The 144179-nt window shown below is 36.5% G+C and overlaps 11 protein-coding genes across 19 annotated transcripts in view; 5 read left to right on the forward strand and 6 right to left on the reverse strand.

Moving 5' to 3' along the window:
- LOC127791008 (AT-hook motif nuclear-localized protein 15-like) overlaps positions 1-1721 on the reverse strand; it is an 11314-nt gene extending 9593 nt beyond the window's left edge. For 2 of the 4 annotated variants that reach the window (XR_008020847.1, XR_008020845.1), the window contains exon 1: positions 1381-1720. Coding sequence is in view for 1 of the 4 variants with exons in the window: in XM_052320745.1 (XP_052176705.1) it covers positions 110-1000 (891 nt within the window). In the remaining 3 variants the exon portion in view is untranslated. Of the gene's footprint in view, positions 1167-1380 lie in introns of all 4 variants that reach the window. The other 2 variants (XM_052320745.1, XR_008020846.1) reach the window with 2 other exon arrangements.
- Positions 1722-7441: 5720 nt separating this feature from the next.
- LOC127790638 (uncharacterized) lies at positions 7442-11665 on the reverse strand. The gene is made up of 3 exons (XM_052320226.1): positions 10601-11665; positions 7869-8411; positions 7442-7758 (listed from the first exon to the last, which is right to left on the reverse strand). Exons 1-3 carry the CDS (start codon positions 11447-11449, stop codon positions 7633-7635), a joined length of 1518 nt encoding a protein of 505 aa, XP_052176186.1. The 5' UTR covers positions 11450-11665; the 3' UTR covers positions 7442-7632.
- A 6683-nt stretch (positions 11666-18348) lies between these two features.
- LOC127787597 (uncharacterized) lies at positions 18349-19845 on the forward strand. Its single transcript, XM_052315662.1, has 2 exons — positions 18349-18959; positions 19246-19845. The coding sequence occupies exons 1-2, from the start codon at positions 18669-18671 to the stop codon at positions 19636-19638; spliced, it is 684 nt and encodes a 227-aa protein (XP_052171622.1). The 5' UTR covers positions 18349-18668; the 3' UTR covers positions 19639-19845.
- A 23664-nt stretch (positions 19846-43509) lies between these two features.
- On the reverse strand, positions 43510-45555 carry LOC127789936 (protein phosphatase 2C 37-like). The gene is made up of 4 exons (XM_052319050.1): positions 44950-45555; positions 44536-44853; positions 44210-44315; positions 43510-44100 (listed from the first exon to the last, which is right to left on the reverse strand). The coding sequence occupies exons 1-4, from the start codon at positions 45406-45408 to the stop codon at positions 43766-43768; spliced, it is 1218 nt and encodes a 405-aa protein (XP_052175010.1). The 5' UTR covers positions 45409-45555; the 3' UTR covers positions 43510-43765.
- Positions 45556-54392: 8837 nt separating this feature from the next.
- LOC127812634 (tropinone reductase homolog At5g06060-like) lies at positions 54393-64225 on the reverse strand. 2 transcript variants are annotated; one of them, XM_052353112.1, is made up of 6 exons: positions 63990-64225; positions 63695-63902; positions 57898-58114; positions 57685-57791; positions 54681-54895; positions 54393-54586 (listed from the first exon to the last, which is right to left on the reverse strand). In XM_052353112.1, the coding sequence occupies exons 1-5, from the start codon at positions 64079-64081 to the stop codon at positions 54713-54715; spliced, it is 807 nt and encodes a 268-aa protein (XP_052209072.1). In that variant the 5' UTR covers positions 64082-64225; the 3' UTR covers positions 54393-54586; positions 54681-54712. The 2 variants fall into 2 exon arrangements, with proteins under 2 accessions (XP_052209072.1, XP_052209082.1); XM_052353122.1 differs by lacking the exon at positions 54393-54586 and having other exon boundaries at positions 54730-54895; positions 57713-57791.
- A 10835-nt stretch (positions 64226-75060) lies between these two features.
- LOC127786844 (protein HESO1) lies at positions 75061-93295 on the forward strand. 3 transcript variants are annotated; one of them, XM_052314540.1, is made up of 8 exons: positions 75061-75498; positions 77058-77225; positions 89101-89279; positions 89358-89453; positions 89830-89899; positions 91976-92106; positions 92224-92334; positions 92422-93295. In XM_052314540.1, the coding sequence occupies exons 1-8, from the start codon at positions 75360-75362 to the stop codon at positions 92818-92820; spliced, it is 1293 nt and encodes a 430-aa protein (XP_052170500.1). In that variant the 5' UTR covers positions 75061-75359; the 3' UTR covers positions 92821-93295. The 3 variants fall into 3 exon arrangements, with proteins under 3 accessions (XP_052170500.1, XP_052170508.1, XP_052170517.1); XM_052314548.1 differs by having other exon boundaries at positions 89101-89270; XM_052314557.1 differs by lacking the exon at positions 77058-77225.
- Positions 93296-94829: 1534 nt separating this feature from the next.
- On the reverse strand, positions 94830-101845 carry LOC127789961 (probable methyltransferase PMT11). The gene is made up of 9 exons (XM_052319092.1): positions 100937-101845; positions 100544-100693; positions 100167-100437; positions 98528-98638; positions 97922-98081; positions 96233-96490; positions 95972-96094; positions 95587-95664; positions 94830-95444 (listed from the first exon to the last, which is right to left on the reverse strand). The coding sequence occupies exons 1-9, from the start codon at positions 101639-101641 to the stop codon at positions 95234-95236; spliced, it is 2067 nt and encodes a 688-aa protein (XP_052175052.1). The 5' UTR covers positions 101642-101845; the 3' UTR covers positions 94830-95233.
- A 5297-nt stretch (positions 101846-107142) lies between these two features.
- LOC127810189 (BTB/POZ and MATH domain-containing protein 3) lies at positions 107143-120959 on the forward strand. Of its 2 annotated transcripts, none has more exons than XM_052349523.1 (4): positions 107143-107754; positions 107986-108334; positions 112515-112785; positions 120529-120959. In XM_052349523.1, the coding sequence occupies exons 1-4, from the start codon at positions 107369-107371 to the stop codon at positions 120744-120746; spliced, it is 1224 nt and encodes a 407-aa protein (XP_052205483.1). In that variant the 5' UTR covers positions 107143-107368; the 3' UTR covers positions 120747-120959. The 2 variants fall into 2 exon arrangements, with proteins under 2 accessions (XP_052205483.1, XP_052205491.1); XM_052349531.1 differs by having other exon boundaries at positions 112515-112826; positions 120529-120586.
- A 3635-nt stretch (positions 120960-124594) lies between these two features.
- On the forward strand, positions 124595-128766 carry LOC127787406 (wall-associated receptor kinase-like 20). The gene is made up of 4 exons (XM_052315446.1): positions 124595-125554; positions 125650-125709; positions 126085-126425; positions 127820-128766. The coding sequence occupies exons 1-4, from the start codon at positions 124774-124776 to the stop codon at positions 128519-128521; spliced, it is 1884 nt and encodes a 627-aa protein (XP_052171406.1). The 5' UTR covers positions 124595-124773; the 3' UTR covers positions 128522-128766.
- A 138-nt stretch (positions 128767-128904) lies between these two features.
- LOC127787415 (uncharacterized) lies at positions 128905-131926 on the reverse strand. The gene is made up of 2 exons (XM_052315458.1): positions 131418-131926; positions 128905-129832 (listed from the first exon to the last, which is right to left on the reverse strand). Exons 1-2 carry the CDS (start codon positions 131788-131790, stop codon positions 129297-129299), a joined length of 909 nt encoding a protein of 302 aa, XP_052171418.1. The 5' UTR covers positions 131791-131926; the 3' UTR covers positions 128905-129296.
- A 6954-nt stretch (positions 131927-138880) lies between these two features.
- On the forward strand, positions 138881-143747 carry LOC127787873 (mannose-1-phosphate guanylyltransferase 1). Of its 2 annotated transcripts, none has more exons than XM_052315937.1 (5): positions 138881-139095; positions 141803-141933; positions 142296-142358; positions 142466-142705; positions 142807-143747. In XM_052315937.1, the coding sequence occupies exons 2-5, from the start codon at positions 141823-141825 to the stop codon at positions 143476-143478; spliced, it is 1086 nt and encodes a 361-aa protein (XP_052171897.1). In that variant the 5' UTR covers positions 138881-139095; positions 141803-141822; the 3' UTR covers positions 143479-143747. The 2 variants fall into 2 exon arrangements, with proteins under 2 accessions (XP_052171897.1, XP_052171904.1); XM_052315944.1 differs by lacking the exon at positions 138881-139095 and adding an exon at positions 139141-139766.
- Positions 143748-144179: the final 432 nt, after the last annotated feature.

Consider the following 144179-nt stretch of genomic DNA (forward strand, 5'->3'; position numbering starts at 1 on the left):
AATCTAACTTAGTAACTTGTTTGCTATGGTTACAAGATATTAAACAACCTAATAAGCTAGGCCTCCCCCCCCCCCCCCTCTCTCTCTCTCTCTCTCTCTCAAACAAGTGTTAGTAAGAGGGAGGCGGGCGAGGATTAGCCCAAAACATATCATGATTAGGGGGCAAATTGTACAAAGGCATGGAAGACGATGGATGGGCCAACCCAAGAGATTGAGACCCTGGACTGCCACTAGTTCCAGTATTCACCCCTGACACCGGCTGCACGCCATCTCCGGCAGCCTCCGCCTCCTCCTCCTCCAGTGGCAGCCGCTCGAGTGTTGCATTCGAATACGTCGCCGCAATCACCATCACCGGCCCTGACGCGACCAGTGCGCCTACCACAATTCCGCCCACCACCTGCCCCTGCCCGCCAGACAGAAACACCGTCAGACAGGTAGCTCCCGGCGGCAACGGAGGGGGTAGAAATGCACCGGACAGCGACAGTATTTCGAACCTCCCCTGGAGCGTGATCACGCCACCTGCGGCTGCAGGCTGCCGGAGAGTTACATTAGTGACGACCCCGCTGCCGCTGAGCACGGATACGCAGCGCTGGCGCCGCTGGGCGAAGGCGGCGATGCTCTCGGTGATGTCACTGCCACTGCGAATTTCCAAGATGTGGCTACGAAGCGCGCTGGGGCTCTCCTTGGTGATCACGACCGGGGGCTTCGGTTTGTTCTTCGAACCGGGTGGGCGGCCCCTTGGACGGCGGCCGGAACTGGCCGGTTCAGCAACCAGAAGCGAGCCTGGTTTCTGCTCTTCTCCGTGTTCTCGATCATTTTCTCGGCCATCGAGGTTTTCGTCGTTGCGGTTGGAGTGGCTTCCGCTACTGGTTGTGGCGGCGGCGGCGGCGTTCTCCAGGAACTCTTGCTCCCTTCTGGGTCCAAGCCGGTCCAGGCCGCCATTGTCGTCATCTCCAGACGGGTTCATGGCCACGTTTCCGGCCCACCATCGATTCGACATCTCTGGTTCTTCACCAAAACCCTCAAGTGTTCCGAATGTAGATCTCCAGCAACCAACACAAAAAGCGTACTTCGCTCTGGGTCGTACGAAGATTACCCCACCAAATACACACACAGATAAAGTGATAAACCCAGATAACTCTAGCTTTCTCTCTTTTGTTTTTTTCCTGCGAATAAGCCCCAAAATACAACAAATAGAATCCGAAGCCTTATCTCATTAATTTCAAGCTAACAAAACCAAAAATTTTCTTTGGGTTTCTTCGCTTTCCATTAAAAGCCAACAGATAAAATCCTCCAAATCTGAAGAAATCCCAGATCTGAGTCAAAGGTTCAAGTACAAATCAAGAACGCAAAACCAAGTATAGGGATTTAGCTCCAAACCAGCTTGAAGCGCAAGATTCTGAAGCGAAGCGAAAGCCCCCTGGATGTCGTACATATAGACTGTACAATCATCATCTTCTTCTTCTTCTTCTTCCCTTATTTGTGCTACGGCTAGGGTTTCCTTTGCGGGCCCTCTTGAGGTATTTTCTGGCCGGGTTTCCTTTTTTGGGGTAAGTAATAGAGATTCTGGTAGTGGGGGGAAAGAAAACAGTGATGAGTCTGCGGCGCGTACGAAAGCGATCTCACAGGTGGGCGTTGGTACGTTTGATTTAGGGAGCGGTTTCCCAGTGCCCGGTTTTGGAAAGTTGTTTGGGCTGTCAAATTCAATTCCAAATTCTATTGTCCCACAAAAAGTCTGTCTATATCTATCTTCAATGCCAAGAAACCCTCGCTCACTGCATCATCCATTCTGGCGTGGCGGCGGATCAAGGGTCCATCCAGGCTGAGTGATAAATAAAAAAAAATCATATTATTCTATATTATATTTTTATTATAAAGTAATAAAAATATTTTGTAAAAATTGTTTATTATTATTATTAATTTAAAAATAAAAAATAGGAAAGAAAAGGGGCGAGATCTAGAGGAGGGAGTTGGGCGGTGGTGGGCAACCGTCAGTGCCTGCCTGCAAGTCCCGACAAGGAGCGAATGCCGATGTCTGATGCAACCAATTAATAAATAAATAAATAAATAAATTTTCTGCTTCTGCTTTTTCTTCTTTTCTTTTCAGCTGCAGTCAGTCAGCCCCTAGCCGTTCATTTATTATTTTTTAATTATTTAATTGCGGTGCATGCACTCTATGCCATTATTACGTTTACATTCATTCATTACTCTCCTCCCTCCCTGCCACCTTCCATTTATTATTCTTTTTATTTCTTACGTGTGCCTGTGCTTTACAGAATCCAAGAAATAATAGTGTTTTCATCCATCCATTACACTGCCACTGCCACCTTCCATCCGTCACTTCCATTTCCAATTTCCATGTCTTGGTTTCTCTTCTCTTGCGTGGCTTTATTTAATCTCAACTTTCTTGTAATAATAATATGATTAATTAATTAATTCTTGACTTTTTAAATAATTATATTTTGTAGAGAAGGCGGCCTTCAATTCAGTTCAATTCTCCAGATTGAGAACCTCGATACAATCAATATTCAAACAAAAATCAATATATATATATATAGTGTCACATTCAATGTGTGCCCCTGCCAGTCTACCATCAAGCCAATAACTTCGCTACAAAACTTGATCGACCGTATTATGAATTGTTTAGATTATTAGTATTCTAATATTCAAAAGTTAATTAATTTTCGAATAATTTCTTAAAATTCTCAAGTATAACAAATCATTTTCTCCATTAATTAAATTGTCCCGAAAATTTTATGATTCCTGTCCCAAAGAAGGTTAATAAATAAGCATTAACTCTCCTGAAATCAAATTAGTGTAGAATTAATATTGCAATTGTACCCCAATAGTTCCACGCATTCTCTAACAATTAATGGGGATCGTTGATTTTCCTCATCCAATAAATTGAGTAACACAACTAGCTAGGCCTAGCTAGCAGTGCAAACTTGGCTTAATTTCATCTTGGTCTGCTTCGCAATTTCTCTCTTAATTTAGAAAATGAATTGTGTTACGCATTTAATAAATATTACAATTTTATCATAAGATTGGTAAATAAATAATAAGATAATCATGCATTTAAAGAAAAAATAAATCAATTTAGTAAAAAAAATTCAATGACAATATTGTTACGTGTAGAGTTATTTTTTATATAAGAAATCTCGATCAAAATCCGTACAACATACCATGTTCACATTCCTCTGGCCTTTCCTTCCTTCCTTAAGAGACCAATTCCTCATCTCATTCAAAACAAATAATATGCAAGCACTTGCTATATTTTCATACTCACTCTAACACATGACAACTAGCCAGAAGCCTTTCTTTCTTCAAATTGAGTTTTGATTCAATCAAGTCTAAAACTACTTGACTACCCAGATGAGCTATCATCAAGAAGAAGGAATTCCAATCGCTAACTCCATGCGGCGGGGTGAACGCATCAACCAAACGTACACTTCTCAATGTTGTTTGATACATGGGCGGGCAAGCTTTGGCTAGATAAACAATTAGGCCAGTTTCGCAATATCTAGTGGATTTCAATTGCTTCCCTAGAGTTAATTTGGAACAGTACGTATATTGAAATGTTCCCACGACTTCAAAAATTGGTTTTCGATTAATATATTAAGATTTGATTCAACGGTCAGAGCTGATAATACATTATCAAATAGTTCTTAGCTAACAAGCAAATCAAAATAGAGGTATGATAAATTCCATTAAAAATGCAAACGGTGAGCTCGGAGCAGACAACAAGAACTCGTGCACTGAGAGTGTTTCGTGACTGTATTTTTGGCTAAGGTGGAGGATGCAACCACCACTGGCACAAGCTTGGTGGCTGAACATGTATCTTTGGATGAAATGGTTGAGACCGAGGAGCTCCATATATATAAGCCGAAAATTGGTAACGAGCATGTCAAGGCCAGCGGTGATGCCAAACACCGAGTGAGTAATCTTAGAGCTAGCATGGTTGTCCCCAATTATTCTCCAATTGTCCCGAGCGCCGATTCTTTGGCCAACTTTGAAATTTCTTAAACCAAGATCTATTGACAAGTGTTTATAAACAAAGATAAACATGCGCATAGATTTGACATATCCCTTCCAGCATCTCTTCAAAGAGATATATGTGTAGCTTTTTGACGCTGTCTTCACACCTGAACAAGGCAAATCAAGGAAAATTCTATTGCCAGTCCGATAAATTATTCTTCAGAGCCCGATCCATGCAAAATTAGACATTAATCTTCAAATTCCTATTTTAACCCCAGCCCACTACCTTCTCCGACCACCCCGACCACCGCCTCACTTCTCTCTTTTTCTCCCGCACCATATACACATATACACACACAAACACATACACCATATATATATATATATATACACACACACTCACACACACACGAATTTGCAGCCTCGCAATGAGAGAGAGAGGGGGTCGGCCATAGCCGAATCACTGTGTGTATATATATATATACACACACACGCATGGTCGCGGCCAGGAAACCTCCGCACCGCGAGGTGCTGGGGTTTTTCAAACCTCCACACCTCGCGGTGCGGAGGATTCCACAACTTCTGCACCTTGCAGTGCGGAGCTTGAAGAATCCTCCGCATCACGAGATGCGGAGGTTTGAGCATCCTTCGCACCTGCGAGATGCGGATGTTTGAGAAAACTCCGCATCTCGCAGTGTGGAGGTTCCATGGCCGCGGCCATGCGCGTGCGTGTGTATATATATATAAATGTGTGTGTGTGGGTCGGCCATGGCTGACCCACTCTCTCTCTCTCTCTTCCTGCGAGGCTGCGAAATCGTGTGTGTATATATATGTGTGTGAGTGTGTATATATATATATATGGTGTATGTGTTTATGTTTTTATATGTGTATATGGTGCGGGAGAAAAAAAAAAGAGGTGAAACGGTGGTTGGAGGAGGTAGGGAGATGGAGTTAAAATGAGAATTTAAAAATTAATGTATAATTTTATATGAAATAGACTGTGAAGAGCAATTTATCGGGCTACCAATAAAATTTTTAGCAAATCAATTACTAAGTCAAGATTTGACGGACATGACAATGCCCCTAGCAGTAGTACAAGTGCAAGCACAGATATTATAAAAAATTTACAAATGCGCTTCATCTTTTCTTTCAGATTGGGCAACTGCTCGTTTTTGGTGATCTTACAATAGAAATCAGGATATATAGTGTGAGCCTGATAGACGTAGGTAGGTAGGTGGGTGGGTGGGGTTGCAATGCCGATGCTGCTTGCTCCCTTTTGCCTTGCCTTGCCCTGCTCTGCTCCTTAATTAGTTACCACTAATTTAGTTACAGCCAAGGAACCTAGCGAATCAAAATGGTTTTGCTTCGCAGCGATGGATGGACATGGACGAACTCAACCCCACCACCTAAAAGCTTCAATTTAGTTTTCTTCACGAAATTATAATAAATTAATTTATTTTTTTTAATCATAAATCCTTTTAGATATATTAAAAAAGTTCATAAAGATATATATATATATATAAATAACAATCCTTTAAGTTACTTTTTCGCAATGTTTATATGATTAAGAAGAATTTAACTTTCAAGAAATCTATAAAAAGTCGTTTAGTCGAGTAATTAAAAAGAACGTAGAGACACATAGAGAAAATGAACTCCTCGCTCCAAATTGAAGTCTCCGCACTGTAACGTTCATGCCTTGGCCACTGTCAACTTGTTCTTGCTTATGTGGGAGGTCTTCAATTTTGCGTCATCACCACACATAATAATAAAAATGGGTAATATAAAGTGAACACAACAACAGGTTATATAATCATTATTTTATTAAACCTTAATAGATATATATTTCATGTTTAAATAAAATATAATTATTATTGAAATATACTAATATTTTTTACGAAACTCTCTCTTAAGTTCCCAAAAGATTTTCTCCAGTAGTCTAACAATGAGAAGTGAGACACCTCTTTAAAAGAGAATTAGAATTTTTTTTAAAAGTTTTGAAAATATTGCGAAAACCCTTTCATAGCATAGGGCCTTTTTTATGAAAAAGGGGAGCAGACATATCTTTTTTTTTTTTTTTTTTCTGAACATTGTGTGACAAATTATAATTAATAGGATGAGCTAATATCAATTTCGAGAAATTAGGAATCATTATCACTACCCAATACAAACACTTGACTAAAGAGATCTTTAAAATTCTATTAAAAAATCCGAGTTAAATATAAGAATAATATTTGTACAAATAATGACTGGAAAATGAATGAATTCTCCACCAAAGATAAACACAATATTGTAAAGTGGCGCACAAGAACTTATATAAAACAAGAAAGAGCAATTAATTAATGATTATTTATTCTTGAGACTCGTGTTGACCGGTTAATCCACCAACCACTATACACGCATAATATATATGTTGGTCTCGCACGTAAAAGGAAAAGTGGCACCAATAAAATGCATTGTTAATTATGATTTTTTTTTTTTTTTATAATTATGCTTGTACTCATAAAAAAAATTATGTTTTATTCACATGGTGATGACTATATATCTGGAAAACCGAAAATAAATAATGATAATACGAGCTTTGGAAGCATTCGATTGTGCAATTTTTCGATGGGTCACTCACTCACACAGCGTTAAAGGAATAATTTACCCGGACGTAATTAAAAAACCTTTTTAATGCACTCTAATTCACATAAATGCTGACTACTTGGTTTTTCTCACTATAACATAAACCTCAATTTCCAACTATAATATAATAATAAACTAGTGCCGTACGTGCCATAGCTTGATCCTCCATTATTTGTGACCTTTATATATAGTCCCCATCCTTGTGCTCCTTATTTCGTCAACCACCACACCACACTCCATTTTATCATCTATTTTCAACATTGGTCGTTGTGGGTAGTTGTCTCGAACAAATTCAAAGAAATTGAAGTATTTTAGTATATTTAATTGAGAGCGTAAAAGTAGATATTATAAACTCACAGGGCATTTTAAAAATTCGTACACAATTTTAACTACGTCAATAAGAAACATTAGAAATCTAGGGATAAAAAGAGGAACTATAATATATAGTATTAAAAGTTAAAAATAACAGTTGTATGTTTTTTTTTTTTTCAAAGTGTCAATAGTACTGCCTGCATTACTCTAAAGTGGATTGTTTTCCTTCATAATTTTGTGAACTGTTTAGAATATTATTTTAATACACTTTACCTCATTTGATGTAAAATTTTTGTACTTGGGTCAAGCTGACCCTGCTGAAAAAAGAGACCACATCCAAGCCCCACTCTTTAGGCCCAGAAACCATGCTCTAGTCCAAAAGCATCTGGGAAATATCAACGGGCCTCTTCTGTAATTTGCAACTACGCAACGTACGGGCCATCATTTCTTTTTTAATATGGTGGCATTGTCATTCCGGTATTGAACAGAGACTATGATGCATGGATTGAATTATTATTTACATAATTTGAATTAACCCGCCGTGTTCTTCTCGGTGCACATATATATATATATATATATATATCAAGATAAAAGGGAGTTGTTGAAGAAAAGGGGGAGACTTCAACGGGCCTCCCCTTATTTTATAGTAACCAAGTAACAGAGAATGAAGTGGACAGTAAGTGTAATGAATCTGGTTATTTACATGATACGGTCTTGTAATCAAGGACTTGTCCGGTCGGAGATCGAAGTAGTGATGGTTTCCCACTGTTTGAAGCGTCTGATCCTCACCCTCATCGTCGTCTTCTTCAAAATTTCAATTACCTCGCAGCGCTGCCTCCGTGGCGCCTGCTCAGTTGCGTAAATCAATTCATTACTGCTCAAATTACCGACTGATTCAAAACTGAAACAGAACACCAGCTAAGCTTTATAATTGCAGGTTGCGAAAATGGAGTTACCTTCTTCCATTCAACCGGGTCCATTTTCGGCGCAAAAACGACGATCCTCTTCACGCCGGATATCTCTGGCCGGCCACACTTCTTCTGTGACTCAGCCACATTGATCTTGTAAGTGGTCAGGGTCTGGCGCGGCCCAACCTCCTCAACCTTGTCCGCAAAGTAAACAACCGGCTGCTCGCACGGGTCAGGATTCACGGGCCGGGTATTGAACGTGAAGGGCCCGCTGCTCCAGCTCCGCCACGTCTGGAAAGTCCGAAGTGGTGTTGCCAATTCGCTTGCAGTCAGAAGTGAGGGGTAAATCTGGGCAGTGTAGCCCCATGAGATGGAAACAGACCAGTTGTGCTTGGGGTGGTGGTGGTAGCAGAAACTTTGCTGCAACAGCCGGGCCGGGTCGGCCCTGTTTGCCCGAAACAGCATCTGCAGCGACCGCAGCCGGGTTTGGGCGGGGAACAACGGATTTACGGCGTCAAGGTGGTGGAGTGAGACCAATGGTGCCAAGGGATGCGCCGCTAAGAGACCGTATGCATCTCCTCGAATGTCAATCTGAAAATATGCAGAGTGTCAACAACTTGTAAACTGCAATCCTTGCTTTGCAGCATATCCCAAAATGTAAATATGAAAACATGCGAGTGTAAATCAAGGAATATGAAAAACGACAAAATTTTCCACCGATGGGCGATGGCGCGAGGCTGCTGTCTCGGGTCGGGTCGGGTCACTGCACTGTGCACCATCCCGCCGCCCCCGGTTATTTTGCTACTTCTTTCTGGCTGGTTGGCTGGCTGGCTGGCTGGCTGGGAATGGTTCCAAGATATCACAATATATATCAGACAATACAAAGCTGAAAACCTCAAAATTCAGCTCAAAATCAAATTCAAAATGGAGCCAAGCAAGTATGAATAAGAATATTAATGGTAGTAGCAAGTATGATCATCCCTCATTTCCTACTAGTTAGGTTCTAATGTCCAACATTCAGAATTCATTTCCTACAAAAATAGGAACTCCAACCAACAAAAGCCCGATAAAACCTCAAAAACTGGTCATATAAGAAAAAGAAGAAGAAGAAAGCAACATTTTTTACTTTAGTCAAGGACCATGATACCCAAGTTGTGACACATTAAAATCAAAATCAAAACCAAATCCATGATAAGCACTCGTCTTCATTACCAGCCACCCAATTTAAAGCTCCAACTGATCCATGCAACAGGAGTTGGAATTGGACCCAGTCGACATAATTCGAATTTTTGAAACCAACTCCAACTCTGAAGGGAAACTCGATCGAGAACAACACATTCAATATACATTTTTTTATCCACTAACCCCCACATCATTCCTTCTATCTAGCTAGCTAGGACTAGGAGTACCCTATTCTAGATAACATTAAAATTCTTGAAAAAATATCATTTCGCTTCCTCAAAAGACGGAATGATTCAAAGATAATATATCCACAGAACAGATTAGCAATTGGATAAGGTGATATGATTGTTGTCAAATTTTCTAGCATTATCTGTCTAACCATTAGTTTTTTTCCTATATATGTACGTTCATAAGATCACAAACCTGACTACTACTAGCACAGAAAAGACATGACAAAAACAAATGGCAATGGGAAACTAACCAAACAACAACAAGAAGTCATCGTTTTCCTGTGTTATCTAATTATATATATCCTGCCAGGCACGAGGAGACGAAACTAAGTTTTTGGCCAAAAAATATTTATGTTCTCAAGTATATATATATGATGATAAAAAAAAAACATCAACGAATGTGTTAAATATAACAATATGTAATTCAATTCATGATGTAATCGTGCTTATATTCTTATTTTCTCTATAATATGATGTTGATGCTATTTAATATAGCAGTACTCTTAAAAAGCATTTATTAAGATATATTTAATGCACTTTAATGACAATGATCAAGATTCATAGTTTTGGCAGTGTTGGTAATAATTATAGTTCAAACTTGAGAGAACTTAGTATTGTAATTAAGTATCGAATTTTAGAATTTTATAAGGGAATATTCTATATGAAACTTTGTGAGAGAACCATTCCCCAACCACAAAACAACAAACGAAAGAAACCCGAGGACGGGCTTCCCTAATCCTAAGGGCAACGTTTGGTTGCCAACCAAAAAGTCACAAAGGCCAAAGCAATCTTTTTTTAGACGAGGCCACGCCGAAAATTAGTGGACATTAGCACAAGGGCTTGCTGCTAGGCTACTGGGATTGCGCCACGTATGCTGACTGTCTCCACGACCAACAGTGCGGACACTTTGTTTGTTAGGTGTACCAAAACTATGTGCACCTCCACTTTTGAAAGCTACTTACTACTCCCACTTCCAAAATAACTGCTTCCGCGGCCATTGTTAAGTCGGTTAAAGGCGCGTTTGGTTATCTAAAATTCTTGACTAATGTGGCCCAGTAAATCTCCTGGATACTGAAATGGCGAACCCTGATTGTAAGTCTTGCCAGTATTATTCCCTTCTAAATTGAAAAGAAATGGTCTTTTGGTCGTCGAGAAAGACCAACCAACATTGGACGAAACAAACACGGTCAAACCGAAAAGGTTCCACGTGGCCCAGTTCCGGTAAATACTTGCTTGGCCACAGGTTAACAGGAAGGCTAAACTGACGGACAGTTTCATGGAGTCTTGCCAGTTGCCACCTCCGTCTGCCACGTGGAAAACCAACACACTTAAAAACTCGACACGTCACAGAACCGACAACGTACGTACCTGGTGGAACCCACGCTCTTTAGTCAGGGAAACGCCGATCTCATTTACACACGCCCAGATCCTCTGATCTGAGCCGTAGAATCCGTAGTACCGATCCAGGCAACCATCCAGTATCCTGGCGAGCTCCGCCGCCAGCGACCGGCTGATCGCGAATCCGCCGCCGCCGAACGCCATGTCGTAGGAGTGCATCACGTCCTGCTCCACGCTCTCCGAGTTCCCGCCGACGTAGTACAATCGCCGGTGGTCGTAATTCGATAATAGGGAGACTAGGTTGTCCGTGAAAAACACCGTATCATCGTCACCCATCACGAACCACCTGGCGTCGGGTGGCCCGACCCGGAAGGACTCCAGCACTATGCGGGCCATCCGGACCGCGGACTGCGAGCTCGAGTACCTGAATCGGGTCCAGTCCTCCGAGACCCGGTACGGGGGGGAGTTATCGGGCCATGTGGTGTTCGGGTCGGGTTCTTCGTCGAGCCAGACATATCCGCGAGTGACGTTCGGTTGCCACCACAGCTCGGAATACTGCCGCCGGTCGTGCCATGTCCTTGCCGAGGCTCCGATGGCGAAGACGACGTGGGAGATGTTGGTTGGTCCGTGATCCGAGACATTGCGGGTCTCGTCGCAGGGCTCGGGGGCTGAGTCCCTGTTCGGGCCCAGACACTCCGGGCAGTGAAACTGAATCCACCGGCGTTGGTCCGTGAAGGCCAAGTAGAGCACAAGCGAAACAGAGGCGACCAGGACGATCAACGCCGCGCCTTTGAACAACTTGGCGGCGTAATCAGTGGCCTTAAGAGCGAACTGCTTGAACGGGACGTGAGCGGGACTGGGTTCCCCGACCTGCGACATCACTGACCAAATTCTCTCGAAGAAGACGAAGCCAGGCTTTGTTGCATGAAAATCCCTTGCCGGCCTGATCTGTTGGGTTTCAATTTGCCGGCGAGAGTAGGATGAATACTAGGTTTCAGTTCAAACCCTTCGTCACTATTCATTCAAATAGAAATAGGAGGAGGCTGGGGGGGAGGATGGTGGGGGGAAGGCGTGGAGGAAATGGCTTTTTGCTGTGGTGATGGGGAGATGGAGGAGCATGATGATACCGCGTGGCAGCTTTGTATTGGAGGGTTGGTTGCACTGTGTCCCTGCCCTGGGCCTGGGCCCATTTGGGCTCTGCGGAAACTGAGAGAGTCCAGATCAATGAAATCCTCCAAACGTGACATCATTTTCCGGATTTCCCTTTTTTTTTTTTTTTGATAAAACCATAGCGTTGGTGGAGATAACATGTTAGAAGTTAGTGTCGTTTGAATTTAAATTTCTTGTTTTTTTTTTTCTTTTTAATAAAATGACTGTAGTGGTGGAGATGTATGTTGTAAGTTAGTGCCGTTTGAATCTGAATTTTTTTTTTTTTTGATAAAACGACTGCAGTGATGGAGATGACATATTGTAAATTAGTGCCGTTTGAATATGAATTTCTTGTTTTTTTTTTTTTTTATATAAAATGACTATAGTGGCGGAGATGACATGTTGCAAGTTAGTGTTATTTGAATTTGAATTTCTTGTTTTTTTTTTTTTTTTTTGATAAAAAGACTGCAGTGGTGGAGATGGCATATTGCAAGTTAGTACCGTTTGAATCTGAATTTGTTGTGTTATGTGGTGTTGGGTATGGTTTTAGATTTTAATAACGAAAATATTTAAAATTAAACACAAAATTGAAATAACAGTCATTAATTAGCATGACTGCAACTGAAAGCTATTTTTGTGTTGCTTCTAATTCTAATTCCTTTTGCCATTTTCACTCACTCATACATTAAGCAAGTTTAGCTCACTCACTTACTCTTGTAGTTAAATTACTTATATTTCATAATTACTACAAAATCCAATCAATATTTATTTGTACTTTTTGATTTAAAATTTTTTAAACTAATTATGACATCAAAAATCAAACAACATGATAGGATTCAGGTTATTGTTTTCCAACTCAAAAAGGGAAGTTAAATAAAAAAATCTGAAAATCAATACACTAATTAGACAACGAATAATAATACATATAATAGTTGATTGTAAAAAAATAAATAAAAAATGAAACGGACCCTCTGCTTTCCAAGTTTTTTTTTTTTTTTTTTGTATTATTATTAAAAACAATGAAGTCTTATTTGCAAGTTATGCATTTTATTTTAAATATAAAAAAAATTAAAAATCATAAATACCCACCCAATATATACTGAAAATCTCTAACACATGCAGAGACTAGTAGTCAGTACAAGCTAGTGTGAAAGTATTCAAATTGAAGTAAGATGAAATATGAGCTTTGATGCATACATTTACAAGTTTTAGTTAATTTTGTACCATTATTATTATTGGCATGGTACGGTACGATATCCATATATAATTGTGTCATATCTCATTCACTAATTTTCTATTAAAACATTTATTTCATACTAAGAAATAGTTTACTGTTTACTTTCACTTCCCTTCTTAACTATTTTTTAAATTTAGATATTTTCTATTAAAACATTTTTATTAAACCAACACGCGGCTCAACCCCACTGGGTTGGAGTTTATTTCAGTTTTAAAATGATATTTAGATATATTCTGTTGTTGTGATACTTTTTATGATATTTATATATTAATGTATTGTATTTTATGTTTTATTAATATAAATATATAATATTTTAATATATGAATATTACTAAAAATTATCATAACTGAGTATTCAAACATCATTTCTCATTCCAGTTTCATTTAATTAATTTAATTAGGTTTGCTATTAAATATACATAATAATAATTCCATTACATATATGATAATAAATAAAAAGTTAATGCTAACGATTATTCTAGAAGTAAGTATTAAGAAAATATAAATATACTTTCTTATTAGATAAGATGTATTTATTATATATTAGTTTTAAGTTTTAAATTTTTTTTATTGGCTGATAAATATACTTGAATCATTTTTTTAACTAATGGGAGTATTTGAATTCTTAAAAGGGTGATGCTAACAATTGTTTTCAGCACAATGGTTAAGTGACAATAACTGTATCTTCTAATCTAGTATTATATAATAAATTAAATTATATATGATATATAATATTTTAATCCTATATTTTTGTTTTTGTACCAAATTTTCATTATTTATAAAAAAGCATTTCCATAACACAAACTAATAATACATTTAAAAATTTTGAGAATGCCTCAATAAAATACCCCATGCCGTCGTTATGCTATATGATATGGTCGCGGCCAATTTTAGAATATTTTTTTTAATTTAATTGTTGACTTATATGTTTTTTATAATGAGGTAAGGGCCAATAATCTTCTAGACTTAAGCTTATATATAAATATTCAGCCCAAAAGTGATTTTTATTTTTTATTTTTAATGTTTTTCCTGGAAGGCCCAAAAGTGTGTAGCGAAATACAAAATACGCTTAATAGGCCATACATAGATGGCCCAAACGGATCTATTGGGCTTACATGGACCCAAATGAATTAAAGAGTAAAATGGGCTCGAAAGTATTTAAATGAAAAGAAAGTCGTCTATCAAGCCCAAAGATAAAAAAGGAATTTACGCAGGCTTAAAACCTGAGCCAAGAATATGAAATGTAACACGAGAAAATTGTAACCCAAAATTTGAAACACATAACTACGAACTCATACGATTATACCCCACATAGGAGACAAAGATTTGGGGGGAAGAGACTGACAAAAGTTGGGTCAGTCAGACATCCCATAAAGGCAGGCTTCAAGGAGCCCAAAATGGGCTCGCTTTCTGTTCAGGGATCGATCTAAGTCGTTTGATTTAAATCAAAACTGGAATTCATCTCACTGTTCAGATACTGTGGATCTTATACAAAAAGTCTGAACTTCTCCTCTCTCTCTCTCTCTCTCTCTTTTTTTCTTCTTTTTTATTTATTTTACTTAGCGTGGGACTAGATCAACCCTAATAGGATTGGACACACTGTCATGAGTCACTTTACCCTTTAAATTAATATAGAGATACACACATGATAAATAATCACATCCAAACTTAACTTCTAATGCTACACAAAAATTTGTAATTTGGATTTCTTAGGGAGAGATATGATCGAATTACACAATTGGTGAACCAGCAAGCCTGGGTCCAAAGTCACAAAAACAAGGACTAATGTTGATGCAATAATAAAAATAATAATATTTACATTATCATGATATTTGATGAAAATACTTCTGGGGAAAAATATTCATATACATATACATATATATATATCACTTTTCATTTGGTAATTTAGCTTGACACAATGGGTTTTGTTTAATTTATTTCTCCTTTATAATAAGCTGCCATGCTGTGATTGGGATTAATGATCTTTTATTTTCCGCAGAGAAAATGACTTGTGTGGACCAAATGAGGTGCAACTCAAAGCCTAGACCATGAGTAAGTAGCTGAATTGCATTGTTATTTAAATTATATCCATATAACGGCAGTGTTACCATCAGTTCTACTATTCTAAGCCACTCTATTTTCTCTATTTCGCTTTCATTTAAAAGAGTAATAATTAGGTAACACACAGAACACTCGTTAATTTGTTAAGTTAATTTAAATTTTATATAAATTCAAATTTAATTAAAACTCAGAATCAAACCACTCAAGGCAATCCAATTATCACATCTATTGCAAGATGCAAAAATAAAAATAAAAAAAACATTTTCTCACGTACATAGCATCTATATATAATAATGCTACCTAATCATTGTTTTTAATTAATTTTGTTTTATTTTTACAAGGGAGGTAGAATCAGTGACATGCAGATTGAATGTTAGTGCAAACGTGACGGCACGGAGGTCCACGCGGAGCCATTTTCTTGTACATTATCTAACGAAAGATCTTTGGTTTACTTTCACAGATGATTACATGCATGCACGCACGCACGAGTATTACTATTACAAGACTTTCTTTGCTATGTTTTGACTTTTAATTTTTTTGGTCAAATTCTTTAATTAGTTTATTTTTAGAGATTAATTTTTTATGGTCTAAAAATAATTTTTACATCACATGAGACCTCTTACAAATAACTAATTATATAACTCAAATTACAGGAGATTTGGGTGCAATTAATTACCTTTTTTTATTTTTATTTTTGTTGTTTTTAGTTTTCAGAATAATAATAATTTTACCTAAATCTTGACTTTTAATACACATGAGCAAGATTATGAGATCAACCCAAGACAATTAATTTGTTCTTTTGGAGTTATTCAGCGAGAAGCCATATATGGGGCCATTATAAATGATTTAATTAAAGAAATAAATTGTTTTGAGCATAAGTTTACACAAATATATTTCATGCATGTATGTACACTATGATTTATTATTCAATAAATTTATCCGAATTCACATTAATTTAATAGATAATAACAACAAATTCTCATGGTGAACCAAAGCACGAAATATATATACTTAATCAAAACCTGTAAGATTCTTATTAACAGAATATATATATATAGATATATATAGTTTGTTATGAAAAATGGTTGAGTAATAAATAAATACTACTGTTTTTGTTTGTCATGGCACGTGACAAAAAGTGCTAAGACTTTTTTATTAATCTAACAGCGACAAATCTGCCGACATATAGATTTATTTTCATAATTGGACTTGATTATGACATATTATGGAAGTCATGATGAGAGGGAGAGAGAGAGAGAGGGATATATAGGGGAGAGTCCACAAAGATTATTTGAAAAATGTAACTGCCAAGTGCCAACTAATTAATCATGGACGTACCAAGTTGAGAATAAAGACATAACAGGCAGAATCCATCAGTTTTCATCAAGACGATCTAAAATAGTATATTTATATGTTTATCTTAATGAATTCATCAAGACGGCTTGCCTTCACCAGTCAATGATCTTAATTAATTATCAAATTAACTAATCTTTTGGAATTTAGGGTTTCTAGGGCCATTAATTGGAGGGGAAAGGAATCATTTCATGCAAGTCGATCGTCTCTATTTTTTTATTTATAGGTGAATGATAGATCGATGTTTACAAATAAATAAAATGTTTATGCAAAACACATGTAAAATTATGTACGTACATATATACGTAGTTTAATATATATATATATATATAATTCAATTATTGAGAAATAAAAAATCCATTATAACTAAGGAGGCATGCAGTTCATTGTTTGGTTTTACCACCAAGCTACCTGATACCCCTACAATAATGCACTATATTTGCACAAATGTGTCATCTTCCTTTCGTTTTATTTTATAAAGTTAAAAGGTATCCTGTTGGGGCCCCATTTTTTTTTTTGGGGGGGGGTGGGGGGGTGGGGTTGGGTTCAAAAACTTGCTTTTTTTACTAAGCAAGCAAGAAAGGGCCGGTGACTAACTTGTGCAGGAGGCCTGCCAGTGCCAGTCCATAATTAAGAATGACTAGCTAGTTAGGATGGCATGGCAACGGTGTATGCATTTTGCTACGAGTACGACACACCCACCAATTGATTAAAGAATGAGAAAATTATTTTGAGAGAGAGAGAGAGAGAGATTCAAATGCTTTGATTTGACTTTTAAATTGGCGTGATCTTGAAGGAAATTATTTCCTAACACCTAGAAAAATATGAGGGTTGAAAGATTGATGATGAAGAATCGAGATATTGGGTCATCCCAAAAAGTCTTTAATTAATTGTTTGCGTTTAAGCAGAGGCAACCATGTATATATTATCGGAACATTCAATTGCTCAGACCAAATTAAATATATATATATATATATATGCTTCGTCACTTGAATAATTAATGTTTCTGATATTCACATATTTGAAATCACACTTTCCCTTAATAAACTAAAAACTTGTTCTTGTTCTGTTCATAATAACGTCTTTTTTTAAATAAAATAATTGAAGCAACCAACTTAGTTAGCAGTATTACAGAAAAATGATAATTGAGCCCACAAACCAGAGAATCTGACAGGAGAAGGAAAGAAAAGAAAATTAAAAGAAAGAAATCAATTCCCCAAAGTACATGCATAGTGCAGGATATTTATTTAATTAAAAACGTACCCCAATAACAAATTAAGTAGGAAACTTGAGGGGAATCAAATGTTAGCAAGACAAATAATTTCACACAACACAATACACTTGTTTCATCAAAAAACTTCAAATACATATATATATAGTTAAGAGCCAATAAAAGAAAATCTTTTACTCCAATTAACAAGAAAATGGTCATTGTGCATGAAAGATAGTTATATTAAATAGCTTTAAAAATCTCAAAAATTGAGTGAAATGATCATTCAAGGTGGCACGAAGGGTTGAAAAAGTCAACAGTTTGGATAAAAATCATTATGTATAAGAAAAATGGGATCTACCAATTTCTAGATAATTAATGGCTAGCTAAAAGAGAAACTCATTACCATTAGTCCACAATATAGGGTCCCTTAACTCAAGCAATATGAGCCAACCAACATCACTTTTTTTTTTTTTTTGTGTGGCTAAATTAACCCAAACCTATGAAGAGTGCATCAACTTGGGCACCAGTCAACATGCGTAGAGAAAAAAACACTATTTTATATCAATTTTAGGTAATTAGAACATTTTTTTTTCTCTTTCCCATTTGGATATAGCATCAACATCACAAATATTTAACAGTACATGATTCATGCATGAGCTACTCGCAGATAGTTGCAGGACACAAAAGAAAAGTAATGTGCTTTCTAGTTAATGACAACGTACGTACGACTATGTATATGGAGGCCACAAACAACAGAGTAATTTCACCATAAAAGCCAAATCACAGCCAACCACCATAAAACAAGACCTTTTCAGCTCCCCATAATTCTTCCTCTTCTTCTTCGATTCCTTCTTTAGTTCCTTTCTCGCACTCAATTTGAACCCATAGAGAAAAATTAATACAATCGATCTCTAGTAAATATTAGTTCCCCTATAATCTATAATGCCCTAGCTAAGCCTATATATCTCTCTCAATTGCCTCCATTTTATAATATTTCATCTCTCTGTGTCTCCCATTTTAAGCATATATATGGAGCAATAATCTCATCCGCTTCTGGGTTGGTTTTCATCTTGAAATTAAGAGACGATGAATCGCGTCGACGGCTCATGGGAAGAACAGGCCTTCGCGGATGATGCTGCGGGGCCTATGGGAGGGTTCGTGTGGCCCCCCAGATCTTATTCTTGCAGTTTTTGCAGAAAGGAATTTAGGTCTGCTCAGGCTCTTGGAGGCCATATGAACATCCATAGGAGGGATAGAGCGAGGCTTAAGCAATCTGTCAGCCCACAGAATGAAAAGCTTCTTCTTCTTCATCCCCAAAACCACAATCTCCATGCTTGTATATCACTGGTCAACGACGGCGCTCCATACGCATCCCTGGTTTGTTTCATGAATTCCAATCTTTATCCTAATTAATGCTAAACGCGTCTTACAAAATATAAAACTATAGATAAAATGACCGAAGAGATAAAATTCGGACTCCATATAATAAATAGTAGAATAAAGATTGAATATGTTGTTACCACTTCACTTCACTCTAGGCATAGAAAACCTAGCTATGTCCCCTTATATATTGATGATCCTTTCAGAATTAATGATTTGCTTCATTCCTCTCTCTCTCTCTCTCTCTCTCTCTCTCTCTCTCTCCATTGTCGTTTGCTTTCAGGAACAACTAAAGGATCAGCTAACTCACACTTGCACACCATCTGGGTCAAATAATTATGAGGCTGCTTCAGCCAGGCTGGAAAGTGGTCTGGATTCAAGAACTGCATCCGGAAAGATTCTAGGAAGGCAAGAACATTATTTTACAATTCAGGGCCATCATGATTGTGCTGAAACCAATTTGTCTATGGGCTCGAATTTGGCTATTTCTCACAATAAAACATGCGGGTTTGAGGACGACGATGGCGACGGCTACGGTGACGGTGATGTGGTAATTTCTAACAAGAGACATAAGACCACTGCTGTTTCTTCAAAAGAGAGACTTGGATTCAGAAAGGGATGCGGGGAAGATAGCTTGGATCTTGAGCTGAGGCTTGGTGACCCACCAAAAGTGTAGTGCTCCATTAGGATTAAGGCGCCCTCAGATGAAAACAATGGCCGGTGGTCGCAACATTAAGGAAGTTCAATGAAATATATATATAACTTATTTTTCTGATCTTCGCTTTCAGTCCTTAGTTTGATCATATGATGACAGGCAAAAGCCTCATGTGAACTCAGTTAAAATCTAACATATATTGAAAATTAAGTATCAGTCTGTTTCCTGAAGCAATGTCGCTATATATTGTTTCTTGTACATTTTCTTTTTCCGGGTTGCCTAGGAGATTGTACGACAGTACTGTTGGGTCTCTAGCTTAAATTATTTTTTTTCTTACATTAAAATCAAAGGCCAAAGGCCAACAACAACAAAGGAAAGGCTAATCCCATCCAAGCAAAGCAGCAAGGGGGCAATCCAAAACCAGAAAATTGCAAGCAACAATGCCATTGGCTACCAAGGAACCCAATGACCCGTTTGCCAGGCATGGGCAGGAGTCGAGCAATAATAATGAGTTAGCTTTGAAATTTTAATGACGAGAAATTAAGCAAATGACCCAAAAGGTCGTGCTTTAATTTAACTTTAGTAAATTATTAGTAGAGATTCAAACCCTAATCATTAAATGAAAAAAAAAAAAAACATTAAATATCTCTACTCAATAAGCCATTTGGTACATTTTTTTCCCCACTTTTTGAAATCGTTTTTGAACATTGTAAAAATTACATTTGATTGTTTGTTTCAACTCCTAAAGTTTTAAACATTTAAGAAAAATAAAAAACTCGATCAAAATTCAAAGAATCAATAAACGATATTTTCAAACCTCTACAGTGGTATAAGTCCGTCAACCTCTGAATGACTTAGTTGATATGCATGATTTACGAATTATATATTATTATATGCATCTGAAATTTATTTAATTTATATTTAAACAACAATATATATATATATATTTACAGTTGTAAAAAAAATAAACAATTAGCTCCCTTCCAAAACGTATTTAAACACGCCACCCCCACCCACTCCATAGAATCAATTAATTCAACATAAACTATTGTAACAATTAAAGGGCTTATTTAGGCACATACGTTTGGATGGATAGCATCGAGAAACATACATATCGACATCGTCTGCACTATTTACGGGTCCTTTGTTTGTTTGTTTGTTTTTATATTCTTGTGCGTACGTGATCGATGCCATGCACAACAATTAAGCCGAGACCAACAACACCAACCCTGTACTGTACCCTCTAAATCCTAGACCTTTAATTAATTATTATCATTCATTAATTAAAGAATTTCTTCAGTCGCAGAGCCGAAGCTTCTTGCAGCTTACATGTGGCCTTATCCCTATGATTTTCTTCCATTCTTTTTGTAACCTAGCTTTTGACTTAATGGGTTTCCTGGAAAAAAGATAAAATGGCTTAGTTAGAATTATTACGGTAACGTGTCGAACTTATTCCATTTTATATAGCTTGGGCGCCCCAAAAATTATATCATTTTCGATTTAGTAAAAGATTAATTGGGGCTCACGAGATTACGTACCATTTGAGATTTGGAATTCACCAATATTATTATTTTATTAATACTAAGCCACAATTTTGATAATATTATTAAAGACTATGGTGAAATTTTTGAGTTTATATATATATATGTATGTATATGGTAAATTACACAGTTTTTGAATTTTGTACTTCACAATAAATTGATTATCATATTTTAATTTTTGTTATCATAATCACTAAATTTTTATATATATTACAATTCAATTCCTCTTTTAAATTTTTTGTAAAATTTTATTAAAAAAATTAACATGATATATATTAATATAAATATGAAAATTAATCACTTGAATGTAAAGTTTATGTTAATTTTAACATTAAATAATTTTTGGGTTTATATTATTAATGTATATCATGTCAATTTTCGTTAATAAAATTTGATGAAAAATTAAAAAGATTAACTAAACTATAACAAAACTTAAATCACAGTAACCAATTTGTTACAAAGTGTAAAGTTGAGAATTTTATAAAGTTACTCTAAATGTATATTTTTAGATTTTTGTGGTATTTTTGGGTATAAAAATTATATAAGGATATTAATATTGTTGTTAGAAGAGTGATTACCCTGTTTGTTTATCATTTTAAAAATTGTATAACTCTTGTGTTATTGTATCGTTGTACTTCTATACTGTCAAACAATGCATCTCATACTTACGCAAATAAGGAAGTAGTTGCGATAAATCTGGAAAAAGCTAGGAGGATTACCCAAAGGGGAATAAATCAATTTTAACTAAAATTTATATCAAAAAAATCTCACTAAAATGATATATATTGCAGTGGCGGCCAGTGGAGCATCAATTAGTACACCTATGCATGAAACAATAGTGCCGATCATAAAGATTTTTTTTAATTTAATAATAAATTGATATTGAAAAACACCATATTAATTAATATTATCATTGTGTTAAAATTTTATTAATTTATATATGTGATATTTTTGTCAACGCTACGTCACTTGTGGATCAAGTAATTCTCTTTTAACAGTTAGTTAGTTCGAGTGTCTATCCATCTGCTGCCAGTCCAAAGCATAAATAATAGAGAAGCAGTTTGCTAATTAAGGAGTTAATAGATATTGTAAAATGCATCGTATTATTATTATTATTACATACCATGAATTAATTCTAGGGGAATGAAAATCGATGGGCATGTGTACAGTGAACTATCGTGAATGCGATATATATTTGGGTGCTTTAGGGGCAATTAATATTGTGAGTGGGTGGTTGGTGGGTACTTGGTACGAAGCAGAGCAGCATAGCCAGCAGCAGCAGCAGCAGGTGTTTTTAAAGTACAGATAGAAAGTGACAATGCCATGCCTCACACATATGTGGTGCAAGGGCTAATAGACGAGGCGGCAAAATTCTACGTTAGATAATGATATGGTTGTTTTATATATGTAAGTTAAAATTATTGTATATTTTGTATCACATAAACATAAACATAAATGATGTATTATAAAATACAAAACTTTGGTATATAACACAAAAAATATATTTTATAAAAAAATTTCATATTATATAACACATTAATCCAACTTACTTTCACTTGGGTATGATAAGAAGTGTGTGCTAAAAGGGAAATCTGGCAGGAAGGAGTCTTTAATTGTATGGTGATGTATTTTCTTGGGCGCAGCAGCCAGCAGTTGCAGTTGCAGTCCTGCAGAGAATCAGAGAGATAGAGTTGGAGATGGCCATGAAACGTCTGTTTATAAACTTTCAAAGATTTCATGGAAATTATTAATCTTAAATTCAAATTAACTTAAGGTTTTTTTCCTAAGTTCATCTCATGGGCCTGACTGTGACTGGCTCATTTTTGCATATGACACCCTTAGCTCACTATCAAATATATAAATATATCTATTAAAGTATTTGTTAAAATGAGTAAGGTAATATTATATTAAGATAATTTATTTATAAAGTTCAAGATAATTTATTCGAAAGAGAGAAATATAAATTTAACAAATACAATAAAAAATACTTTTATTCGGAATGATTTTCATATTTCACTTTTTTTAATATATATTTTAATTAACAAACACTACTTAAATATATAAGTTCCAGATATAATTACTCTAAATAGCTTGAAATCCTATTAGATCCATAACATCGAAATTTTGTTATCCTTACGAGGCCTTTTGACCCATGCTAACCCATCCAAACAATTTCGGATCCTAACTGGTTCGGGTTGATTTCACACTCCTTTTCTCTTGAACCTTAGACCTTTTAACTTACAAACTTGGGGTCAATTTTGATTTTTAGTTGGACTTGGGCTTTTACACTTTCAGCCCATTCAGCATTAAGTTAATCCCAATCTCTAATACAATTTAGCCTTATCCTCTGATAACCCAATTGTGCCTGTTCTTAAAACGCTTGGCCCATCCCATGAGACCTCGCGCCTAATTTTAACCCAACTCTTAAATTCTTTATTATCCACGGGAAGCTCTCTTAAATTCTTCATCTAAAAGCAATTTACCAACTCCTCTTTCCTTTCTATTTCTTTTAGGGTAATTTGATCCTACAGTTTTTGAAACTTTGAGTCTTAATTTTAATTCAATTAATGTTGTTTTACATAGAAGAAATCATAATTATTTCAAAAAAGTTTAAAGATTGATTGTCACAAGTTAAAATATGTTAAAAGCATCCAAACTAAAGGCTCAAAGTATAGAGGGTATATTGTTAAATTACCTAACACCACTAGTAAACGAGGGGTGTAGTAATTATTTTAAAAATTTTAAAAATCAATTCAGTAAAAAAACAAAATTAAAAAATTTCAGTCCGAACCTAACGTCCAAAATTTATAGGTGTACAATTAGTTTATCAAATTTGTTTTTCTTCATTTTTAGAAAAGTGCATAATTTAGTATAAATCATTAGATTTGGTCTGATCTAATTTAATGTCTTTAAACTATAGTTTTATTTGAGTTTATAAAAAAGAAACAAATATATTGTAATGTCACTCACGAAGGCCGACTAGCTTGGACCAAGAAATCTAGCACGTCAAGCCGATTGGGCCTAACATAGGCCGACTAAATTGCTAAAAATTAGTTGTCATCATGCGTACTCGTGTGCAGGGTCCGATAAAAATAATCTTATATTAGTAGTAAACTCAAACTAAACTTAGGGAGTATTTGGTATGGGAGAAGTTTTTAGGTTGAGAATATAAATTCTCAATGTAATATTCTTAGGAATTTAAAAACTTTTCCTATACCAAAAGCCTCCTTCAATCCTAAAATTAGGGTGTGTTTGATAGAGTTGGAAAATGAGAGTGAAATTACAATTCCATGGAATTCCAATTCTCACCCCAACCCCTAGGAATTTCAATTCCTTGATTTTAAAGAAAATATTCACTTTTTGAACTAAAATGAAATTCGAATTTCATGGAATTGAAAAGCTAAATTTTCTGAAATTTAGATGAAAAATGAATTTCGCCCTCATTTTTCATGTCTATCAAACGCACCCTTAAGGTTTTACGACTAGCTATAGGTCTTACGACAGGGTCTGGTTGCAATTTTGGTAATTAATTGATAATTTTCGAGATATACTAAGGTAGCATTTGTTAACCAAGATATAGATAAAAAAATATAGGATATGAAAAATATTTCGAACAAAAATATTTTTCATTGTATTTGTTAATTTTTTTGGAAATAAGTCACATGACTTCTTATTTTGAACTTTCAAAATAAATTTATCCTTTCCCCCATTCGGATAACTTATCTTAAACTTTACGAATAAATTATTTTGATAGAGTCTTATATTACTCTTTTTAACAAACATTACCGTAATATTTGTTAAAATAAGTAAAATAAGGTTGCATCAAAATAACTTATTCATAATGTAACGCCCTGTTTTCCCACAACGAGCGTTAACTCGAGATTTCGAAAATATTTTATTTTATTTTTTTTTTCAACATCAAACACACAACATAAGTCTCTCAATACATATACCTTCATCATAATCATTTCCCGTCAATCCCGATCATACCTTCTTAGCATATCAAAATTTAATAATAAATAAACTAAGACAGGTATCAACAATCACATCAGCGGAAGCAAGATCGAAACCTCAATGATATATAACCGACAATTCCTTTACAATAACCAAATCGATGTTTCACATGAAAATATCAAAATATTACATAACCTCTGAACATCATAATCATGGACAAAACCTACGAAAACTAAACATAGCCGCTACAACTCGATGATATTCTTTACCTTGGCGCCACTGCTTTCACCTGGAACGTTTGAATATTCCAGGGACATAGTCCAAATTAGATGCTGAATCATCTAAGTGAGAGTTCAAAAACATTTTCATGCAGATATGAAAAATCATATACAAAATCGATAAATCCCGACATGCACCAGCCTAAGAGAATCTCACATAGCACTTAACCCTAACCGGGGAAAATGAAATCTCTCTAAAGGCGACACAACCACTTCGACCCATTGGCAAAACAGTCCTGCTTAAGAGGGACAATCTCGACATATGAACCCGGGAATCACCCCATTATCATTGTTAGGCTTTACGCTCCAGCTCAAAAGCAATCCAAAACCCAACGCAACCCTAGCCCCAAGAGTGTCACATCAGCACTATCCTCGGAATCGACGTCACATCGGCATTAATGCTATTGCTCAAAGGAACCTGGGGTGGTGTCCACTCGCAGCCCCGCCACTTGAGCCAACAACCGGGGTGGTGTCCACTCTCAGCCCAGCTCACTTGGGTCCCGTAGGGTGAAGTCCGTCTCAGCCCCGTCCCAAGTGGGTCACCTAGCATTAATCCTAGGTACGCATCCCGAGTGCTGTCACTCTGGGCTACGTCACAAGTTACCAACCCACGTCCCACATGGACGACACAAAACAAGCCAATGCCCAAAAATCATAACATGCATAAAATCAACATCTCAATGTATGCACTTTACCGTACGAAATTCAATGCATGTGTAAATAATTGTTTGGACAACCATAATAAACCAAGCCATAGGGATGAACATTCACAGTAAACCATTCACATGTCACTCAAGGTCTTTTCGAGTAGAACCACTCACAAGTCAAAACAAAGTTGGGGGCGAACACTCACCTTTGACGAAATTTCAAATTCTTCTCGACAAGCGCGGTACGCCTCGATTTGCGTGCCTTCTTCGAACTTCGAACGAGTCACTTCGTATCAACCCTCAAGGCACCCTAATCATCACATTTATCCAACAATTATAATTTTCCTTAATTTTCTCACAATTTTCCTATTTTTCTCCCATTTTCTTCTCTAATAATCCAAAATAAATATCTATACAACTATTTTATCAAATATTTTTACATAATAATTCATAAAACAATATTTATAAGCCTTGGGATTTTCTGGAAATTTTCCAGATTTTTCTCCTATTTTCTCAAATTTCCATAATTACTTTTCCTTGAGAAAATTTATTTCTCATCGATTTACTTCGAATATACTTCAATACAAATCACCAAAACTCATAAAATAAATATCTTATACTTCTGGAATTTTTTCAGAGTTTTCTAAAAATTCCTCCTATTTATTTTCTATTTACATTTTATTTCAAAAATCAAAAAAAATTATTTCCCCAAGAAATTTCCAAGATAAAAATTCACCAAATTAAACTATTCATCTTTCTTGAATTTATGGATTTTTTTCAGAATTTTAATTCCTTTAATTCTATTTTTTTATCGAATTTTATATATTTTCAGTATTTAAAAAATACAAAAAAATACCTCCGGTCATCTTCTCCGGTGATGGTACACCGGAAAATTGAAGCGACAACACCAGGATGTTCCTCTACCTTATTCGATACCAATGGTACCAATCTTTCTCGGAAAAAATCATCGGAAGCCTTCCGATTTGGCCAAAAAAGTCAGCCGAAGCTATCCCGCCACCGAACTCCGGCGAATCAAATTGACCCTCGATTCTAACTCATATTGGCACGAAACTTTCCAGATCAGTTACCCATCACCTTGCGAACAAAAGCCCCTTATTAGATCGCTCGATCGATCACTCTACAACCCGATTTGGTATTTCACGCAAAATGTATATATATATATATATACGGCCGAATGTATATATATGCGAAAACACCCTCTATACTATCCCAAAAATTCCCAAAATCTCCAGAAATGATCCTCTTCCCTCAAGAATCAAAAGCCCCTTATTGGTTTCCCTCGATTCGCTCTCAAACTTGAGCGATTTGATGATTCAAATTCGGCCGAAACCCTTGGCTATTTATAGCCAAAATCCGACCCCCACGTGGCCAATTTCCGGCCAAAGCTTCTTCCCCACGCCTCCTAGACCTCCCTAGGCCACTCCCTGACGGTCCTAGGCTATCAAATGGCCGAATTTTCCAGCCAAATCTATGGCCAAATCGGTCATGCTTGTACAATTTTCTGAAAATTGCACTTTGGCCTTTTGAAATTTCTCTTTTGCATTTTGGCCCTTAACCTCAAGCCCCTGATCTTTCTAACACCCTCACTAAGACCCTCAAGATTAGTACTTCTCATTTCTCCCTTGAAACTTTTGAAAAATTGTCGTTTAGACCCCCTCAGGCAATTTTTGGAAATTATACTTAGGCCCGACTGATTTATTTGACCTCAAATCCACTCGATTCAACCTGAAACCACTTAAGGGTTGTTCTATACATCGAATAATAGTCCTTGGCACTCTCCGTTGACTTTTTGGACGTCGTTTACAGTAATTCGGTAATACGACCTAATTGGCAGCTGTATTTTTGCTGTACCGAAAACTGTTCCTGATCTCATTTCTTTCATCACTAAAAATCATAATTTTAATTTCTCGTCGATACTATACTATTTTCCTTGGCTATCTAGGGTCCGAGGTACTCCCTCTGATTAATTCGGTCGCCAAAGCTATGTTAGTGTGCCCTATAGTCTTATTTTTCCCAAAATTCCAATTATGCCCTTTATCAGATATCATTTTTATCCTCAAAATTATTCTCGGGTGTTACACGTAAGGTCCTAACTAACTTATCCAAAAAAGGGGATGAGATAAATTTATTGAAAAAGTTCAAAATAAAAAGCCACATAATTTTTTTTAGATAAATTTAACAAACATAATAAAAAATATTTTTATCTATAATATTTTTCATATCTCATTGTCGACGTTTAGAATTAGTCGACCATGATTAGTTGGTCCGTACTGATGGGATGAACAAGGAAAGAGAGAAAAGAGAAAATACACCAAGGAGTTTTGTATGATTCGATCTGCGTTCATCCAGCCAGCTGGTCCCTTGCAAGTATTCTAACGCTCAAGTGAGTAAGGGAGTAAGAAAAATGCAGTGTATTAGTTGGCTAAAGAAAAAACCTTACCTTGGCTATGGAAAGAATTTACGGATATAAGAGGAGGAGATGTCCCCCTATGCACATGCATCGTGCATCTGTAGGTGATGGGACTAAATATCCGACGCCGACGGAGGTGGCGGCCTAGTGCCGACGAGATCTTCATTAATGAGGATGAGATCCGCCATAAATGAGGATGGAATTTAAGGCGGGCGTACAAATGTCCAGAGGCGACCGTAATGATGCTGCTTGTAGGTTGGTATAAGGCCATGATGGGATTGACATGGGCCAAAAGGATGGAGCTAGATTGGGCCTGAACAGCCTGTTCAGAATAACACCCGTTCCATCGTTGCTCTTTGGCTATTCCGCGATCTCCTTGTCATGCGAGCTGAATAATTCGGTTGGCGAGCTAGGAGCCTTGCTGGGAACGCATTTGGCTAGATTAGTGAACTGGAAAAGTTACTCGGAGCTCACTAGAAATATCGTTGGAAACTCGTTTAAGGCTTGTTTGGCCTCGCAATTTGAGTTCGGGTTTTAGGGATGTGTGAGCTTGCTCCGACGAACTTGGCTTGGGGCCCACTAGGCCTTGGACGATTGGGCCAGCCTGTTGGGTCGAGTCCAACCCCTAAAGAGTAGTCCAGAAAATACCCGTAACACTCATTTTTTTAATGTATATCTTAATTAACAAATATTACCTTAATAAATAGGATTGAAAGATATCCAATCAACAACACCCACTTTGTCAAGAGTGGGAAAATGCCATATTTCCTCGATTTTTATTTAATTGCAAATAAATTATTTTTACAGCTTAAAGTTGAAGTTGCAAATAAATTTTAGAAATTTCAAGTACTTTTTACTCGTTGAATGCAAGTAAAATGTTTTAAAAATCTAAATAATAATTTAAATGATTAAATATATTATTATTGGATCTTATTCCAATAATGACATTCACAAGCTCAACTAAAGGATTTAGTTTTTTTATTATTTTCTTTAAATAAAAAGACCATGTGTATAAGACATAATGTGATGGGCAAAATTCTCGTTAATAATTTTTTGTACCAAGTCAAAGCTGTGACATTGGGACGAAACAATACTTAGCAAATTGTAGGAATCTAATGCGTTCTGTTATTGGGGATTTTTAAATAAATGCTGATTCTGTTTTTGTTTGCTGGAAGGAATCACTCTCCCTCCCTCCCTCCCTCCCTCCCTCCATACATACACAATAGACATTTGGCGACCTTTGAAGGCAAAAGAAAAGATGCAATCTATATATCTTAATTGCCTGGACGTTTCAGGTTACAACCAGCCAAATTTGTGGTTACCTTAAAATTCTAAATAAATGGTCGGTCCCTTGTTGTTTCTTTCTCTGCCATACATACATACATACAAGCCAAGATGCTGCTGCTGCTGCCAATTTTGGGAGGCATTGTCGATGCCATTTCTTGTGCAATTTCCATGGAGCTTGCTTGTTCCTCCTTTTTATCATCTTGTCATGTGATCTTTAAAGAGTAGCATCTATTCCAATTTCCATGCATCCATCCCCACTTCACTTCAGTTCAGAGAAAATCCACAGACGTACGTGTCAAGAGAAATAATAATAATAATAATGGATACGATTTGAGGTTCAATGGGATGGGTAGTAGTAGTATTCATCTCAATTCAATAGTTACCCGCTAAATCAATGAAGTCCTTTTGGCCACATGGAGTTTTACTATTTTTTAATCATTTAATTATATTCTTCAGATTTCTATTATTGTAATTTTCTTTTAGATTCAATTTTTAGTTTATGGATTTTCTCATTATTATTATTATTATTTTTTTTTTTTGCATTGACAAAATGAGGGCTAAGATACTCTGTGAATGATGTTTTATTTTTATTTTTATTTTTTTGAAAAAAAAATTATTTTTATTTCTAAATAGTCAAAACCACTTTATTTGTCAATGTGTATATTTCTACATTATTTCCATATGGTGAAAAGGAAAAAACATAATTGAGAACATAAAATGATTTTTAGAAATAATTTTTAATTTTTATATAAATAAATTCATGGAATAACAAGCAGTTCAATTCAATCATCATCTATTAAAGGCAGAGTGTAGGAATCTGATGCTTTGGAATTGGAATTGGAATTGTCATATGCTGATTCTGTTTTAGATGCTTATATTATTATACGGTGACATATCATTAAAAGTTAAATAAATACACTCTATTTAAAAATAAAATAAAATATATTTACTAAGTCTTCACTATTATATTCTTATTTAAGATAATGGTTATCTTTACACTCTTGTTGTTACATATTATAGGAGTGCAAAATGTTAAAAGATAATCCAAATGAGTCTAGACTGATTGATTTTTAAATACTTTTATTTTATCATATTTAAATACTTTAAATTTTAAACCCAAGACCTTGAAATGAAAAAAATTCGGGACCTGAAAGATCTATATACAATACATATAAATATCATCATCTGCTTTTGGACTCTAAATCCGTACGCAAATGCATCATCATATGTGGGGCGAAATTGCTTGCCTGAATAATTGCTGGGCCGGCCGCCGACGTGACAGAAACGGAGCCATCCCGCCCTGCGTACTGTCCTCTCCAAATCCAAATCCACCTTCGGCGACAGAGACCCCCCTCGCCGTTGGAATCAGGCCAGCCCAGTGAGATGCTGACACTATGTCCCGACATCGAGAAATTATTTTTTGTGTACGAAGAATCACATCGTATAAAATTTGAGTGCCCAATGTATTTACAAACTACATACATTATTGACACGTAATAATAATAACCAATTAATTTGAGAGGTTAAAAATTTATATTAACGTGACGTTCGGATCGCACAAAATAATTTATTCTCGGCAGGATTGGGACAAGAAATGCGCTCCAGCTGTTTGATGTAAGGTGTCCTACTTTGTTGAGCTGCTTTAATTAGGCATTTAGGACCATGCCCATCCAGCCAGCCAGCCAGCCAGCCAGCGTCCATGATGGCAAAGACAAGTCGCCCTCAGCCATCCACAAGCAATGCTATTGCTTGCTTATCGAATCATCTTCATCTTCATCTTCATCTGCAACGTCAGGATGCCCGAAAAGGAGGAATTTAATTGAGAGGGAGATGGATGGATGGATGCACGGCAAGGACTGGACTAAGACGTCGTCGTTTGACACCAGTTTGCTGTTTGCGTCTTCCGTCCGCCTTTGTCCTTTGACGTTGATTCATCAAATGCCTTCTCTCCGGGCACTGGCTTTCCCCAGTTTCATGGGAACCAAATCACAGCACAGCAGAGATTCAAAAATCTTGATTTTTGATGAAGAGTAAGATTAAATGTCACGATACATACATGGTATTGGAGAAAATACCTTCTTTATTTTGAGGTTAAGAAAGAATTGCATTGCTTATTAATGCTCGACTGTTGATTCGAGAGTTAAAAAGTTAATAAAAGAGTTAAACTAACAACATCCTTTGAGGTTGGTGAAATCAGGGGACGCATTCTCCACTTAATTTGAGAAATCATAACATTTTTAAAAATTTAAATGTGGTTGTTCAATGGAAGGTTTCTTAGGTAATATAAGTTTTAAGCTTTAAGAAGTCATTATAATTTCTATAAGGCCGAATAGACTAATGTATTCTAAACTTAGGTTCAATCTTCAATTTTATCCAGTTTTAACTTTTGCTTCAATTTGATTATCAAACTTTCAATTTTATCCTCGATCTTATCCTCGATCCAACAAGCGTGTGTTCCATCTTGCATGGCAGTTGATATGGCGTGCTAACATGTTCAATAATGGACACGTCAGCAAAACGACACCGATTTTTGGTCATACCAAATTTCTCAAATTAAAAGATGAGGCAGAGAGTCAGAAGCAAAAGCCGAGGACGATAAAGCCAAATCTGATTATCTCTCTGGCAAAAGATAAAGCGGAGAGGCAAAAGCAAAAGCCATCAAATTCGACGATCTCTGCGGCAGATCATCAATTCCTGAGGCGGCACATATGGAGGTAGCGTCCACCATAAGATTCAACGATCTCGCGCGAACTGTCTGAGGCGATGGGAGGGTTTTTGGTGTCGAAGAGCTTAGAGGAGGGGGGAATCGGATTGGCGTTGTAGACGAGGGTATCGGGGACCTTGAGCTTGGCCTTTTCTTTCTCTCTTTTTTGAGCCATTGTTACGATAGTGGCAGCGGCGACAACGATGTGGTTTGTGGTTGGTGAGGACGAACAACGTAGGAAGAAAGAATGAATAGTGGTTTTGGTTTTGTTGTTTGATGGGGCTTAATCGTCCACAATCTTCCACGTATCGTTGAACACGATACATTATGCGACTCTTAGGCTGTTGTTCGCTACTTCTTGTGCTGCTCTGCCATCTTCTTGTCTGCTATTGAGGACAACGATGCTTCTTTCGACACATTGTCCACCTTCAGCTTGAGGCCCAGCAAGTCGAAGTCACAATCCAAGTCGTTGGTGCCATCGTCGTAGGTCCGCAATAGCCCATCAAACGTCAACCCCTTCTCGTTATCGATGAACTCGTTGTAGGTTTCGAAAACCTCGTCAAGAATCGCGTTTATTTGTTTGTCGCTGAACTTGACCCTAGGGTTTATGGCGACGACGAGAGCCACTATTTTCTCCCCATCATCTATGTTGGTGTCGAATTGCTATAAGATTCTCTTCACCTTCTCCAATCTATTGCCTCTCGTCGCCATCCTTAGATCACGATTTTGAAAATGTTCCCAGAGTTTCAAAAAATTATAGCCATTCCAAGCACACTAGACCTAGCCCAGATTCAACCTAGCCCAGCCCAACCCAATTTACCCATGTTGCTAATGTGTCTATTATTAGACATGTCATCACGCCACATCAGTTGCCATGTAAGCTGGGATACACGTTTACTGGATTGAGGATAAAATTGAAACAAAAACGAAAGTTTAATGACCAAATTGAAATAAAGATCAAAACTTAATAAAATTAAAAATTGACCATAAGTTCATAATATATTAATCTACTCGGCCTTTTTATAATTTGAGGTGCTACTTGAATTTTATCAAATCATTAAAAATGCTAGTGTAATTTATCCTAAAAATATATTTATACTTGCACCAATTATGTTTGAAAATAAAATACTAAGGTTGCCCTTTATATTGGTGTTTGAAAATAAAATATATGACAACATCCTTTCTATTAAAAACGATTTATCAAAAAAACAAAACTCTCTTCTTTATTAATTTTTATTAACATTGAGATACATTAAAAATCTCCAATTCTTCTTATTTTTCTTTTCTCCCTCCCCACCATCCGTCAAATGTGTTCCTTTTCTCACGATAACACATAACACATAATTCATATGTCTGTTGTTATTGTCGTATTAAACTAAAAAAAATATGAAAAAGCTTCACTATATTACAAAGTTTACACTAAATTATTATAGGAAATAAAGTATCATTAGGATCCCTAGAGAAAAGACAATCTTAATACTAAATTACGTAAGATATTTGTTAAGAAGAAAAATATTTATTAAAGCAATTTATAAGATAAACGGATATGATTTGAGTCATTTGTATAGAGATTCATGTAATTTAAAAATATCTTAAGAGTTTCTCTTGATTTATCTTTTTTTCTCACACACTATATATCATTATAAATGATGTTAATTAAAGTTAAATTGTATTAAATAAAATAAATATAAATTATGTTAAATTTAACAAAAAATAATAAATAAAAATTTAAAAAAAATAATCTGATGATGGGTTTGGTTGCAAAACAAAACCCATGGATTTGAGTTCTGGGATTTGTACGTATTTGACTATAAAGAAAAAAAAAAAAAAAAGATGTGGCAAATTAACTCACTTATTAAAATTCAAAAAGAATTATTAATGTGGTTGACCATTGGAGGGAGAGGCCGAGAGAAGCTATATATAAGTGAGACAAGTTCCAACAATATATACAACGTACTCAAAGAAAGAAGAAGTGAATCCATTATCCTATCCATGATCTCGCGCGCCATGCATGCATGCATGCATGGGTTTCATTTTACTTACTTAGCAGCAAATGGTGGTAGCAAAAATAGCAGCGGAAAAACTAAGACAAATCACACAAAACTATTACAAATATTTTTAAATTAGAAACAAAAAAATCTACCAACAATATATATCCTAACTGGCCCATACACTCATCACATTATTAAAAGTCGCATTTAAACTTTCCAAAACATAGATTTAACATGTATATATGGCACAACACAACATAACATGATTGAGTTTTGAGAGGGAGGGGGGGTGCTAATTGCTAGATACAAGTTGGTGGGTGGGTGATCCATTTTGGTCAAATCAGGGGGAAGGGAAAGCCATCCATCTATCCGTCCGTCCGTGTTAAAACAAAATTAAAAATAAATAAATATTTATTGGCAAACACGTCAGATGGGCCCCCACAACATCACCACAATAATTGAACAGCAGGATCTCTCCCCTCTTCTCTCTCTCTCTCTCTCGTTTGCTTGCCTCCTTTCCTTTCCTTTCCTTTCCTTTCCTTTCCTCCTAACTATTCTGGTAAGTTATTGCGGCCACCGTACCATACCCACGCATTGACAATTAAAAACTCACACCCACATGACATCACTTTTCTTTCTCTTAAGACTAAACCCACCACCTTAATTGTTAAGTTCTGCTATTTATTATTTATTTGAACAAAATTAAGTTTACTATATATGTATATATATATATATATTATCTTTATTGTTTTAAGATTTTGTGGATGTAATTAAAGATTGAAGTGAAGGCAGGTGGTTACATTCTTATTTTTTAAGTTCAGTATCTGTAAGTTCCCTCTCTATTCTTTGTAAAGGACTGCTCACTTTCATTAAACCAATATCACCCGCTAGATGTCTACAGTACTTTTGCTATTTTAGGTAGATATATTAATTACTTTAATCCTTCATAATTCAAATATGACATCAAATACTATTGATTAATTGGTCTATTGGCTTAATTGACCAAAGTATTTTAAAAAGAATAAAATAACATTTTTTTCTCCTATCTTGATTTGAGATATAAAAAAGAGAAAAGAAAAATATTTATTATTATTATTATTATTATTATTACTATTCTTCTTATTATTATTGTAACGCCCCGTAAATGGTAATTAATTTAATTTGAGGTAATTTAATTTAAAATAAATATCAAAATAATTTGTTGTGATTAAATAAAATTAAATTATGTGATTTTAAGGAAATAAGAAATTAGGATAATTAATTTTGTTATTTTAGGAATTTCTTGAATTAGAAAAAAATTAAAATAAATCAGATTGTGTGATTTTGGGAAGTTCAGGGTGTTAGTGTAATTAATATGGTGGATGAGAGTGTAATTAATGGAAAGTTAGGGGTGCTGGTGTGAATCGCGGAAGAAGCCAAAAGTCTCCTTTAAATTTAATGACTGTGTACATAGGTTAAGAAGGCGTGCGGGCTCGAGCGGTCGCGCGCGAGGGCGACCCAGCTGCGAACGCGGGATCGAATCGCGGGCGTGCGCGTGCGAGGGGTGGATTTTTGGGCTAAATTAGCCCAAGGACGTCGAAACGACGTCGTTTCGCTAGGAGGCGGTGGCCGCCCCAGCGCTGCCACGTGGCCGCGTTCTGACCACTTCTTTTGGCCAATTTTGGCCGTAATTAAAGCCCGATTTCGGGCTTCTTTTTGCATCAAAACAGTAAGCAAAATTTGAGAGAAAATCAGTGAGAACGCGGTATAGGTGTCAAAAGGGCCGGCTCAGTCCGGCCCGAGTCGGCCCACGGGCTTTTTAAACGGGCCCGGCCCGGCCCAAGCCCTTTTGCCATGGATAGGGCCCGGCCCACGGCCCCCCTACAAAGGGGCCGGACCGGGCCGGGCCCTTAGCCCACAGGGCTTAGCGGGTCGGGCCCGGCTTTTTTTCTTTTTTTTTAAATAATTTTTTTAAAAATAATACATATAATATATATATAAATATCAAAATAATACATATATAAAAATTAATTTTTTTCTTTTAAAAATATTTTCTATCTTAATTCTTAAGTTTTAAATATTATTTCATTATTTTATATTTCAAAATTCTATATGCCTTATAATTTTTCTTGTGAATTGATATGAAAAATAATGTACATATAAAAAGGAGAATGTTTATTTATAATTTAAATATATATCAAATTTAACTTAAAAATTTTAAATAAATTAATGGTTATTATTTATATATATTACGAAATTAAATTTTTTAGTATCCAATATCAATAATTACTAAAGAATAACAAAATTAAAAAAAAATGAGTAAGGGCCTTACTGGCCCATAAGGGCCTCATGGGCCCGGCCCATAAGAGCCCATAAGGGCCACGGGCCCAATTTCTTTGGCCCAGCCCGACCCCCCAATGGGGGCCGGGCTCGGCCCGGCCCGTTTGAACAGTAACGGGCCGGGCCAAAGCTCGGGCCATCACGGGCTGGGCCGGGCGGCCCGCGGGCTGCCCGGCCCTTTTGACACCTTTAGAACGCAGGAGAATTTCAGGAATTTAGAGTAAAAAATTCTGATAAAATCACGTTTAATTCTTGATTTAATTATTCAGGTATGTACCCAAGCTAGTAATTAATATTCTCTACAGTCGAAATTTTGTTTAGGGTCCAATTTTATTAATTTTGTCAATAATTGGGATATTGCAGTTTGTATAATTTTGACCGCGTTTGGTCAAAACGAGTCTAAGACTATCTTCGGAAAGGCAAGTTCTTTATACCCTCATTGTCGATTCTTTCGATGTCAATTTATTTGACCTCCCTTCGTTGATTTCGGCTGTTAATAAATTATGAAATTTAAAACGGTGTGTTTTAAAATTTAATTTATTAAACTGGTCTCGAGGGTTTTATTCGTTGGTTGCCTACGGGGGTTTGTGCCACCCCCAAGCCTATAGGAATGATGTCGTACTCACCCGGGGCTAGGTTCTTAGCTGTTCGGGTATTATTATGGATTTTTGGTTATTTATTGGATAGAAGGGTTGTGCAGTGGGGGCAAGGATCGGCTGTTTGGTGACGGAGTGACTGTCGTATGGTTTATCTTAGGCCGTCAGATGGTATCTCCTGGTCACTGACTGCTGACCGGTGCCAAGCACTGTTGACTGGCTCTGCCGTTACGTGATTATAGCATGATTTGATATCATTTTATTCTTGTAGCATGGTTTTGTATGCACATGGGTACGGGCTGCATGTTGGGATTATCATGATTTGGTTATGCTTGATCACGGACATTCTAGATTGGTCAAGTTGCATCCAGCACGGGCATATGCATCGTGTGTGATTTACTATATGGGCGGAGCGTGGCCTGATGCCTGGATGCATGGGCGCCTTGTATCACGTTGATGCTCATTACGCCATTGCATTTTTATATGCATTGCATGGTTACTGGTAATATTTAGTTCTCGGACTGGAGTACCGTTCCGAGGGAGCCTATGGCTCGGCTGTCGGGAGTACCGACAAAGATACGGGTGATGGGAGTACCGACCCGGGATAGTGCGCACAGGTTTGTTGGAGATCTATGTTGCCTTTCAGGGCAGCGGCAGGTTGGCATGGGACTTGGGTGCCATGTATCTTATGTGGGCCCTTAGGATCGGTATGTGCTTTCATTATGCGGCACTGTTGCGTTGTTGCGTCACATGGCTTGTATGTACATGTGGGTTTATATTGGGAATGGTCTCCTCTTCTGTTTCATTTACAGCCTTCCTTTTCATATAAACTTGCTGAGTTTTACGACTCACCTTGCTTTCCATCATTCCAAGTAAGGGTAAAGCAAAAATCGAGGGCGAGGACCGCGCCACTTAGCAGCCAGCCGTGTCGGTAAGGTGTACAGTTAGATGTTTTGTTAGGAGTTCTGACTCTCATTTTTTACTGTGCCCGGTTGTTCCTTGTATCTTTTATTTGTTGGCACAGGTGTCTGTATATTTTTATATACTCCTTGATTGTTGTTCCAGCAGGGTACTTGTAGGCGTGCATGTATATTGTTTTGCTTCCGCTGTTGTATTTTTTGTATGTATGCATGCCAAGGTATTTTTGTCTTATGTCTATTTCTCTTCCCTTATGTAAACGCTTTCGTTCGGATAGACCGGGCGGGGGTGCTTACAATTATTATTATTATTATTATTCTATTTACTATATATATATATAGTCTCTTTGTATTCTCTATCCAAATATATTACAATTATTTATATTTCATTCTTAGCAATAGGGTAACTCTTATGGGTATTTCTCGCATCACTTTTTATGCGCTGGCACGACCTAGCAGACCGACCCAATCGCCAGAAGCTCAATAAGCCCAAGGCTAAGCTTGTCAAAACAAGGTTACATGTCACTGAAACTCGAGTTCAACCGCAGAATCAAGCAAACTTCCAACGATGTTCCCAACTCGCTAGCCTAATCGAGCGAACTCTCAACAACACTTCCCACTCGCTGGCCTAGTCCTTCAGTTGGCATAACAACAAAACCGTGGAACAACCAGAAGCTGACACCTATCTACTTTATCTCAGGCAAATCAGATCCCTGATAATACGGAGCCCACTCCTAGTTTTATGAAATTGATAAGAACACTTTGTCCCCTATGTCATTATCCTTCCATTTAACAGATTTTATGTAATTCTAAACACCTATCACTATAAATAGAGGTCAAAAATACCATTGCAAAAAAAAGGACAATAATGAATGATATACTATTACTCTGCCGGAATACCTAGAGAATAATCGTGGAGTGACATCGTTTTGGTCGAACTACGTAAAAAACTTCTCGTGTATGTTTTACTCCGTTTCTTTTTTTTTTTTTTTGCGTTTTGCCTTATTTTTTCATTACAGCTCTACGAATCATGATCGACTAATTTTGAATGTCTACAGTAACAAATTTCCTTTACTTAATATAAGCTATTAATAAAATATGTTTTAATTTATATAATTAAAAAAATGCAATCTACCGATACACAAATTAATTTAGTCGTATTTCATAATATTATATTACATTTCTATAAAATAACATATAATCTTTTTTTTTTAAGAAAAAATGGAATACATAAATATAATAACACAAAATTATATTTATATATTTTTCATATTTTATCAATATAAACAAACCACGTTAAATAATATATAATATATATTGCCATGAATGATTCAATAGTTAAAACAACTAGCATATTCTACATGCTCCCGATCGAGACTAGAAAACATTAGGCAAATAGAAAACTACGTATATGCCTTCTCGAAGATCTATATATATATATATATATATATACGGTGACAAGAAAATTAAATTATTGATATATCCAAGGTTTGCAGACATGATATAATACGTGTTGTGTTTTTATGGGTCAAGCTCGGTCCGGTCCGGCCAATGGTGTATGTATGTATGTATGCCATTACATGGGGCTCGGGAATTTTAATTTGGTGAATTTAGGCGTCAAATTTTGAGTTGAGTTGAAAAAGACTTATATTAAAAAAAAAAAAATGAAAATCTGATGATGATTCTATTAATAAGATCATCAGTTTGTGACCAAAAATTTGTCCAAGCAGCTGCTAAGGGATGAAGCCAATGATGGATGGCTAGGAGCCCACGACTCATTATTCTTAATAAATTTAAAATAGACAGACCCCCGGCCCTTCCTTTTCCTAGGAAGGTAGGTAGGTGGTAATTAATTAATTAAAAAAAAAAAAGGAGACATATCTCCTTAAATTCATCAATAATTACTGATATTGACTGAGAAGACTTAATCATAAGTTAAAAAATTATATTGAAATCACTATCAATAGAGAAAAATCTCGATCTAATCTATTCATCACAATTCATCATTGTATTGTTTCACATCTCACTTAAGTATTGAATTAAGTAATTTTTTTCAGCAAGTCTTGAAGGCAATATTTTTAAATTACAATAAAAAATAATTCAATTTCTAAACTTTAAAAAGATTAAAGTAAATCAATCTTATATGTGAAAATTTATTGTTATTGATATTTATATTCATTGAAAATAATTAAGCATATATATATATATATGTTGGTCCCTCTCACTCAAGAGATAGGTGAATTGAGTGATTAATTTTTTTTAATTTTAATAAATATTTTTAATTAATAATTTTATTAAAAAATATATATTTAATAAATATAATAAATTATATTTAAGATTAATAATAAATGTAAATCACAAGATATAACAAAAATAAATACAATGAGGCACAAGACAATTTATAGTGGTTCGGTGTTTCCACACACACCTAATCTACTCTTCTAAGGTCTAACCACCATTGGAGTTCTATTGAATCAAAATCACCAAGATTTTCACACTAACTCACGTTGAAAACTAGATACACACTTAGATTACAATGGGTTTTAGTTTTCTTCCTAATTTACATTGGAAACTAGATTCATCTAAATTTTAATGATTATAGGAAACCTATGCAATTCACAATAATAATTTAAATGTTAAAAATAATTTATCCACACTTTGACACAAATAAGCAATTAAGAACAAATTATACAAGATAATAATATTTAAATAAATAAATAAATTTGTAACCCCAGAGAAGTTCGGATTTGTCATAGAAAACGTGAAGAATTTTTCTCTTCTTGCCTTGTAGCTCTTTGTTGGATGTGCAATAATATTTCGCGAGTCTCGGATTATTTGGATGCTTTGGTTGAAAGTGTTTGAGAGTTTTCAGGTGTTTTGGATATGCAATGAAAGTATTTGGATTCTCAAAAAATGAGTTTGGAGGATATTTATAAGTATTTTAACTACTAAAGAAAGAGTTAATATGAAGTTTGAAATTCAAAAAAATGTTTAGACTTTCTCAAACAATAAAAAAATGTCTCACATTTAATTCAAAATAAATTTACTTTTTGTATGAAAAATTAAGATTTGAAAATTCAAATATAAACTTTTGAGACATAAATAATTAAAATAAGAAATATATCTAAAAGTAATCTATTTTAATTCAAAATAAATTTACTTTTTATATAAGTAAGAGAAAATATGTCTAAGGACAATTCTCCTTTAATTTAAAATTTAAAAATTGAAATATAAACTTGTTATATGTATTTCCCGCATCACCCCGCATGGGCCAGACTCGGTCCGATAGACCGGCCCAATCACCCAAGGCCAAGAAGGCCCGGACGACCTTGTCAAGGAAGGTCCAGCCTCCACCAAAAATCCGAAACTCGTAAAGCGAGCATATGGCGAGCTCCCGGTAATCCCCCAACGAGCTCGGAGCAATCGACTAACGAGCTCCTGAAATATCCTCCAGATCGCTGGACCATCCAGGTCGCTCGCCTAAAACCTCCAGCTCGTATGAGCGGCAAAGCTGCTGAGAAGTCAGAGGTAGGGTCCGATCACTTTATCTGTAACAGCCCATGCCCCTCGTAATGAGGATCCCACTCCCGGTCTTGCGAAGGCGGTAAGAACTATTTGTCCCCCATTATACAAACACTGTATTTTTATATATTATCTAGATTGTAAAAGCCCCTCAAGATAAATGGAAATCAAAGAGACCATGAGGGGCAAGGGAGGAGGACAAGAAAAATATAATCAGATACCGCCACTCTAGGAGGATGATGAGATGGCGGCCGTGGACTAGGCATCGTTCTGGCCGAACCACGTAAAAGATTCTGGTGTACACGCTTGGAACGTTGGGGGAGGGGTTTTCTTCCTTCCTTCTCGGTATTTTTGGATTGACTCACCGCGGCCCAAAATGAATTACGGTCGTTCGAAATCAAACGTCGACAAAACTTTTAAGTAAATTTATTTTGAATTAAAAGAAATTATTTTTAGACATATTTTTTTATTTTAATCATCAATAATATATATATATATATATGTGAAAGATGTTATTGATTAATTGAAAAGTGAAAAATCTATTTGAAGATATAATTAATATATTGTGGAAAGCCACCGAGAGAGAAGGATTTCAGGAGGGTGGTTGCCTACAGTGATTTTCATTTATGTCATGTCATCGTTATCTTACAAATATAAAAACTCTATTTTTTTTTATTTAAACAAAAGGAAAGAAGGAAAAAGAAAATGATGTTTTAAGTATTTACAAAAAGATTAATTGTTGTGGGGGGAGGGAGAAATCAATAGTCTCAAAAAATCTTTATTAGTTTTTAAATATAAAAAATGCATATATTTTATTACCAAATTATGAGCTAAAAAAGTGAGAAAATATTTTTTATTTAAAAAATTTCTTAACCACTTATTAATTAGTGATATTTCTAGGTTTAGGATGGTTGAAATAATTATTTAATTATTTTTTTAATGTATAAACAATTATTTAATAGTAATAATTGTTAATTAATAATAAAATAAAATTACTCAATTACGATAAAAAAAAGTTTTTGACTTTTTTTTAAAAATTTCTAAACAACATTGCTATTTTAATTATAATTTATCAATATAAAAAAATATTATCTAAAAATTAATCTAGTAGGGAGGATAAATATTTTCTCTACTTTAAAAAAGAAGACAAAATTTCTTAACCACTTATTAATTAGTAATATTTCTAACTTTAGGATGGTTAAAATAATTATTTAATTATTATTTTTAATGTATAAAAAAATCATTTAATAGTGATAATTGTCAATTAATAATAAAATAAAACTACTCAACTATGTTATATGATAAAAAAAAATTAACATTTTTTTCAAAAGTTCTTAAACAACAACCTTGTTATTTTAATTACAATTTATTAATATAAAAAAATATTATCTAAAAATCAATCAATAACAGTAGGGAGGATAAATATTTTCTCTACTTTCAAAAAGGAGAGAAAATGTTATACTTCATATTGATTTTTTTTTATGTAAAATAATACGATATCAAAAATAATTTGTCATATATCCTTTTGCTTCGCTAAAACGATTTTTAATATTTTTTCCTATTTAAATAATCTATGACACAACTAAACTTTAATTATATTGAAATTACTTATATATAAAAATAAAATTGAATTTCTTCTGCAGCAGGAACGTAACGTCAACGTGGCTTTAAAACAGAAATGTGTACTTCCATCATTCTGAAAAGCTTGGATGAAAGATGACGTCATTTACATTTAGAATAATAATACAATCGCAAAACTTAAAAGTATTCTCTTCCCTTTTAATCCTTTGCTTGCTTTGCCGAAGGAAGGCTACACCCGAAGATAACAAACAGTACACCACCACCACCTAATTGTCTATTAATTAAAGAAATTAAAAAAAAAGGGAAAAGAAATCAGAACAATGTAGGCCCCAGATGAAAATCAGAGCGCTATTGGGGAGTAATCCAAAAAAATCAGAGCGCTATAGATTTCTCCGGAGATCCACGACCACGACGCTCACGTTGTCCGTGCTGTGCCTCGCCAGCGCCAGTTTGGTAAGCAGCATCGACGCGTCCGAGCAAGCCTTGTCGGAGCTCTCGCCGCCGTCTGCCACGTTGGCTTCGCTGCCCGGCGACTGCGGTGGCGACGGCGGTTTCTGCGACTGCAGGCACATCCGCGCCACGCTGCACGCGGTGTCGTTCGACACCACGTCCCAAAGGCCGTCGGTCGCCAGTATCAGGCACTCGTCGTCCGCCGTCCGGTCCGTCACGGTTACCTCCGGTTCCGATATCACGAACGGCTTCAGATAATTGTCGCCTGAAAAGAAGAGGCACGTCTTTAAGATTAAGAACGTATTCTTTGAAACTCGAAACTGTCAATCGTTTCGTACTGCAAGATCTGGGGATTGATGGTTTCGGAATTTTACCTATTGCTCTAGACATTGCCAAAACTCCGAGAACTCTCGGCCCGTCCCAATATATGACTCGCCCACCGGCTTTTTCAATTCGCTCCAGTTCGTCTTCTCGATCAGGCTGATTGATTCAGGAAAAAGATGAGAACTAATTCAGGTAAACGAACACATTCGCTTGGAAAGTACAACCAGAAGAAACGAGTAAAATATGGCAACACCAACGGGAACAATACAAGTGCCGGAGATCCAGATCTGGATCTATGGGCCATAGAAAATTGAAGGTTAAAGAGATGCCAATTCAAACTAGATCTTAAGTCATGTTTTGTTATGTAAGGCCTCACCTTGTGATCAGAGGTGAGCGGAACCGCAACGCCGTTGCGGCAAAGCACGGCCCTGGAGTCGCCGCAGTTGGAGACGACGACCTTATCCGGCGCCACAACCGCTACGACAGCCGTCGATCCGACGGCGTCGCACTGCGGAGTCTGGAGGTCGCACCTGCAGTTGGAGGCCGAGACGCCGGCGCCTCTGCCCCAATCAGTGACCTCCTTGTCCATACGCGAGAAGCTCCGCTCCATCATTTCCTTCCACGAAGCGTCTACGCCGCCTTCCACCTCGTCTCTCACTATCTCGTGAAATCGGTCTTTGCACTTCATTGCCACCTGCGAAGATCAGAGCACAAAAAGATCAGCAAAAGCTCCACTGACACAATAGAAGAGACTTCTGCTTCGAGTTTAGAACTTGATTGGAGAATTTACATGTGAGCAGCCGTGCCCGTCGTAGACGCCGAAGAAGTGCAGGCCAGCCGGATTCCGAGGATTACCGCGGCTGAACGACGGGTGAATCGCCACCGCATCTTCCATGTCCCTCCTCCTCCCACACACAGAGGTCATACCGAACTTCGGACACACCTCCACCGCCTCATGCTCGCTCTGGAAAGCAGAACTCGGAGACGCACACCGATTCTCGGACTTCGCCTCCGATCCATTGTTCTCCACTATACAATTCTTAAGCGCGTATGAGCACACACGCGACGGCGAAGCCGGCGAAGCATCCTCCACCTTCCGACGTTTCCTTTCACTCTCCGCCACCACATCGGCGGCGAGGAACCTTAACTGGTGAATCTCCATCTTCCTCCGCCTGACCGCCCGCGAGCTCGGCTGAACCGGCGCCGAGGTCTCAGTCTCACCAACAACTCCGAAACACATCCCAGCCATGGCTAAAAACTACGTACTATAAAACTCAGACCCAAACCTCGTGAAACTCTGAAGACTGGTTCTTCTTCCGAATCCGAACCCCAGAAACCCAATCCAAGCCCTGAACCAGCGAAAGTTGTATAAAGACAGAAATAAAGAGATCCCTCGGCACGCTCTGAAGGACCCATTTAAAGGACACCACAGTTCAGCTTTAGGGGGCCAAAGGGTGGTGTGTGGGCAGACCGGGCAGCGTTCCGGGCAGCGTCCGACACGTAGAGTTGGTGTGACGTAGGAACTCTGAATGTAAGACTCGAGATCCTGGCCGTCCATCTTATGGCTGAGTCCCGCGAATCGACCACGTGGATGGCCTTTTTTGGGGGTGAAACGTGGACGAATGATACGTAAACACGAATGGGGTGAAACGGCTGTACTTCCTGACACGCATGTGGTCCTGCGAGAGACGACCTGCGCTGTTATTCGCTTTCTTGAGTTTTTTCTATTTCCGCCCCCCACCCCCCCAAATTTCTTCCATTTTTCTTTTTCTAAATGAGCTGTTGCGGAGGATTATCACCACGTGGCGGGATGCTCAAATACGAGATTCCTGTTCCCATCGACGTCACCGCACCTGCATCGTACGTGATTATCTTTGCCTCCTTTTCATTTCCGATATAGTAAATTGATTTTCCTGCCCATAATATCTCACTGAGCTGGCAACAACCTGTAAGAATTAATTAAGACTTAAAAAGAAATGGTAATGGTGAGTAAGGCAGGGTCTTCAAAAAATCATTGTAATAAATATATTTTATTTTAAATTATAAATATTTTTAGTACTTAATAAATAAAATATATTTCTTATATTATAACGAAGTGTCTTTAAAATTTAATATTCCCGATACTTAATAATATTATTATTTTAAGAAATTTTTTTTTTTTTTTTGGGGGGGGGGGGGGGGGGGGGGGGAATGTGCATGACCCGCGACATGGAGCCTGCCTGGGGTGGAGGGTTGGCATGGATGGATGGTGGAATTGGCCTTGCATTCAATTTTTTTTTTTTTTTTTTCGTATCGTATTGTATATATACTTACTTATATATTTGGTGGTATAGGGGAAGTAGGGGCAGGTGTAGACACGTGGGGGACCACATGTCAACAACGATTTGACGCTTGCAGAATATCTGAGGTCGGGTAAGCCGTATGCCTTGACACGTGTCCAGGTTGACGTGGATCAGAGGTAGGAGGAACCCGTCTCCGCCGCTGCTCGCGCCACCCTCCACGTTTCGACCTCTCGGGTGACTTTGATTTCTTCCCTTATGTTGTCATTACAGATTATTATTATTATTATTCTTTTGCCGTCCTTTCATTCTCTTTTTCTTTCTTTCACATTTCCCTCCCTCCTCCACAAAAGCAACTATTTGTCACGTAATAAATTGTCACATCTCTTCTCTTTATTATTAATTAATTAATCTAGCTAATATAATTTCTCTTTTGAAGTTCTCTATCATCTTTTCATCCATGCTTCAAGGAGACTCGTTAAGAGCATCTATCTTATATTGGTAAAATTATGATATAATAAATATATAAAAAAAATTTAAAAAAATAACAGTTGTTATTGGACACCTTCAATAACCGTTACTAGAGACTCAATACCCAAAAAACTCATTGTTGAATTTATTTTATTTTATTTTCAAATCGTTTTTGTTTTTAATTTTTTCAAGAAATTTTTACTAAAATGAAAGGAGGATTCTTTTATTCATCTCCCAAAATTTTGCTACAAATGTTATATATATATATATATGGGATTAAGCATATATATACTTTTTGGCAGAATTTTCAAAATATGAAGTTGCTTCCCAAATAATTAAGTTGGGTCTCTCAACAACCAAGTAGCTGTTCTTCTTTATTTTATTTTATGTATCTATCATGTTATAAATTTTTGAGAAAAATTTTTAAAGAGGGAATTAAATTGTAGCAAAATAAAAAAAATAATTATAATTAATCGGTATGAGATAAATTAAAATAAAAGGACCAACGATGTTATTTAACCAATGTAAAAATAGTGTAAAAAATAAGAAATAGAATGCAAAATAAAGAAACAAGAGTTAAAATGTATTAATTACTAAAGAATTCGATATAATTGAAAAAACAGCAGTATGTATGATGTAATTGAGATGGTAATTAAAGATATTTACCAAATTAAGCTGCAAGTATATATCTTAAAACTGGCCTAAAAACAAGAGGAGGAGGAGGAGGAGGAGGAGGATCCTCCAATAGGAGTGGGACAAGTGTGCAGCTGAGGAGGATCCACCCGTAACCGACTAAGTGGTTTGACATTGGTTTTGCATAATAATAATAATAATAATAATATGATGATGATGATGCATTTGGGTTGCGGTGAAATCCTAACGCCTTTATGTTGTTTATATATATATATATATATATAAAGATCTAAATTGAAAAAATTACATTATCTTCTTCTCTCTCTTTCTTTTGGCAACAGAAATTTGATTTATTTTTGGAGCCGAGGCTGAAACTGAAAGGATTGGGCGCATGACTTGGTTCGTTGGTACAGCAGCTTATTATTATTAAATTTGCAGAGCATAAATAAGCGAAGTGACGACTGACGATGGTGCGGGATTGTTTTGTTTTGTTTTGTTTTGTATGCCCCTTCAAAACGTGTGAGTTGGTCTGATATATTTTTGAAGATTTAGCCCAAAAAGAGGGAAATAGTGTCCCATTAGTTGGATCTGGATCTATATATATATATATATATATGTTTGACATCTCCAATTTTTTATTACTGTGACAGGATTTGTAAAATTGTTCTTTAATTCCTTCCTTTAATTTAATTATTATTATTATTATTATTATTATTATTATACCTCATTCAACATTTACTATACCAAACCTAAAACTATTTAGTTTAATCACTATTTAATTCTATCTTCTTATCATTATTTAATCCAAATATCAGGCACAGCTAGCGTTATTAACGTATTTAAATCAACAGTCAGTCACCACTAAATTCACTTTAACCATCCATCAAGACAATGACTCAAAATGGAACAAATATATATATAAACTATATTTCAAGTCATACAACTTAATTAAATGAGTCTTTATTAAAATACATTTAATGCATTTTTATTTTTAATATTCAAACACTCTTATTCCTTCATAATAATAATAATAATAAATATAATAATAGACCTTATTTAAAATTAAATGACTAAATTTACTCTAAAACTAAAACACCGTCACTTATTTCACACTTCACTTAAAATAATTAGTAAACTTGTTTTATTAAAAATTATATTTATTACAATTAGGACTCATAATAATAATAAAGAGGGATGCATAATATTAGATGATGATGTCACATCATATATATATAAATACAAGCCAGATGGGAATGGTAATAGAATCCCACGATAAGGGCATTCAGTGGAGAGAATGACACGTAGCGGTTGCTTGTGCTGGCATAAAATGGAAATGACCGACCGACCGACCGACCGGCCGACCCCACCCACCCAACCCCCAAAGCGAAAGATGCGCGGTTGCTGAAGTTTAAGAGAAAACAACTTCCAAACGTAACTTGTTCCCCTTCCATTTCGTGGCACTTAGGCTGGGCTACAACACACTGGTGAGTTTATTTATTATTATACTTAAATAATAATTGTTAACAAATAAAAATATTCTTACGTAATGTTGGTGATTTTGTCACTATAAAAAAATAAAATAATTTTATGCGTTATTTAACTTAAGAAAAATATATAAAATTAAAGTTCTCACAAAATATATTTTCTCAAAAATCACTCTCTGATGCTGCTGAGTGGTCAGATGAATTACTTCCATCATAAACGACATTATTTAAATATGTAAAATTGTCGACCCGATTCCTTCAAATACATCGAATCAATCGGAACAGGTTTGAGTTTTCTCAGTCACTCACTCCAAATGATTAAACCTCTTATCTCTGTAAAAAATTATCACAAGAGTAGTCATATGACTTTATAATAAATTAATTAATTAATGGCGTCTACAATAAAATTAAAAATAATAAACACTTGAAAGTAAGTTATAAAACCATATTTCTCTCTCTTAAGACAAGACCCCCACAAAGAAAAATTAATCATCATGAGTTTTAATAGCCATCACCATCAGCCCTCCTCTCCTGTTGATTGCTCCTATCATCATGACATTATACTTCTCTACGTATTTCTTTTCTTCTTTTTAATTGCAGTTTATTATTCATCATTGTTGGGTCTATTCATTACGCTCACTCATGATAAAATGCCCCTTTTTTTAAAAAAAAATAAAAAAATTATGCCTAAATTAATGTCTTATAATTTGTACAAAAATCATTGGACTCTCCTTGGACATTTCATTCAAAAACATTTTTAAACTAATAAAAATAAGCCTGAATTTAGGGGTAAATAATCTAAACTAAGAACAATGTAGGTGAGTATTAGCAAAAATTGAAATCATCACATGATTCACATTCCATGTGTGTCTGAGAAGAAAGAAAAACTAGGACAAGTATTTGTTTAATTTCGTGTAAATTACAAACAATTGAGTATTGATGGCCACAACAACACAATGTGTTATGTTTTTATGATTGCATGTACATATTCGTAAATTTATGCAACACGAAACTCTTTATTAGAGGCATCACGTGTGTCACTATAAAAGTATTTTCTTCGTATTTCCTCGATGAGCAGTGCATTGGCCCACGTGAAACTCATTTAATCAACTCCAGCCTCACTTTGTTGACGGACAAGGTACGGTAAGAGTATTAAAAAAGAGAACATAAAACAGAGGTATCAGGACACCATTGAGTACACCTAAAATTTGTCACTAAATTCTTAATGAAATGTCAAACGTATATTCATATGTGGAGCTACAAGAGAGGATTAACAATGAATGGTAGGTATAGGTTAATACTACCCTGCATACTTTTAGTTTAAATCGTCCCCGGTGAGTGTAATTTGATTTAGCTTGTTTTTGAGTTTCTTAGAAAAATAATTTAGTGTTAGAAAAATAATTTAGTGTTATACATATTTTCTACACCACTTCTTATGAGCTAGATTCAGTCTAATAGACCGACTCAATCGATTAAAACCTAGTAAATCCAGCCGAGCTCGTCAGGCAAGCTCATATACTGTTAAAATTCGAGCCCAGATCGTAGAATCGAGCGAACTCCCAACAAGGCTTCCAGCGAACTCTCAGTGATTTACCTAACAAGCTGTCCACAATACTTCTAGCTCGCTGACCAATAGTTCAGCTCGCATAACAACATTATTACTGAATAATTGGAAGCAAGGACCCACTTACTTTATCTGATGCAAACCGAATCCCTAGTAATACGGAGCTCCACTCCCGATTTATGTAGATGATAAGAACATCTTGTCCCTCTTGATATCATTTCTATACTTTTGTATTTTACACAATTATAAACACCTATTACTATAAATAGGAGTCGAAACACCATTGTAAAGAGAAGGGAGAGAACACCAGTAATAATATACTGTTACTCTACCAGAATACCCAAAGAACAGTCATAGAGTAAACATCGTTCCGGTCGAATCATGTAAAATTTCCTTGTCCTTGCTCCTATTTAATCCTTCTTCCTTGTATCTTGGGCCTATTTACTCATTGCGGGCCTACGAATCACGATCGACTAATTTTGAACGTCGACATTTAGTTTGAATTTTTAAAAAAAAACAAACCATTCACATAGTTTGATTTCAATTTATTGTATAAAAATTGGCAAACAAACTGTTTAACCATGTTATATAATATAAATATTATATTTTATACATAGTATAATATATGTATATCTGTTACAATCAATCAGGTTAAGCAAATAAATATAAAATAGGAGCACGAAAAAAAAAGTGTAATCTAAAAATTAATATTAAACAATAATTGGAATAAAAATAAGTTAACAAAGCAATTATGGCTGCAGAACTAAAATGGCAATCGGCTACTATTAGTGACAATTCAACAAGTTCATAAATATACATACATGCGTTTTATTTTATTCAATTTATAATTTGGAATCAAAACAAACTATAATTTTATAATTCGATTTTGTTTGGTTTTATAGATAAAATATTTTAATTTTAGTTTGGCCAATTAAATCTCAAAATTCCTTCAAAATTAGAGTAAACCAGACCATACACACCAGTAAGTTAGGATCTATGAAGAAGGAAACGACTCAGAGGCGCAGTTTTGGCATTTTTGAATCGTTTCCCATTTTGGAAACCCGAAAACGGCCCAAGATAATTTTCGGATTGTTTCTGTAAATTACGAAACGTTCTGGAGGGTTTCGCAATTTACAGAAACATGTGGGAAATGCATTTCCAACGACCATAGTTGCCTACAACAAGGAAGGTCATCGAGAAACGAGATGACGATGAGGCAAGATATGGAATATGCAGTGAGGCAAGAGATGGAGTGTACGACAATAGTCAGCGATGAGAAAGCGAAGCAAGCGACGGTGGCAGAGACGCGTCGATTATGAGAGAGGCGAGATCGAAGACGAATGTGAGGGTAAGAGACTCGTCAATGGCGAGAGAAGTAAGCGATAGTGGCAAAGACGCGTCGATCGTGAGAGAGGCAAGATCGAAGGCGAGGGTGAAGGCAAGAGACTCGTCGATGGCAAAGACGCATCAACTATGAGAGAGACGAGATTGACGGCGAGGGCAACGGCAAGATACGTGTTGATGGCAAGAGAGACGGCGACAAAAATAGAGACAGATGAAACGACAGAAGTGGGCCATTGACAGCAAACACTGATATGCAATTTAGGATTTACAAAATTAAACTTAATATTATTATAATATATAAATTATAAATTAATTTCACACACTTCTATATTTTTTAAATTTATAATTTACCCCACATTTCCATTTCTTAACTTTTTTTAAAAAATACCATTTCCGCGTTCCCATGCAAGATAGCTTAGGATTATCATGTTCATTTCTTCGATGTGTGACCTTCATGATCACTTAATACTAATATAGTTTATACAAAATCATAATGTGAAACATAAATTATGATAACAAAAAATAAAAAAGCCTTCTTGATGCAATAATAACTTAATTTCCCTTTCTTTACTTAAAATAGTAATTTTAGGAAATTATTCTTTTTTTCCAAATGAATTTGAGTAATTAGTTTGCTAAACAATTCCAGTGCCAAAGCTATTTCTTTTAATTGAAGCTGATTCCAAGCGCCAATTAAGAAAAAGGAAAATTTGCAATACCTAGAATTTGACGCAATTGCACTACCAATTGTCTTTGAAAATAGTAATAACGTTTCCTATTATTAAAAGAATTAAATCATTATTTTACCTTTTATTCTTTTTTCTCTCTCTTATCATTTTTTTAAAATAATAAAAACATTGCTCACCGAGACCACTAGGTATCAAGTTTGATTCAAACCTAAATCGAATGTTACCAATTGAAACCAGATGCCTCTTGAATTTAAATCTAAGTTCAATTCAAACTTAAATCCATATCTGAGTACCAAATGTTTGTCTTGAACCCAAATATCAGTTTGATGATTAGAGAGATAAAGAAAACATTTCGAACAAAACCCAAATCAAATTTGAGATTACGTCGTGGATGTCGTAAAGTTCTTCTCTCTTTCTTTCTTGTCACCGTCAAAAAAAAAAACCCTTCTATAAACCAAATGGCTCAATTTGCATCGAGAGAGAGAGAGAAACAAGGAGGAAGATGATGGCAATACAAAAGATGTTGACATTATCTATAGAGAGAAAGGACTGCCTCTACCACTGGTAAACCAAAAGGAAGGGGGGGTTGGGGGGACGAGAATGGAGAAAAAGTTTTTTAAATATAAAGGTATTTTTTGATTATTTTAAAATATTTAATTGACGTTAACTAATAATAGGAGAGATACAACAACTTAATATTAAACCTCAAAGTACTCATATTTTCTCAAACATAATCTAAACCTAAAATATATTGCATGTAAATTCCCAAAAGAAAAAGAGTTGGCTTAACTAACTGACAATTAGCACACAAAAAAAAAAAAAAAAAAAAATTATCAAATTATTTTTCTTTATCATAAATTCTACATAAAAGATTATTTACGTGGAGCATAAGTGCAAAAGCCGCTCAGCTATGCATTGAATATTTGTATTTATAGAGTGCACATAGAAACAGAGCAGCAGATATCCCTTAAAACCCTAAAGAGATTTTTTTGGCCTTTACTTAAAGGCTCTAGTTTTAACCTAAATGGGCCATAATCGTTGGTGTCTCTTAATTTCAGCCAATTAATGAAAATTCTCTACAAGTTCCATTAACAAATGTTGCAATTAACAAATTTAATAGAAAAAAATTAGATGAATTTATTCATTCACTAATTAGATAACAAAATTTTCCTTAAAATTGCTTACTAATAACTCACCCTGCTCTGCCCCTGTTAGAAAGACAAAGTGTGCCACAAGCAATGTGACTCGTTTAATAAAAGAAAGGGAAAGCAACCCCCACCCCAAAAAAAAAAAAAAACAAAAAAAAAATGGTAATGAACTTAATTTGGAAAATAAATATTAACAAAAGGTGGGACTCCGATGTGGTAAATATTTTCATTTCCAGTCAAATGGCAATGTTTTTATTAATTAAAATTATTACAAAGTTTAAATAACCATAAACAGCTGTTAGGAAATGCCTGGATTCCTCCCCCCACCCCCCTTTGAATAAGAGGAACAAAGAGAACAGTCATTGTAACTCTTCGGAAGAATGTAACTAACTAATTCCTATCCACCTATCCCTGCTAATAATAATATCTTAGCTTTATTCTACTATGTGGGATCAGCTACATAATTCTAACTTCCCGTTCTAATTTCTATCCCTGCTAAGCTGCTGAAACTATTCTTCCTTAACATAGTATTTTCTTTTTTCAAATTTTAACCGGTCTATTAAACATGCTTCGGGGTAAGTTCAGATATATATTGAAACAAGCGCCAAGCCAGAGCAAGAAACAGATGAAAGCCTAACTTAATATAATTTCAACAGAATCAATCTCCTTTAGCAGTCATTGCAGATTCGAATTATTGACAGCTTAATATAATTTCAACAGAATCATTCTCCTTTAGCAGTCCACTGTAGATTCGAATTATTGACAACATACCACGTGTAAGGACCATGGAAGTAACATCGTGAATACACATTTCGCCTCTGAAACCATGTAGCAGTTCATGGTAAAGAGAAAAAAAAAATAAAGAGAACAAAAGCAGAAAAGGGCATATAGATAGTGTGGTATAGTCCATACCTTGAGTAGAGACCGTCTAATTTGTGATTTGTTCAAGTCATGGAGAAACCGCATGCAGTCATTCCTCCATCAACAGAAATAATCTGCCCAGTGATGTAAGATGAAGCCGGCAAACAGAGAAAAGCCACCAAGGATGACACTTCCTCTGGCTCACCAAGGCGTCTCAGAGGAGTTCTTGAGATTATCTTATTCACGAAATCTTTGTCAGCCAGTAACTGCACAGCACCAGAAGTTTCAGAATCATGTGTTTGGTCAAACAAGTGGTGAATACTTAAAGCTCATACTCGCACAGGTAGTTAAGTTATGTTTAGTGCACAATTTAAACAGCATGGTTGCTTTTAGTTAAAAGTCAACTTGATTCAAAAGTAGCATGTGAATTGCCGAGGCAACACATCTATATGGAGTTGACCTACCAAAACCTATATGTGTATATATGCGTGCGTGTATTAGACGGCATTCATTTCTGAGTGTGAAACTCTGCATGTAAATTTTCCCAATGTAATTGTGACTAGCCAGCACTAGGCTAGAACACTAACACGATGTACAAGAAGCTACGTTTTAAGCCATGAAAGCTTTCATTTCTTGCATACTAAAAACGTGCATGAGAAACCCCGTAGCATTTCCTCAAAGATGCCAAAATTACAATGGTCATCAAAATTTCCAATAACAACGTTAAAGACAATATCTGCACCATCTCTAAATTTCTAGATGTTTGTAAGATTGGGCTCTCGGTTTGCCTGCAGGTACAGTCATGTATATGATATATACATAAGTACACATGTCTGCAGCCTTGAATAAATGCCTCCTCTCAAGAGTAAAATTGAAATTTGTTGTCATCAGCATACAATCTTTTCTAGCCCAGAAGTGCAAGAGTTTATCAGTTTACTTGGACAGATTTGGGGGAAAGAGAAACGCCCATAAACTTGACTTCTACCCACATCCAGAAAATACTGAAAACACGTCAAGTTTTCAAGCGTCAAGGCTTCAGATACAAGAAATGATCAACTACCACACCAGGAATTTCAATAGAAGCTTTAGTTACAAGTCTTTATCAGTCGTGTGCTCCTGTAACTTCAAGATTTTTTTGTAGAATCTCAATTCCCTTGAAATTCCACATGGATGATATAACAAACATAATCTCATCTTTTTTATGCAATGGTATCCATTAAAATGGAATTTCCCCATGTGAAATCCCAAACCGACATTGATAGATTGATCAAAATTAAATGCGAAGATAGTTTCAAGTTGAGGTAATAATCATGTATTCCCAATAAAGCTAGTTTTATTTAACAAATTTGAGCAGTTTAATTTTGGAAGGGTGATGAAGCACAGAAGTTGCAGTGAAGAAGACGCACGCTGGGGGGGGGGGGGGGGGGGGGTGTATAAATTTTAATCCCTAAATTCCAGGACTCTTCTTCTCATTCTGAAGTACTTGAACTTGTAGAGCAGATCTTTCATTTTTGTTTGTAATGACATTTATTTAAATTAATGAAATGCAAACACTCATTTGTGTATGGGAGTTTACTTGCAAATTGATTGAAGATTTACAGACAATATTACTTCACAAAGAGTTAAAAGAGTAATTAATGCATCATGAACATGCCTACAGATAAAAAGCCAGTGTGTAGGCAAGGGAAAATTTCAACTTGCCCGTATGGTTGGATATAAAGATCAACTCAGGTATCACAAGTAACAATCAGTAAATTCACCCACAAAAGCTAACTCAAAATATACATACATATTTCCATAGCACAACAGAAGAAACAGAAAAGAACGCAATTTGTTCCTCTATGATGGTAATCACTAGATGTCTTCAATAAAGGGCAGAAAAAAAAAATAGGCATGCTGTAATATTAGAAAGGCATATCAAGGCGTACCCATAACATTGGCCACCAACTTCTTAAAAATATTGGATATTTAGGTATCAACTAGCTGCTTCACATAGAATGGAATCATCTCATGTTAGTTTGTAAGGTGCTTTAGATAGATAATCAGTATCCACCAATGTTTTGAAACCCGGACCAGGGTATCAAACCAGAAATGGAAGTGGGTAAGTCAATGGTAGGACCACGGTTGAACTGGAATTTATTTCTATTAAAACATAGATATAAAAATAAAAATGATAAAGATCATCATGCAATATAGTCTTAAAAAGATTATTAAGTAACATTTTATTATAATTAGAAAAAGTCCATACAATGATATTAACTCAAGTTTAGGATGAAAATAAAATAAAGAACAAATATCAAAATTACAGTTCAATAAATTCAAAAAACTGATTATAAAACAACATTATACAAATTACATATCATTATAAATATTTTCATTATTTTGCAATTCTTTATTTTAAATAGGATTGAATCAACAAACTTATAGATAACCTTAATCCAAAGGGTTGACCCCAATTAATTTCAAAACTTCCAAACCATAGTTATCTTCTAACATTTAAAAATAAAATAGAAAATTTAGGAAACAAAAACAAATAAACCGGCCAGTTGAACCAAACCGGTTCACTGACCAGTTCCTAGTTTTCCCTGTTGAAGTGGCCAGTCCCATTCAGTTCTCTTAACACAAGTTCCCACAGAAACTGATAGCAATTAGCAATAATCAAAATGATTAAATACAAAACAACACAGAAAATGCAGTTACGAAGAAACAAAAAATCAAATAAATATTATTTTCAACTTAATGAATTTTCAATATCATGTAAATGACTTATATAAAGACAAGAACAAGGAACCAAATGTAGCTAATGCACACTATTCCATTCTACACCACCATGACAAGCAATGATAATATATGATGACAAAAGCAGTAATGAAGTAAAAACAACAATACGTTGATAAATGGTCAAAATAAGTCTATTTTTCAGGATGTTAATTTCATTTATATATTTCATACAATATAAACCAATCAAATACCCTGATCCAAAATTCAGAATATCAAAAGAAAAAAGAGGAAAGCTTTTACATTATAAGCATGAGAAAGAGAGAGAAAGCATTACAGGTTCTACAAGTGAGGTTTTCGTATACCATGGCGCAACACAGTTGCATCTAATGTTATCTTTTGCCCATTCACAAGCCAAATTCTTCGTAAGTTGATTCATTGCACCTGTGAACAACAAAAAAAGGGAACCAAAAGCAACTCAGTTCACACTCATGAAGTTTTCATCATACAATGTGACAGCAAAAAAGAGCTTCTCTTACCAGTAACATACCTTTGGTTGCACCATAAATGGATCCAGAACCAATGTGCACTATACCAGCAACAGAGGAAATAAAAACAATGCTTCCATTGCCAGATGCTTTTAAAAGAGGATATGCAAGTTGGCAAAGATGGTAAGCAGATTCAAGGTTTGTAGACATGAGCATGGTGTATTCTTCAGCAGTAAACTCAGTGGTTGGCTTCCTGATGTTTGTGCCAACATTGTTTATCTAGAGTGAGAAAACCACATAATGTAAGCCTCCCGTGTGTCCAGGGAGCATGAGAAGCCATATCTATAAACATTTCAAATTCAGCATCCCAACATTAATTAGAGATACAGAAAATCATGCAAATAAACCTTGGGCAGACCTTTCAGTCTAAACCTAAAACTAAGAGATGCCTGGTACTGAACATATCCATAAAAATAAACCAGTCTAGAGACTTTGCAGAGGCAGATTACTAAATAATGAGAAAGACACAATTGTTGACATGGAGTTTATTAGAATAGCCTTTCAAGGCAGGAGCCTCCTGGGAATATAAAATCAAGAAATGGGAAAAAAGATGGCATGTAAAGCAGATTGGTTTGCCCCTTATTCATCTTTTGGCATAAAAGTCTCTCCGATCCTAATCAGGTAAGAAAGTCAGCCCCCAGGTTTGATAAAAAGATAAGAAACACCCTTAACATTTGAGTAATGATAAATACCTATTTTGACTTTACAACTATAGCTACACTTTCCCCCCTACTGTTACTTCATAGATGCTACAAATTTTAATATGACAAAAATACCCTCACATTTTCTCTCCCCCTCCCTCCTCTTCTCCTCATATGGCAAACTAGCCAAAATCTGACTGTCTATCAATCTCTCTCTCCCAGGCTTAGCAATGGCTAAAATAGGAGAGAGAGAGAGAGAGATAATGAGAGAAAATGCCAATTCATTGGACAAAGAAGGAGATAAAGGGAGAATGAGAGAAAATGCCAAGGTATTTTCTTCACATTAACAATTTTCAACAACAATAGGGGGGAAGTGTAATTAGAGTTGTAAGGGGAGATATCACTATCATTTCTCAAATGGTAAGGGTATCTCTGTCTTTTGGCTGATTTACCTGAAGGAAAAAAAGCAGGCTATGTTTACCCAAATGTAGTATGAGGCGAGCACCTTGCTTGCCTAAGTCCTTGAGCACCTCTAGGTTCAAAGGCACTTACAAACCAAAAACAATTGGTGAAAATTGAAGCGAAAATGGGAAAGAAAGGAGATCACTGTTAGTCATCACTATTGTTCATTCAATCACCATCAGTTGCCTTCTCAATTTCTCCCCTTTTCTTTTTTCCATTGTAGTTGAAAAGGTTACAATGACATAGATGAATCACTAGCATAGTTACTAGGAACATGGTACATTCTAGGTTGTGTACGAGAACAAATACGAGATATGTTAGTATGCTAATTTTGTAATGCAAAGAAGGAAGGTTTAATTGGTTTGTTACTTCAGGTTGTGTTACATTTTATAGTTGTATTTCAGTCGAAATTAGTTGGATTGATATTTTGCTCAATTGCTCTTATGGGAGTTGGTTGTTTTGAATTATTTTCTATGTGCTTGTACAACTTATGGAATGAAGAATCCCATGAAAACAAAGTTAAGTTTGAATATAATTCAAAATGTAATAGAAAAAACAAAAAAGTGAGATAGGCAAGCTTTCTTTTCTCTAATTTTCATTGAAAATTATTCTACTTTAAATTTTTTTCCTAGTTTTTAATTGTTTTAACTAAATTCATGCATCACTAAGGATCCCCATGGGGATCCAAATCACGTTCCTCGCAATCCCAGAATGAAAAAGGACCCTGATTTAAAACGTGTAATCCAGATCACGGTTCCAAGGGATAGGGAGGAACCCTATAACTATAGCCACTAGTGATTGGCCAAAGCTCTAACACTCCAAGGGGTTCCAACAAGTTAAGTCACTCATTAATGAACCCATAGCACTTGACGACACACGATTAACTTTCTAGGTCGCTTCTAATGGCCATCCCTCTCTCTCACTCTCCCTTTGGTCTGGTATTTGTGGCTTATGACGTGGGTGACCCCAATCCTTTGTCTTCTCTCTCTAAGTGTTGCTTCTTTAGGCTTATAATTAGGCTATTATATTATGTTCTTAGTTTATTTTTGGTTCATTCATCATTTGCTTTAAATATCCTACTTTTTTTTTTTTTTTACTTTTTTTAGCATTGTTACTATTGCTACAAGAAAATGGCTTTTGAATGTGTTTCACTAAGTAGTAGTAGGGAAAAAAGATCTAACCCAAAAATAAACTTTTTGCAGGATCCCAAAAAATGTTTATTTGAACAATATCCATTTTTTGTAAGATCTCAAAGTTATTTGTTTGAACATTGTTAAAAGAATTTGTATTTAAGACTATTTTAGACATCTTATACACAATATCTTATTCACTTTTTATGATAAGTATATATTTATTAGCTTGTTGGCCAAATTACCAAAAAAATCTTGAACTCCCCATGCATCAATTATATAATGAAATTTAACTTCTATTAAATATATACTTGAACTTTCATAACTGTAACGATTACATAACACTGTTAAATTTAAATTAACAAAGCAACTTTTCATCCAGAAATTAATTTTTTTTTTACAATAATTCATCAAAAATGAGAAAATTCAAAAAAACAAAAAAAAAAAAACAAAAGATTTCGTATTTTTTAAAAAAATAAAAAATCTAGAAAATCATGTTCTTCTTCCACATCTTATATAATTTCCATTTCATTACAAGATGGGGAAGAAAAACATGGTTTCTCATATTTTTTATTTTTTCAAAAAAAAAATAATGAATCTTATTTAAAAAAAAAATTACAAAAACATGACCTTCTTCCCCATATTGGATGTAAAGTTGCTCCATTAATTTGAATTTGACGGTGGTATGTAATTGTTACAATTATGAAAGTTCAAGTATGTATTTGATAAAAGTTAAAGTTCATTATATAATTGATACAAAGGGCAACATTCAAGAATTTTTTGATAATTTAGCCTAGTCTTTTTTTTCAATTTAGCATCTTGCCTCACCCAAGCTAGCACTTTTTTGGGCAACAGCTAGCATCACAAGCAATATAATGTAAAAGCATGTTAAGGGCACATTTTGCCTCTGACCACCTTGGTTTTTCCCTCTTTAGCTGATTATTTATTAACAATTATTTTTAGTTCTTTTTGCTCTATTACTGTGCGCGTAATGAGATACTTTGAGACCTATGCAACTCATATAGTTTGCTGATTGTGCTATATGGCCCAAGCTTCATACATTTTAATTCATCAAATGAGATTGAAAGCCCACCTAGTGGGATTAAAGCATATGATGATGATACGATGAAGATATAACTACAACGAGAAGCTTTAATCTATTAGGTGGGTCAGCTCAGATACATGTATTCTAGCTTCCTCATCATCTCTGCTTCTAGTGAACTTTGGTTCAAGATCTACTTCTCTTGAAACTTGTTTGGCTAATAAGTTTGGAATATATTCCATGCTGAAGATCTTTAGAATCCTACACTTGTCATTTATAAGCTCCTAAGATAAAGTATTCATAACAACCAAACATTTCCGATTGCTTTTGGCAAAATGATTCCACTTTTTCATCTTGCAATTGAACTTTGAAAAATGCCATCTAACAATATGAATGAGGCAATTTGTAGATAAAGGGGCATTTCCATAAGCAGTGTTCTAAAATGCGCTAGGCGCTAGTCGGGCGCCAGGCTAGGACCTAGCGCCTAGGGCGCCTAGACGGGCTTAGGAAAACTGTTGATTTTTTTTATTTTTTTTAACTTTGTGATGTAACTTGATATTATTTTCAATTAAATCAAAGTTGAAAGTGGCATGAAAATATATATACATATATATATCTAACATATAAATAGAAAAGAAAAAATATATATATATATATATCTAATCTAACATATAAATAGAAATGGAAAAATATATATATCTAATATATTTAACATATCTAACAGCTAACATATAAATAAATAAAATTAAATACATAACAAACCCTAACAGCTAACACCAGCAACCCATGCGCGAGAGACATAGAAAGAGAGAGAGAGGGGTCGGAAATGGAAGCGGAGATGGAGCTTGACAACGGCGGCGACGGTGTTGATCCAATGAGGAAGCAGTAGTGAGGACAGAGCTTGACGGCGTAGAGGCGATGAGGAGGTCACGATGGAGCTAGAGGCAGCGAGGAGGTACCAACAGCGTTGAGGCAGCGGCGGCCTTGGGCTGAGAGGGCGAGACGGCTGAGAGGAGTAAAAGAGGCTTCGGAATCGACAAAGGGTAAGATTTAAACCCAAAAATTAGGCATCCCAGGCGGCGCGCCCAAGCGGCTAAGTGCCGCCTAGGCCACCTATGCGCTGCCGTTGCCCGATTAATCGGGCCAGCGCCTAGAGGGGCCAACCAGGCCATGTTTGGGGTGGTCGCCTAAGCCGATTTTTAGAACACTGTCCATAAGTCATTTTGCAAATAAAACACTTGATGAAGACAATAGCAAACCTCTAAAGTGTATCTTAAGAACTCAGATTGATTTGATAAATATTCAAACAATAAATTTAATGCCAAGTAAATATCACTAAGTTACCTGAGGAATATTGCCTTTGGTCTTAGGGAAATAAGTGAGATCACATGCATAAACTTTAGTTACTTATAAGTTAAGATTGCACATTTTTCCTGCCAAAATCCTATGTTATGTAGACTATCAAGCTGACAGTTGGTTCTAGTACACCTGCAAAGCAATAGATAGCTCAAAAGGGTATGCTTGTTTTGGATTGGAATTTCCATGCACCTCCCCAATCTCCCAATCCTGTCACCTCTTTAGTAAAGAAAATTTTGACTCACATTCCACTCCGGTTCAATATTTAGATAAATTTTGATTTTCATCCTTGTTTATCAGTTTCAATTTATGAATGGCGGAAAGGAGCATCAAAATGGTCGTAGCTCCTAAATATTTAATCAAGAAAAAAGGTAGCTTAAATTTGTTGAATTTCCTTACTTGACCAAACAAGAGAGTTTTCAATAATTTCAATAACATTAAATGATCTTTCAAAAGCAAGTCTCTGATATTTTGCAAAACTCAAATGTTTTGAGTGAAACTATTGTAATATATTATGCAACACACTATATTACTACATATTATGATATATACCACATTGACCAACTATATTACATCATCATCATCATTAACTGCACCTTATCCTAACTAAGTTAGAGTTAGTGGCACAACATTTAAATGTCAATTGACTTCTAAAAGTCGCATTGATAATACAAATTCATGCAAAAACTTCTATATTAATAGAAATTTATTGTAATACAAGTGTATGAATATATTTGTATTATATTACATAAATCTTATGTATTTCAAGTTATACAGAAATAGAACATTTTTTTTTTTTTTTGTGCAATGTTAATCTTTCATTAAAAATCATCTTAAGTTTATTACTGTATATTATAACATTTTAGCACACAATCTGTTCATTACACTCTCTATGCCGTGCAAATATAAAATATCATCCACATGGTATATAATCCACATAGCGGTTTAGCCCAGGTTACTCTTAATCCCAATACTATTCCCAAGCCTAGCCTAACTGATCAAAACCTTTTGACTTCTTGAACAACAAATCCTTTAACCAAGCATACGCATACAAAAAGCATATCCCGTAGGTCTGGGCTTTCTTTGTGAATGTCAGTTCCGTTTTCTATTGTATGCTAACATAATAATGCTATTTAGTCAAACCAAGTGATGCGTAATACCCACTTACAAGGATGTTGAGCTTGCCATTGAAGACAGACGATACTGTTTCCAAAAGCTGCTCCCGTTGGGAGCGAGACGAGGCGTCGCACACCGAACCGGTTACAGTGAAGCCCTTGGCGGCCCACTCTTGCAAACATTTGTTGAGTTCGGCATCGTTGCGCGAACAGGTGTGCACGGACGCCCCTAGCTCGGCCAAATCCTCCACGATTGCATGGCTGAACACATTCACACAGCCGATCAGAGTTCAAAACTTCAAACCCAAGGAAAAAACAGGAATCATTTGAGAATAGGACGAGGGATACCCGATTCCGCGGGTGCCGCCGGTGATGAGAGCGGTGGCTCCGACGAGGGACCACCGGGAACGGCCGCCGGTGCTCTCCGCCAGCTTCGCCATGTCCGTGAGACGAGTAGATGATTAAGTGAAAAGAGATCGCTGCAGACGATCAAACGAGACGGCTTTGAAAGATGGCTGAGACTAGTTTGGATTACGGACTTCGATCGCGGCCGCCTACTGGAGCTATACAGGATAGGGGTAAGATTAATAAGAGTAATGCTACTTGTACGCACAAAAGTGACGCACAGTTTGACCCACAGCAGAAAATGACGGAAATACCCTGAAATTGCCACTCAAATTACTTGGGATTGCCACTCAAATTAATTGCTTCTTCCTCACTTCTCTCTCTCTCTCTCCTCCCTCTCAGGTTGACGCGTCCTTTTCTGTTACATTCCTTTTCCGTTACATTTGATCAAAATTTGTTATTTGAGTATATAAATGTTGTAGCTGGATATTATCAATTAAATTGTGTTATTTGGGTGTGTAAATTTAGTACTTTAAAAAATAAATTTTATGTAATGTAATCAATTTTATATTATGAAATTTTGTAATAAGATTGTTGCTGGCAACATAAAATTTCTTCTACTTTATATTTTATATCGTTGCTAGCAACACAAAAATTTTTCTACTTTTTTGAGATCTGGATCTTCCACTCAAATACTGGCCATCCACCAAATGTAATCGTAATAAGAAATAATTAACAATAATTAAAAGCATATCAAGTAAAGAGGAGAAACAAATTCAAGAGGAGAAAAATCGAATAAGCTGCAAAAATCAGGGGATAGTTGCCGGCGACAATGGGAAGTTCCAGAAGAAACGCTACCAGCGCCGCTGTTGGTGATAGTCGCCGGCGGCCCAAAAATGTCAGATTGTCGCCCGCGACAGTGAGGGTTTTGATTTCTAGGATGGTGGGTTCGTGCTTCAGTGAGAGAGAGAGAGAGAGAGAGATACACTGATTGCTGGCGCGGTAGAAGATGAAGGTAGCAGACGCAATGGAAGATGAGGCAAGTCTTCTGGGAGGGTGAGTTCTTGCGGCAGCTGAGAAAGAGATAAAAGAGAGAGTGCAGGCGGGTGAGAGTGAGACAGACAGAGAGTATAAATGACCCAATTTCAAGCAAAAAGCAACATGGGTCTCTTTTATAATTTCGCGATATTTTCACATCCAAATTACCGCAATTTCTCGTTGTGCGTCAAACTGTGAGTCACTTTTGTGCGTACAAGTAGCATTACTCGATTATTAATCCCGCCCCGTGTCACTACAATTTGTCCTGTCGCCCCGTGATATATATATATAATAATTAGGGCTGATAATTTTTGACACGACCCAATTACACGACACGACACGAAATTAAATGAATTTGGGTTGGGGCTAATTAGGTTCGGGTCATAAACGGGTCAACCCGTTTATGACACGATTATTTTCGTGTCTTAGACGGGTCAACCAGTCTAACCCATTTAGACACGCAATGACCCGTTTAAAACTTATTTATTTTATAAATTAAAAATAATTATAAAATTAAAAAAATATTTTAAATTCCAAAATATCCCCCCACCCCGCGCGCGTCTGAAACCCTAAACTCCCCCAGTCCTCTCTCATTCTTTCCCCTCCTATCTCTCTTTCTCTCACTCTTTGAACTCCCGCCTCTGCACTCGGACCCTCGCCTTCACTGCCCCTCCGCTCTGCCTCCGCCCTCGCCTCTGCCTTCGCCCTCGGTAGATCGCCTCCACCTTCGGCTATTTCAGATCGCGTCCGCCTCCGCCCTCGACCATTTTAGATTGCGTTCGCCTCCGCCCTCTGCATCCGCCTCCACCCTCAGCCCCTCGCCTTTGCCCTTTGCGTCCGCCTCCGCTCTCGGCCTCCGACTCTGCCTCCACCCTCGATCATTTCATTTTTCTTCTTGATTCTATTTGATGTTTTGTTTTTGATTTGGTTTTTGTCTAATCTGTCCCGTTTCAAATGGATCTGATTGTTTGATTTTTATATGTTAATGAGAGTTAGATGACTGTATTTGGGATTTGGATGATTGTATTTGGAGATTTGGATTAATTTTTTTATTGCATGGATGATAAAATGTGAGATTTTATTAGAGTTAGTTATTAATATGATATATATGTATGTTGACTGGTTAAATATAAAATTTTGTATGTGTATTGAATAGGTTTTTTCATGCATTCAATAGGTTTTTACATGTTACAAGTAAACGGGTTAAACAGGTTAACAGGAGACACGACATGACATGACCCGTTTAAATTAAACAGGTTAAACATGTTAACATGTGACACGACTCGTTTAATTAAACGGGTTAAACGTGTCGTGTTCGGGTTTAAGGAATTTGACACGATTATTAAACGGGTCATGTTCAGGTTAGCCTGATGAGTGTTATACGTGTGTCTCGACACGACACGATTACGACCCACCAACCCGAATTGACAGCCCTATATATATATATATGTGTGTGTGTGTGTGTGTGTGTGTGTGTGTGTGGTAATGCTCAGCAAACAATTATATCGTGACAATCAAATTTATCGTGATATTTTGGCATTGGTATATCACGATAAATTTAATTCAAAATTTTAATTACACTTTAAAAAAAATTTCCCTCTCCCCCACCCCCCTCCCTCCCTCCCTCCCTCACACTCTCTCCTTTTTTAGAGATCGGCTCGCCATCAATGTAGAAGACGCATGCAAGACAACTTCCCCCATTTCTCTCATTCTCTCTTAGAGATTGAACTCGCCACTGATGTAGGAGACGCACGGAGAACAACAACAAACGCTAGAGAGCGAAAGCGGACCAAAGTGTTGGATTTATGTTTCCTAATGAGGGCCAAGGTGATGACGCTGTTTCGAGTTAGCTTTATAGGTTTCAATCCGGGATTGAAGCGACAATTCAACACCCTTATTGGTAGCCCAAATAGAAGTTAAGCTATAAGCCCTTAACCTTCTCTTTGAAGGAGAAATAGGCCTTGGCCCATTTGCTTAAGAAATGGGGAAAGCCCATGAAGCCCATTACCCTTTGCCCTAGGGTTCCCATATATAAGGGATTTGTTCCCTTATTTGTGCCTAGTGTGTGGGGGCCCATAGTGTTCTCTCATTCCCCTCTTCTTGGCCGATCGTGCCTTGCCTCATTCTTTATATGGCCTATCCTTTGTGGGTTTTTTTCTTTCTTGGTCAGGTGATCCTTGCCTTGTTGAGTGCCACGCATTTCCTTGTTCGTCTTGGACGATTTGTCAATAAGGTGTACTTATGGGGATGGATCACATCTTCTATGGTAAGTTGTTCTTGGCCATTGTTGAACCCATATCTTCGTGATTACTATCCGTTCCTTGGTGGATCCTACTGTGTATGGAAGCTTGTATGGCTTGGGCGAGGGGTGTCGATCAGCAGAGAGGCTTGGGGGTTTGAGGTTTTCGATTCTTAGGGGGTTTGGGCTACTTTATGACTTGGTGTCCCTAGTCTTGGAGTTACCTAAGTGGTGTTGACGAGCCCATAACTGAGCCTTGATTCATTGTCTTTGTGATTACCGTTCGTTGGTCGAAACAAAGAGTTTACTTTGTGTTCTTCTTGTTGTTGTTGTCGGTTTACTCTTTTGATTTTGGTTTTGTGCAATAACTTTGTTTTGTAGGTGCTTCCACCCCAACAATTGGTATCAGAGCATTGCGTGGCTCCTAGCTTGTGCGAAATCAAAGCCAAGATTTGGAAAACCCATTGGTTTTTCCCAATTGATTTCGTGGTAAAGGTTTTGTTTAAAATCTGGTTATGTTTCCTTCGATTGCCTTGTGTCAAGTTCGATTTACGGTAATCCAACCCCATAGTTGAGATCGACCTTCGGAGGAGTTCAGTCTTGATCGGCGTATGCAAGCCCACACGTAGGGCGGCGGGGCATGTGGAGTTAGTTGCAGTCGATGGCGCGTGAAGGCCGACAGAGGCCCAAATCCAACCCAAATCCATTTCCAAATCTATTCAATTTCAGTTCCAGATCTCAAATCGAGATCTCTCGGGTAACCTGTATCAGTTTCATTTTGAATTTTTTTGTTTGAGTGCATATTTTTTTTATTGCTATGTGTTATAAATTGTATGCCTGGTAAACCTGTTAAAATCTGTTGTGTGCATTGAGAAAAATTCCATTTTTGTGTATGATCCATGGACCGTTTGGGCCCAATCTCAACCCTCCTCTTATGCCCAACCTCAGCCCTCTCATTCGGCCCAATCTTGGTCCTCCTTCTGGACCCAGCCTTGGCCCAGCACCAGCCTGCCACGACATCATTGCGACTCCCATTCGATATCCACGCGGCCACCTCAAATCATGTCCTCATTAATGGCGGATCTCATCCATATTAATGAGGGTCCCGTCGCCACCATGTTACCACCTGGGAACCTCCACCGGCGCCGAATAGTTAGTCTCATCACCTGCAAACGCACGACGCATGCATGCAGGAGGACGTCTCTCCCTCCTATATCAACCAGCTCTTTTCAAAGCCAAGGTATGTTCTAACCTTTGACCTACTGATACACTATCTCTCCTTACTCTCTTACTCACTCGAGCGTCGGAGTGCTTGCAAGTGCCAGCTGTCCCCCAGACGGACCCGTTGCCGGAGCCCGCCCCCCACCTCTGATCGTCCTCTTTTGGTTAGGAAGAAACAATCCATATGTTAGATTATCTTGTTAGTGTTGCCCATATTTTGTGTGTGATTTACTGCAATTTTTGAATTGCTAAGTGCATCTGGTTAGGTACTATTTTTTAAAGAAAATTAGTGAGATTTGTTTCGGTAACCTATGTGGTTTTATATATTATTTTATGTGATTTACTTGTGATTATTTAATTGCTTGGTGTTTTTAATTATTACTAAGTAAATCTATGATATCTGTGAAATTTGCATTTACTTGTGGTTGTTTTGTTGCTTAGTGTTTCATTATCCTGCCTAGTAAATCTGTTAGGTATCAGAATTTGTTTTTTATCTTTATCTAGTATCAGTTTAGTATTTTGTTTGATATCTTTGTGATTTAATTGTGTCTTATTTAAACTGTTAAGTGCATTTTAAATATTGTTAATTTTTTCTATACTGCTAAGTGCTTGACCAATTTGTTCCTAATTGAATTTTGTTTCTCTGTGAATTTGCTACCTAAGTCTTTTAAACTAAACTTTGTGTTTTCTTAAAGTCTCCTTAGGTTGCATCCTTAATGTGATTTATTTGTGACAAATTTTTACTTGCTTAGTGCTTTAAAAAAAAAAAAAAAAGTAGTGCTTGATAAATTTGTGTTAACCCTGTTACAAATCTACCCTGGTTGTTTTATGCATACCTATTGTGAAACCCTAGATTTATATGATCTTGTAGGCTGGATATTTTATGTTGAGCATATTCTTTATGAATATGGCCACACATTATGAAATATGGATTTTCAAAAAGAAGGGGGATTTTGTCCATCTTTTGAAACAAAAGATTAAAGGGATACTACCTTGAGTGAGGTGGAGTCATTCAACCGATCACCTTAAGTGGGAGGATAAGAGAAGGCCTAACCTACCTTGAGTAAGGTGAAGTCACTAAACCCAATCACCCTAAGTAGGATTAGAGAAAGAGATCCTAATCCTAAGTGGGAGAATGAGAGAAGGTATAACCCTACATGGGAGAGAAATCCTATCTTAAGTGGGAGGATGAGGTATATCTTAGCCTAAGTGGGAGGATGAGAGAGTCCTTACCCTAAGTGGAAGGATTAGTGAGATCCAAATCTAAGTAGGATGGAGATAAAGCTAGCTCATGTTTATGCATTCTTTGCAAGTTTATGCATTTGTTGCATGTTTATGAATCTATTTCATGTGTGAATGAATGCATTTGTTGCATGTTTATGAATCTATTTCTTGTGTGGATGAATGCTTTTGTTACATGTTTATGCATTTGTTGCATGTTTATGAATCTATTTCATGTGTGGATGAATCCTTTTATTGCATGTTTTTGTATTTGTTGCTAGATTTTTGCATTTGTTGCATGTGCTTATTTCTTATTGCATGTGTGTGTTGGTCTCATTAGGAATCAAGGTGCAGATTGTTGGATTTTTGTTTCCTAATGAGGCCTAAGGCAATGAAGTTGTTTCGGGTTAACTTTATAGGTTTTGGCCTGGAATTGAAGCGACGATTCAACACCCTTATTGGCAGCCCAAAAAAAAGTTGGGCCATAAGCCCTTAACCCTCTATTTGGAGAATAAATGGGCCTTGGCCCATTTGCTCAAGAAATAGGGAAAGCCCATGAAGCCCATTACCCTTTCCCCTAGGGTTCCCATATATAAGGGATTTGTTCCCTTATTTGTGCCTAGTGTGTGGCGAACGATGGTGTTCTCTCATTCCCCTCTTCTTGGTCGATTGTGCCTTGCCTCCTTCTTTGTATGGTCGATCTTTCGTGGGTTGTTTTCTTTCTTGGTCCAGCGATCCTTGCCTTATTGAGTGTCACATCTTTCCTTGTTCATCTTGGATGATTTGTTAATGAGTTGTATTTATGGGGATGGATCACCTCTTCTATGGTAAGTTGTTCTTAGCCATTGTTGAACACATATCTTCATAATTACTCTTCGTTCCTTAGTGGATCCTACTATGTGTGGAAATTTGTGCGACTTGGGCCCGGTGTTGATCGACGGAAAGGCTTGGGGTTTGAGGTTTGAGATTTTCGGTTCTTGGGGGCTTTGGGCTCCTTTGTGGCTTGATGTCCCTATTTTTGGAGTTACCTAAGTAGTGTTGACGAGCCCATAACTGAGCATTGATCCATTATCTTCATGATTGCCATTTGTTGGTCTAAACAGTGAGTTTACTTTGTGTTTTTTTTGTTGCTATTATCGGTTTACTCTTTTGGTTTTGGTTTTGTGCACTAACCTTGTTTTATAGCTGCTTCCGCCCCAACACAAAGGATGCCAGAGGTGCAAGAGATGTCAGATCCAGACTAGACGTCTCCCCTCTTTACTACAGTCAGTGCCTCCTACCCCTTTGCTGCACCAACATCTCCTCCCCTTTGTTGCCACCATCGTCTCCTCCCTTGTCTTTGTCGCCGTTATCTCCTCCACCTTTGTTGTCGTCGGCATCTCATCCACCCGCCTCTCACCTACTCTTTGTCTTTCACTTTCTCACCTACTCGGACCAACCCCTTTGGGTTATTCTTCTTGTGCTGATGATGTTGTTGATGATGATGGATGGGTTCTTTTGAATATTTTTTTTTAATATTTTTTTATGATGAGTTTATTATAAGTTGTATACAAAATTTTCATCAAAATTAAAAATATATTTATATTGATTTCTTATGGGAGTCACCTTAGTTTTTTGGGGTATGTATATAGCCACTAACTACTTCATCACGCTCTTATTCCCCTCTTAATCACTCATTTTATGAATTTGGTTATTCTATTAGTTAGAAAGAGGTTTAGGCAACATGACAATGCTATTTATTGTAACAATTACACTAAAGAATGTGTTTGATGGATACAAACTTGTTGTTTAATGTCATAATGTCATTAAACACTAACATTATACATATTATACAAATTTGTTGTTTAATGTCGTTGAACTTGCTCTCGTTTTCACCCATATTTTCTAAACAAAAATATAAACTAAACATATTATATCTAAATATAATTATACACAAATTAAGTATGTATATTACACAAAAAGTTTACATATATATAAATATACATAAATATATTTTTTAAATACAACTAAAAACTAAAAACATATTATACAAAATCATCTAGACCAAATTAAACCCATTTTGCAACATTTAAAAATTTTGGCTTCTAACATGTTGAAACTTTTAAGAGCATAGTTTAGCTTGTTAATTTAAAAAATTTATTTTGTAATTTTGTTTTACTTTTTAAGTTATAAAATAAAAATCAAACTATATGTATGTATGTAGTGTATATATATGTAATATATATATTATTTGATGGCGGAGGCAAACAACGATTTAAGCGGCGGCGGCAGCTCAACAATGGGGAACGACGAGCAACCATAGGAAACTGAATATGCGGGTGAGAAAGAGATGATGAGATGGAGGCATTGCGGTGGCGGGAACGTCATAGACTAATGATGATGGAGGCAACATAGGTGAATGACAACTAGAAGCATTGATAACGACGGCTTCAACGGTGGCGAATAGTGATGGAGGCGGGTGCAATGGCGACGAACGGTGACCAAAGAGAGAGAAAAAGATAATAAAAAAATGCTAGTGGCCAAAGGTGGAGGACAACACGCGATGGAGAGAGAGAGAGAGTAGGTGAGGAAGAATAAGCTCTTGGGCGAGTAGGGTATTCAACTTGAGCTGAAAAAATAAAGGTAGATTTGTAATTTAGACTAAGGGTAGATTTGTAATTTTAGCTGAGTTGTCAACCAAATTGTCACAAGGATTGTGCATGTGACATTTTTCATATATATATATGTATATAATATATATTTGAAAAATTATTGAGAGCCAGACAAATTGACAGACAGGCTTATAGAATAAGGGTTAAAAAATTAAAATACCCTCGCCCATATTGTATTGCATTTTTTTCAATGTAATATGAGTGAGGGTATTTTAGTCTTTTAGCCGTTATTTTGTAAGTCTATCTGTCAATCTGTCTGGACTTGTAGAATAACTCTATATATTTATATTTTTACTTTTATAAAATATTATGAATCTGTTTAGTTAAACATAAAAAAGCAAATCAATGCCAATACCAAAATTAGTTATTAGTATTTTGAAAAAATTAGAGGTGTTTGATGAATTTTAGATAGCAAAAATATTACTTAGCTTAGAAGTTTTTAGTACAGTATTTTTGAAAAGCTAATCTTGGCCAAATTTTTATTTTTAAAACTTAAAACTACATCAAAACAATTGAAGTTGACGAACAACTATTATACCCTCAAAAAATAAAAATTTAAATAAAATCTCCAGATTGTGACACAATAAACTTGCAATTTCTCTCATTTATCTTCCTCAAGGCATCTTCATTTTATCTTTTTAGGGATGATTGTTCTTGTGCAATCTTTGGTGTTCGTATATTTGATTACAATAAGGGAGGTAGATCATAAATTGAGTTTTTGACTTTTATGCAGAACGAGAATGGAGCTCGTAACCCACCAGATTGATACCGACATATTATTCATCCAATCGTTCAACTTATTCTCTAGGAACTGCATTTTCTCATTCTCATGTATATGTTCGTAGCCACCATCATCTCTCATTTTAGAATTCAACGCATTATTATTGAAATTCTTCACATTTTATATAACTAGTTATCAATTTTGAGTGTTCATCAAATTTATTACTAATATAGTAATTCATCAAAATCTTTAATTAATTATAGGATTTATTTTTTAAACTTAAATGTGAGGAATAAATTAACTAATTAATAATCAAATTTAACTTTTAAATGAATAAATATAAATTCTCGTATTAATTGATTAAAACTATTATTTAATATAATTCCTCACATTTATTAAGTAGTTATCAAATTTATTATTTAAATAATTATGAAGATTATTAATTTATTTTATTAAGTCAAAATATTCTTAATTATTATTGTTATTTAATATTATAAAAGTCAAACTCATTATTTAACATTAATTTAGTTACTTAATATTATTTAATATTATTATTTAACATTTTTTTTTCAATATTATTATTAATATTTTATATTTTCAAACTTATATCTAAAATTCAATTTAATTATCTAAATATAAATTAAAAAACATTATTTATTAAATTAATTGGAAAAATAATTTCGTTATTATTTTATTTATTTAAAGTTGAAGTGTGTCATTTTTAGTTATTTTCATCACTTTTGATAGTTTTAAACTTTTATTTTATCAAATACGTAAAATATAAACAATCAACTTAAAGCACATTTATTTAAATATTCTTATTAACTTAAACCACTACATAAGTCTCAGAAAATTTAAAGCATTACATAACTTATTTTTTTTTAAATAAAAAATCTACCCAACCGATAATTAAAAAATTATTCTCAAAATACCACTCTATCGTTTTTTGTAATTAAACCAAACCTAGTGATTATTCAAATTTATTATAGAGGAGTGTAATATTTTCTTAAATAAATTTTAAAATGACAATATTTGTATACATAGAAATTGAAAGTTATTTTAATATTTATTCATGCAGTGAGTGAAGTCTATTATTCTTTTTCCAATTTGATGTGTTTAAGCTCCTTAAAGCTTAAGCACTTGCCAGCTTTTTTTAAGTTACATGTTTGGCTAGTTTGAAGAGTTTAAATATATTTTATCAATACTTTTTTAAAAGGTTCTTAAAGTTTAACTTTTTCTTTTGCAACATTTAAATAAGAAAAAGAGTTGATAAAAAAAAAAAACTATTATACTCTCATATATAAATACAAAATTTTCATTAAATACTTAAATCTCTAACATAAACACAAATCATAATTGTTGTTATTTATTACCGCACCACAATTGATGCCATTTGTTATGGTATATCGCAGTCTCACTATTTACTATTATACTATTATTATTATTATTATTATTATTATTATTATTATTATTATTATTTGTAGTTACAATTATCGTTATAATCTGTTGTTATGTATCATTACATCATTATGTGCATTCACTTTTTGTTGGTGACTGCAATTCCTTTTTCTCTATTTAAATTGCGATTTATTCATAAATATATTTTAAGATTTTTATATATATTGTTCTATTATTTAAAATAGGTTTAAAATGAATATATTTTTAGATTTAAATTATATTTATTAATTAAATATCAAATTTATTATATAGTTAGTGACAACATGTTATACTAATTAATTACTTAAAAATTTCTTTTAATAAATGTACTTATAAAATAAATAATTTTCGTTTTTATATTTTATAATTTCGTAAGACTTTATACATATTTCTCATGCCAAACACATGAATATATAATTAATATTTTTAAGAGTATTTTATTTTATACAAACAATTTGATAATTTAAAAGTGGTGTAATTTAAAAACTTTAGAGTGCTTTTGTTATAAATAAGGGCTTAAAAACCCCCTCAGCCAAACGGGCCCTTTCTCTCACTCGAAACTTGATGATTTCAACAAGCAACAACGTTGAGACTCCAAAGTGCTTCCCTCTCGCCTTCTCCTTTTCCTACTTTCCTATTAGTCTTAGTTGCTTGATTTTCTGGCCACTGTTGCTGTTCCAAAGGGTTCATCTCTCCATATCGCAATCAAATTCCTAGCTAGAATGGGTGATCGGCATTTCTAGGATTGATGCATCTGTCTCCAATCAGCACGGATGGTTATTCTTACACCTGATTTTAGATCTTCAACTGCATCGGCCAGCCTTGATGTTATTCGCCGGTGAAAGATGAGTTCCGACAATTCTTTGGAGTTCACTCTTAGGGATATTCTTGCTGCGATCAATCCCACAGGAGATGACTGGTCCGCAAGACTGCGACTCATTGAGGAGCTTCGAGTTGTTGTTCGGTCTTTAGAAAGTCTTAGAGGTACTAACGCCAAATTATATAGTTTCTTTATGCTTTCATTAGCTCTATTGAAGAACGGATGAAATGCAAAAGTTTTCTTCTTTCGCATAGTTTGTTGATTTGTGTATGAGATGCAACAGAAATATAAGGGCTTAATTGGACGGCGAAATTGGGTGTGAAAATGCCCCATTCTGTGGGGAGGAATTTCCCCGATATCTTTAGCGAAGGAAATTCTAGTATCTCTTTGTAGGATAAAGCAGTTGTTGATATAAAAGAGGAGTCTATCTAAGATGTCATTGGGAAAGGTTTTTATTTAAAATTGACTAAGAACACTTCTAATTATTTTGACAAAATATTTGTCAAGAAATGACCTTAAAAGTGAAAATTCTCTTACTTTGTTATCCAGAGCGACAGATTTTTAATGTTTGATCCTGAAACTCGTTTAGTTTCTTTTATGATTTTTCCTGTTTGTTTAACTTGGATTGATAACTTTCTGATATGTGCAGCATTTTTTACTGAAAAAACTCCACTAAATGTAGCCTTTGGTTCTGTAGGTCTTTTAATATTCCAAAAATAGTTACGTGTTTCATTTAACATTCCATCTAAGCCTTCCACATCAAATAATCCATAAAAGCTAACCATCATTCTGGGTCATCCTTTGCTTCAGTTCATTTACAACCACCACGTGTTGTACTGTGAGGCCATTTGTTGCAAATTCAAGATGGGGATTAGAGTAAACTGCACTAATTGGAGACCTTGTCAATGAGCCAAACAAAAGAAAGTTTTCTATAAATGTCCACTTGCATGGAAATTCCTTTGAAGAAAGGGAAGAAATGGCATATAACTTTTGAACAAAATTAACTATTTAAGGAAAATATAAGACAAAGAAATTGAAATCTACCTCTTTGAGCTTTTGGGATACATAGTTTCACCATGAAATAGTCTTTTTCAAACTCATTATTGAAGATTTATGTCCCATATACTCTACATGCTTGATGAGATTCAAAGAAATGGAAGATTGCAGAAGAATAATATTGCATCAACCCTTTCTTTTAGCACCTAGAAGACCCAAAGAGAATTGTGCTTTTGTTTTCTTGTTTGTGCTGTGAAAACCAAAGAAGCAATTGATACTTGAAAGAGCGTTTTTTTGAGAGGATATGTCTATCTAAATCTTGAAGAGTCTAGGAAGCAAAACCATGTTTGTTGAGACCTGTCAAGTAGCCTATGCTTCTTTGGTGGTTGCCACTGCAAATGTTGGATATAGTTGTTTCCTTGCTTGCTTGATAAGAAGAATTCCATTTAGCTTACATTGACTAGCCATGTAGTGACAGGCTGCTTCATTCTGAATCCCTAAAGCTGGTACATAATGCATAAGAAGAAAGGGTTCTGTTTCATAGTTATCTGTGGAATATTCAATTATGATTGAGCTCTTAAAAAGTAGATCTGTTAGTTTTATCATGGAATTTATTGAATTTTTTTACTCTATTTCTCTCATTTACATGAAGGAAATTGCTTCTATGGTTATATGATTTATGGTTAAGATTAAGAGTGTTGATACCTGAATTAAATGATGCCAATAGGTGCAACTGTGGAGCCATATGGGTCATTTGCCTCTAATCTTTTCACAAGGTGGGGAGATTTGGATGTATCAATAGAGTTACCCAATGGTTCTTACATTTCAATGTCTTTTGGAAAAAAGCACAAGCAGACTTTACTACAAGATGTATTAAAATCTTTAAGGAGGAGAGGTAGTTTTCTTCTCTGTACCTTTTTTTTTTCCCTCAATTTGTTACTCTATTGCATAAGGGCCTGTATATGCATTGGCATTTGAGCAGATTCCACTTAAACATTTCAAAATCAGGAACCTGTTGATACTTATTTGGTTAGTCACAGTCCTTGCTTCATTTATTTGTCCCTCTGTAAGGACCTGAAACAAACTTTTCAAGTTAACTTTTGGTAGTAAAACATTTCTTTTTAAGGACAATAAGCTGTTCTTGCTGCCAAAATAAAAAAAATGAATGAATTAATGTAAAAAAAAGTACATAATTTGGAGGATGATGGAACACTGAAACCATAAGGGAAGAAAACATGAAGAAGTTCATGGAAAAAGAATACAATACAAAAGGCACAGCAAAAGTAACTGAGGAAGTTTGCAAGATAGTATATTGATAAAATAATGTTTGAAAAGAGTTTGTAGTGATCTGGGTTGAGGCTTGTTTATGTATTTTAAGATAGAAGTGTTAGATTTTCAAATTCAAGAGTCCTAGCACATAACATAACTTAGAATAATGCCACCAGCAATATCAATGTTCTGTCCAACAACTGTACACACGAAATCTCGTGTCTGAAAATCAAGACAGGAGATTGGAGGACAGATTGAAATTGTTGTTGATCTTTTATAGGAGTACAACATCCTTTAATCCTCTAGTTATTCCCTTCACAAACATTGACTCAAGGACTTTATAGCTTCTTCCTGAATCAAAGGACGAGTTCTTTTTAGATTTTTGTGAAGAACAAGATTGGAGTGGAAAAATCTTTTAAATTTTAGAAGCTTTAATCTTGGTATATTTAATTGGAAGACAGCTTTTCAGGGCTGCTCTTCTAGGCCTTACCAATTAATCTTTAGAGTCTCTCTACGTGTAAAAAATTCTTCTATCTGAGGAAGCACCATATCTATAGAAGTCAATGTAAAGAGGTATAACTGTTTGAGACTTTCTTCATTATAACATCCTTTAAGTGATTAATTGGTAAGTGAACCCTCATATCTGCTCCTTGATGCTTCCCTTCTGTCACATGTTCTTGAGTTTCCTCTGAGCCGTGAAGGCTTTATCCTTTAGATAGAATTGTTTTTTGAGTTCTTGCTTGAACACCTCCCACTCGGTGATAGAGCTGTCTTTTTGTCTCAGATGTCATCAAAGCATCACATCACAAGTAAGGTAGAAGGTAGCAACTCATACCTTTATGTCATCACCCAATTGGCAGCCTCATGATATTGCTCCATTCCCCATAGGAAGTTGTCTGTCTCCTTGGCATCCCATGTGCCTAAAAACTCCTTTGGTTTGGGCACCTCCACTTTGCTAGTAGCTCTAGGCTCCACTATGACTCTGCATGTAAGTGGACTCCTGCATGACACTCAGACTTGCTGCACTTCCTTCAAGTGGGCTTGAATGCACAATCTTGTCCAACGTTTTCTGGAACTCCCTAGGCCCTTGAAGTGATTAGTTGGTAACATCGAGCCCAATAATAGGCATGACCTCCTTAAACTCTTGGAGTACCTCCATCTATTCCTCCACTACTTAGTCAAGGTAATAGAGGCGCTCCCTAGCATCCTGATTAACCAGCTCCACCTTTGTGAGTTGAGTGTCAAAAGCCAAACAACATCTTGGGACTTCTTTCCTCTCTTGTGGCAGTGTTGACATCCCCTTTGAAGGTACTTGCTCCTCTGTAATGGTAGGATCCTCCCTCTTCTCCTCCATAGCTCCACCTAGGCAGTGTGGCCTTCCTTAAGACAACCATGCAAGCTCTTGACTTGGCTCTCGTTCTCTCTCTCTCTCTCTTTGATAAAAGGCGAGAACATTTTATTATTAAAGGGACAACACCCATTGACCTGGCTCTAATACCACTTTTCACTCACCGACTGCTCTCTTAAGTGAACCTGCAATACTTAGCACAAACCAGGTCCTTCCCTTTTGCTAAGTTGGCCTTTTTTTACTCCTAATACCTAAGGAAAAGCTAACTCACCCTTTAGAGAGAGGAATGACTAGGGAAGTCTTCTAGGGAGAGAAGCTCTCAATTGTTTTCCTTGGAGGATGATTATAAAATGAGGAGAGGGTTTATATAGCTTTCAAGCTGTCGAATCAATAGCCGTGATTGAATCAATCACGGGTTACAAAATGTGAACTCTCACATGGATGACCTTGACTTTTCACCTACCCTAGGTATTTCATTGGAACATTCCAGAATATAATAGAACATACAAATCCTAGAATGGACTAGGACAAACTAGGGTCTTCTAGTACCTTCCAAAATAATGTAGAGAACTCTAGGGTCTTCCTTCCATGGAATCAGCCATGCAACCCTTTTAGTCATCACTCCTTGCCTACCTAGCGCCTGTGTGGCATCTACATGGCACTTGCATAACAGTTGGTCTCATATGCCCAATGAGCATGCTATGCAGCTGTCTGCATCATATCCCTATCATGCTTGCATGGCATTCATGTGGATTTTAATCCCTAAAACTCCAGGGCATGGCATATTCTGTTTATAAATGCATGATTTTCCATGAACCACGTGTGCATTGTGAGCATGCTGCATGTATGAGTTGGGTATTTGATGTGTGTGGGTTAAATGCCACGTGCGAGACTCCTCTTTTGCCTAGTGTGGTCATGCTTAGTGAGAAGCTAGGCCCAGTGAGGTCTGTGGAGTCCACGAGTGGGAATGAGGTTTGAACCTAAGGTGCACGAATGGGGAATGGGGTTTTGAACCTAGGAGTTGCCTACACGATGTATCATGAACATTGTGTATCTGTGCATTGCCATTTCATGACTTACTGAGGTGTTCTCATGCACATGTACTCACCTTTCTCCAGACCATGCAAATGGAGGGCTTCAATGGGCCAGGTGATGGGAAAAGCTAGCAGTCTTATTGTAACATTTTTGAGTATGCTGGCTATCACCTAATTTTGAGTATTAAAGCAAGCATGATATTTGTTATAACAACATTGGGCATGATATTGTTATGCTTCCATCAAGCATGTTGTAAATGAAGAAGGCTGCTTATGCATGTGTTCTTTTAAATGGACTGTGATATTGCTCGCTATATACTTGATGTTAATAGATGGGAGCACGACAGTTGACTGGAAGTTCCACTGGCAATAGAGTAAGTAGGACAATGGACTTGACAATCAGCTATGGCATTGACTGTGGAAACTAGAGAATAGTTAACCTTGGCTAAAGAAAGTGGCTATTGATGTTAGAGTTATACCTCACAAGCCAATTATATTTACATGTAATTGATCATATTTTACGTTGTGACTTTTTATCTTCAATCAATTATTATTGCAAGGCATTATGTTTTTATTTGTCATTGTTGGTTGTCATTATTATTTATTGCAATCCATACTTGACAAAGTCCATAGATCAAATAGGCTCATGGAATATGGTCGTGCATAGAGATGACGATCATGAAATATATTCCTTACAAGTCTTGATCTTAAATGTTCCTAGTCATAGAGTTATTAAGATTGGACACTAATAATTTGGATAGACTAGCACATATGATGCATGCTCAATCAGGAGAATGTCTTGTTTCATGGACATTGGTGTGTGTGGACACTAGTGCATATATGTGGGTGCTTATTATAAGAATAAGTACACTGAACTGACCCGCTACAGAATTCCTAATGGTTATTGTTTAATGTCGAATTGGAATTCTTGTGTTGCAATAGTGCAGATTGATCCTTAGACTTGAGACATCATGGTAGTCTTATATTTGACTGATTATGTTTTGGTGCTTTTTTGGATTATAAAGGAGTCATTAACAAACTATCACTGGACGTGACCATATCATATATGAAGGCTTGTGAATGTCGAAATAGGATTCATCACTTGTCATTAAGATGAGAGGATGTCTTATGTATTCCAATGATTTCATGACCGAGGAAATCCTTGGCCAAGGTGAGGTGAAAATCAAAAAGTGTTTTGATTTCACCTATCAAGTCATAAATCTGGAATGGATACATAGTTATTGAATGATTGGGGTTTTGTCATAAAATCATACCCTAAATTCAATCGGGACATAGATTGAAGAAAGGATTTTACTGCACAGTAATTGTAATTGAAAAGGTCCGTGTTTTTCATCGTTGGCTAGGTATTCATGACATGTTGCTAGACGTTAACCATGATATGTAGGGTTTTAGAATTAATTTGATTAATTCTAAAACTATTAATTAAAGAGTTAATTAAGAAGCCCATGAGATGTGTTAATTAAGAAGCCCATAAGTTTAATTAAAGAGTTTAATTAATCTAATAAGTTGGGCCTTGAGATAGCCCAATAGAATTGGCCCTACATTTAGTCTAATGGTGGACCTAAGGGGTCACACACTTAGGTCAAGCCCATTCCACGATTTAAAAGAGAGAGTCGGCCTAATGTGATTAAGGGTCAAGCCTAAATTGTTTAGGGTTTTTCCAAGGCACAATTAGGGTTTTGAACTCTATTTATATGCCGCTTAAGAAGCTGGAAAAGAAGAAGAAAATTCGTATTCTCTCAAGAGGCGCCTAGGGTTGCTAGCACTACTCGAGACGTTCGTGGAAAGAGTCGATTGTGTGGACCGACTTGGAGGAGATCGCGTTTGCGACTCTACGGATCAAAATCAGGTAGAATCGAAGCTTCACGGTCAGCGGTTTCTAACAGTTGACTGTCACCTGAAGAATCCACTGCCAAGGACAGTTGACTATGAGTAGGCTGTGGCCTACAAAATGATATACTATTCAACTGTAAGAGGAAAGTCAACTGTGGGCATTTGCTGGAGGATCCTTTTCGTTGGAATGAGAGAAAAACATCACTGTGGGGGAAGGCCTGCACACACCAAAAACCAGTATATCCAATCCAGGATCTTCATTGGTTGCTCCATGCATGTCAAATCTTCTTGGATTTCCACGGCCCCATTCTGTAGCAGATAGGAAGGGTTCATCTCATACTTCTGGAGTATGAGACTTGAAATACTCCATAGTTGTGGATAACTTAGAGGTAATGCCAGTCAGCAGACCACTTTCCCTATCCACTCCATAATCTTATGGTCCAACAAAACAAGGGCTTAGCTTCCCTGATCTTCCAAATTGACTTGAGCCTCTACGGGGTGTCACCTTCACAAAAATGTAATTACCCACAATAAGACTTCCTAGCAAAACTAGAAAGCAAGCATGGTGTTCTGTCCCTTGGAATCTCCGTACAGACCTGGGGCTGACCAAATATTTACTTTTGCTCTCTTTTTCCCTGTCATGTAAAATGCCCACTAATCTTAAAGACAGCCACGGAACATGTCAGCAGCAGCCCAGAAAAAGTCCTCTCCCAGGAGCAGGCCTCTCTATCATGGGGCTGAAGGAGGGATTCACAAGGCAGGTTTGTTTTACTGGTGTAAAGGTGGGGCTGGGGAGGGGGGATGCCTTTTGAGTTTCCCTTTTTGGTGAGTAATGCCTTGGTTAACCATAACAGAGCAATGAATGGTTGCAGAAGGTACAATAGTGAGTGAACAAATATTCTTGGAAGAAATTCCTTGATTTTTCATTTACAAACAATCGGCTGTATAGAATATACATACAAGAGATCTTTCTACCAAAAAACTAAAAACAGAAAGTTGACCTGAGATAATTCCTCCCATTACTCCTCCAATTCAAGAATTTAATCCTTTCAATCATTCCCTCTAAATCAAGGGTTGATGTCTGAATTCTAACACTCCCTTTCAAATTGGTCAAATAGATGTCAATCATTCCCAGTTTACTTGCAAATGCTTCAAAGCCCGGTTTTGATAGTGCCTTAGTAAGAACAACAGCTTCTTGTGTTTTAGTAGGAATGTAGGATGGGATAACAACTTCGTTCTCAATCTCTTTTTTGATGAAATTTTGCTCAATTCTCACATGTTTCATTCTGTTATGTTGGATTGGATTATGAACTATACTTATAATTGATTTGCTGTCACTATATAATTTCATAGGTCTTGTCCATGTAACTCTCAGGTCCTGTAACAATCTTTCTAGCCATATCAGCTTACAAATCCCTTGAGCGATTGCTTTGTACTTGGCCTCATCATTGCTTCTCGTCATGGCTGTTTGCTTTTTACTCCTCCAAGTGACCAAGTTACCCCATAATTTAGTGTAGTAGCCAATTGTGGGCTTGCTATCCTCAATTGAACTTGCCCAATTTGCATCTACAAAGCATTCAACTCTTCTATGATCATTTTTCTGAAACAAAAGCCCCTTTTCCAGGGGTCCCTTTAAGATATCGAAGAATTTGGTTTACTGCCTCTAGGTGTCTTTGTGTAGGTGAGTGCATAAATTGACTCACAACACTTACACTATAGGCAATATCCGGTCTAGTAAAGGAAAGGTAAATCAACTTTCTTACTAGGCGTTGGCATCTTTCCTTATCCATGGAAGAGTCATTTTCTGTGACCTTCTATTTCCAATTTCATTCTAATGGGGAACTTGCAGGTCTACAATCAAGTTTTCCAATTTCATTCAAAAGATCAAGTGTGTATTTTCTTTTAAGTTATGAAAATACTATGTTTACTCCTAGCTATCTCCATGCCTAGGAAGTATTTAAGTGTACCGAGATCTTTGACGTTAAATTTAGCCTGTAGCCAATTTTTGATTACCTTAATCTCTTCAGTGTCATCACCTATTATCACCATATCATCCACATACACTATCAAAATTGATCTTTTCTCATTTTCAACCTGTTTAATGGAGAGAGTATGGTCAGCCTATCCTGCTAATATTCCAAACTGAGTCATAGCTGTACTAAACCTTGTGAACCATGCCTTGGGTCATTGCTTGAGACCGTAGAGAGACTTTTTTAATTTACAAACCTTACCTGAGACTTCAATGGATTCAAACTAGGTGGAAACTTCATATGGACTTCCTATTCCAGCTTCCCATTCAAAAGGCATTATTAACGTCCATCTGATGAAGTTCCCAATATAGGTTGGCAGTAACTAGTAAGAGACAAAAAAAACCTTTATTGGATTTAACTTTGCTACGAGAGCAAATGTTTCTTTAGGGCCTATACTATAAGTTTGTGTGAATCCTTGGACAACTAACCTTGCTTTATATCTCTCTATTTCTCCATTCGGGCCATACTTGACTATGAATATCCATTTTCATCCAAGATGTCTCTTTCCTTTAGGCAACTTGACAACATCCCAAGTCTTGTTATCAATCAATGCATTCATTTCCTCCAAAATAGTTTTTTTCCATTTAGGGTCATGAAGGGCACTTTGAATGTCTTTAGGGATTTCCACATTGTCAATCATAGTGGCAAAGGCCTTGTACTTAGGAGACAACTTAGAGTAGGTCAAATAGTTGGAGATAGAATGCTTAGTACAAGACCTTACCCCTTTTCTTATAGCTTTTATCATCAAGATCATCAACTGTGGCAGCCTCTTCCAAAACAGGACTTGGCTCCAATTCAGATGAATGGCTGTGTGGAGGAGCTTTTGGCCTTCTTGAGTAAACCTTAATAGGTTGTGGTGCAGTAGTAGTAGGTTCTAGTAGTAGGTTCTCCCCCTCAACTCATCTCTTGTATGGGCTTAGGTTGGTTTAGTGAAGGATGTGAGGATAGTTCTGGTGTTGGAATATTGGATGGATAAATCAGAAGGGAAATAGGAAGTGAAATACATGGGTCCCAATGATTATCTTCATGAGATGTCTCCCCTGAAGAGAAGCATTGGGATAGTAAGGCTGATTTTCGAAAAAGCATTCATCACAAGAGATATAGAATCGTTTAGTGGAAGGAGAGTAGCCCTTGTAACCTTTTTGTGTGGGAGAGTACCCAACAAAAATACATTTAAGTGCCTTAGGATCAAGTTTGCCTCGGTGAGGGTGTTGATTATGAACAAATGTAGTACAACCAAACACTTTGGGAGGCAATGAGTTTAGAGTGCGAACTTTGGGAAACACAACAAGTAAACAACTCAATGGGGTTCGATAGTTAAGTGGTTTGGAAGGCAACCTATTTATGAGATAGGCGATTGTTAGAATAACTTCACCCCAAAAAGTATTTGGAATATTGCTAGCAAACATTAAGGATCAATCCACCTCAAGAAGATGTCTTTTTTTCCTTTATGAGATCCCATTTTGTTGAGGGGTAGAGGGACATGAACTTTGGTGGAAGATACCTTGATCAATAAGGTATTGGTTAAGTTCTTGTGCAAAAGTATTCCTCACCATTATCAGTTCAAAGGATATGTACAGAAGATTGAAAAAGATTGGTAGCAAGTTTATGAAACTGTTTAAATATAGAACAAGCCTCAGATTTATCCTTCATGAGGTAAACCCAACAAACACGGATGTGGTCATCAATAAAAGTGATGAACCATCAAGTACCTGTTAAGGTTGAGACATGAGCCGGCCACCAAATGTCACTGTGAATAATATGGAATGGTTGTGAGGATGAGTAGGGTGATGAGAGCATGGATATTTTGCATAAACACAATGTTCACATTGAAAGGAAGCAAGATCTTTATTGATAAATAATTTTGGATACAAAGTTTTGAGATAGTTGAAATTAAGGTGGTCTAGTCGTTTATGCCATAGCAGAACATCACAATAAGAAATGGTAGACAATGAAATAGGATTAATTGGATTATGAGTCGATGGAGGAACCATGCTTGAGAAGTAGTACAGGCCATTGTGCTCCTCAGCACTGCCAATCATCCTCCCCAAAGACAAGTCCTGAAATACACAATAGGAAAGATAGAATGTGACTGTACAATTGAGATCTTTAGTCAATTTATTAATGGAAAGGAGATTTCATTGAAGACGTGGAACATGAAGAGCAGAAAACAATGCTAACCCAAGTAGAAAAATAGTGCCTCAACACTCCCATCAGCAATTGCAATTTTAATATTCTTAGCAGTCTTAATAAGTGGAAAAAAAATTTGATGAGCCTGTCATATGATTTGATGCCTCTGTGTCTACAATCCAGCAATTGCTAAAACATGTTTGAGATAATGAGGAGGATTGAATGTTACCTCAATGAGCAACCTTGGTTGTGCTAGTTGGAGGGGTAAGTTCAATTTCCTTAGGCACTTTGGACTGGTTCAGTGTTGTGTTTCCATATTGTACTTGTTGGTTTCACCATGTTAACTAAGTGATAGAACACAACTATATCAATTATCTTCATTCACCACCATCTCATGAAACTTCTCCATGTGAAGATGGTGTTGAAACTTCATTTCATTATTATTCCGCCAGGGGATATTATCCATTGTCGGTCCCAAGCCCGGATAAAGGAGGAGGGTTGCGTTAGGTAGCCGACAGCCAGCGTAAAACCTAGTCGGATCCAAATATGAATTTTAGACAAACTATCTGTTGGGATGTAACCAACATAGAAGTCTAGAATTCATGTAGCCAACTCCACATAGTGGGATAACGGCTGGATATGTTGTTGTTGTTGTATGTACTTTGGACTGGTTCAATAACTGTTATAAAAGTTCCATTTGTTCCACTGTAAATGGAGCATCTGGTTTTTCCAAAATGATGGTTGAGTCAGTTGTTCAGGCTGACTTATGTTGTTCCCGTTGACTTCTTGGCTTCCAATTTGTAGGCTTCCTATGAAGTTTCCAGCATGTGTCCCTAGTATGATGGGGTTTGTTGCAGTGATCACACCAGAGCTATTTATCTTTGAGTTTCTGGTTCTTTGGATGAGATGTATCACTATAATGGACTGCCAAGGCAGAACTCTGTGATCCCAAATCAAAGGATTGGTTGGAAAGGCTGCTAAGCATAACTCGCTTGCAGCTTTCCTCATGTCTGATTTCAGCAAAGGCTTCTTTGATGGAAGGAAAAGGTTTGGTACCAAGGAGATGATCATGAACTTCATCAAGACCTTTGTTAAGGCCATGTAGGAAATTGAATACCCTTTCCTTCTCCATCATTTTATTGTACTTAGCACCATCCCCAGGACAATGCCAACTAATATCGTAGAAAAGATCCATCTCCTACCAAAGTTCAATTAAAACATTGTAGTATTCAGTGACCGACACGTTACCTTGTCTAGTGGTATGAAGGGCAGAACGGATTTCAAAATACTGGGCTGTGTTTTCGAGATCCAAGTAAATCTATCGAACAACATCCCAGATCTCCTTTGCAGTTTTGTAGAAGAGGTAGGTCTGCCCTATCTTAGGCTCTATAGAATTGATGAGTTATGCCATGACAATAGAGTTTTCAGCATCCCAAGTTGAATAGTTATTGGCAGTTGGAGGTGGGATAGGAATAGCACTAGTAAGATAGCCAACTTTGCCCTTGCCTTTCATAACGAGCAACACAAATTGGAACCATTCACGAAAATTGGTTCCATTGAGTTTGTGTTGGATGATTTGAAGAGAATGGAAATCAAGGGTTGATGATAGGTTTGGTATGTGATTGGCTGAAGTGGAAATAACAGGAACAGTGAAAGAGTCTGCAGAAGAAGAAATAGTTTCTGCCATAAGGAATTGATGTTGTTGTTTAGAAAAGATTGATGAGATGATGGTCAGACTGTTGTCGAACCTGGCTCTGATACCATGAACAAATATTCTTGGAAGAAATCCCTTGATTTTTCATTTACAAACAATTGCCTGTACAGAATGTATGTATGAGAGATCTTTCAATTCTAGGCTATGCAAGAATAGGGAACTACCAAAAAACTAAGAACAAAAAGTTGACCTAAGATAATTCCTCCAATTACTTCTCCAATTCAGGAATTTAATACTTTCAATCCTTCTCTCTAAATCTGGGTTGATTTTCGGATTCCAACAGTGAGAAACAAAATTTCTGATAAATTTCTTCCGGAAAGTGACTTTTCTGCTATGGCATCTAATCATCTTTTGTATAATAAGAGGAAAGTGGAGGGCAACGCTTTAAATGCTGGTGCACTGAAACCAGTTCCGTGCATTAGTGGCACCAACATGTCAGCATTGACAGGAATGATGTTAGACATCCTGTAGATACAGTTTACAATCACACATGCAATAGGCACTTGACTGCAGTGGTAGGCATTAGCTGCATGGTAAGCTCAAATATCAAACATGTTTCCATGAATACAGACAGCATGATTGGATCCATGAGTGATATACACAGTTTGTTGGTTCTTTGAACCAAATTATATGGACAACTAGGGCACCGAACTATTGTCCAACACGGTGCTGATACTGAATAGCTGGGGAGAGACTAGTCTGGAATTCTAGGCTCACATGGTTAAGAGGCTTGAAATGTCATCAAAAGGACCTACAGGGCGGCCAACTTGACTTGAAAAGTAGTTCCTGTTGTTTCAAACCTATTAGGAACAGATTCTAAGGGAGTCCAAACCTGCTTAGGTTGGGATTACTTCATCCCTGGCAAAAACCGTATCATAGGAAGGTTTAGGTTATAACACTATCTATTGGAGTTTTCACCCTGAACTCTTATAAATTCACTTCACATTTAGGTTATTATGCAGGACTGAAACACACTTAGCCTCCCTCCCTCTTTAGAATTCATTGCCTTATCTTTCAGACCTCTAATCCTATATTTCATTACCAAAGTGAACAATTTGTATACCAGCAATTTGGTTTTACCACTGACTATTTGTAGTATTCATCATTAAGAAGAAACTAAGTTTCACTTCTCTACCTCTTTGTTTGCAATACGAAACAAAATAGAATAGCATACAAGCTATATGCAAATTACATATCTTTAACCATATCAATTGTAGGACTGTAGGAACTCCATTTTTCATCTAACAAAATTGCCTTTGGAACCAGGCACATAGTATGAGATTATTACCTTGTTTTTATTATTTCACTTATATTAATTTTTTTTGGCATGGTATTTCATTTGTTATTCTTTATCAAGATTTTCATTATTTAATGGCAATATTAATTTCCAGGTGGATGGCAGAAGTTGCAATTTATTGCCAATGCAAGGGTTCCTATTCTGAAGTGCAAGAGCAGCTATCTGAACATCTCTTGTGATATATCGATCAATAATTTGAATGGCCAAATGAAGTCCAAATTATTGTTTTGGATCAATGAGATTGATCGACGTTTCCGCGACATGGTTTTATTGGCATGTCCTTTGAGCAAACTAGTATATGCTTCTGTGAGGTTGACTGCACAAATTTGATCCACGAATTCTTTTATGCAGGTCAAGGAATGGGCAAAAGCACATGATATCAATGATTCTAAGTCTGGCACTTTCAACTCATACTGTCTAAGCTTGCTTGTCATCTTCCATTTTCAGGTCATTCTTGCCTATAACTATAATGATGCTTGAATTGTTCTTGTTGTTATTGCTGTTACTATTAGATGCTTTCTACTGAGGAAATATTAAGTAGTGCTCTTTAATGCTTTTTTAGTAGAATGGTTAAGATCCTTGTAAAATAATCATGCAAGGAAAACAACCCTAGAGTATGTATCTGAATGATTATAGAGTGCTCCACATTTGTTTGGATGTTACTATGAAATCTGTTTGGGCTTTGCTTAGTAACTCAAAGCATCTTCTGTTTCTTCTGCATGTCCTTTTCATGTCTTCAAATTATATATGTTTAATTTTTACTCTAGTGGCTAGTATTCCACCTTTATTGCTTTCTGCTCCTATGATTTTCTCTTCCTTGCAGACATGTACACCTGCAATTTTACCTCCTCTTCAAGAAATCTACCCTAGAAATATGGTTGATGACCTTAGAGGTACATGTCCTCTCTTCTCATGTTTCCTTTTCTTCCTTTCTTTTATATTTTTACAATTATTTTAGATGCTAATTTGAAAGTCATCAATAAAGCAAAGTGAAATATCTTGTCTTCCACTACAATTGGATACTTAGGTTTTAAAAAACTCTATCTTGTGTTTTGAAGTCCACAGGCTCTCACTCTCTCTCTCTCTCTCTCTCTCTCTCACACACACACACACACACACACACACATGCAAGCATGCATGCGCATGGTAAGTACATGCTTTAGGCTTCGGTTCCTTACGCATACTATGTACTAGGGTTTCATTAAAAATACGCATCAAGAGATTCCAGGCTGCATGATTTAGTATAGAGAATTTGAAATATTCTAAGAAAAATGAAAGTGATATACAAATACAAGAACTGTTTGCACATTGGTCCATTTAGAAGGCTTGAGAATCAGGAGCTGCAAAAAGAGACTAGGGTTTTGCCAAAGTAGATCCAGTTCTATGGTTGCTTGACCAGTTAAGACTGTGATGCAGAACCAAGAACAAGAATGAGAGCAAACTAAAAAGCTCAATATCAATTCAATAACCAAGACTGCCTAAGAATACATCTTAAAAGGATTTACATGAACTATAAATCCTACCTAATTAGCAAACACAATCAAAGATTAAAATCCTATCCTAATTAGACATTCAATGATGGAGACATAATTGTTTCAAAACTACTTGGGAGAAGAAATAAACAAAGAAAAAAATAAAATATACTAAAACAAAGAAATAATATAAGCTTATAATATCTCCCAAAAATATTTGTTTTTCCCTATCCGCCACCAGGCCTGTGATTAAGCAATGTACTTATGTGGTTTAGGTCAGTAGTTGTTCTTCTGAATATTTTTCAAGAAGTAATGCATCAGATCTTGTTCTTGATTCCATATAGCTTAAAACCTGTCATCATCACAGAGAAGGTGGTGGTGATCAAGGAAAAGTATAGATATGAATGTCTAAGATAATAAAGCCTGAAGTGGGGTAGTCAGGTAGTTTTAACTGAGAGGAGGGTATGTGGGACCTTCAGAATCCACCACTTTTTAGTACACTGGAATTAGATTGCCCAGCAATATGATTTAAGGGAAATTGATTGGTAACAAGATAATCTGGTGGTTTTAGGGGCTGTTTGATATTTTTTGTGCTTGGTTCTCATTCTCCATGGAGGTTTTTTTCTGTTAAATACTGAAATATAAAGAGAATCTAGTGGAAGAATATAATATAAGGAAAGGTGAAGAAAGGGACGAGAAGATAATAAAATAGGAAGACCACTGCCCTCTATTTGACATGTCATGTTCTGCCTCTGCAATAATGAGGCTGAAGTCCCCTTGTTGCCAGTGGAAGTAAAAAGAGGAAAACAAAATGAAATATAATGTTGAAACTGAAACTACTCACAAACATATTCATTCAGTTCAAAAGTTAAAAATCAGTTGTTTTGATAGAGTATATAGCCTAACTAATTGTCAAGCTTGGCAGTTAGCCCTAATATTAATTGGGATCATCAACTGAAACCTGACTTCAAGAATTTTAAAGAAACACAAAAGGAAACAGAAGAACTAAAACTAGTTTGTCCACGCCCTAGAGACTCCACTTAGAGGTAGGTGCCTGAGTTTAGTATTTCCTGTTGCTTCATGGGATCATAAACGAATTCAGTATTAGGACAAACTTTCCTAAAGATGTCACGGATTTGGTTGAATCAAAAACCTCTTTATACAGATATTGAGAGCAATTATTATTAACATCCACAGTATCTTAGCTTGAGGCTTGGTAGAATCTAGTGTCATAATTCACTTCATTTTGCCTACCTGGCACCTTGTTTTGAAGTCATATATAAGAATTGAAAAAGTAAATGCAACATGGACTATGAATATCTTATGGTGCTATGGGGCTTCCACATATAAAGGCCTGGTTAATAAAACAGTAACATATCAAACCTTAATCCCACTAGTTGGATTGTCTGCATAGATTCTAGCTCACCAATCACCTCTACCTATGCCCATATCTATATAAAGGCCTGGCTAATATCTTATTAGAAACTCTCTATGCAGGTGTGAGAGCTGATGCAGAGAAGAATATTGAAGAAACGTGTGCTGAGAATATATACAGGTTTAGATCGGACAAATCCAGAATGAGAAATTACAGTTCTTTGTCCGAGCTTTTCATTTCATTTCTTGCAAAAGTATGTAATTCTTTCATAATCTTAACTGAACTAAATATGTTGGATGGAATGGTTTTGTGAAACATGTTCATAGACTGTTTTGTACTTTGAGCTAGGTTACTAAATGCTATTTTCCAGTTTTCTGACATTAGTTCAAGGGCACCAGAGCAAGGAATCAGCCCGTGTTCTGGACAATGGGAAAATATTGAAACCAATACGAGATGGCAGCCAAAAACATATGCACTATTTGTAAGCTATCTCACTATTACCGTTCCCCCTCCTCCCCTAAGGGAAGCAACTAGCAGAAAACTAATTGTATGGGACATGGCTGTGTAGGTTGAGGACCCGTTTGAGCAGCCAGCTAATACTGCCAGGACTGTTAACCAGAGAAATCTATCGAGGATATCAGAAACATTTCAGACAACCCACCAAATGCTTATATCAGGCAATCAGGATTATAATTCTGTCCTTGCAACTCTAGTGGGTCCTCAAGTATCCCAATTTCTTCAAAGGCGGCCTGTTCATAATCCTAGACCTAGAGCCTATATCAGTCAAAACAGTAGGGCTCGTCCTCAGACGGATAGGGCGGTGAATTTGTCCATGCAAGGGCAGAATCAGTTTCAGAATGCTAGAGTTGATAGGAGACCCAACACCAACGGTGCGACCATGCAGAGAACAGTTAATGCAGCTCAGAATCAAGTCCAGCAAGTATGGAGACCAAGATCTGATAGATGAACAATACCAAATTAGTTTTTCTTCTGGGTGTAAGGCAGTAGTTCATATGTGAAACCAACCCAATATGCTGCCTGCTAGTTCACTCATGGATTTGTTGCCTTTCTGGAGAAATTTTAGAAGAATTTTCCTTTCCTGATTAATGTTGTTTTGAGACTGCCATATAGTGTCATACTAGTGAGCTGTGATTCTACAGCATTTCATTATAGATGGAGAAATCTTTGGAAGATGTCAGTTAAGATTGAGAACTGATAGCCAACGGAGCCTTGGCTTAGTGGCAAGGCAAAGGCATCGGGTCTTTGTGCCCAGGTTTGTTTCCTGCCAAGTGCAGGGCGTTATTGCTGGTTTTAAGGAGTTGTACTATATTTGTGCTTTGATCTGTTGTACTTTAATCCCTATATTCACATGAGTGATCATAATGTATTGAAATGTACTTGTATCATAACAAAAAAAAAAAAAATTGAAAATTTATCATGGATTTTTAAGTGTTGGTCTAGAACCGCTTGTCTCACAAGCGTTTTACCGCCATATATAAAACTGAAATAAACATTTGTGCGACGACTGTTTATAGATTAGACCAGATGTATAAACGGTGGTACCATAAGCATTTATGCTTTTCCCCTACCATGCGAGCAGGGGCATGGGCATCCTATGAGGCAACCTCAGATGCAATTTCAATAATTACTTTCTAATAGGTTTTGTTCTTGTAAAAAAATATTAAAATAATTTTTTTTTTTAAAAAAAAATTCTGGAGCAGTAGAAGCCAAGCTTGCCAAGGGCACAAGCTGTTTACTGCCATAAATAGAACTGAAATAAACGTTTATGCGACGATTGTTAATAAACCAAGTGCACAAGTATTTTATTGCCATATGTAAAACTTAATAAATGCTTGTACCACGATTGTTTATAAATCAGAAAAATATATATTAAAAAAAAAAGTCATTTTTTTAAAAAATAATAATAATTTTTTTCATAAGTTTTTACCAGAACAATACCTGTTAGAAATTAATTATCGAAATTGTATTGAGGTTGCCTCATAGGATGCCCCTGCTTGCATGGTAGGGGAAACAAATGTGAGAAAGCTTGCAAAGGTTCGTATATACATTGATCCCAAAGTTGGTATCAGTTTGTTTCTCGGATTTTTGGCTAATTTATCACTTTTTAAGAAAAAAATGTCAAATTACTGGCCCTTGCAAAATAATAACCAAAATGTCATTTTTTTTAACCACTCAAGACGACAGGCTGAAAAGAAGGCCAGTGTGGTTGTAAGAGAGAAAAAAAAAAAAAACATTGTGCGAAAAGCGATTTTAAGTTGAAGGTTTACCTCTGGTAAAATTATTTAGTCAACCTATGAAGGATTACCTCATGGATCTCCAATGATTGTCATTCGTGAACATGCGTCAACATGTGTGTTTATAGCAGGCAGTATATATTCTGCAATAATAATTTGCTGGATCATCAGGGAATCAAAGGAAACTAAAACATCTCTTACAAGGATCTGATTTTAAGCGTACATGCACAACTCGTTTGTGTTGTGCCGATACCGTCACCACTCACCACATGACAAGAGCCAGCCGTTGCGCGTTGGTTCACCGAGCTGGCTCTTTAAAACAATCTCTGGTCCAGAACATATAAATAGATTATTTAATGGTGTGACAAAACGAATAGACCATATCTCGAATGGTAGAAAAAGTTGATATTTCAGTAGTTATATTGCGAATATGCATGTTGCCTTCTTTTTAAATGGTAAATTAGTACACAATTCCGTTTATCTCGCAAATTACGTTTCCTCTAAACTTCCAGGAACAAAAAAAACAAAAACAAAGGATTTTGGTTGTACGAACCGATTTTGATGCAAGAAATTAATAAAATCTGTCTATAATGGGGCGAGGCCATATTTGGATTGGTATCCACAAACAGTAAAAGAATGCAGTCTTACGAAGTACAAATTAGATACAAATGCAACAAAGAGATTCATCAACTTAGCACACACACACACACACACACACAGATTTGATAAAATCTAGAAAAATGCTCCTGCAATAATTTAAAAAATCATCGTTTAAGAATACAAAGCACAAAAATGAAAAAACTACTGTCATTGTCACTGAGAATGTTTGGATGTATTTTCAGATAAATTTGGACTGGAAAACTATAAAAGGTTAGCCACTATTATCGTCCTCTACACAACGCCTTGCGCCGTATCATAATATACATCAAGAATTGCCTCATTATGTTATATCTGTCTTCATTTCATGCTGCTTGCCTTAGTAGTCGGAACTCAGTGAGCACTGTCCAAGACAGCTTTTTAACTGTCAGAAGCGATTGGCAGTTCCAGATTTTTCGAGCACGACGTATTCACCACAACATCAGAGAGGATGGCATATCCCAGTTCCCAATTTGTTCCTGCGTCCTGCTACTTAACTCGCAACAAGCGTTTATCGCATGTCAGGATTCTGTAACTTGCATGCGGACCCTCGGATGTGTCTCGCAACGACACATGCCAACCCATGGCCTTTCCAATTGCTTGGAGTTCATCCATGACTGCAAGGGAATCGCGGATATATACACGACCACCAGGTCTTAAAATTCGATCCATTTCCAGCATGATCGTAGACATGTTGCATCTGGTAAAAGGAAAGCAAGAAAATAAACATTTTAATACCAGATATTCCCAAGTCTTGAATATGACACTGGTGAATAAAAGATGAATCATTTCAACTGCTATTGGCCGAGTGGATATGTATTAACAGAGAATAGAGAGAGTACCTTTTCCGTTCAATGGAGAACAGGCCAGCTGCATGCAACAGATCATAGGTTCTTGGATATGTGTCAAACGGCTCACACCTGGGTAGGTTAATGTAGCATGTTATACACGAGCGGTTGGAGTTCGGGTTGACCAACAGGTACAAGTACTAAAAATAACTTCTACAGAACTAAACATAAAAAGATCGCCATTTGTTTAAAGGATGAGTTAACACAAGGATATTACAAGTGAGGATGCACAGCCTAACAAATTGTAAAATAATAAAAAAAAAAAAAATGGGAGGGAGGGGAATATGAAGTTTACTATGATCAATATACCTAAAAGGAAAAAGAAATAAAAATAACAACAGTTAAGAAGTTGGGGAAAAAATGACGCCATAATTTTTACCAATCATGCACAACTCCAAGAAGCCCACGATCATAGATAACAGGCAAGGTGTTTGGACCACTGACAGGAACAACATTTAGAACCCAGCAATCCAGTTTGTGTTCAATTAATGCAGCTGCAAATCTGCCAAAATGGGTAAATCATAAAAAAATATATATATATAATAACGCATGCTTACATTAAAATGACATGGTATAGATAACTAGTGTATATTGTGATAATGATGAACAAAGAAGAATAAAAGGGAATGAAATCCAATACCCTCCAAAACCAGCTCTCATGTCCAGTACATTTCTAAGTTTGAAGTTTTTCCAATGTAAAGCGCGAACATAACTTTCTATTATTTCACTCCAGTATTTTGATTCTGCCCTGAATAGCTCTCTTCTGGATATGTAGGCATCCATCTGTATGCTTTGTAGTCTGTCAGGAGGAGTGTGAAGGCGTACAGGCCATGTCGTAACATTTGCTCCAGCACCATTCTCAGGTAGTTGAGTAATGCATGCCTTCAAATCAACATACCTGAAGTCATAAAGCAATGGATAGAGAAAATTACTAATTCATGAGGAGCATGCAACAAAAAGCATGACAATGCATGTGCTATAGAAACAATCACTATTTGTTATGAAGACAAAGGGTCAATCAATAGTTTAACCTATCTTTCTAGCATTAACAAAGAGGAGGTTTTTTAAGTGGATGAGCAGGTCTCATGTTTACAATAAGATCTCTCCATCACTTGTGATCGCACAATCACAAACTCCTGCTTTGTGGCATTGAGATTTGAGAATTAACTACTAATAAAGAAAAGTGGAGCCTTTTATGGACCAGGGTTTGCTGAAATAGAACTACCTAAATTATTTGTATTTCTCTACACCATAATTCCTCCTACCAAATAAAATAAAATAGGAAACCTATTAGAATATTATTGATGCTATATTACATAAAACAAGACAGTAGAATCCGTACTAATATATATAAAAACTGTATTTCCAATTTCTCAAGACTCCACTTACAGTACTATCTGGGAGAGGTTCCTACAAGATTCTAAGAATGAAAAGCAAGCTTCACCTGCCGCTATAAATGACAATGGAGTGTTCCCCTCCTACATGAACCAGGTGTAACTCTGGATCCTACACAATAGTGTGGCTGCTTATTTGATACATTTCAGTTACAATACTTGTGTCTTGCCCTTATTTCCAACCTTTCTGCATTTCTTCTTTCTTTTTCCCTACATAATTTGTGCACCAAAATGAACAAATAAACAAGTTGCACCTTTCTGCACAACTGTACCGAGGTTATTCGACAACAAGAAATCAAAATCAGAACTAATACTTAGTGTGGTACTTGTTAATCAGTCATTCCTCTTTGTGCAAGCATTAAATTTGTATAATCAGGAATAGTCATGGTCTTCAGAAGTCTGGCTTGTTTAATCAAACAACAAGACTGAAAAAAGAATTTATCCTAGACACAGGCCACAATTTGGCCAGAGTTATAGAAGAATTGCACAGTGCACACACAGGTTGTCAGTAGAAACTGGAGGCAAGGGGTCTCATGTGCTTGTGGCACTTGTAGCATTGAATCGCATAGAGAAATTGACACTTCCACAATTTGGCTACATGGTCAAAGCACATTGAATCAAAGCCTAATTGAAATAAGTAATATCTAAAGGAATGTTTCAGTACCAGAGTTTACAATGCCAGCTTTTACTTCAGATGTAAAGCTTGTTAATATTTAACATTAACAATTACACAAATCTCTTCTAACCTAGAAGGCAATCATTTAGCAAGTGACACAGCTGACTATGCATTTGAAATCCCTGAAGCAACATCAGGTAGAGAGAGTGAAAAAAAAAATACCATTTAAGGCAGTCTAAACTAATTAATGGCACCACTAGCTGACGTCAAAGATATAATAGCTTCTTTTTTTTGGCAAGTAGAAAGTAAGCTAATATACCAAACATTGTCTGGGTCATCATCTGGATCACATAGTGGAGGTTGGGTCCCAGCCTTGCGACTTAAATAGCAACTGTTGTTAAGAGGCTTCTGCCAAATTGCAATGTAACCCTCCTTCTTCACAAGATTCCAACAAAGGCGACTGGTAAGATTAACCATCTCTGGAGATGAAAGAAAACAAACAATCAGTAAACTAAATTTGCGGTCTGATTGGCTGCACATGTGGCATTGATAATTTGATACTCTTATTAGGACCAACCAAAAAAATGCAACACAAACACTTCTATCGGACGCAGCAGAACCTTGAACTTGGATTAGACAACTGCTTATGGAGCCAATAAGTTAACAATATATCATGTACCTTCATGACCTGCTCTGCTTTTCAGTACCATAACCAGTTTTTAAAAACTTTTTAACAACTATGATAAAAACCAGATTCAATTACCATTGACAGTTCCAAGGCTAACAATCACAGAAGGCACTCCATAAGCAATGGGAATTCATTTGGGTGACTGAATGCAAATTTAGGCTCGCAGCTTTTCACAGAGGGGTATAAGATAGAAAGGATGCAAATATCAAGATCCAAAGTCAAGATTGTTAACTTTACCTTCCCACTGTTCTTCTAGCAGTGCTTCATGTTTATAAACAGGCTGTGCTGCCCAAGCAAAGTATCCTCCTGCACGTAGCATCCTGTTGACTTCAAGCAGCAATATTCCATCTTTTCCATAATGAAAGAAATCAGAAGAGGCTTGTCAGTACATGTTCTACATATCCAAAATCAATAAAATTTCACATGGCTACTGAAACATTTCTTTAGATGTTAAAGTTCAACTAAATAAACCCAAAGATTTGATAACATATTTTCAAAATGAAAATGGCAAGCCACATGGAAAACAATCACACATTGTGACATGGAAAACCTAAATCATAAAATTAAACTCTTAGACAATAGTGATTGCACATTGGCTCTATTCAGTGTCGGGCCCTCTGGGCTTGACGGGTAATTTAGAGTAGATTTAGGAACTCTGGGGCGAAAAGATGCAGAGAGGGAGAGAAGAACAGAGGGATACGGAAGAAAGAGAAGAATCGAGAGAGAGAATTTGAGAGAGAGAGAGAGAGAGAGAATTATGTCCAGAGAATATGCTTTTTCGTACCTCTCATTCTGTTAGGATAGCTTTTATAGCTATTCCTTGGCACAAAATAACCCCAAGGTACAAGTTGAGTAGCAGTCTAGGTACAATAGCATAACAGCCTTACATTGTATAAACAAAAGACAAAATTACCCTCATCATAACCCTAGGGTCCTAACATTCAGCTCCAGGTTAATTAGCATTAAACTTTATTTCCTTTTAATGAAAGTATGAAACATGAGGCAAAAAGCAGACACATGTACATATAAACATACATAGAACATAAAATGAAGGTAAATTTCTTCATATATGACAGCAAAAGATAGCAAAACTTCCATTAATCATCAAGACATGTCAAGGTTTAAGATCACCATAAATCAAGATGAGACTTTGTGAAACTTTAATTATTTTCACCAAGATATGGCCTTAGTAACAGATAGCAGATCAGTAAACACAAGGAATCGGTACATTTCCAATAAATATTAGTTACCTTTCTTAGCATATAAACCTATTCAACTATAATGGTTCTTTTTCCAGTAAAGATCTGATGGGCTGGAAATTTTAAGTGATAAATTTTGCGGAACATTGATTGTAAACAGATTATTTGGCGTTTCAAATTGTTCATTCACTAGCTGGTTTGAGACTAAAGAAGACATCAGTCATTATGTGAAAGAGGGAAATACAGTTAGTGGCTCCATTATCCATATCCATGATATGGAAAATTAAGGAGGAATGTATTTGGCTTGAAAATCTTGTTCAACTTTTGGAAGAAATTTTGGAAGAGAAGCAATAAAAGTTAAAGCATTTCCAAGATACTGTTGGGAGACTGATCACACATTCTTAAATGTTTAGGAAAATACAGTTGGTGGGTCCTTCTCATACAAATGAATGAAAATTAATGAGGAATATCATTGGCACAAAAATCTTATTCCACCTCTGGAAGAAATTCTACAAGTAAAAAATAAGAGGCATAGAATTTCTAAGATATACCCAGGACGTTGATGAACTGTGCTTAATTGTTTTCTACCAAATAAAGAGAACAGACTAAATGTTAGGGAAAAAAAAAAAGCCATCAAAACAAAGATAACAAATTAAATGTTAGAGAAAAATGTGTACCATCACGAGTCCAGTTAATTCTACATCTTGAACAATGTACCAAGTCAAAAGCTTGGCTTGGATACAGTAATCTCCGTGTTGCAAAAGCTGCCACCATTGCAGGCACTCCTCGCTCTAGTGCAAACTGAATCTGATTCTCGTGCACATCTTTTGGAGCAACAGACATAGTGAGCACATTCCGTGATAATAAATAAGCACCAAAACTTGCAACCCCACATCCAACATCCAGAGCAACTCGAGTATGCTGACCAAATGCTATTTCAGGGATCATCTACAGAGAAAAATATGAAAGTGCTAATCAGGAAGACGAGATCCCCAACATCATAGCAAATAATATTAATTACACCATTCAAATGGTAAGGCCACAACTCAATTACCTCTGAAATCTGATTCAAATATTGATCTGCACCGTGTATGAACTGCGTACCACCTCCAGGAAACTTAAACTTATCCTTATCTATGGAAATCCAATTTTGGCCCCCTTTATCTTCAACTAGTCGTGCATGGGGAACATTGCCGAACCATACCTGCGACACAACGTTATGCATATAGCTTTCTCGTATATATGTTCAGCAGCCAGCGGTTAAACGCACATTAAACATAAACAAATAGCTAAATTTTAAGAATTATGTTAATTAATTTGATTCAGCCATAAAGCAAACGGAATAGCAGTACTAAATTGTCCATTACATTTTATGGCATTGAATAATTGACAAAAAACGTGTAGTAGAAAGCAGTCGAAAGAATAGCAGAAATAGATCGACGAGTACCTCGTCACGACTTCTTGGCCAGGGGATCGGAGTGCGGTAGCCTTTAGGCGGCCGAACCAAGCAATTCAACCCCTGGCCTTTCTCAGGACAATGCCGCTCGAACCTCTCCCCCTTCTCCGTGGACTTCAGCCGCCGAATCGCCTCTACATTGTCCAAACACGGTATATACTCCCTCATACTCTCTGGACACAGCTCGAACTTCTTAACAACGGCCTTCGACCCCTCGCCACCGCCTTTCACAGCCTCCATCTCGTTCCCGATCCCCCAATTCTCCACGACGTCGGGATCAACGTCCCCGACCTCGAACTCGTCTGCCATGGTCCCGTTCTCGTCCAGAACCCCGAACCTCTGCACTGCCGGCGGTGGCGGAGGAGGAGGAGGCGGAGGCGGAGGAAGCGGCTTCGGATCCGACGGCGGTGGAATTGAAGTTAGGGCTTGGGCAGATTGATCTGCGGCGGCAGAAGTGGTTGTAGCGGTGGCGTTAATAAGAGAGGAGAGATCGAAAGTTTTGTTGAAATTAGGGGAGAGAGCGACGGAAGGAGTGGATTTGTAGTAGTTGAAGAAAAGGAGGCGCTGGTAGCCATCGGAGTCGGACCAACGCTTGCCGAAGTAGAAGAAAGCTACGGATAGGAGGAAGAAAACGGAGAGCTTGATCAATGCGGAGGTTCTGGTGAAGAGTTCGCCATTGTGGATGAGACCTTTCATCTTCGTGGATCCACTTCGCCGGATCTGATGGCCTTCTTCCTCACTCCGTGCATATGAATCTATATAGATTGATGAATTTCATTCATCCGGGAGACGAAGGGAATAAAGCTTTTTTCCGCGCCGGTGTCAGTGCTTCAGAGCTTGGGCTCCTCTTCTCTGTTCTCTCTCGTCGATCTTGTTCTGCTATTTTTGGAAATTTTTAGTTTTTTATTGTATTTATAATTTCAGACCGAAACCACATGCCGACATTGCAAATTCACCAATTTGATTTTGCCCATCCCCCTATAAGTTGCCGGGGCATTGTTGGTTACTTTTGACAAATCGCAAAATCATCCATTTATAGTACCTCTCACTATCAGTTAAACAAATATAAAGTTGGAATATTCAATATACTTAAAATTTTCATCATTTTATGATTTCATCTTCCATGGGTACCAAGTACCAGCCAATTGTGGATGTCCCTTCATTGTGAACCATATATATTTATCTTTATCAATCTTTAGCCTCCATTGTGAACCATATATATATATTTTGGGTATACTTTAAATAAATCTACTAAAAATGTTATACATAAAAATTTATGTATTCACTTATCCTAAAGAGATTTAGAACTATTATATGCTCTTACTATTATTGATTCAACATTTTAGGGTTTATCCCTTATTATTCGTTTAACAATTTTTTATATATTAAATTTACTTTTTTGTTTTTTATTTTTCTAACCAAAACTATGATAAGAAATAAATAACTAAATAATTCTCTAGCACATACTTGACTTGAACAACTTTTCCTTTATTTTTGATAAATATATATATATATAAAGTAAAATTTTAATAAATCATATCATAATTACATTTATCTTTATTCTGCAAATAAACCTTAACTTAGAAAAAATATATGAAACTTAATTTAGAAAGTAATTGCCAATAGAAAATATTAAAAAAAGCTAAATTCGTAGAAAATATACAATATCTACATTTCTGATTAAAAAATAAAAAAAATTTCCAATAAGAGATGTCGTATCTATATTTAACTTTATTAAGAAAATAAAATTTAAGTTAGAAAGTAATTCTTGATAGATATCAATATTTTTATAATTATTGATAAAAAATAATAACATAACTATATTTATCTTTATTTCAAAAATAAAATTTAATATACACATAAGCGATAAAACTTAATTTAGAGAGTAGTTTTTATAATTATTGACGTTTTATAAGTCTATATACAAAAAGAATGAACAAAATAGAACATATAATAAATCGCACACAGAAAAGTTTTTAACGTGGTTCAGCCAGAACAATATTTATTTTACGACTGTTATTTAGTTATTTCGGCAAAGTAATAGTATATTATTATTGTTTATCCTCCCACAATGGTGTTTTTGACCCATATTTATTGTGTAGAGTATTTACAATTTTCACAAAATCAATAAATTGAAGGATAATGTCATAGGGAACAAAGTGTCCTTATCAATTTCATAAAATCGGGAGTGAGTTATGTATTACTAGAGATTTGGTTGGTCTCATATAAAGTAGATCGGTACTTATCTCTGGTGTTCTGCGATTTTTATTGTTATGCAAATTGAACAATTAGGTCATTGAGTTAAAAGTATAGCTGAGAGCTTGCTTGGTTAAGCCAGTATTGCTAGAAGCTCGCTCGGTTTCGCTGTCTGAGCTCAGGTCTCAACGACATGTAATTTTGTTCTGACAAGCTCGGCCTTTGGCAGATTGGGTTTCAGGCGATTGGGCCAGCCTGCTAGGTTATATCCAGCCTGTAAGAAGTGGTTCGAAAAATACCTATAACATTTACCTATCATATAAAAAGTATAAAAATAAAAGTCCAAGAATATATATATATATATATAATAACTACATTTATCATTATTCAAAAAATAAAACTTAATTTAAATGAACCTGGACAAATTATTTTTTGTGTTAAACATATTTTTTTTAAATATTTTTCACTGACATGAATGATTATAACAAAATACTTAAAAGAACCACGTCGGAATGGACATTTTTTATATATTTCTAGAGTTTTTAATTTTTAAATGAACAAATTGGTTGGCGTTTTTTAATAATATTTAAATATTTTTTAATATTTTTAAGAGTTCTTATTGGATCAAATTTTGTTGTCACATTTTTTTTTTTTGTGGCTTTAAATTGAAGCGTCGTCTAAATATAACAAATTAAATAAAAAATAAATAACAAATTCAATATATCCTGTATATCATGAGTCATGTACAAGTTATCCCTCACATATCAAGTGTAATCCCTTTCACATTGCACATCCCAATAAGAAGAAGCTCGTATTTAGGCATTAGGCATTAAGGAATAAATCATGTTATTATTCTTATATATCTTAGACTATATAAGGGGTATTATGACCAAAATATTCTGCATCTCTTTATGCGCTTCATGAGGAATATTTTTGTCATTGATATACTTTTGTGTAGTCTAAAGTGTACTAATAGCATTATTCTTAAAAGATATATAATAATATAATTACATTATTATATTTAGCAGCAACCCACGCAAAAGTCTAGGTTGAATTAAATTTAATTAATGTTATTTTCATTGGTAACGGTTCAAATAGTTGTTTAAATCCATATGCTATTGGAATTTGTTTAAATAATTTATTAAATTTAATGAGGTGACAAAAATATAGCAACTTGTAATTCGTAGAAATAAATAATTGATAAAAAACACTCAAAATTTACTAAATCTTAATAAAACTAATAATACCTAGTCACCTAATTAATGCTTTTCCCAAACGTTTTTCACAAGTTATCATCACTTCACCAGCAACTGGATAGGATTTTTAATTTGTTGTGATCACTTACGATTGTTACGAGAAAAGTGTGACCATATGTTAGCTAGACTAGATAAAAAATGAAGGTTAATAATTATGGAGATTGGTGTCCAATTATTTTGGAAATTAATAAAGACATTTTTTTGAAAATGATAGAAAAAACAATTTTTTTTTTTTTAAGATTGCCAACCAAACCTAGGAGATAAAAGCAATTAATCAAGGAATATTTTAATGGGTATTAATCAATAAATACTAGTCCACATTAAAATCTCTTAATAGGTGGCATAGTGCTATGAATAAAACTTCTCTAATTTAATTATGTTTATCCTTAAGAGTTTGAGAACATGATTTTCTTTTGATTTTTTCGAGGATAATCAAGCATTGAATTCTATATAAAAAAAAAAAATACACATTGAAAGCAAGATTCAATAAGTAACTAAGTATTAATCATGATATGCATTCCAAACTTAGAGGTCAAAATGGATTATTAATGGGCTGAAATTACAACATTATTTATTCATACATCGAAAAAATATTCTAAGAATTTTTTCGTTACATTATTTAAATGAGAACAATTATATCTATCACTTGAAAGTAAAAGATTTTGTTCCTCAATATTGTTCTATCTTCTTAATATCCAACCTATCCTCACAATCTAATTTAAGCCCATACAAATCCTTAACAATTAGACTTTGTTGACTTATAACAAGAATAATTTAAACTCATAATATCAAAATTAATTACATATATACTCTCTAACTCTATGTATATACACACACAATACTTAAAACCTTAATATCCAAATATCACTAATTTGATAAAGCGATACTCGTATTGTTAGTTCATACTTAATTTTATTTTTTAGGATATTTTTAATGGATGAAATGCTCAAATGTTATCTGTCCATAAGTTACTCTTATTTTTTATAAGGCTTTTTCATAATTATGGTGTTTTAGGTGACTAATCATCATGATGGAAATTATGAGATATGATAAATTGACCTTTGTATATTTGTATACATGTATATTATTATTATTTATTGATTATTGATTATATATATTATTTATTTAAGAAGCAATGCTACTCTACTATTTGTTATCGCAAACAACTAGAGCATCGATGAGTTTGGAGCATTTGCCTGGGTTTGGAAATATTTATTATTTACTAGCTTGGGATAGAGTATGTATGGAATATTGAGACTTAACCTCACTCTATAGGTGTCAAAAGGGCCGGCCCGAGTCGGCCCACGGGCTTTTTAAACGGGCCGGGACGGCCCTTTTACTAAAAGGGCCGGGCCGAGCCCGGGCCCTTTTATAATTGATAGGGCCCGGCCCGGCCCACGGCCCCCCTACAAAAGGGCCGGGCCGGGCCAGCCCGTGGGCTAGAGGGCCGGGCCGGGCCCTTAGCCCACAGGGCCTAGTGGGCCGGGCCCGGTGGGCCCGGCCCTTTTTTTTTAAATAATTTTTTTAAAAATAATACATATAATATATACATATATAAATATCAAAATAATACATATATAAAAATTAATTTGTTTTTTTAAAATATTTTCTATCTTAATTTTTAAGTTTTAAATATTATTTCATTATTTTATATTTCAAAATTCTATATGCCTTATAATTTTTGTTGTGAATTGATATGAAAAATAATGTACATATAAAAAGGAGAATGTTTATTTATAATTTAAATATATAAAAAATTTAACTTAAAAATTTTAAATAAATTAATTGATGGTTATTATTTATATATATTGCGAAATTAAATTTTTTAGCATCCAATATCAATAATTACCTAAGAATAACAAAATTAAAAAAAAAAATGAGTAAGGGCCTTACTGGCCCATAAGGGCCTCATGGGCCCGGCCCATAAGGGCCCAACGGGCCACGGGCCGGGCCCTTAGACGGGCCGGGCCGTGGGCCCAATTTCTTTGGCCCAGCCCGGCCCCCCAATGGGGGCCGGGCTCGGCCCGGCCCGTATGAACAGTAACGGGCCGGGCCAAAGCCCGGCCCGTCACGGGCTGGGCCGGGCGGCCCGCGGGCCGCCCGGCCCTTTTGACACCTCTACCTCACTCCATCATTGTTTCTACTATTATGATATCATTAACTAATTAAGTAGTAATATTTGTATATGTTATTTAATTTGTTCAATATTATTATCTTCAATATAATATAATAGTTACTTTTTTTTATTAGGAATATAATAGTTACTGCTTACTAGTTATAATTATTACACATAATTAATTTGAATTAAATAATTATATTATATTGTCAAAATATTATGATATGACCATTAATTAGCGGAAATAACATGCAAGCTGGCAAGCATTACTAGTTGGGAAATTCACTAACGCGTGGGAATTACGCAATTGCCATTCTTAGGATCAAAACGTTTGCCTCCCTGGTTAAGGAAGATCCAAGTTGGTTAAAAAAATGAAAGCAAATTACTGTCAACGGGGTATTTTAGTCAAAAGCAAGTAATCAGTTCAAAGATTTTCCATGGGTTTGCTTTGATTGACCTGGCATGGTAAGGAAACATTTGGAAGCCTTTTACCTTTATTCGTCTATTTAATCTCTATTATTTTTAAATAAAACAAAATATTAATTATTTTTAAGGGTAAAATATATTAAATATATCTTTCCTTGATTAATGTCCAAGATCTGAGTTCCATATAAACATATACATATATATGCACAATTCATTGGAAGAAGCAGAAAACTCGCAATCGAGTTTCGTTGTCTCCCTCTCTCTCTCTCTCCGTCTCTCTGAATCCCTAGCTTTCCCTCCATTTTATCGCCCTTTCTCGCCCGCCAAACGTCCCCCAATCCCTCTCCTTCCAGCAATTCACGCGAGTTCGAGGCGTGGCCTGGGTTGTGCTAGGGTTAGGGTTTCTGATCGCGTCAATTCCATGAGAAAATGGTGATATACGAACACGAGAACGATTTCGAAGGCTCGTGCTCGAAGTCGATATGCGAGACGGTGAATGGATCGCATGATTTCACGATCAAAGGATACTCGCTTGCGAAGGGGATGGGGACGGGGAAGTATATATCGAGCGATACGTTCACGGTTGGGGGATACGATTGGGCAATTTACTTCTACCCCGACGGGAAGAACATGGAGGACAGCTCCATGTATGTGTCCGTGTTTATTGCTTTGGCGAGCGATGGAACAGACGTCAGGGCGCTGTTCGAGCTCACTTTGCTGGATCAGAGTGGGAGGGGAAAGCACAAAGTACACAGTCACTTCGATCGGGCGCTAGAGAGTGGTCCTTATACTCTCAAGTATAAAGGAAGCATGTGGTTAGTATGCGCAATCTTGCCGTATCGCTATTTCATTGTAATGACTTAGAGCCTCTAACTGCTTAGCTATTGGGAATATATAATTTGCCAAGTTTAATTTGCTTAATTGCGTTTGGCAGTTTTCCTGCACAAAGTCTCCTAGGTAATTTGTTGAAGTTGCACCTGAAATTAAGAAATTGAAGCCTAGTTGTCTATTTGACAATTTTGAAGTTGTTATTACATGCATTTCAGGGGTTACAAGCGTTTTTTCAGGAGAACAAGTTTAGAAACCTCTGATTATATAAAGGATGATTGCCTTGCCATGCATTGCACTGTCGGAGTTGTCCGAAACCATCTGGAGGGTCCAAAACAGTATAGCATTGTTGTTCCACCATCAGATATGGGTCAGGATCTTAAATACCTACTGGAGTCTGAAGTTGGCTGCGATATTGATTTTCAGGTTGGGGATGAAATCTTCAGAGCTCATAAGTTGATACTTGCTGCTCGCTCTCCTGTGTTTAAAGCACAGTTTTTTGGGCTTGTTGGAAATCCTAACATGGATAAAGTAGTATTGCAGGATCTTGAACCCTCTATCTTCAAGGTAATGCTCCTTCAATTGTTTGTATTCTTAGTTATGACTTAAAAAAGAAAGAAAAAGAAATGGAAGGAGCATGTTCAATTGTTCATGGATCTTGAAATGTCAATTTCCTTTTTTATGTTTGTTATTTGTTGTAATTGCTAAATTGTTCCCAGATTCATTAAGTATGCTTTTTTCCATTTATCACAATGCTAATGCATTTTTGGAAATTATGTCAATTGCACTGACTTTCTTGGGCATAGGTGTTATATGCTGGTATTTCTGAGAACTAGTGTATCAGTATAGGATGCTTTTGTATTATTATATGCAACCCTTTCAATGGGTGAAAATGCTTGTATGCTATCATTAGTTGCTTGTATGCTATCATTATTTAGCAACTCTGGTTTGATTGTGCTTTTTTTAATGGCATCTTTGCTTGCGAAGATGCAAACATCTTTTCAAAAGATATTGCTTTGTCACTTACTTCTACATGCCAACTGCATGATATGTGATGTTGCATAAGTTAAAATAGAATAAACAGGTTTAAGAAATAGATACTATTTATTCTAATTGGTGTCATGATCCTAGGGCTTAACCTAGGATTAGCTTGGGAATCGGAAGAATCTGATTCAGCTACGGCCAAAAACAGAAGGAAATTAAGGAGGAATTGGAAGAATGAGGGAGAGATTAGAAGAAGTGTTAGGGGGATTAGAAGAACAGAAAAGAGGGAGATGAAGATCAAGAAAGGGGAGAGAATTTGGAAGAGGAGAAAAACAGATTTCAATTCATTAATTTCTTGGATCCTGAAACAAACCATTATAGCAACCTTTTATAGGCATATTTGCCTTCTAACAGCCTAGCATATGCTCCCATGTGCGTCTAACCACTTGCTAAAATATCCCTAACAAACTATTTTATTCTATTACAATAATACTCTTTTATTGCTCATAGGGTCATGACAATTCCCCCCTCCTTAAGAGAGTTCTTGTTCCCAAGAACTTGCCGCGAGTAGCCGTTGCTCTTCATCCAATTCCAACATTCTCTATGCGGATCATCCTCATTTATTTCTTTCTACTTCTAGGTCTCTTCTTCTTCATTCTTAGGTTTTCAAGATTAATTCCAAGTATAAATTGGCCCATAATTTCATCAGGGAAAACTTCATTACCCTCCACTACAAGTAAGGAGAGCAGATCTACGACCATAGTTGCTGTTATTGTACCCCCATTCAACCCACAACCATGCTCTGCTGCAAAAATATCAACAACAGCCTCGAAATGCAGCAATGGGGACTTGTAGACTTGCCTTGAATGCTCATACCAAGGCTGTTTGTGAGCATTAACATTAGGAGCTACTGCAATCTCAATTCTAGCCAACGATTTCTCAATGATTGATACTTGGTCGAGTGTCTCAGCACTAGTAAGAGTGCTTGAGAGGTTGTCAATTGATTGAGTGCCTTCCTCCAATTTCTTTTACTCACTTTTTTCTTCCTCCTCCTCTTCTTCCTCTTCCATAAAATTGGACTGCTCTTGTTGCAGAATCCCAAAAACATCACCATCGAGAACTTCTTTTCCCTTTTGTTGGCTGCAATTCCCCTCTATTTGGACTTCTTTTTCAGCAATATCAGATGATCCCTCTGCATTGGTTGCCCTATCAATCTGTTCAGTACAGGTTCCCCTTGAAGGATGTAATCCATCACCAATATCATCTCTGATGTTGCCAACATCCTTCTTGATATTGCTGTCTAATTCAAAGTACCCAAGCACATACTCAGAAGTCAATGATGAATCAGTTTCCCACCTTCTTGTCTTCTCCTTTGGCTTCTCCATTTTAAGAAGCTCTTCCTTGTTAAAACTTCCATGATAGTCATCAAAGTATTTGGCGGGAAAACTGTAATGATACTCCTTAGATAGTATCATTGCAAACTCTTGCAACTTTTCGCGTATCATTTGGCTGAATTCTTTGCTCTCTTCATGTATTACACTTCTTGTTTCCTTGTCAACTTGGCTGATCCCTTTTTCCTATTCCCTGTTGCTGCCAACTGAAAATGCAGCCTTCTTTGGTTGCCATGGAGGCTCCATTCCAGCTGCAAGTGAAGCATTCCGCTTCATGTATGCTCTGCCTCCCCTAGCTTCACTAGTAGGATACCCCACTAAAAATGCAGCACTGGTCCGCTGCAATTTAGGCTGCTCTCTTGCTTGAAAATTAGCCACTGAAAATGCAGCATCATTCGGCTGCAATTGAGTCCACATCTCCTTTTGTTATTTGCTTTACAGCAAGCACCTAGGATAAATGATTGCCTCTCAACCCTCAACGGTCTTCAATTTCTCCGCAAGATGAGCCACCTGCCTTCCAATTCAATGCAGACCGATTATTTTGTTGAATTGAGGTCGACATAGGTGAGTTTACAGCAATTTCTTTGGTGACCCCATATCCTCTTCTTTCTCTCTAATTTTCCTTGTTTTATTCTTCGAATCAAATCAAGTCAAGGGAAACAACTTGCTTAGCAACTTGAATCTACCTTTGTCACCGTCATAAATCAGCTGGCGTGGCTTCAACGGATCTTCAACAGATCTGCTTCAATTCAGTCTTCTTACCTAATCACCGACAGTCTTCACAATTTGCCAGGAATCATCGGTGTCGTTCCTTCTCGCCTCAGTCACCTCAGCTTCAATAACCCATCGAATTTTACTTGCTTGAAGCATCGACAATCATCGGGCCCATAGGAATTAGATGTGTTGAATTGCCTTGGCTTTAGCAGCTTCGATCGGAATTGCTGCTCGATCAATCGAAGCCCAATTCCTCCTTGCACCGGTCGCCACCCAATCACTGTCCACAGGCTCCCAACCCAATTGCGCTCGTCTCTGGTATTTTCGAAATCTGGTAGCAACTACAATGGGTTCAGGAAGTCGCCCAGATCCACTTCTTACCGTCTGGGTTGAAATCACTGACCAATCAAAGCGGCAGTACCCACAGAACTCTGGTCGGAATTTCTCGATCAAAACTACAACACCCAGCCGCTCCTACAGGAAGCTTATCGGTCTGGTAGCAACTCTCTGGGTCATCTGCTTCACCTTTGACGGACTCATGCTCGTCTCAACAATCGCACTTTAGTGGTCATAGACCACCCTTCCTTTGTTGCCTTCTAGCTGAACCCCGCTACACAACCGCGATCTCTTTGAACTCCTACACCAGTCGTGACTTCCTGGCTCGCCTCAAACGCCTTCCGACTTGGAAATTAGCAGCCTAGGGTGTCGGAACTCACCAGCAAAGAAGTCAAAGGAATATGTCTCTTCGAACGGAATCCGCGTACAGTTTCGAGTCGAAACTACTTGCTCTCCTTCGATCGAAAATTAGCAGCTTATAATCATCATCGGAACTTGAATCAAAACCACAGCCAAGGATGGACTGCTCTGATACCGATTTGTCATGATCCTAGATCTTAACCTAGGATCAGCTTGGGAATCGGAAGAATCCGATTTAGCTACGACCAAAAACAGAAGGAAATTAAGGAGGAATTGGAAGAATGAGGGAGAGATTAGAAGAAGTGTTAGGGGGATTAGAAGAACAGAAAAGAGGGAGATGAAGATCAAGAAAGGGGAGAGAATTTGGAAGAGGAGAAAAACAGATTTCAATTCATTAATTTCTTGGATCCGGAAACAAACCATTATAGCGACCTTTTATAGGCATATTTGCCTTCTAACAGCCTAGCACATGCTCCCATGTGCTTCTAACCACTTGCTAAAATATTCCTAACAAACTATTTTATCCTATTACAATAATATCCTTTTATTGCTCATAGGGTCATGACAATTGGCTGTTGGTTTATTTGAACCAAGAGATGTAAATGCTCTAGTCATATCTTTCTGCCTGTCAATTGTTTTGATCCCTGCTTCTTATGGGTGCATGTCATTGAGATAAGCATGACATAATCTATCATAGCTTGTTCTTGCCAAGAAAAAAAGTACAGCATCGATAAATCCATTAGAACACTATTTGTGAAATGGCTACATTGCATCCTGTATTGGTTCTAGAACCAATTTCTATTGTTATGAAACCTGTATGAGATATAGAGGAATATGCTTTTTTGTTTTTTAAATTACATTGACCAGGAGACATTGAGGCCTCATAGAATATGCTCTTTTTTTAATCTGTTTTACCTTACTGTCTCAGAAGATTTAGGTGCCTTCTTAATATGCTTTTGCAGGCTATGCTCCTGTTCATTTACTCAGATAAGCTTCCTGATGCACATGAAATTGTGGGATCAACGTCATTGTCCACATCAACAATTATGGTGCAGCATCTTTTGGCTGCTGCTGACCGCTTTGGTTTAGATAGACTAAAACATTTGTGTGAAGCAAAACTGTGTGAAGAAGTATGTGTTGACACAGTGGCAACAACACTTAGTCTTGCTGAGCAACATCAATGTCCACAATTGAAGGCTATCTGCTTGAAATTTGCAGCGGCAAACTTGGGAGGTGCGTGTTGTCCGTAGAATCTGTGCAGTGCAATCTTTCAGGTTATCTCAATTTTAGTGTTCCACTTTAATGTGTACTTGCATATGTAACATTGGTGATTTTATTCCAAATCAACACTATATAGTTACATTCTTGAGAAAATAAATAAGACACCCTATGATCAATGGCTCATCCTAAGGTAGGTGGAGCATTTGTCAAAGGGAAGTTTTATTGTCAGTATTTGTCAGAGTGTTGATGTGAATTCCTTCACCTTGTAGGTACTCAGCAGTGAGGCGAAAGTGAGGGTATAAAAGTGGTTAAAATCTCCTAGGCAGATTGCGACTGATTTTGTCCTGTTTCTGTTCTCCTTTATGTTCCTGAAATCCTGATAGCAGATTAAGTCTTGGTCAACTACTGATTTAGGTTCTTCCATGTTTTTTCCTTCTTAGCTGAGAAATATTTTATGACAAAGATGTAATACATATTTACAAGGTACTTGTCTTAAAGAAAGAAGTTACATGTAGATATACATGCAGAAAGCATATGAACCTTTCTATCTGGATGTCAAGGTCTTGATGTATGCCTTTGACAAACAAACTTGTCTCTGTTGATGCTGCACATCTGTTGAACATGAGTCCATGCATTGTAGTTAGATTCTTTAGAATTAATAGGTTAGGAATTAGTGGAACAATAAATGTTTTCTTATCCTGTCATATATGGACTTTTCCTGTATTAATCAGAGTTTTTTTTTATGACCTGGGTTAATCAGAGTTGGAAATGTCATTATTGTGGCATTTATCAAAGGATTTTTTTTTTCTCATGGGCAAAAAAATTCAACATTGTTTTAAATACGATAAGAAGCAATATAGGCCATTGTGTCTGACCTAGTCTAATTTGTTAATGTCAATAAGAATGCTTTGAATTATGTCATTTTTTGAAATGCTCTTTCTTTGACCTCATTGGTTAAAAATGCAGTTAGGTTTTTCATTCCTTTGCTGCTGTTAGGAATGTTTACCCTTTCTTTTTCCAGACTCAGGAGTTTCCTTATTAATTCACATTGGCCATGCCAAGTCATAATGTGACTGATACATTAGCTGGGTTGATGGCTGTCACGACCCTAGGGGGTAGTACTGTAATTGGGAGGGTATTAACCTTGTAAACTGTTAGGGTCTAACTAAAGGAGTTGGTTGGTTAATAGGCGGGAACGGGTTGATTGTATAATAGCTTGTTGTTAGGCTGTTAAGTAGGAAGAGAGTTGTTGCTGAATTGGCTAGAGGTTCTATATAAAGGAACCTACAACATTGTGGAGGGATATCGCTTGAATGAATAATCAATTCCTCTTTTCCTCTTTCTCTCACTCTCTCTCTCTCTCTCTCTCTCTCTCTCCCGTTCTCCCTTTTTCCCTTAATTTGTTCTCTCTCTCCCTCTAATTTTGTTGTTCCTCTTCCAAATTCCTATTCAAACCCTAGGACACCCTAGGGTCTTGACAACTGGTATCAGAGCCAATGTTCTTGGCTGTGGATCCAACTAATTCTAGTAGTGGTTTTTGAGGATTCCAGCAACATAGAATCTAGTAGCGGACCCAGATTTTAGCGAGTTCAGTTGGGCGCGACATTGTAATTTACGAGTGAGTAAGTCCGACCCGATTACAGGAGGCAAAATGGACAGACGAAAGCTGGTGATCTGGGTTGACGGATGCGAAGCTGGTGCAGCTGGAAGAGGCGGTCTTGATTAAAGCTTATGGACGGACGCGAAGCAGGGAAGCCATCTAAGTTTGGGGTGGAATTGACCAAGTTGCTGGAGATAATTCAAGAAGCGGCGAGTTCGGTGACTCTGGAATAATTAATTCCATTAGAGTCAAAGGCTTGCGGTCTTTGGACGGTAATTGGGTGAGTGAAGGCAGGGCGTGGAAGCAGGCCCAGGCGATATTTAATTCCTTGGTGCAATTATTGGTGATGATTCCAACAAATTATGACTTCTAACCACTGGTCCCAAAATCCTTCGTCGGACTTCCGTACCATCCTTGTACCCTTGGTCTGGTCATGTTACTTCCGTCAAACTCGCGTACCTGACCCACCTCGTCGACTGCCAAGAATGCTAGCTTCCCTCGTCACCTGCTCTGTTGCAACTTAAAATCTGAGCTGTCGTCTCCAAAACTAGCTTCGTCTTTCAATTCTGACCGAAAATCTTCGTAGTCACAGCCTTTCGTTCTGCGTTGCAAATTCAAGATCGCCCCAAGCCTGCGTCCACTTCTTACCTAGGTGGGACTGAACTCAAGCCAACAGTGTTGGGCTTCTTGAATCTGTAGCAATTGGAAATTGAAAGACAGTGGTCGGTGTTGGATTTCTTGAATTAGTAGCGATTGGAAATTGAAGGTGAATTCAAGTGATCAAGGATTGAACCCGGAGCAGACCCAGATTGTGACCAATTCCATTGCGGACAATTGGCCGACTTGGGAGGTGAGCAACGACTCTCGGTCAAGTCTAGAAATCTTGAAGCCGCAAAGAACCGCACGCTGAGCAGGAGGTAATCTTTGGGAAGCGAAGCAGGAGATTTCGGCGGATTCCAATTGAGGTAGAATTAGTTGGCAAAACCTGAAGCCGCTAAAGAGGCGGATTAGGTTTACCGGAACCAATTCCGGTTGCCAAGGGGATCCTTAAAAGCTAATCAAGAAGTTGTGACAGGGGTGAATTCTCAAGAGTTGAACCTATCAAGATGGTCGAAGAACTTCTTGAAAGTGCTCATCCATTTGGTAAAACATTTGAGGAAACATGTGATGCGACGAGGGAAGCAATCAAGGACGTCGACATAAAGTTGGACGACCTTTTGATTCTAGTTTCACTTAAATTTCAAGTTAGTATTCCGATTGAATGTTTTTCTAAGGAATACTCTGCTTCCTTCAACCAGATTGGAGGTAAGAATTACATAGAGGAGCTTAACAAGCTGAAGCAAGATGGATCGATTTTGGAGTATTTGGTCAAATTTGAGAAATTGAAAGCAGTTGTGCTCAAATTCCATCCAACTTTAATCGAGTCTTATTTTGTGTCAAAATTCATTAATGGTCTTGATGATGTTCTAAGGCTTAGTGTGAAAATGTTTTGCCCTACTACGGTGGAATAAGTGGCGGAGAAGGCGAGGTTGCAAGAAGTGGCATTGAAAGCCATTTATAAAAAACACGGGCTGCCACCAGAAAATTATTGTAAGAGCAGCTCGCAAGTTCGTAACGGACCACATGTTGCTACAGGAGTTTGGGCAGAACAATCAGGGCCAGAACAACTTTACAATAGCTCTAAGGATGCTGATACAGAAGCTGTTGAGGGTTGACAGGTAACTGATGAGGACTCGGACCAAAGAAAAAAATTGGAGGCTGAGGGCAAGAAGGGGTCTGAGGAAGCAGATTCTAAGAGTATTGCTGCTTTGCAATTGGTTGTGGAAACAGCTGAAGAGTCACAGGTCAAGGAAATTCCAGCCGAAGAAACTAACCTTGCCTTTTTGAGCAATTTTGATCCCGAGCTGTATGACAGTATTGCTGTCATTTCACCTGGTGTGGACTAGATTTGGATGATGAAGGAAGAAAAGGTTGCTGCTATTTGGTTATAGAGTTTTAACATTGAAGAAGGGACCCTTAACATGTCGATCCTTGGAATTTACATTTTATTTTGGCAGCAAGAACAAAAGCAACAGAACGCAAGAGAAGATGGGACAAAGCTGAGGAGAAAAAAAAAGTAAGGAAAAAGAGGAGAAGAATAAATCTGATTGTTAAGACTGGAATTGGATGAAGAATAAGGATTAGCAGCTATCAATTCTTGGGGACAAGAATTGTTTGAAGGGGTGGGGATTGGTCACGACCCTAGGGGGTAGTACTGTAATTGGGAGGGTATTAACCTTGTAAACTGTTAGGGTCTAATTAAAGGAGTTGGTTGGTTAATAGCCGGGAACGGGTTGATTGTATAATAGCTTGTTGTTAGGCTGTTAAGTAGGAAGAGAGTTGTTGCTGAATTGGCTAGAGGTTCTATATAAAGGAACCTACAGCATTGTGGAGGGATATCGCTTGAATGAATAATCAATTCCTCTTTTCCTCTTTCTCTCATTCTCTCTCTCTCTCTCTCCCCCGTTCTCCCTTTTTCCCTTAATTTGTTCTCTCTCTCTCTCCCTCTAATTTTGTTCTTCTTCTTCTAAATTCCTATTCAAACCCTAGGACACCCTAGGGTCTTGACAATGGCCCCTTTTTATTCACAGTGTACATCTTCATAAAGGAAGATTTTGTTTACATGAATTTCTAGAGTATGCAGTTGGAAGGCAAGGAGGAATAAAACCTTCTAGGCACAGGAGGTATGAGTTTTAAATTGAAATGGAATCTTTTTGAGATCTTTGCTTAATTGTCTGTTGAGAGGAAGTTTACTTTTAAACTTAATAGGAATAGGATTTGCTAGTTTGTCAATTTGTTCATTTTACTTTCCTTTGTACAGGTTGTCAATTAATTCTTTTAGCTTTCCCTGGTGTTGAGATTGTCTTGAATTCAGATTTGGATAAACCAACCCACAGTCTGATAGAGATAGGATTTGTATACCAATTTAAATGAATTTTGGATTTAGGACCTTTCTTCTTTTGTCTATACAAAGAGTTGCATATCTGATTATCAGATTGCTTGGGGGGGGGGGGGGGGGGGGGGGGTGCACCAATTAGGGTGCAGGTGAGAGTTGTAAGCTTGGATGTATTGTGCTATGGGGTTGAGTGTGAGAGTTTCTCACTTTTGTAACATTGCATGGGTGTGTGACGGAATTTAATTCTTTGTTTAGTTTTTTTCCCAACACCTTGTATGGTGTTGTTCACTTGGGGTTTTCTCCACTCTGGCACTTTGTGAATTTTTTATTTTTCGTGCCTTTTTATACTAATTATTACTGAAAGTTCCTTTAATGGGGTATCATAATGTATTCGGCTTTTTAGCTGGACTTGCTTGTGAGAGAAGGAAGTATTAGGCTGTTTGGTAACAAATATAACCATGAGGTTGGAAAATAGTTTGATTAGTGGACTTTATTAGGAAATACTTGCATGTATATCAGAAACCAAGTCATGGTGTGTAGCACCAACTGACAGACAAGTAGCATGACCTGGCTTGCCAAGGTGGCCAGTCTAGGATTTCAGAGCAATCTTCATGAGAAAAGGGAACAAAGGATGATCAGTGCAATCACATGAAAATCAATTTGAGGATTTTTTGTGGGAAGGCATAATTTGAACTGTGTAATTTGATTTAAAACATTTTTAAGAATTCAAAGAATTAACTTTTGACCTGTTTATCAAAAATTGGATGCTTTGGAAGATTTGCTTGAATAATTTTTGTCAAACAAATTTTGTTTACTGCTTTTTTGAGAATAAACAGTTAGCTAAACACAGCTTAACTGTTCTGCAGTATGGTCTATTTGGAGAAGTTTAGACACCCAATGAAAATGTGGTTTTCTATTTGAGTCAATTACTCATCTGTATTTCCACATGAAATAGGTACTAAGGATTTGATGTCTCTTTGTGGCAATTGTGATGCTAGACTTCTTTTATTTGTGATGAAAATTCTTTTTGCTCAGATGATTTATGTTTTATATAATTTGTTATAGATAATGATAAAAGTCATCACCCTCAACTGCAGCTTATCCTAACCAAGTTAGGATTGGTGACAATGATGAAGTCAAAGCAACCTTTTTTATTTTCTTTTTGTTCTTTTGGATTTAGCATTGTTTAAATTAGAAGGTGACTGGTAGTGAAGTAAAAGGCTATTTAATTACACACTTATGCTCCTTCTATCTTTTGAGGTTGATCTTTTATGTGGGGTCTGCTCTCTAGTTATATGTTCTACTGGAGCTCTGTTAATAAGGGTTTGCTGTCCCTCTTTGCTACAATCCAATAGGCACTTCTAAAAGAGTGTCCTCAGTGGTCAGGGTCAGGGAAAGGTCATGTTTAAGCTAGTAGCTGCATTCTGCTTTAATAATTGTTTGAAGATAAAGGGAAAAAAACCCAAAAAAAAAAAAGGAACAGAAAAAGCTTGTAGAATTTATCAATTTGTATGGTATGAGTATCCAGTGTTGGGATGATGTGTGCTACAATCTGGTCAGTGCTTCTTTTGGAATTGGCCTTTAACCACTGCTTCACCAGCTTCTCAGTTTTTGCATTCCAAGTTCATCATCCTGCCATCTAATGCTCAAGAACTTGGCAGTAGGGCTCACTTCTAGTGTCATCTCCCAAGCCATTTGATTCTATTTTTTGTATGGTCTGGAAGGTGTTGCCTTAGGAGCCTCCCTCTTGAAGACACAAGTCCACAAAGGGAGACTAAGCTTGAAGTCTTGCATAGGCTAAGGCCTTGTTAGAACCTGGGGTTATATGGAGTGACCTGCTACCACTAGATCATTTTAAATTTGTGAGGAGTAATCCAAAGCTGACTATGCAGTATCACATGTCTTTGGTAACTTGCAGCTATTTATTTAATGTTTTGTTTTTGCTCCCGCTGCCAAAGATGAAGGGCATATAGAGTGTTTTATTTAAATTTGCATCTGTGGAGTTAACGAAATCCTTCAGTAGGGCAATATTAACACAAATGAAGGCTGGGCTCACAAAACTTTATCAAAATGCACAATGCTCTGAAAAAACTACTTATGGTGTCACTAGTCCAACCAGCAACGGGGGATTGGTTGAGAGAGAATTAAAACACTTGAATGGTTGAAGCACCTACAAAAGTATGGATCTAACCAAGCTGTAATCTACTTTATTTCCGCTAAATTAACTTGAACGGACTTTTACTCAATTACCTTCATGATTGGGAAGTTCCCTGCATCTAAACTGCTTCCTACATGAAGGATGATAGATGCTGTATGCACCACATTTGTCCTCTATGTCATATGCAATCATTAGATGTCTTTCTGCTATTGGATGATTGCTTATAAATTTCCACCTACTAGATTTGCACTAGGACATAATCTGTATGTTTATGAGTGCTTATGTGGAGATCTTTACTACACATTCAGATCTTAGATTTATGAATAGAAAGGTAAAAGAAATCAAGAGATTGAAACTAAATTTACTCCTTTGGCTGGTTAGGAAAACGACAAGAAATGTACAGACGCCTTGACAATTTCATTTTTGTTTGTTTGGTTGCCCAATAAAATGACACTGTAATTATTACTTAAAACTTCCCATGACAAATCACAGATTCAATGCAAAGGATTTAGTATAGTTGATGCTTTTATTTATTTCCTATTGTTTATAATTCCCTTCAGAGGAGAAGTTGATGCATTGGCATCACTATTGCTATTTTCTATCAGAAATGTTTTTCATACTGAATTTCCTTAGCGCAAAAAAAGAAAAAGAAAAAATGATTTCCATACTTGTGTTCTTTTGAAACAACTTGACACTGAATGATTTGGTTATTTCCTCAATTACATTTTGTGTTTTTAAACCAGATATCGGCAAGATGGTCACAAACAAAATCTCTATGTTATTGATTTCTGTAGTCTTTGTTTTTGTGTAATTATTCCCCATTTATGATGTACTTGTGTTTATAGAGGTACAAGTCAGTAATTACCTTCCTATATTCTTCAGTGGTTATGATTCTTAGGAAACCTGGAGGATTCTGATATATAGAAGAGAGCTGCCCCTCATACAATATATAATTTCTATCTTATATTTATTTGTGCAGTCTTCATTTTGAGTAATTATTCTGCTTTAATTACTTGTGTTTGCTGAGGGGCAAATAGTTGATTGCGTTACTATACTTCGCAGTGGTTATGAAATCTGAAGGATTCAGATATATAGAAGAGAGCTACCCCTCGTTGTTGTCTGAGCTCTTGGAGACAGTGGCAGTTGAAGATGACTTCTCCGGTCCACAGTTGAACAGGAAGCGGAGTTCCAGCAGCATTATTGGCTTAGATCTGGCAGCAGATGGGATTGTAGCTGAATCTGCAAATCCCATTTTCAGGCGTGTCCGAAGGCGCCTATAGGTTATTATGATAAAAACAGAATATAACTATTTATCCAGGCAACTTTACTATGCATAGCATGTTCATATTAGGTATTTTTCATCTGTCTGCTGCTGTATTGGATATAACAAATCTAATGCTTTCGTTGAGAGGTGAAACTTTGCCTTCTGCATTACCCTGGATTATGGCAACATTACCCGGCCTGAAGCTATATGGGACTCATTTCTTCCTCTTTATCTTTGAATTTGCTCAGTAAAATCACTACAAGGTCAGATTCACCCAGAAAATGGGAGAATTTTGGAGAGTTTACACCAATGCTTGGCGATGGAAATATTATTCGCTCGATTTGTTTATTTATGTCACAATTAATAGCGATGCAGGAAAATTACACTTCCAATTCCTGTACGCCGTTCATGTTTGAGTATCAATTTCTGTTTTGATGTCAACAGTAACGGCCATAGGATTTTCAGAGTTCCTTGAAGAGACAAACTCTTCAGTTTGTCAATTCTATCTTGTTTTTCATATTTATGTTTCCAACGAGGGTGAACTTACCTAGCAACAGTAGGTTATTTCTTTGCGATTCAATGGTTTAACGATTTTAGTTCTAGAAATAATCTCTGTATAAAATAAGTGTAAGATTGCATATAAAAATGACTCGTGATTTAGAATTGATACTCTTCTCAGCCAATTTTTATGATCACCTTAGAAATTGTTCCTATTTGGTTGTCCCCAAATTGTGATGCTATGGGCTACTTCATCTTGCTGGGCAAATTTTAAGTTATCAAATGTCATTCATTCTTTGTTTTTTTTTTTTTTTTTAAATAAAAGAAGAAATTGGAGTCACCCTTTATTATGAGTACTCCCAACCAAATAAACCTTGAGAAGAAGAGCAATAAGATTAAGGCCAGCACACGATCATATAGCAAGGTTCATACATTCCTTATTGCTCCATATAGCAAGGGATGGAGGAGGGAGGGTGGGGCGTCTCTACGCGTAGCAGCATATAATACTGCTGCGGTAGCTAGCAGTAGGAGACATGACCCCCATAACCATGGAAAGGGCCATTTCTTGAGGCTGAAGGAAGGTGAGGCAAACTAGAGAGGCCTTGTATTGTGAAGACAAGAAGAAGAGGAGACAGAGGCAGGAGGAAGGGGCCAGAGAAAGGCACCAATTGCGAAGTCCCTTTTGTGAGCCAACAAGTCACCTGCAGCAGCTGCAGGCACAGACAAGCCATACTGAGCAAGCAGCCTATCAAGCACTGCCTCTGGCATCTCTTGGTAGTCCTTGCTTGTGTACCTTGGGTAGTGAAGAGGCATCTGAAACTGAAAGTACACCCCCTTCTCTTCACTCCCATTCTTGCTCTCCATTTCCATTTGATTAAATTAATTCCGACCTTCTTGTTGATGAAGTGATCAACTGCTCACCTATATATATATAGGTAGCGGCCGCTGCTGCTGTGATAGAATCACAAATTGAAAATGGGTACCATCCATGGAGGCACCAGATGGACACATCCATACATCATGCATTGTTGTCACAAGGATGGAGTGATGCACCTTCTCTTCCGCCCTTGCAAAACCACCCCCTCCTGTTATTCCATTTCTAATGTTAACATGGTTAAATCAAACTGGTTGGTTTAATATACTTGTGTTTGAATTAACAAGCTATCCTAAATACTAATAATAGGCTATTAAAATGATAGAAACTATTTAGGCGTGAAAGAAGTATAATCTCTCTCTACAAAAAGTGCGATCGTATATGGATATAATTGAGTAGTTAAAATTCATATAACAAATTTCATTTGCCAGATTAAAATTTAGTATTGTTATTGTATTTAATTACATTTTTATAGTCCCACCATTTTGCTAATGCCTACAGCTTATGGGCATCTGATTTGGCATCTAATCGTGACTTCATCATGTATAGGATTATCCCTCTTATTTTTCATAGGCATCAGAAAGATCTTTTGGCGGTATAAATATTATAATTAAATATTTAAATAACAATTTTCTATACACGAATACATGACATGCATGGTTGTTATTTGAAATACAAGGGTTAATTACACCAATGGTAGCTGAACTTTGCATTCGATTATTATTTGAAAATTAAATTTTAAAATCTTATATGTTACTTATATTTTAAAAGTGTTTCTTATCTCTATTTGTTAGCTCACTATTAATAGTTAGTATTAATGGTTATGTACATGTGACTCTCATTTACGATTAAAATTATATACTTATTTTTCAAGAACGTTCTTATCACTCATTATTGATTGGTGCTAACGGCTAGCTACGTACATGTGACCCTCGTTTACAAGTTAATTGCATACTCATCTTTTAAAAATATTTTTTATTTCTCACTCGTTAGGTCACTATTGATTGGTGATAATCTCCTCTACCTTTAATTGCAACCACCTAAGTAACGCACAACTTGCCAAACATGGCGGTGGGGCGGGACCAGGCGGAGGCTGTCGGTTCTGGAGGCTTTGTGGTGGGAGAAAGAGCGGCGGCATTTGTGGTGGAGCAGGAAGGCGGCAACGGCGGTGATGAGTGCGGCGGAGAGGAGGGAGAGTGAGACTGGGACTGCAACGAGCTTCTTAGAGGTGGGCTTGGAATATGTGAGCTCTCAGGGAGGACGAGGGAGGAGATGTTGGCCGGGAACGTGGCGAGGGATCCGGCCGGTTGCGGCGAGAGGGAGGAGAATGGGTATTTGGGCTGAGACGGCGGCAGGAGCCGGAAAGAATGGCTGGTGGAGGATCGGGCGGAGGAAGAGAAGAAGAAGAAGAAGAAGGAGGAGGAGGAGGAGGAGGCAACGCAAGACGGCATTTTGATGGGAAAAAAAAGGAAAAAATTGGTTTTCCTTCAACTTGAAATTGAAGGATTTGGGATTGAAGGAAGGAGGAAGAATGGTGTCCGGATTAAATGCAAAATTTAATTAACATTGGCGTAATTGACCTGAAGTGCAGTTTCTCATCTAAGATGAATCCCACTCTAACGTGCACAATAATAAATTTCATGTCCCATATCACAATTAGATTCCATTTTTAACAAATAAAATTTTATATCTTAAAAGATCCAATCTTAACGAAGGTGACTTCTCTTCTTTTATATATATATATATATCTGGGATTTGGGTTGCTGCCCTCTTCCTTAGGACACGACTTGGAGCCTTTGGAAATGTCTCCTTCGGGGAAAAATTGACTAGTCTTCATGTGTCTCTTCAAAAGTCAAAATCCTTGACAACAAAGCATATATGATATGTGGCACATAACAATTGCCATTGTCCCACGCATCATTGCTCCAATCGCTTCAGCCCTTTCAAACCTCAAATTTATTATTATTATGTCAATTTTTAGTTTTTATAGTGGTATTGTCAAGTGTGAAATTGGCGAATAAATTTACATATTTGGCGAATTACAAAATTAAAATTAAAAACTAAAAGATATTTTTCAAGTTAATAGAAAATTCGTTTTTATCAATTTAATTTGATTCCCAAGTTTGTCTCAACCCATTAAAACACTTTATTAACTTCAACCAGAAAAAAAAAAAAAAAACAAAAAGGAGTAAATGATGTAAATAAAAGCTATTATATTTATGAAAAATATTATTTATACAGAAATATCTTTACAGAATGCTTATAGAGATGATATATCAAGATATTTTGACATCAAAATATTGTGATATTTCGTGATATATTTTGTTTATCCTCTTCTTCTTCTTTCCCCCCCTTCCCTCGCTGTTGCAATCTTACCTGTCGCCGTTCTTCGCCTCAGTCTGCTTTTGCTGTCGCCTCGCCTTGCCATTCCTTCGCCTCGCCGTTGCAACTTCTATCGCCTCGTTGCTCTTGTTGGGGCGGACAGTGTGAGAGGGAGAGAGAGACAAAGGGAGAGAGAGAAGATATTGGGCATTTAGATCATTTATTGGAGGGCAAAATAGATACTTTGATTGCCAAGTGTTTCCGTATACAAATAGTATGATTCTATATTTATAAACGATCACTTCCAAGCTCTAACCTTTCGTCTCCCATCCCACGCCTGACGTCTCCAATGGCAAAGGCGGCCACCTCCAACCTGCTGCTACTCACGGCGGTGTTGCTAACTTGGGCAGGCTCCACCGCCTCCGTGAAGCGGTGCCCCGACTGCGGCACCACCCCAGTCCCTTACCCGCTCAGCACCGGCCCCGACTGCGGCGACCAGACGTACAAAATCCGCTGCGACGCCAGCGCACTGAAGTTCGACACCCTCAACAACACCTACGCTATCGCTTCCGTCACCGCCGATACCCAACGGTTCGTGATCCGGCCAGCGAACTTCATCCCCAATACCTGCGTAACGGAGGATCTCTCCACCCTAGGCGTCCAGATGAACGGCTCCCTGCCCTTCAACATCACCAGCAGCAACACCATCTTGTACCTCAACTGCACCAACTCAATCCTCAACTCGCCCCTGGACTGCTCTGTGGCGAACCTCTGCCACGTCTACGTCAACGCCACGGCAGAGGCGGCGCCGTGCAGAAGCTCGCCCATTTGCTGCACGTTCCGAGCGGGAGGGTCCTCGACTTCGTACATGATCCGGCTCCGGGAGGCGGGTTGTCGGGCGTACCGGAGTTTCGTGCACTTGGACGCGAATTTGTCAGTGACCCGCTGGCCGGAGCCGGGGTTGGAGATACAGTGGACCTCGCCGCCAGAACCGGTGTGCGTGGCTCAGGCGGATTGTGATTCGACGTCGACGTGTGGGCCCGACCCGGGAGGGAATGGATTGAGGAGGTGTTTTTGTAATCAGGATCTTCATTGGGACCCGATTGCGGGAGCGTGTGCTGAGCCTGAGAGTGAGTTCCGGTTTCCGGTTTCCCATCGTATTTATGTTTTCTTGGGTTTATGGGTGTTGTTGAATTAATATCTCAGGGTTTGGGTTCATTTGCAGATGTGACGTGTCAAGATCCTGATGGTTGTGGATCAACCGACCGAGCCTCACTCATTGCAGGTTAGTTTTGTTATATCTTGAATTCACTTGTTATATATACAAAAAATCAACTAATTAAAGTTTTACTAGATTGCATTTTTAACCATAACACCTTTCAACGGTATCAAGTGATCTCAACCAAACCAACCAATTAGATCACCCACATATATATGAACAATGATTTTTATTTACCAATATTCCAGAATGCCTCAGCCTCACCATGCATTCTGGACAACCAAATCTTTGGTCTTTCAATTCATCGTAAAATGTACTATATATAGTATCACCATATATATATATACTATCACTTCTGAGTTCCGACTCTATTTTTCCCAATATTTTTTTGAAAGCTTCCTTATATAATTAGTTAATCTGATTAGTTCAACGCATGCGTAGGATTGGCGGCGGGCCTGGGCGCGGCCGCTGTTGCTGCGTCTATCGGCTTATTGCTGTACAAGCGCCACCGGCTCATAAAAGAAGTGCAAGAGCGGTTGGCTCGAGAGAGGGAGGAGATACTGAACGTCGGCGGAGGCAAGTCGGCAAAAATATTCAGCGGGAAGGAGATGAAGAGAGCCACCAACAACTTCTCCAGGGACCGAATCCTCGGCGCCGGCGGCTACGGCGAGGTCTACAGGGGAGTTCTAGGCGACGGCACGCTGATCGCCGTGAAGTGCGCCAAGGTCGGCAACACCAAGAGCACCGAACAAGTCCTCAACGAAGTCCGCATCCTCTGCCAGGTTGCTTCTTAATTAATTATTAAATTAATCATATTATATATATATCTCATGTATTTGGGTTTTTTCTATAATGATTAATTTAAATTTTAAAAACATAAAATAATCTATAAATTATGCACATATTATTATCATGTGACAGAAAAAAGATCATGAATCAAACTGAATGAGAAAATTAAAATAAATAGCTTATAAATAATATTTGTGAATTTTATTTATTTATTTATTTTTTCTTCATGTTTACCCATTAATGTTAAGGTTTGAAAAAACTTTTCATATTGTCCCCTTAGCTTTATTCTGTGTCTCTCCATGGAAAAGTCTTGAGAGTCAGAGATGATGACTAATATGATTATCGAAAAGGGATAAAATGACGGAATTGCCCCCGCCCATTTTGCAAATTTGCAAAGTGAGCCATTGCCTTGCTCGCTCGCCTCTTCTCCCATGATTATTGTCTTGTCTCTACATTCTTCTCGTCGCCAAGGTGCAGCGACAATGGCAATGAGGCGACAGAGACAAGATTGGTGAGGCAGCGACAACATGGCAGCAAGGCATGAAGCCAGCGACGAGGCAACGACCATGAAAATGGAGGTGAATGAGTAAGGTAGTGGCCCACTTTATAAATTTGTAAAGTGGACGAGAGCAATTGCGTCATTTTACCCCCTTTCGATAAGTGCATCGATCACCCTCTCTAACCTTATAGAACAACTTTCCCTCCATTATTTTCTTTTTTTTCCTCACCTTTTATCTCAAAAAAAAAAAAATAAGATGATACATCTAAATTTTAATATTTTAAGTATTTATGGTTTGTCCAACATCCTATTTCTAAGATTGGTAGGCCACCAGATTATTCAAATAAGTCATATTTTTTTGTACATTTCTCATTTGACAATTTTCGTATTATTTTACTCGATTCGAGATAAATCAATTAAATATTTTATTAAGGAATATACTCAAACTTTTCTGTGTAATATTCATTTTAGATCGATTTTAATTAAAATAACCCTCAAAATCCAACCACTTTTTCTCACTTTCAATTAAATTTAGTGATACCTTAAATAAAAATATACTTTAAGTCATAGATATTTATTCTTTATCATTATAAAATTTTACTAGCAGCTCTAAAATAACATTTATTTGAGACATGCTATTTTCTATCATTTATATTAAATATTTTTTTAAAATTTCTAATACCACTTTTGGTCTATAATAACATTTTCTCATTTGAGATGTTTCTAAAACCGTGGCTCATAATTAACTTCATATAACTAACATCCCTCAAATGTTTATTTTTTTCTTTTCTTTTTTTAACTTACAAATTTGGATTAAAAATAGTGTAAATTTCTATAAAGGAGACAGTAAAATTAATAAAAAAAAAAAAAGTGAATTTTTTGAGACAGGTGAACCACCGTGGCCTGGTCCATCTGTTGGGTTGCTGCGTGGAGCTGGAGCAACCGCTATTGGTCTACGAGTACATACCCAACGGAGCCCTCTCCGACAACCTCCGAGGCCCAAATCGGCGCCGACTCTCCTGGAGCGACCGACTCAGCATTGCCCGCGCCACCGCAGAAGGACTCGCTTACCTCCACTTCTCCGCCGTGCCGCCCATCTACCACCGCGACGTGAAGTCGAGCAACATCCTGCTCGACGAGAAGCTGAACGCCAAGGTTTCCGATTTCGGACTTTCCCGACTGGCCCACACCGATCTCAGCCACATATCGACCTGCGCTCAGGGGACGTTGGGTTACTTGGATCCAGAATACTACAGGAACTACCAGTTGACGGATAAGAGCGACGTTTACAGCTTCGGGGTGGTGCTTTTGGAGCTGTTGACGTCGCAGAAGGCGATAGATTTCAACAGGGCGGCGGATGATGTGAACTTGGCGGTGTACGTGCAGAGGATGGTGGGGGAAGAGAGGATGATGGAGGTGGTGGATCCGATGCTGAAGGAGGGGGCGAGTGGGTTGGAGTTGGAGACGATGAAGGCGGTGGGGTTCCTGGCGATGGGGTGCTTGGAGGAGCGGAGGCAGAACCGGCCGTCCATGAAGGAGGTGGCGGAGGAGATCGACTACATCATCAGCGTAGCAGGGGCCAAAGGATGAGGAGATTCACTAGTATTAGTATGGTTTTTTGAAGTGGTTTTGGTGATCAGTTTTTTAGCTTTTAATTAATTAACAGTTTTTTCCAACCTTATTATATCAGACCTTTACTACTATTTGTAATATGAACGTATGGCCATTTGTAAGTGTTAGAACAGAGAGACAGAGATGTAAAAAAATGCTTCCTCATTCATGGATCTCAGCCAATTAAATACCTAAAACTAATACATCACCTAATTACCCTGCACAATCCATCCATGAAAAGAAAGAAAACAACCATAATAATTCAGAAGGGCAAGTGTCAAGTAAATGACAGCAAGGAAAGAAGATGAAACACTACTCTAGTGCCATCTGGGAGGAAATTCAACATACAATAGGCAATCCAATGAAAAGAACAAAAACAGTGAGATACCGGTCTAAACATTATAACTAGACGAAAGTTGCACATATATGAGAGGAAAGACATCACTACGGCTTGGCTTCATGTAATTCAGTCACCAAGTTGATTTAAAACACGACGACACCAAGAATACAACCATCCGTAAGTAATACTTGAGTTCTAATATCAAATAGGATCCACAGATGGAAAATGAAAATGGCCATTCCTCTTTCAAACTGAAAACCAACCCCCCATCAACACCCCCCCCCCCCCCCCCCCCGCGGGCCCAAAAATAAATAAATAACAATAATAGCAATAATAAAGGGAGAGGTGGCAGGAGCGGTTGATTCCAGCAGCTGCACCAAGAATGCAAGGCCGAACGAAGTTTCAATAGAAAAATTATGTTGTTCTAGGCGTGGCCCACTCAACCCGAAGAATCAGGTTGTCATACCCGTACCCATTAAGTTTAGCAATAGCCCTCTCAGCGTCTTCCTTGTTAACAAAATTGACAAAGCCAAAGCCCCTGCTCATGCCAGTTTTCTGATCGATGGCAACATACACACGACTCACTGGACCAAATGTGCAGAACAGCTCGTGCAGATCTGGCTCACGTGTGTCTTCTGACAGATTGGTGACACGGACAGAATTCTCGTCATTTCTGCGCCTCATGTCTGTCCCCGTAGGTCTTTCTGCTCCTGCCCTCATGCTTGGGGGCACATAAGCCCCCTTCGTAGCCCCAGGGGCCACATTTGTCTCGGATGCAACGGGCTTATCAATAAAGGCTTCTGTCTGAGGTGCAAGATCCTTGTATGGGCATCTGGAAGTCCAGTGGTCGCCTTTCTTGCCACAAGTCCTGCACACCATGAGAACAGCACCTCCTTTTCCAAGCTGAGCCAGGGAGTCTCCTGCTACCTTGGTTTCTTCGGGTTTGGAACCTGTTTGTACATCTTCGAGATTAATGCAACATTTGAACACACATTGGAAGCAGGTGAAGTAACATGTAAATAACTTCCACCAAAATAAGAAATTAAATAATGCCTTACATACCGGATAGGGGCCAAAAGTTTGATGGGATCACACACTTATTTGAAATCACACACTATTTGGTTTTCTTGTTAACTAATTTGAAATCTAATAGACAATGGAAACCAAAAGAGACAGCATGACAATCTCAGTTTGTCATTGACTTCTTTTGATTGCAAGTAATATTTATGCAGGAAGAAGGCTACCTAAACAAACAGTTTCACCTTACTTGACAAAGAATTACATTCCTACAGCTCCAACTGGGATTTTGGATTTTAAACAAGCATCATAAGGCTTTTAAGCAATATTTAGTAGTAAACCAAAGTGAGTACCAATACATAAGTATCTTCCCTTATATTCTTTTCCACACTTAAGTGGCACTCAACAAAGTCCATACCAACCTCACAAAGCACTATGATGTGCAGGAATTTTCCATGGGAGATTGGGTTTTCCTTACACACTAGCCTTATAAGTAAGAATAACAAATTATCAAGCTTCAATTCCATTAGATGGGGCCAGCTGCATGGATTCCAACTCAACAATCATCTATATCTATAATCACATATTCTATCAGACCATTATCATTCATACCATGCTTAGAACAGCCCCAGTCCATTTTTCACTGTACTCAAACAATTCAACAATGAGTAAGAGGATTATGCTCCAACAAAATGATATTTTATTTAGAAGCTATGATAAAAAGAGCCAACAATTTCACGTTGATTGTTGGCTACCTGACGCAACTCTCCTATTTCATTAGAGCTTCAAACAGACTGTGATAAGGTGTAATATCTTTAACACTAGGAGTGTTATGAAATTTCTCAATTTATAGAAAGGCTAAATTACCAACCTCAGAAGAAGATCTCAATTAATTTTCAACCCTAAATGGAACTCTCTCCTCAGTTAAACAGGCCTTACAAGTTACAGGATGCTGGAGCTTATCAGTCCAGTTTCTTGTTGGCTTGATCCACCAGCTGATTCAAAGAGACATCTGCTTTTTCAAGTCTTGTCTGAAAAAGAGTGGCTGAGCATGATGTTACCCAGCATCATCTGTTAGATATCTTAAAATTCAGACTCTACAGGTGTCTAAGGGGAATTTTTAACCAGTGGGAGTATAATTCAAATCTTTGGCTTAATTGGAAGCCGATCCCCTCCAAGAGACCAAGCCTTCTTTCTTTTGAGTTCTCACGTTCAATTTTCCGCCCAAAGAAAAAAAAAAAAAAAAAAAAAAAAAAAAACCTAGAACCCTACCAGACACTTGTGAAGAACAGTAAACTGACGAATTTACAAGGTTTCTGATCCCTAATATATTCAGCAATTCTGAACAACAAGAACAGTCTAAAATATCGTCACTCTTAACACATAATTAGACAAGAACGAACAAAATTCAAAGTAAGAACATAATCAATTCGCAAAAAATATAGCCACAAATAAATCGAAAAGAAAATCAACAAAGTCCAAATAAAGGCAAAGTAGAGACAAAGAGGGGAGGCCGACCTGGGGCACGAGGACGCTCGAGCAAGATCTCCTCGGTGGAGACCATGGTGAGGCGGCTACCGACATCCTCGTGGACGGCGTCGCCGAACTTGGGCCAGGAGCGCCTCTCGACGGCGCGCTTGCTGAGGCGGGCGTTGGCGAGCTTGCGAACGCGCGTGGTGGTGGTGATCTTGACCTTGTTGCCGTCGTCGCTGAACCTGTACTCGATGACCTTCTTGATGCCGTTCTCGTCGGGGCCAATCACCTGGCGCGGCGGGAGGAGGAAGGCGAGGTCCTCGCCGTCGTCCTCCTCCTCCAGCTCTCCCCACCGGAGCTTGCTCGCTGGCTTCTCGGTGATCGAGTTCGGAGCCCAGCTTGGTTTATCCACCGCCATGATTCCTGAAGAATTGACAATAGCTGGTGACGAGCAGCCGAAGGATGAAGATAGACAACCAGTTTATTCTTCTTCTTCTTCTTCTAGCTCTAGGGCTTCTTCGTGGTTTTAGCGCGTCTGGACAAAGGAATAACACCGCCTATGCCTCGAACGACGTCGTCCAATGTGTTATATATGCCAAACCGGTTTGGAATCCATTTTAAATCAGAATTCTATTTCCATCTTTCAACAAAATTAAATTTTTAATTCTTATGTCTGTAATGAGGCGGAGATGAAATTAAATAAAATAGTTTTTTTGTTAAAACAAAGTTAATATGTGTCTACATTTAATTTTAATCGATCGTGATTCATTTGGACCACAGTAAGTGAGTCCAAGATGCATGGAGAAAGAATAAGATGGGAAGACAGAAATAGTTTTTATGTAATTTAGTTAGAAAGATATCTACTCCACGACTATACCTTGATTATTCTTCTTATTTTTCCCCCTTTAACAATATTCTTGACCCCTATTTATAATGAGGGGTGTTTACAGTTTGCATAAGATATAAAAAGATGGCATAATGAAGGACAAACAGTCATTATCATCTACATAAAAACGAGAGTGAGATCCTCATTATGAGGGATGTGACTTGCCTCAGATAAAGTAAGTGGGTCTCTGCCTCTGGTTGTTCAACTGTTTTGTTGTCTATGCTAGTTGAAGGATTTAGACCAGCGAGCTGAACGATTAAGCCAGTGAATTAGGGGTTTTATTGGGAACTCGTTGAATCGATTGAGCTCGCTAAGAACTTGCTTGGTTCCGTGATATAAGCTCGAATTTATGTAATGTGTGGGTTTATTTTGGTGAGCTCGCTAGGGTCTTCTAAGTCCTGAGTGATTGGGTCGGCTAGCTAAAGTGAGCCTAGCCCATAAATAATGATGCATGAAATATATATAACAATATACATTACACATTGGTAAATAATATTATTTGTTATTAAATTTTATATTTTATAACAAATTAGTTCCTGTGCTATTATTTGTTTTATAACAATTATTAAATTTCTAATCTTTTTGAAATTTAGTCTTTTACTAATTTTGTTACAAAATTATTATACATAAATAAAAAATAAAAGAACATAGAAGTAGAGATCCCAAATGGCCGATGTAGATAACTGCTATTGCAAACCCAGAGATGGAAAAACTCATGGTTGGATTATTTCTTCTTTGTCAAAAATTATTAGATTTCTTTTTTCAAGTTACTTTTCCTTTAATTTCTTAAAAAATCCTTGGAAAAATAAAAAAGATTATTCTTCTTTGTCTACCAAAGTTAAATTGCATGAAATTATCTGTTTGTATATAATTTTTAAAATTTAACTAAATTATAACAAGATTAAAAATTTAATGATGGTTATAAGACAAATTGAAGTACAATAACTATTTTTTTTATAAAACATATAAAATTAATGTATTTTAATTTCAAAGAATATAAATTGTGGTAACAAAGATGTCAACTATAAAATTACATGTTATTTTCAAAATATGTTTCAAATAATCCTATAAATGAGTTTATAAACTGAACACAAAAAACTTGTTCACAAGTTCAAATGAATTGAGCAATTTAAAATTTAAGTTTGACACATTTATGAAATGGATTTAAATATCAATCCCAAACTTATTTATTTAAATAAACTTGTACAAATTTTAATTCAAGCCAAGTTTTGAGTTACTTGTGAGTAGCTTTGTTTATTTGTACCCCTAAAAGTAAACTATCAAATCTCTCTTTAAATGTGACTCAATCTGAAATTCACACAAAACTTGGTTTATCAGTTATGTTAGTATATCATTAATTTATTTTTATTTTTTTCAAAAAAAAAAAAGCTCAGCATTGGGACACGTTCCCTTAAGGAATATGAGCAACATATGAAGGTCATAGAAACCCAAGAGCTCACTAATATGGGCCAAAATGGGAGGGCCCAAGGGCCAAGACAACACTTACCTTTATTACTTGACATGTCCATCAAGCTCTCTTTGATGGATTGGGCTTCAACAGAACGTTCTAAATTAGACCCAGCCCATTCATGAATTATTTTTTCGCCCAGTATTTAGTAAATTTTTTTAAATATGTGTAATAGTTTAAAAATTATGTATGCCAAATAAACAAATAAAAATTTGTATACGAACTCAACATCCCAATGACAAGGTAAGAATCCTAGTTACGTGACTATAGCCACTAGGCCAACTCTTAGGAGATTTTAAAACTTTTTTAACCCCACAACTTTTTTCATTGTTAAAACTATTATTAGATTAGTTTATATATATATATATATATATAATTGATGTTCCATTCCTATATAAGTTTTGGGATGAATTTTTTGTACCATTGTAAAGGTTTGAGAGTTAAGAATCAAATGGTCATACTTTGATTTTATTTTGTGATTAAATTAGAAGTTTGGCTAGAATCAATTCAACCCCTCTTTGGTTTCCATCCTAGTAATTAATTAGTTTAATGGGCTGTAATTGGGTAATTGGTTATCATCTGAATCTTAATTTGTTATGACAATTGTCAAAGTACAGATATAAAAAGGTGACACAAGTGGGAAACCATCTATTTGAAGACGTAGACATAAGAAATATATATACACATGTGGGTGCGGGGGAGTAAATGCTTCACTTTAAGCATTGTTCAAGTATTTAGCTGTATATATTATATATTGACCAGATATAGCTTAATCAACCTAAAAGTAAATATTGGTATTGCACCAATTTAGCTTTATTTGCCCCTTGACCAACCCAGATAGATAATCTATAATTAACGTTGTAAATGGCCTTAATTATTCTGGTGTATACATTTATTTTTGATAAAATTTTAAATAATTTTTATATTTATATCTTATTTTTAATTAAATTTATTTTAAATAAGTTAATTAAAACTCATTTATATCTCTATTCATAATGATAATGATATCACGAAACTCATTTAATTAGAGGTACCAACAAGAAATTTTGTAAAAAACTAGCATTTAAATGGGGAAAGGAAATAATATATTGCATTGAAGTAGAAAGATAATTTTGATTCAGAAAGTTTTGGTTACTAATTATAAGATGGCAGTGTATTTTTGCCCTTTCACCCCCGATTGGCCTGTAATTTCAATTTAGATTTGTGCAATCAATATCATGATCTAATCAAGAATTATGTTCAATTAATACTTTTGGTCATGAACTTATAATTTTAAATTTATAGTCTTATAAATCTTAAATCCCAAACTTATAATGTTTTAAATTAATTATATATGAATGACCTCAGCTATATGTTCTCATACAACTCAAAAAAAAAAAAAAAAAAAAAAAATGATACCCTTTCACTGACATACAAATCCCTAAATTTGAAGGTTTTTTGGGCTGAAGTTAACTGGTGAGGTGTCCTTTTATTGATGGAAGAAAGGGTAGGTAATGATGTAAAATGAAGCCTAAATAAACAATAATTGATAGTTCGACCAAGTGTTGACCAGAGTGGGCCCTTAACCTCTGAACAAAGTTTAGGGTTGGGCAAGGTTGCACCGACGTTTTTCATGACTTGGAGGTTCTGGATTTTAGTTTCTTACAAAATAAAGAGTCAATTAATGGAAAAGAAAGAAGCACCAAACCAATTAAAAGCAATATTTCAACAATGGGAAGCCACCAAATTACATATATATGGAAAAGCACCAAATATTTTAGTGCTTCAACAATGGTAAGATCGATGCCATTACAACAAATCCATTTTTTTCGAGGAAATATTTGTCATAAATAAATCAGAATAAAATAAAGTGACATTGGGAAAGCCACCTCCACAAGAGGATGCAGCAGCATTATGATATGACGACATGTGAGTTGGCCCCTGTTGTCTTGTTCCTGGCCCTTGCTGCTGCACAAAGCATGACACTGGTGGTGGCTTGACAGCCTTGCACAATATATATATGATATATATTAATTGGTGAAAATATTATTGAACTCAAAACCCAAGCCTTTTCCAATATTTAACCATTTGATTTGAAGGGGTTGTAGATGGACAGGACAAAATTTTGGTTATAACTGATGAGATTAATTGAAATGTCCATTGCTTAATGCAGAATTAGGAAGGGAAGGGATAAACCACGAGTCCCATCAGAATGGAACTTTTTACAGAAGCTTCCTTCTTTGTATGTTTATGGATACGAAGCTCACCTCGTCCTCCATACCACCAGTGCTAAAGAAAAGGCATCTCCATGTTGTTCGGTTTGTACTTTGTATTGTACCCAAGAAAGAAAAACATATAATACTTCATGATCAATTTCTTTTTCTTTTTAGGCTAAGTATTTCTTAACTCAAAACGAATGACTTTTGAATCATAATAATAAAACAAAAGTAATTTTGGGATTACATAACAAAATTTCATCAATTTAAATTTATTTAAAATAAAAAAAAAAAGTCTAACCACAAAATATAATAATTCCTTAAAAGCGACTCTTCAGTCTTCACTTAAAAATACGTTAATTTTGTATTTACGAGTAAGGTTTAGTTGGTAGAACTAGAGGCGCGCTTGCTTCCGAAGTCCTTATCAATTGCCATTCTTAATCTTCTTGCATGTGCAATGCATGTGAATGGAAAATGTTTCACGTGCCTCATGCTCGGCCATGATGGGATTGAGATTGAAATTGAGATTGCACCTGGTCCATAGGATCTAAAATGAAATCTTTTTCGATTAATCGTGTCATTTTCTTTTTAGTTTCTAATTTTTTAACTCTTTAAAAAATGAAACTAAGCAAAATCAAAAGGGAGAGAGAGAGAGAGAGAGAGAGAGAGAGAGAGAGAGGCCAATTTTAACGCCTTTTTACTTTTCTCTTTTTTCTGTCGATCCCCAGGCAGTCACAAACTTTATTCCAAACGTAATCTTAAACTTGCTACTGTATACATGCATGCCTTATTTGCTACTTCATTATCATTATTATTAAATGCATCTTATTGTATTTAAGTTCAGATGAGTGATATGATATTTATTTTTAGGTAAATACACCTTATATTACACGTAAACACCTCATAGGAGCTGTTTCTCTATTTTTGAAATGTTTCATATTCTCATTTCGGACCCTATTTATGTTTATTTTTTTAAAAAAATATCCGTTTCCACGTTTTCGTTTCCTATCGAACACGTTTCCCGTTTCCGTGCAACATAGAATACACCATGCATATATATGAAATATAGTATAAATATAAAAAGTATTTCTCACATTTTAAGAATTACACTAACTACTAATTTTAGAAAAATAAATCACATTTTAAAAATTACACTTGACTAAATAAAAAATAAAGTAAAAGAGTTCTATTTCAAATTAAAAAAAAATTATAATTAATATTAATAAAATGCTTCGTATATCAGAGCCGGCCCTACCCTTAAGCCATGTATACCATGGCATTAGGCCCCTAAAATTACAATGTCCCAAATTTTAAAAATTTATAATATTTATGTATATATATATATTTATTTTTTTAATAATTAATATTTTATTTAAAAATTAAATACAAAATATTATAATTTTTTTTAAATTTTCCTTCACAATTTTTCAATTTTTAACCATTTTTGTGGTGTTCCCAAATTCCAATATCCCATAAAAATCACTTTCCCTTCCCAATATCCCATGAATGTATAGTTTTTTGTTGGCACTGATCTTCTTAGAGTTTTAAGAAAAATTAGTTTTATTTTTTTTATTTATTGTTGTAAGTTGTTTGCTTCTTCTTTTTTTTTTATATTTGAAACATTATATTTTAGTTGAAAGTTTATTATCATTAAGAGATTATTATATTTTTAAGTTGATTGAATTTTATTTTATTTAATAAAATAATAAAATATTTATATAAAAAGTGTATTATTTATTTTTTTATAAAAAAATTAATACTCAAATGCCTAAAAAATCCTTTTGCCTATGACCCCCAACTCTCTTGGGCCGATTTTATCGTATATTTCTTAGTGTTAGTGTAGGGATCCGCGTGTGGGTTAATTTGTAAAAAAATTTGTGACTCAATTTGACAAAAATGATTAAAAATTCAGTAAAATGGTTAAAAATACAATTATAATAAAAAAATAAAAAATATTAGTGATTGCGATTATTATTATTACAAAAAAAAAATTAATCTTGTAATAAAAAATCTTAATTGTAACTGTAATCAATAGGGGTGTTTATTTAGTTTAGATCAAACTAAACTATAAACAAAATTCCTAAAATTCCCAAACTGAATAGGGTTGGGACAGGTCCTAAATTTTTCTTTGTTTTTCAATATAAAATTTTAAAAAGATATGCATATTTAAAAGTTTAGACATGTTTATAATATATATATATTTTAAATTTAATATATTATATATTATATTAATTGCAATCAAATTTTAGTCTTGGATTGGTTCAGAACTGAACTAGACCAATAATTGGTTGAAACCTATAAGTGAAACAAAGATTAGTTTTTATATATAATATAGTATTAATTTATAAATTAATAATTTAAATATATATATTTATAATATATCCTTAAGATGTAATTTATTTACAATAATGTTCAATAAATGAAAGTGTTACCTTAAAATATATTATAACAATACCTAAAAAAATAACAAAATGATTTTCATAAAATGTATAATCATTTTAAAATTTTATTTTAATTACTAAATTTCTTGAAATCAATTATAATTTATTTAATCATTATAATCTAATTTAAATATGAATTTTTAATTTTAGTTGCCAATTTCATATATTTTTTGGGTGTTGGTTGCCTATTTTTTAATTTAATTTTTATTAACAATTTAATTTAATTATATAATTTTATTAAAACACTTGTAAATAAAAACTACAAATATAATTATAAATTTAAAATTACAACTACAATTACAATTATGTTCAAAATCATAACTGAATAATCTGCGTCCACCGCTATGCCAGCGTAGCATGAACTTAAAAATACATTAATTTGGGTGATTATACTAAACTAAACGTAGCATAGAACCCCCCCCCCCCAAAAAAAAAAAAAAAAAAACAAAAAACAAAACAAATAGTGGACCATCAGGCAGCCGCATATGTAAGTCTGTTAGTAAATACGAACACGTCAACCAATGGCAGCCCGGAGACCGTATATTCCATCATCCCCTTATAATTTTCCGGTGATATATAAGCCGCCGAGGCCTCTCTTATTAAGCACATCACTCACCGCCCGAAGACAACAACCGTTGGGAAAGAGCTTCTCGTAATAACGGAGGGAAGCTCCGACTCATCCAAAGCTCGCTCCGTTTCATTGTTTCCCTCTTTCTTGAATCTTTGCTTCAAGGTAATAATTTCTCCGTTTCGATATGCGATTTGCTCGTTGTTTTGAGCTTTGTCAAAGATATATACGCCAATGCGGCTGAGATCGCGCCGTAGTTTGGCTTTGCTGCGCTTTGTTGATAATTCCTTTTGACAATCTTGATTCTTTTTGTCTTTGACGTTTGAATTATGTTTGACCTAATTCTGGACTTGGCTTCAAGTTTTGATTGTCTCGTTAGATCTGCTGTTTGTTGGCTCGTTTATGACCTAATTATTTGGTAATATTTTCCTTTTGCGCTTAATTATGTTTTTCCAAATTTCAAATGTGTTTTTCCAAATTTTCCTTGCGGATTTTCTGCTTTGGAAAACACGATTTTTCAAAAATTTATCGATAGAAGACTCGCTTCATTCATCTCCTCTGTTTCCCCCTTTCATCTCCTTCCTTCGTCTCCGGCTTCAGGTCTTCTTCATCGTCGAAGCTTTCTCTCCCGTCATCACCGATTCCTCCTTCATTGTCGGTGGTGGGCTTCATCTCTCCCCTTTCGCACGGCAGAAATTCTTCACTCTTCGCACAAGGGAAACCCTTTTTCTCCCTTCTCCATTGCAGATCTGGGCCGCAGAGCTATCTTCTTTGATCGTCAATCCCTCTTCTCCTCTTCGGTTGCGCAACCCTCTTCTCCGATCTATTCAGAGTAGGTCGGTCATATACGTCCTGTTCTCTTCTCTTTTATGTTGATTACACGTGCTTTCACAGCTCGCATTCTTTGTTTTCAGTTTCGCTTATGTTGATTATTTGTTTTCAGTGTCCCATATTCCTCTTGTCCTGTATCAATGTATAAATAAGTGTGCAACCATATGTGAAAGTCTGGGAATTGTGGATCTGTTGAATGAAGTTAATTTGTGCTTAAGCTAAAGCTCTTCACCTCTACAATATGTTACCTTTATGTGTGTGCTGTCCTTGGTTGATTCAGATTCCACGTTTTGGTATATGTTAAGTTTTGTATATGTTCATTTTTTCTTTTTCTTGAACTTGTGGTGCATTAACGTTGATTGTTCTTGTGAATTGGATTATGAATAGTTTTCCTATATCCGTTTATTAATCAACTAGAGCCTCCAATTATGATCGTTTCTATTTAAGTATTGAATTCTTGCAATTATTAGCTATTTTTTATGTCAAGATACGAGAATATCTCCAGGAACAAAAGAAAATACAAATAATAAATATAAATAAAGCCTTGATACCCAGCAAATAAAGAGCTTAGATGAGTTAACAGCCACGGTGATCTGTTTCTGCATTTGGGAATGAACTTTTCTTTCTCAAATGCGGGGGAAGATTTTCAGCAATCAAATTGTGTTTTCTCTTCTCTATATATTACTATTCTGAGGTTACGTGCACTTTTGGCAATGGATCAGGGAGAACCAGGAAAAGAAAAATCCCCTATTGAGTGCTTGTTTGATATTGCTGTAAATTTTCTGTTGCATAAGAATCACTTTTATAAATAATACTTTTGCAACAATAATTTTGACTGATCTGAAAAAACATTTATATTTTTTGTTTTTGTTTCTTTCCACATCAAAAGCTCAAAATTACCATAATTGAAAATTAGCTTTTGTTTTCCTAAAAAAACACTTTTTACCATTGAATCAAGCAGCAGAAAAATTGTAGAAAGATGTTTTTATCTATTAAAAAAGCTTTTTGGCTGACCTATAGCACAACCAAACAGGCAATGGGTCTGTCTCATTATAGCACCGACCAAATCTCCAGTTTTACTTGTGCTGTTTATTTCTCTGTGGTGTGAACCATTTTTGCCTATAACAATAACGAGGCCATAAAACACATGGAGCTGAGAAGGAAGGTCAGTAGAACCTGATAAAGAGATAAGAGGGGGCTGAGGTTTTACTTAGTTGCGCTCTTTTACAGCATGTCATTTCCTGATCCCCTTCCAATTGCAAGTTTTAGCTTATACAGAGAATGATTGGAACTTTTCTTTTGGTACATTGCAGGCCCAAAGCCCCATGGTTGGGGTGGGTGAGTTAAACCCACGACTTAATAAAATATTTTGTGTTAATAAATTCTCTCTTTCTTCCCTCTATTTTGTTTCTACACGGTATTTTTAATCCCTCATCTATTTTGCAATTTAGTTGAAATTTGTCAAAAGTACCTGCAACTCCAAATAGTAGTTTCATCATCCAACTAGATTCTGGTGTAGCTGCTGTTTTCATAGACTTGCCCATTGTAAAATTCAATGGATTTCTCTCTCTGCCAGCCTGTAGTATAGCTGGACTTTGTTTCCTTGTGCCAGCTAAAGTATTTGGATGGATTACACCGACTGGGTTCTCTTTTTGCATGATGATTGCAACAAGTGCTTTCGTGTAATGATCTAGTATACGACATGCGACTGAATCTGTTGGATGTTTCACGTTGCCCTGCCTTTAAATTTTAGGGGCCTCTTTCTCTTGTTTCTCGCTGTCCTTGTACAATTGCATTTCTTCTTCTTCTTGGGTCTGTTGATCTTGGGTCACGCTCCTTGTACCAGGTGCTAGTAACCGACAGGTTTGCTCTTGAAGATAAGCTCATTTTATTTTTCCTGGTACATAAATGTCAAGATATAGTTCCATGGAAAAGCATCCTTCTCCTTTCTGTATGAATAGATATGAAGGGATGGGGAAAACATTATCTAGTAGTGTCTTGAAGATAATCTTTTGCTGGATTCTGATTGTTTAATTGACAGGATAAGCAGGGCATCTGAAGATGAAGGCTCTTATTCTCGTGGGAGGTTTTGGAACTCGATTGAGGCCATTGACCCTTAGTGTTCCGAAGCCACTTGTTGAATTTGCTAACAAACCCATGATCCTGCATCAGGTGAGATTTTGTGAGCATGCCCTGATTTCTCAAGTTTAAAATATGTGGAGAAAATTGTAACCAAGCAATTTTGTTGACTTCTTTTAGCTGCTACCATGCAGTGTTTGAAAGTATAAACAATTTTCCTGGGAAAGCTCAGCCCGTCTCTTTGGCAGAAAATTTCATAGCATATTGCGTGCGCGCGCACACACACATTTTGATTAGTACATAATGTCATACAGATTATGTACTAATCAAGATGTACAAATCACTATAATCCTTGTCTGATTCATGTGAAGTCTAATTTTTTTCCCCAACCTACTCCTCTGATATCTCATTAATATGTATTCATTTTAACAGTTCATCTTGAAATTATGTTTCAGATTGAGGCTCTCAAGGCCATTGGAGTAAACGAAGTGGTTTTGGCTATCAATTATCAACCAGAGGTAAAAATTTGAGGCCCTCTATAGATTGTAATAGTTGTAAACATTGCTGGTGTGGCTTTTTATGTTTTTAAGCCTCTCTTGTGTCGTGAAACAACTTGTTTATGTAGGTGATGCTGAACTTCCTGAAGGATTTTGAGGAAAAACTTGAACTCAAGATCACTTGCTCACAAGAGACTGAGCCACTTGGCACTGCAGGTCCTCTGGCTTTGGCTAGGGATAAACTGATAGATGGCTCTGGCGAGCCATTTTTCGTTCTTAACAGTGATGTTATCAGTGAATACCCCCTCAGAGAGATGATCGCGTTTCACAAAGCCCATGGTGGCGAGGCTTCCATAATGGTAACTAAGGTAAGCCTAAGTTTTGTTTCCTGAATTCATGTTCCTTTTAGACGTTTGCAAATTTTTATTAGAAGTCTATTAATGAAAAATTATTTGGTTTGTCGGTATAGGTGGACGAGCCCTCAAAATATGGTGTGGTTGTTATGGAAGAATCAACGGGGCAAGTTGAGAGATTTGTTGAAAAACCAAAGCTATTTGTTGGAAACAAGATCAATGCTGGGATTTACTTGTTGAATCCATCCGTTCTTGATAAAATCCAACTGAGGCCCACCTCAATTGAGAAAGAGGTTTTCCCAAGAATCGCCGCAGAAAAAAAGCTATTTGCAATGGTTTTACCAGGCTTTTGGATGGACATTGGACAGCCAAGGGATTATATCACTGGCCTGAGACTTTACCTCGACTCCTTGAGAAAGAAATCTTCATCTAAATTGGCTACTGGAGTTCATATAGTTGGAAATGTGCTGGTTGATGCGACTGCCAAAATTGGAGAAGGATGTCTGATTGGGCCCGATGTTGCGATTGGTCCAGGCTGCGTGGTTGAGTCGGGAGTTAGACTCTCCCGCTGCACTGTGATGCGTGGAGTTCGCATCAAGAAACATGCTTGCATTTCCAGCAGTATCATCGGTTGGCACTCTACCGTTGGGCAGTGGGCTCGTGTGGAGAACATGACCATTCTTGGAGAGGATGTGCATGTTGGCGATGAAATTTACAGCAACGGGGGCGTGGTTCTGCCCCACAAAGAGATTAAATCGAGCATCCTGAAGCCTGAGATCGTTATGTGATGGGTATGCATTAGGGAATTAGCAAGTTACAAGGTCGTCGAGTATGGATGTGTAATGTACTGGTCAATTTCCATTTGTTCTTTTTGCTGGTGGTTGCGTCTTAGTGGTTGTGCTTCTATATGCAAGTGTAAAGTGCAGTCTCAACCAAGCTCGGTGATGAATTCGAACTGTGGTGTCAGAAGTGTTAATGTCTGTTAAGTGGGTGTTAATTTTATCAGTGGTGCGAGCCGCCTAATCTTCATTTGTATATAGAAATAAGTTTTGTGTTATGTCCCAACCGCCGTTTTATAACTAACTTCACATCACAAGCAGTTACCAAATTAGCAATTTTCCTTGACATGGATGGATGGATGGATGGCTGTTACTTGTTGAAATTGGTGATTATGGTAGGAAGATGCAATAGAAGGGTGAATATGTTGCGTTGGTGCTCGACCTCGACCTGGCTGGGGTTGTTAAGCTGGAGTCTGGACTGGACAGGCCTAACCTAATTAATCACACATTTTTATCCAGATGCCTATGCATGCGTTTGTAGTGGTTAATTAAAATTAAATAATGAAATAAAACAATTTCTTTTAATTGATTTGCTATATAGATCTAGCAAGAGCAGCATCCGTTTGTAGAAAAATATATGTAATAAATAAATGAATAATGATCGCAAAAGTTGAAAACTGTAACACAACACTTTGGTCCTCCTCATCTAA

This window comes from Diospyros lotus, chromosome 1 (genome assembly GCF_014633365.1).
Source record: "Diospyros lotus cultivar Yz01 chromosome 1, ASM1463336v1, whole genome shotgun sequence".
NCBI lineage: Eukaryota > Viridiplantae > Streptophyta > Magnoliopsida > Ericales > Ebenaceae > Diospyros > Diospyros lotus.

Coding starts and splice junctions, on each gene's coding strand:
- LOC127790638 (XM_052320226.1), bottom strand. CDS start 11,449: ATGTCGCAGGTCGGGGAACCCAGTCCCGCTCACGTCCCGTTCAAGCAG. Junction 8,412..10,600: donor AAGAGCGTGGGTTCCACCAG/GTACGTACGTTG, acceptor GCATATTTTCAG/ATTGACATTCGAGGAGATGC. Junction 7,759..7,868: donor ACCCGGTTGAATGGAAGAAG/GTAACTCCATTT, acceptor GCAACTGAGCAG/GCGCCACGGAGGCAGCGCTG.
- LOC127787597 (XM_052315662.1), top strand. CDS start 18,669: ATGAATCGCGTCGACGGCTCATGGGAAGAACAGGCCTTCGCGGATGAT. Junction 18,960..19,245: donor GCGCTCCATACGCATCCCTG/GTTTGTTTCATG, acceptor GTTTGCTTTCAG/GAACAACTAAAGGATCAGCT.
- LOC127789936 (XM_052319050.1), bottom strand. CDS start 45,408: ATGGCTGGGATGTGTTTCGGAGTTGTTGGTGAGACTGAGACCTCGGCG. Junction 44,854..44,949: donor ACGGGCACGGCTGCTCACAT/GTAAATTCTCCA, acceptor TGATCTTCGCAG/GTGGCAATGAAGTGCAAAGA. Junction 44,101..44,209: donor GGCAATGTCTAGAGCAATAG/GTAAAATTCCGA, acceptor TCTTCTTTTCAG/GCGACAATTATCTGAAGCCG.
- LOC127812634 (XM_052353112.1), bottom strand. CDS start 64,081: ATGGCGAAGCTGGCGGAGAGCACCGGCGGCCGTTCCCGGTGGTCCCTC. Junction 58,115..63,694: donor ATGGCAAGCTCAACATCCTT/GTAAGTGGGTAT, acceptor TTCTCACTCTAG/ATAAACAATGTTGGCACAAA. Junction 54,896..57,684: donor AAACCTCACTTGTAGAACCT/GTAATGCTTTCT, acceptor GGTGCTGTGCAG/TTACTGGCTGACAAAGATTT.
- LOC127786844 (XM_052314540.1), top strand. CDS start 75,360: ATGAGTTCCGACAATTCTTTGGAGTTCACTCTTAGGGATATTCTTGCT. Junction 89,454..89,829: donor TTGTCATCTTCCATTTTCAG/GTCATTCTTGCC, acceptor TCTTCCTTGCAG/ACATGTACACCTGCAATTTT. Junction 92,107..92,223: donor TCATTTCATTTCTTGCAAAA/GTATGTAATTCT, acceptor GCTATTTTCCAG/TTTTCTGACATTAGTTCAAG.
- LOC127789961 (XM_052319092.1), bottom strand. CDS start 101,641: ATGAAAGGTCTCATCCACAATGGCGAACTCTTCACCAGAACCTCCGCA. Junction 96,095..96,232: donor ATGAGAGCTGGTTTTGGAGG/GTATTGGATTTC, acceptor CCATTTTGGCAG/ATTTGCAGCTGCATTAATTG. Junction 95,445..95,586: donor TTCTCCATTGAACGGAAAAG/GTACTCTCTCTA, acceptor TCCTTTTACCAG/ATGCAACATGTCTACGATCA.
- LOC127810189 (XM_052349523.1), top strand. CDS start 107,369: ATGGTGATATACGAACACGAGAACGATTTCGAAGGCTCGTGCTCGAAG. Junction 107,755..107,985: donor AAGTATAAAGGAAGCATGTG/GTTAGTATGCGC, acceptor CATGCATTTCAG/GGGTTACAAGCGTTTTTTCA. Junction 108,335..112,514: donor TTGAACCCTCTATCTTCAAG/GTAATGCTCCTT, acceptor ATGCTTTTGCAG/GCTATGCTCCTGTTCATTTA.
- LOC127787406 (XM_052315446.1), top strand. CDS start 124,774: ATGGCAAAGGCGGCCACCTCCAACCTGCTGCTACTCACGGCGGTGTTG. Junction 125,555..125,649: donor AGCGTGTGCTGAGCCTGAGA/GTGAGTTCCGGT, acceptor GTTCATTTGCAG/ATGTGACGTGTCAAGATCCT. Junction 125,710..126,084: donor CCGAGCCTCACTCATTGCAG/GTTAGTTTTGTT, acceptor ACGCATGCGTAG/GATTGGCGGCGGGCCTGGGC.
- LOC127787415 (XM_052315458.1), bottom strand. CDS start 131,790: ATGGCGGTGGATAAACCAAGCTGGGCTCCGAACTCGATCACCGAGAAG. Junction 129,833..131,417: donor CGAGCGTCCTCGTGCCCCAG/GTCGGCCTCCCC, acceptor ATGTACAAACAG/GTTCCAAACCCGAAGAAACC.
- LOC127787873 (XM_052315937.1), top strand. CDS start 141,823: ATGAAGGCTCTTATTCTCGTGGGAGGTTTTGGAACTCGATTGAGGCCA. Junction 142,359..142,465: donor CTATCAATTATCAACCAGAG/GTAAAAATTTGA, acceptor TTGTTTATGTAG/GTGATGCTGAACTTCCTGAA. Junction 142,706..142,806: donor CTTCCATAATGGTAACTAAG/GTAAGCCTAAGT, acceptor TTGTCGGTATAG/GTGGACGAGCCCTCAAAATA.